This window comes from Ictidomys tridecemlineatus, chromosome 4, assembly GCF_052094955.1.
Source record: "Ictidomys tridecemlineatus isolate mIctTri1 chromosome 4, mIctTri1.hap1, whole genome shotgun sequence".
Lineage (NCBI taxonomy): Eukaryota > Metazoa > Chordata > Mammalia > Rodentia > Sciuridae > Ictidomys > Ictidomys tridecemlineatus.
In genome coordinates, this window is record NC_135480.1 from 48618436 (window position 1) to 48762614 (window position 144179).

General features: G+C 36.3%; 1 protein-coding gene and 2 pseudogenes across 5 annotated transcripts; 1 reads left to right on the forward strand and 2 right to left on the reverse strand.

The window, feature by feature from the left end:
• Positions 1-13776: 13776 nt before the first annotated feature.
• On the reverse strand, positions 13777-71390 carry Far1 (fatty acyl-CoA reductase 1). Of its 5 annotated transcripts, none has more exons than XM_040284714.2 (13): positions 71151-71390; positions 57399-57478; positions 44946-45141; positions 42470-42645; positions 36672-36851; positions 33893-34070; positions 32922-32966; positions 32692-32819; positions 31873-31940; positions 29734-29905; positions 22277-22406; positions 18137-18264; positions 13777-16613 (listed from the first exon to the last, which is right to left on the reverse strand). In XM_040284714.2, coding segments are annotated over exons 2-13 (1566 nt in total). In that variant the 5' UTR covers positions 57401-57478; positions 71151-71390; the 3' UTR covers positions 13777-16450. The 5 variants fall into 5 exon arrangements, with proteins under 5 accessions (XP_040140648.2, XP_021583009.2, XP_040140647.1 ...); XM_021727334.3 differs by having other exon boundaries at positions 32701-32819; positions 71151-71384; XM_040284713.2 differs by lacking the exon at positions 29734-29905 and adding an exon at positions 30206-30377 and having other exon boundaries at positions 71151-71379.
• A 14830-nt stretch (positions 71391-86220) lies between these two features.
• On the reverse strand, positions 86221-87278 carry LOC101973531 (cytochrome c oxidase subunit 7A2, mitochondrial pseudogene; annotated as a pseudogene).
• Positions 87063-88522, forward strand: LOC101974001 (heterogeneous nuclear ribonucleoprotein A1-like; annotated as a pseudogene).
• Positions 88523-144179: the final 55657 nt, after the last annotated feature.

Genomic DNA, 144179 nt, shown 5'->3' on the forward strand with positions numbered 1-144179 from the left:
TTGTCACTTGAGGACCCCAAAAGAGTGCTGCTTGAGCCCAGAGTCTCACGATGTCTGTGATTCATTTTTTCAACAAAACTTATACATTTCAAGGGACTTGGCAGAAAATATACACCTCCAATGTCCTCCTATTGCTGATCTTTCTCCTTCTCATTATTTCAATCCTACATTTACTGCTTCCCTCAAAAACATGCAAAGAGAATCCAAGGGTGCACCTACTCCACTGGTCCTGGTCCAGCCTGGGCTCAGTCAGAGCACTCTTGCCTAGATTATTATAATGTGGTTGTAATGAAAGTATCATGGTTGCAAGAACAGAAAAAAAAGGGACACGCAAATCTGATGCACGTCTGAATTGAGCCTTAAGCAACAAATAGGGAAAGTTAAAGGGAAACAAAGGATGGCATTCAGAACAGAAGGAAGTGTGAGCAAAGGTATAGAAGTGTCTGCTTGGTACTGCTGGAGCGTAAATCAAGGGAGCAAAGGGGAGATGGAAGGAGCCAGATAAAGATAGTTTTATAGACCATGTTAAGACTGTACTTTACCTGAAGGCAATGGGAAGCCTTTGAGGGTTATCTAACAGAGGAGAAAGATGATCAGTTGTATTCTTTAGGAAGACCATTCTGGATGGACATGGTGGCACATGCCAGCAATCCCAGTGACTCAGGAGGCTGAGGCAGGAGGATTGCAAGTTCAAGGCCAGCCTCAGCAACTTAGCAAGAACTTGTGTCAAAATAAAAAATAAAAAGGACTGGGGATGGAGCTCAGTGGTATAGAGCACCCCTGGGTTCAATTCCCAGAACCTAAAACAAGACTGTTCCAGCAACAGAATGAATTTGAGGAGTGCCAGAGAAGAAGTTGCTGATTTACTAGGGGGTGCTGTTGGAGTGAGAGGTTATGAGGACTGGAGATGAACAGTGGTAGAAGGAGGGTGCAGAGGAGAAGGATTAAAGAGCTTTCATAAGTAAAGGGGAGCAAGGATGACTCTGGCTTGGTCAACCAAATGAATTGAAGCCACTGACTAAGACAAATGACATAGGAGAAGGGAGAATTGAAAGGTGGGAAATTCTTTGAAGGTGTTTACGATATATTTTTGGGGGATGACAGGCAGAACTGTGGAAGAATGGATCTGAGGTCCAGGGGAAGTGTTCATGCTGAGGATGTACACTGGAGACCATCAGAGAGGAACTCATGCTTGTGGGAGAAAAAGAGTGCTGTGGGCAGAACTTTGTAGGACATGTAAAGAGCTGGCACACGACAAAGGTAATGAAGGAGAGGATATATCAGGTTATGACTGCTAGGGAAAGCCAGGGAGAGGAGAGGCTCAGGAATGGCATGGTCAACAGTGCCAAACAGGGCAGAGGTTAGATGAAATAAGGACTTGCTGAAGAGCAGCCGTTGGATGGGACTTGCCAGATCACAACGTGCTAAAGTGTGGGTGGCAAGGAAAGGAGGGGAGATACAGAAAAGACACTATTATTTCAAGATTGAGGTTGAAAGGAGAGAAAAAGGGCTGGGGATGTGGCTCAAGCGGTAGCATGCTTGCCTGGCATGCGTGCGGCCCGGGTTCGATCCTCAGCACCACATACAAAGATGTTGTGTCTGCTGAAAACTAAAAAATAAATATTAAAAAAATTCATTCTCTCTTTCTCTCTCTCTCTTTAAAAAAATAGACAAAAATAAAAAAATTTAAAAAGAAAAAAAGAAAGGAGAGAAAAAGGCAGGCATCAGTGTGAGGAGGAAGGAGTGGAAAGAGCAGCTGTTTCTCAGTGGAGTGCCCTTGAGCAAGCTCCTAGGTTGCAGGGAAGGAAGAGGGGTCAGAAAGAGATTAGAAGGAATAATTGACAGGTAGATGTTTTGGAGCAGCCAAGGGGAGAAAGGCACTGAGCATAGGTGGGGACCTGATCTTGAGGAAGGATGCAGCTTCTGAGACCCAGGAATTTATAAGTTGGGGGACTTCATGCTTGAGGGTCTCTATTATGTAGGAGGAAGGATCTGGACTGATTTTTTTCTTTTCACTCTTCTCCAAAAGTCAATGTCTTGTGAAACCTTTAGCCTCATACTCAGCAAGCACCAGCACTCTGATGGAAGGTCTGCAAATGCCCAGAAATAATATTATTGCTGAGGCTTCTGAAAGGCCTCCTGGGGCTTTCTTCAGTTGGCCTCCTTAGGTCCCTGGCAGGCAATACCTGTGGAAGACGGTGTGGGCACCATAAATTTCAAAGCCCGCCTTTCCTGACAGCCTGTCTGGACCTGGGTGAGGTTCTGGCAAAAGCAGGTATATTCTAGAAATGGGAGCTGTGTCTCTTGTAGCAGTCAGAGAAGCATTTCAGGATTGAAGAGCAGAAACCAAAAAAGTTGTTAGGCTTGCCATAAGACTCCCAAAGCACTTGAAACCTATAAAACAGTGGTAGACTGAGGCAAACCCAGGGTACTTCTGTCCCTGCAAAGGTCAGTCTATGTTCCCTTCTAGTGGCCAGACCCCTCTGCAGAGGGTCACAGTTAGTCAAGGAAAAGCTTCACATGCTGGTACTTTTTCAGAACTAACCTTTCTCATTCACTGTGACCTTGGCTTGAAAATCCTAGTGGGCAAGTCCCCTGGTCAACCCCTTAATCCTCCAAGGTCAGGGAAAGTGTAAGGAATCTCCAAGACCACCTGAGGAAGAACATTTAGAAATGGCAGTCCTCCACCCCATGAGGAAGTGGACTCTCTCCACTGCCTGAATCTGTGTTCCTCCCACTGTGACAGGCACTGTGTCCCCAGACTCCACTCCTGCGTCTGCCTAGCCTCTGCTTCTTTATCTCTCATTTCTGAATTCATTGCACCTTCCTCAGTCTCGCAAAGCTTAGTTGTATCATATGCACAAAGACCGTAGTCTCTGGACCACCAGGACTCCTCTGGATCTCAAGGACTAGCTCTGCTGTGTCTACTCCTATAGCCTGGGTCCAGGTCCAAGACTTTCCAGGCAATTACATCTGCCTTACCCTGCTCACAAGACTCCTACCTAGTCTTTCCCTCCTGGAAAAACTCATTTTTGAGTCTCTCCCCTCCTTAGCTTTCCCAATGACTTCTGCTTGTTTGACACGTTTCTGAGCTCAGATACTGTGGGACAAGTGACTGAGATATTCTTGCTGTGGGTCCAATCACCTGTGTGAGCCACAGTGAGGGCTGCTGTGCTCCTAGTGTCATCACCCCCACCGAAAGAGTACCTTGAGGATGGAGAGGGTATTGGAACCACAGTTATTTCCCTAGCACCGGACCTAGAGCCTGGCTCATGTAGAGATAGACAAATGCATGGTTATAACTGCCTGCTGGAGTCTTCAAGGTGATCCCTGCCCAACTCCATCCAGGGAGGCTCCATGATAGTCTTGTCCTCATTACCACCTGGTATTTTGAAAGGACGAGCCTAGTTGGTTCTAAAGTTTTGATACTGGAGGAATTTAGGAATGGCAATCAGGTTGAGAAAATCAGTAGGGGGGCTGTTCTTAAAGTTGCATTTTCACAATAAGCACCTTTATTACAATACCAGACAACTAGACACAGAATATGCACACCTTCAAATACAACCTACAACTAGAGGGGAACACAGTGGGTAAAGAGGAAGACTCGTTACCACAGAAGAAAGTACCGCAGAACAGAGAGACAGCAGTCAGCAGACAGCCTTCAGTGTCAGCTCCCTCGGGATCTGCCTCAGCTGCAGAGTTGCTGTGACCAAAGTCATGCCCTAACTAGGGGAGTCCTTATCCGGTGTATCTGGTGATCAGTGGGATGGCATATCAAGTGGCCATTTCGGCTCAACACAAGACACTTTAACAGGCAATATTGATGCCTGGGGACTGAGGTTTTCTCAGGTGTACAACAGCATGGTTTCTTCCTCTGCCCAATCTAGCTCCTACCTGCTACTTTCCACAAATATTAGCTATTAAAAGTAAATATGTGTGTGTGTGTGTGTGTATATATATATATATATACACACACACACATATATATATATATTACTAGCATAATAGCATATTGCATTTGGAGAGAAAAAATAACAAGGGTGGTGTAATGAAAAGAATAGGCAGGAGATAAATGAAAATATGTGGTTGCAAGACTCCTTTATGTTAAGTGGCATAACATTAATTCAGAGTAGACTGTGCCAATGTTTGTTTACCCAATAGACCATGTAAATATTAGTAAACTGAATTTAGTAGTGTATATAAAAGACAACATACCATGACTAAGTTTGGTTTAATTCTAGAAATGTAAGGTTGTTTTAGCATCTACAATGACATAATTCATCACGTGAATATTAATGAGTAATTCATTCACAAATTAAAGGAGGTAAAATAAATAATCCTGTTTTTCTTATTCTACAACTGTCCTTTTGCATTCTGACAAGCTGTGAACTGTTTTTAACACGAGGCAATGTTAGAGATGAAAAAATCTGACAAAAGATGGCAGATACATGCCACATAATGTCATGCTTCTATTTTCTGTACCCATGACAGACATCACTAAATAATCATGCCTTTCATTCTCTTCTGCTGAGCTTTAAATTTTATCTCAACACCGGTATCAACTAAGAACTAATTTGCAATACTACGGATGAAACTTGGTTGTGATATCTGGTTTAGACCAGGAGAATGAGTACGCAGAATAAAGTTTTATCAGAATTATGAAAGTAAGAGTTTAGAATAATAATCTTACTTTTACAAAGAAATAATAATTACTATTAAAAATGACACTATTGTAATAGCAATGACAACACAATAATAAGAAATCAATGCCAGCAATTGCCTATTTCCAGGCTTCTTACAGAAGAAATTGTTTTTTTAACCACAATCTTTCTTTTCTTTTTTTTTTTTTAATATTTGCAGTTGAAAGCACTGAAACATGAAAAATGGGTGAGAGTAGACAAAACTTTCAGGTAGACGGACATCATGATCAAGGCAAGAGATAAAATAAAATTTAGATAGAGCAAGGAGTGCTTTAGGCAAGAGGTGTAAGGACAAAGATGAGAAGCTGCTGTTCAGATCGTAATGAGCTTTAGAAATTGTGTTATAGATTTGATCCTGTAGGCAGTGTACAAACAAATCTGTGATTCAGAAACCATATCCTGGCTGCTGAAGAGAGAGAGCTTTGGAGTGGAACCAGACTAGGGGCACAGAGCTCATTTAGGAAGGTTATGTCGAAACCTACGTAGATGTAGGTCTTTCCACCAGAGTGGTAGCAGCAAAAACAGAAGGAAATTAATATATCCCAGTGTTAAGAGAACGGAAAGCACCTGGTGACTGATATATTTAGCACGAGGAGAGGGATCATTCAAGAATGATTTTCTAGTGCCTAGCTCACCTAGATGGGTGATGGGGTTTTTACAATGGTATGGAGAATTCTGAGGGAGAGAAAGAGGAGTACGGATATGAGAGAATTTCTACTTTGAGTAGCACTGAGCAGTCTTCCAGAGCTGATCTTACCTTAGGGAATGAATGGAGGACCCTGTACTGAAGCACTATGACTTTCAACCTGAGTAGAAAGACAGAAAAATTTTTGCAAACCATTTACCTTCTGGATGTTGGTGGGCTAAGCAACTGGTGGATTCAAAACACTGCTGTCTGGTGATATATATGAAAAACTAGGAATGATTCTCATGTAATGATGGCATCCCTATATTGAGTAATGACAAGTCAAATAGTAGCCAACTTGAAAATGAGAAAAAAGCAGTAAGAAACTTTCAAGCCTAGTCAGTAGGCATCATTTCACCACATTAAAAAAAAAAATTCATGAGGATGAATGATTTGGCCACGTTTAAGGAATCTTTCTGCCTTTGGGTGAAATAAATGGGAATTCTGTCATTGGTGCAGACAGCCCCAGTGGGTCAGGGAGCTCAATTAAAGTGAAACTATCACAAGGAGAAAACTACATTTTAAATATTTTTCACTCAATATATTGACAATTTGTACTTATTAAATATAAAAAGAGAAAATATCTACAGTGAATCCCATTAATTTGTACAAAAATGTGTTACAATAAAAAATAAATATCTCCACCAAAAATATTTTTTAAATGTGGCAAAAATATTTAAAAAGATAAAAACCACAGTGTACAAGTGGAGAATATAAATTAGGCTGCACTAATATAATTCCTTTCATAATTTTGAACATTTTTGGTGATTCTGAGGGAATAGTTACTGCACATTTAATTATGTGCCACACATTTTGTATTCATCCCCAGTGGATGTTTTATAGATGTGGAAACTGAAGCCCAGAGATTAAATGACTAGCTCACGAGCACATAGTTGTTAAGTGGCACTCCATTCTTATGTAGTCTTGGAGCAAGCTAACACCATCCCCTCCGCAGTTCTGCTTCCCTGTCCTTTTGGAAGTTTTGTTATTTTTTCAAGTTTTAGAAGTGATTGGACACTTTTGCTCTGCTATTACCATGGAATAGAATGTTAGAGATGCAGATATAGCCTATTCATATTTACAAAAACAACAGGATGTTTGTAGGGAGATGGCAGTGGAATTTGCTGACAAAGGCTAAAGAATTGCAATTTTGCACATTGCTATTATATGATTTTGTCTTATTTGGAAAAACTTATGAGATTTTCCCCCCAAGATTGGCAGACTTTTCTTGAAAAGGTTTGGGTGGTTCTTGAACTCCCCGAGCATGTCAAATCACCCACAAACCTTCTTATAAATATAGATATCTCATCATCCCACTTTTTTCCTCAAAAATACTCTTGGGCAAAGGCTCAGATGATCCTGTTGTATTATCTCCAGTTTAGGGCAGGAAAAGTTGAACGTGAATCAACTGAATCACTAGAAAAGAATTTTCAGAATTCAGATCCATTGGCTTCTCTACCAAAAACTTCAGAGCCTGTGTGACGAACCTGTACATTTAACAAGTTACCCTGGTAATTTTAATCAATGGCCAGCTATGGGACCTTAATTTGGGATTAGATGGAATAAACTCCAGACTGTTTGCATCAATAGCATTTTCAGTTGGAACTTTTTTATTTGTTTTAATTAGTTACATATGACAGTACAATGATTTGACACATCATACATTTTAATCAAATGAGGTCAACTGGAACTTTTAACAACTTGCAAGAACCCCCAAATTCAGTGAAGAATGGAAGCTCTGAGAAACCATCCAATTTAAAAAGAACTAAATAAGAATAATGCTTGCCAAATCCTTCCTTGCTACTTTTTCCTATTGATAATCTTTCTCTGATAGTAACTCATTTGTTGAGTTACCTGGTAAATGGAAGAAAGAATCTACAGATATCAAGGGCCAGATAAAAGTCAGCTTAGCAAGTTAGCAATGCTCTTTAAGAGTCTCTTTCAATACCAATCTTTACCTGTGTGGTTATTTCCCAAAGGGTAAATTCTTCATATATATGACTTTACAGGACTTCGGTCTCTTGGAAGGATAAATCAGCTTAATCTACTTACTAGAAGATGAATGCCAGAAGTGCTTAGAAGACTCACTACAGCGGGAAAGAGAGCTTTCAACAGGGAGGAGAAGGTGAGAGCACAGGATCCATCAAGGAACATGTGACAAAAGGCAGAGTACCAATGGGATTGAGTGGGCAAACATGTAACACACAATACTCAAAGGATGAGGTCAGGTTTCTACCATATACCTGGGGGCTTTGTGAAAATATCTTATAACTAAAACTTTGCACCTATTTTCTCCATTAAGAAAGAAAAAAAAAGATTTCCTTTCTAATAGAAGGGGCTCCTCCTCCGGAGGGATGGTTGTTATCTTTTTGAGATTATGATAACATGTCTGCTCAGTGTCAAGGTGGACGTCTGGATATTTTAGGACCCAAGTACTAACATTTCTTTAGGACTCTGCCAATTTGCTCTGTGGTGAACTATAATCTGACAGAACTTGTTAAACTAACAGAGTTATCCTACAACACAGGAGAGGTACTAGGGCACCAATAAGATGCTTTAGAACAGTCCTGGAATTACACAAACGGGTTTGGTGAATGTGAGAGAAAGGTAGGCAGTTCTTTACATGCACTTGAGTACTCTTTTGTCAGAGAAAACTTCCTACTCTGAAACTAGTCCAGGCCTAAGAGATGTACTGTGTACTGGAGAAGTCAAATGATATAGGTGATCAGTGTTCCAGTAGACAATGAATGCTACAGTGCTGTGGGGTTTGACATATACAGCTCACCTCCCAACCACTTGGGCTCTGCTGAATTAGGTGGATATAGAAAGCTTACCCATAAACCAGGAATCAAACTGCCCTTTGGTCTGAATAACTGGACTTTGGCTAAATGTATTCATAAAGAAAAACTTCATACCTTGATTATATAATCTATTAAGAATTTACCACATGCACATCAGATCGAGCACTAATCTCTAGGATATATAAAGAACTCAAAAATCTTAACACCAAAATAATAATAACAACCCAATTCAATAAATGGGCCAAGGAACTGAACAGATACTTCTCAGAAGATGATATATAATCAATCAACAAATATATGAAAAAATGTTCAATATCTCTAGCAATTAGAGAAATGCAAATTAAAACTACTCTAAGATTTCACTTCACTCCAGTCAGAATGCAGCTATTAAGAATAAAAACAATAAATGTTGGTGAAAATGCAGGGGGAAAGGCACACTCATACATTGCTGGTAGGACTGCAAATTGATGTAGCCAAATGGAAAGCAGTATGGAGATTCCTTGGAAAACTGGGAATGGAACTACCATTTGACCCAGCTATCCTACTCCCCAGTCTATACCTAAAGGACTTAAAAACAGTGTATTAAAGGGACACAAACACATCTATATTTATAGCAGCACAATTTACAACAGCTAAATTGCGGAACCAACATAGATGCCCTCCAGTTGATGAATGGATAAAGAAACTGTGGTATATATACACAATGGAATATTACTCAGCATTAAAAGAGAATAAAATCGTGACATTTGCAGATAAAGGGAGTTAGAAGAGTACAATGCTAAGTGAAGTTAGCCAATCCCAAAAACCAAATGCTGAATGTTTTCCAATATAAGGATGCTGATTCATAATGGGGGTTGCAGGGGAGCATGGGAGGATTAAACAACTCTACATAGAGCCAAGGGGAGGGACGGAAGGGGAGGTGGAATCGGGGTAGTAAAGACAGTTAAATGAGATGGACATCATTACCCTAAGTACATGTATGAAGACATGAATGGTGTGACTCTACTTTGTATACAACTAGAGATATGAAAAATTGTGCTTTATATGTATAATGAATTGTAATGCATTCTGCTGTCATAAATAACAAATTAGAATTTAAAAAGGATTTGGAAGAGAACATTTAACATGATTTTAACTTGTGAAACAAAGTGAATTTTTAAATTTGTAAAACAAATATTTAATCAATGCTTATTAAATAAAGTTTGTCAACTGTGAAGTTTCTAACTTGGGGCACTTGCATTATGTGTTTTATTAACATGTCTAGGTGAGAAACACATTATTGGTTTTGGCTTTTATATTTATCTTGGCAAAGTCTTTTTTTTTTTTTTTGTACAGGGGCTGTGGATTGATTCCAGGCATGCTTAACCACTGAGCCACATCTCCAGCCCTTTTAAAAAATATCTTAGAGACAGAGTCTCATTGAGTTGCTTAGGGCCTGCTAAATTGCTGAAGCTGGATTTGCTATCCTCCTGCCTCAGCCTCCTAAACCACTGGGATTACAGGACTGCACCACCAAACCTGGCTGGCAAAGTTGCCTTAATTTTGAAGTCTTACATGTGAGCAATAAGTTTAATAATCCAGAGACTGAAAAAAGGACAAACCCCATCTTTCAGGATGAAACAGTTACCTTATAAAGTAGGGCCTGCCCTCTAGGAGAGCTCCCAAATCAAATAGAAGAGGCATTTTCAATCTAATGGGGTACATTAGAAAACCTCCTGTTTTCAAATTTTTCATCCAAAAAAAAAAACCTTTTAAAATTATTTTCAGTTCCTCAAGGAAGATTCTATTTTCCAACACTTCAACTGCCACCTGCAGTAGTAGTAAGAGGTTCCCACGGCACGGTGCTCTAGAACACAGCTTTATGAACCTTCAAAAATCCTTTGTCTACACAAGGAGGTGAGCAGCCTCTGGAGAAGCCCATTCTCTCTGTAAACTCAAAGTTAACTGATCTAAAATGAGAATGCCAATGTAGCATTATCATGAGAAAACTAAGCAAGCTGGAAGTCTGTGGTTCAACTGCAGATAGGCCTTACATTCCTAGTTTGCAAGGTCCTTAGAGAAAGGTTGAGTCAAAACCTGGTAAGCACTTACCAAGAAGAACACCAAAAACATAAAGATGACTCAGACAATTTTAAGCACTATGGCAACTTAGCCATATTCTTGAGCCAAAAATTCTATCTCAAGTTAAAACTCCACAATGAGTGGGACCTGACCTATAATTGGAGAAAAGGCACATTCTAACAAGTTGGCTATTTTTTCTAGATTCTAAGCCTTCATCTGTAATTTAAAACAAAACCTTTCCTTTATTTTAAAACAGGCCCATTGCAGAAAACATAAAGGATTAATGATCTAAAAACTAATTCCCCTCTATTTCCAACACATAGCACTAACATCTTATTTTGGAATTACTCCAGTCAGTCCAGACCTTTATGTATGCCTGTTTTGCATCATGTTGGTTTTACCTTCAAAGTCATACTTTCCTATCTCCCCAAATCCCAGGAATGAACTCTATTTGGAACCTGCTGGTATCTCATGAGGATTGACTCTATAGACCAGTGGTTTTCCAACTTTACTGTGCATCAAGAATCCCCTGGTGAACTTGTTAAAACAGATTGCTGGGCCCTACCCCCAAGTTCTGAATCAGTAGGTGGGGTCCAAAATTTGCATTTTGGAGTTCCCAGGACATGCCTATGCAGACTGCTGGTCTGAAGACAGCAATTTTAAGACACTGAAAACTGAAAAACAAAGACTTATTTAAACATTGGTGTGGTTTATACTCACAGAAAAACACTAACACTGTATGTACTAGTGCTTTTCTCATAAACTGATTTCACTTAGAAATGATTATGTAATAGAATAAGTCAGTTCATGAAACACACAAAATCTATTCATATTTAATTTGACTGTGCTTTGGGCTAAGAAAGCATTTTAGTGTTTGAATTTTTGACTCCCCTTCCACAACAGTGAATTCTGAGAATGCAAAGACCTTCAATTGGCTCCCAATTACCACCCCAGCCTCATCCTTCCTTAGTCACTTAAAAGCACTAAAAAGGATTCCCTGTCCCACACACTTCTCAGGCTCTGTACATATTCTTCCTTATCTCTGGATACTTCCAGATGACAACATTCCAATGGCCTGACTCAAAACACAACTCAATTGTCCTATTACTTATATGAGCTGTTCTCCGAAATAAACAGTAAATCATTCCTTTGTGCTATTAAGTTTATCCATCATTGTGTGTGTGTGTGTATAAATTATCTGTTCATATCAAATAAAAAGAAATTCTAAAGTAAAGGTACTATATATATATTCTCTGTCCATTGAGAAGCTTACAGTTTGGTGATAAAGGTAATTGAAATATAAAACATAATGCCTAAATCATAATAGGTATTCAATATTTGTTGAAAAAACGAAAGCTAAGTTTTACCAAAAAAAAAAAAGTACAACATGTCAAAGAACTTCTCTAAATAGTCCAGAAATATTTGTATTCCTATAGTGATAAGTCCCAGGATTCCCATGGGTTCCAAAATCTTTAGACGCTCAAGTTCCTCATATAAAATGACATAGTATTTGAACCTAATCTTCCCACGTTGGTCGGCATACTGTAAATTACTAATAGTACCTAAGACAATGTAAGTACTATGTAAATACAGTCACAACTCACATTTCAATCAATGACTACATGTATGGCAAATGCATAACAATGCATATCCCATAGTTATACTATATTGTTTAGGCAGTAATGACAAAGAAAAGTTCTGTATCTATTTAGTACAGATGAAATTTTTTTAAAAAAAGATTCTCAAACTGGTTGGTTAATCTGTGGATGCAGGTATCAAAGACCAACTATAGCTGTACTGAACAATAGTATAGGTTGAAGCTAGACAAATAGAGTCTTGGCTCTGCTACTAGAAGGGTAATGTGGGCAAATGTTTAAAGTCATATGCCTTAGCTATTACATTTATAAAACATGAGTAAGAGAGATGCCTTCAACAGAGGGCTGTTGTAAGGTATAAATGAGTTAATATTTACAGAGTTAAATGCTTAGAGTACTCACTATCACAGTAAACACTAAACAAATATTAGCTAGTTTTACAATGTAAAAGGTGCAAGGCTGGTGGTTCTGCCCTCGAGAAAGTGAGGACCAGGTTAAGAACCTGTGTGGAAAAAAAAGCAGATTAGGCATTAAAAGTCAAACAATTAATTACTGATAAAAGAAATATACAATCTTCTTACATGACTATTTTAAAATAAAACTACACTCAACTATGTTTCCATTCAGAAGTGTTAAAAGTTAAAAAAAAAAAAAAAGAAGGCTATAATACTAGGTTGGGTCATATGAAATTACCCTCACAGGTCAAAGACATATTACCATTTTTATATGGTTCAACCTAGCACTTTTCTAGTTTCATGATGCTCTACAAATTTTTGCAAGAGAAAATGAGAATTATATTTCCCACTCAACAACAGAAAATAAAGTCCTCCAAAGCATCTTTGGAGGATATCTAATTCAACTTCATGGAGCTTTAACAGGAAAAGATTTAGTATTTTGAAGAAAATAACTAGGAATAATTATATAGATTAATGAATTTGAAAAAAATTTAAATAACTCTCTTCCCTTTGTATAAAATTACAAGTCTTAGAGATAGTCTATGATCACTAGCTAAACACATAACAATTATAGCCTTATTCCTCTGAGTTATGGCCCACACTGAAGACATTAAACTCACACAACTTTCAGTTTTTCTAAGTAAATGCTTTTTGTCATCAACTTGCAAAAGAGCACATCAAAGTTAATGTTACTCAAGTTTTTCTTTAATTAAAAAAAAATCAAAGGAATTATTTGACAATTTTGCACAATGGTACTCAATTGACAAAAAGATGATTTGTTTAGGAATCTTAGGGGTAGCAGAGATGCTAAGACAAATTCATTCTATCACTGGAAAATTGCTTCAAGACAAAAATATTAATTAAAAAATATTTCATATATCTTCTATCACATGATGTTAATTTAAACTCATTTATGGATCAAATTTCACAGTATGTGTTCCTTTCTCTTGCAAAGAGAAAGTTTTCCTCAAAGCAGAGCAAATTAATGAGAATGGTTTCAAGTCATGGTTGGGAGAGCCTACAAGCACATGCTTAGAAGGCCAATGTACATTCAGCTGTACCTCAGCCTGATATACTCTCCCTTCTCACCCCGAAAAGGTTCAATCTATATCACTAATGAGTAATTCCTTATATGGAGTCAGATAAATTACTAATGTACCCAAACTAACAGGATATCATCCAATATGAAAGAAAGTAGCTGGATCTAATGACACCCTGGTGGTCTCCTGGTTCTGTTTTTAGAAAAACAACCTCATTCTAGCTAATACACAAAAATAATACTTTAACAAAAAAGCATTCACTTGGCATATATTATTTCCCTAAAATACTGTGTGAGCAACTCAGATTTAAATAATATTGGGATGTAAGAATTAATAAGGACACCTAAAGAAGACAAGGGGTGTAAGAACTGCTTCCTGTAATCCTAACCACATTATCTCATATAATTTTCAGAACATAAAAATACAATAAAAACTATAATGGAAATAGAGGGATTCATTTATTACTTTTTTGGTTTACAAACAAAGGCACCCAATAATGCTTCTATTTACTGCTTATAAAAGATTATCTGTTTACAATTAAAACAAAAATACAAACCAAAAAATCCTGAATCAGTTCCTGCAGACAAACAAACAAAGGGGAGAAGTGAGGTTTCCCCCCCCCTTCCAAGCTTTATTATACAAATACATGGAATCTTCATTCTATGCCATCCTTAGGTCAAAGAACAACATATTGCCATGTTTCTCTGCACTGAGCTGTAGGACATATAGTGTTGCTAGATCAAATTTAAATAAACTCTTAATGACATCACAATTTAACACACATGTCCCAATTAAGAGTGAAAAATGGGAAATATCTAAAATGTTTTAGAATACAGTTTTATCAAATGAACTAAATGAAATGAATCTATTTTATAAACTGTCTTATTAAATGAGTTTGTGAGAAACACACACAGAACTAAAAACATTGTCTATGAAACGATACAGAGAACAGTTTTCCAAAATCTTTGAATCTGACTTAAATCCAAAATCTAGTTGGTGAGGATTAACAATCTACACTCTTTATACTAATTTTAGAATTTTAAGTCCTAGGATGACATACTTAATTTACCCATTACCCTTCTTTTGACACAATTCTAAACACAAAATTAATACAGTGGCCTCAGCACCCTCCCAATTCGTATTTAACTTAAATTATAAGAACAGTAAAACAGGTCAGAAGACAAAATACTCCCAAAGCACTTCACAGGCCTGCCCAAGTTGCACCTGATCCTCTTGTTAGACATAAAGAAAATTCATCTGATTCTAGGTATGTCTGGCAGAATTACAAAACTCATACAAATGTTAGCATGTTTTCAACATGTTATGGAAATATATTTGGAGAGATGAAGTACTTAATGTAAATATATGGGCCACCTTAAATCCAAGGCATCATTATTTATTCCATTTTCACACTGTCATGGTCTCTCACACCTTATACAAGGTATGGTCCTTGACCAAAGACTTAAGTATCATTCCAAAGAATATATAGCTATTTACATACATATTTCTTTTAAAATAATGTTTAAAAGTTTTTCTACAGAAAATCTGGCTTCAACATGGAAGCATTTTTCTTTTTCAAGATTATACACCTGCATGGAAGAAGGTGATTTCTTTTACATTTAGTTTTTCCACAATATCAAAATAAACTTTTTATACGTTGCATTTAAATTGACAAAGAAAATTGAGAAGTTACATGTAACTTTGTACTGAACTGAACCCTTTAAACATATTCACGATACACTGCTGATGATTTAAATATAATACAACTTGATCAGCTTAATTAGAACCGTGTAATGCTGAACAATCTGTTAAACCAAATATATGTTAAAATAGTAAACTACTATTGCAATTTAAAGGGAATTATAATGTATCATTAAAATATACATCAATTTTCTTGCTATTACTTGTTTCTATAATGCATTTCTTTCTAAAGCTAAAACCACATGCAGAAAAAATAAATGATATCTTCAAACTCATTCAACAGTTTGCTACTTTATATGGTATGTAAATAAAGTCCTTTATTTAATTTTATACACATTTTGTATTATTTTCTTTAAGGAATTCAGCTTTCAAGGTCAAAATTAATATGTGTTTACTTACACACAAGGACATTTTCTTGATGTTATTACTAGCTGCAAATACATTCTTCCATAATAATGCACTTTCAGATCTCATTTGAAAAGCAGTACAAGCCTTTTAAAAGTCCTATGATATAATGTATAAAGGAAGGAGAGCCCAAGTATGGTGAATCCTTCCCTACACCCATCTCTAATAAAGTCCTAAAAAATCCTCTTGCCTCAATATATAAACCCAATCTCACAGGATTGATTTTTATTTGACTGAAATGTGGACAAGAAAAAAGTACTCCTATTCTTTTTGATACAGTTTCAATGAATTTGTTTTTGTTGTCCTTTAAAAACACACAGCATATATTGATATGGATTTTCAAACCCATTTAGATCCAGTGGGTTTTTAGAATAATATATAGCCTTCTCATTATAAAGCAACTGATTACTTATAGAAAAATGATATGCACTGGACATTTAATCAGAAAAAGAAAACTGGAACACGTTTTCATGTTTGATATCACTCAATAACTTATAGGATGAAGTGAAAATAGTTTGGTTATAGTCTTAACAAAACTCAAATCCACTTCAATTGATGAAAAAAAAAATTGAACATTAAAGAATCAGACATCTACCAACTTAGCTAGTATTCCTATCCAAATAAATGCTACCCATTGCACTAAATAGTAGAAATTATGTTAAGGCATATTTTAATTAATATGTCCCAAAAATTGCACAGTTATACTGGTCAGGGTTCCTATTTCCTACTCTTGCCCTCACCCTATCCCTTTCTTTCCAGGGATCAAAACGTTTAGTCATGGTTTTGGTGGCTATTATAGATTTGAGCTGGCATACCACAGTGTGTTCACTAGGTTTTATGAACATAAACATTAAATGTTACATAAAATGTACCATATTTTACTCCACACTCCAATCTAAGATGGTTTAATGTTTGACAAAAAGTGAGATGACTTTAAGTACATTTTACATTTTGTGCATTTTTAGACCACCATATGCATAGATGTTCTAAAGCTAAATTCTTGGTCTTCAGTATCTCATAGTGCTGGATGCTCGAAAGTATGACAGAAACTTGTAACACAGGCTAACTACAAAGTACCAGATGTTTCTTGCCATTTGTGATCTTGCAATAAAAATGCGCCAGATCAGGATCACAAGGATAGTATTGAAACCATAACGTATGTTCCGTAACCTGAAAAGCAAATGGAGAGATATGCTAGACAATATTTTCTACAGTAAAACAGAGCACCCCTGGGCTCAATCTGCAGTACTCATCCCACTACACACACACACACACACACACACACACACACACACACACACACACACACAGAGAGTAGACATCCTCAAGTTAGAAAGTGGAATTCAAACTAACCTATTAATAACCTGCACAGTAATACATCAAAGTACTACCTCAATCAAATAGGAATACAGCAAAGAGTTTTCATAATAGTGTATTTAGAATATAAACTTATTCAATGAATATTACCGAGCATCCCTGTGTGCCCAGTATTGTCCTAGGCATGAATAATATATCTGTAGGTAAAACAGATACATGCCTTGAACTTCTGGAGCTTCCTAACTGATCTAAAAAGGTTTGTTCATTATATACATTATAGTACAGACAAAATACAATAAGCATTTTTTACATTTTTAGTTGCTTTCAAGTTTTAAGGCAAGTAAACTTACTCCTTCATTCAAAGCTGACAATCACAGTCAATGATCAACTGACAAGTTCATATCCAAGAGTAACATATGGCATTAACTCTAAAAAGGATGATCTTCCTATTCTCAAATACCAGTCATATTACCTTGCTCATGTTTCAAAACATTTCTGATGGTTTCTAATGGTGTTTGAAAGGAATACAAACCTTTAGGTATGTGTTCATGTTACATAAAATTTCATTACTTATCTATTACAAGATAGAACTGCAATATGGGAACAACAGCGCAGAGAAAAGAGCTTTGAATAAGAAGTTAAAGATCAATATTGCAGTTTGCTTTGCTATAAAAAGTTTCCTAAGTCTCAAGTTTTCTCATCCACACAACTAGCTGCCCTGCAAAAAACCGCATAGAGTTATGAGGCATCAAAAGTACAGTAATGTCAAAGTCTTGAAAATATTACCAAGATAACAAAAAAGACACTACAAACAAAAGAAATGATCATTAAAATTATCTGCATCTCTGAATGGTGAATTACCAGTGATTTTGATTCTTCTGTTTTTTGAGTTTATTTTTAATCAGCATGTATACTTTTATAAAGAGACTAAGAAAATTATAACTATTTTACAAAGATAAAATTCTGTGCTGAATGATGTATTGCTATATCTCTTATAAAGATTATTTGAGAAGGGTTAAAAAAATCTTTAAATATTTAATATCCAAATATTAATCTTTAAATATTTAATAAAATTATATTTTTATTTTCTGCTAATATCTTTACTTCTTCAATAGAACATAAAAGACAGTGGTGATTTCTTTTAAAAACTAAATTTCACCCCAACTTCATACTAAGGAATATATACATTGAGGAAGATAATAGTTTTCAATGGTTTTATGCCAAATCAACTACCATTAGTTCCAACCCAAAGGTAAGTACTTTTCCTAAATATAATAGATTTTTAATGTATTTTAGATATACCAATTTACCAAAACAGTTGTGTAATAATATTTCATAAGGAGAACAAGATGCAATCAAACCATTGTAAAACTTACTTGTTCAAATGTTTTCTAGCTGCAGGAAGACCAGACATTTCTTCATTCAATACATATTTCTTAGTTCCCATGCAATAGTTTTCTATATATTCTGCCCAATGTAATTGCCGTACATCAATATTGAAGGTCTACATTAACAACAACAAAAAGTTAAATATTTTCCTAAGGAATTTTTCTACAACTTGTCAAATTCACTTTTTCTAAAAGGCAATCCCGAATAACAAGGTAACAAAATATTATAACGTAGTATTAATTTTTTCTATTGTCTAAGTATATTTCTTTATATTCCTATTTTATTTCTAGTTCTTTTATATCTGCATCCTCTCTTTTCTTCCTATAGTTCCTTGTGTACCACACAGATTAATTTTCCTAGAGAATACTTTTGACTTTAGGAGGGAAAAAAACAAAACATGTTACAAAAGCTGGCTTAGAACTATAGATAACAGTTACGAGACCATTTGATGAAAAGGATAGATAAATCCAGAAAAATAATCTTTACAGAAATACTATTTCTTAGCAAAATAAGAGAGTTGTCTATTGCTCAGTTCTCCTAGCATTCAGTGGAATAATTTCTTTGGAGTGACAAGGAGATTATTCACTTTACACCATCACTTACCTAAAAATGGGTAAGTTGGGGAGGGGCATTTGAAATGCTATTATAAATTAATTAGTAAAATATGAAAATACAGAGACACTGCACTAAGATGGGAGACTTAACAAAGGAGATGGGTATAAAGATGGGTATGGGCGTGGGTGTGAGATTGTCCCACAGGAAGAAAGAAAAAAAAATGGAACAGAAGTAAGACAAATGATGAAACATTTAAAACACATCTACCATATATATCTATATATCTAGGCACCAGAACATAAATGAAAAAAGGCCAGATAGATGACTACTGGATAACTTCTCACCAAAACCAATGGAAGTCAAAGACTGTGAGATGTTTTCCAAGTATAAAAGAAAGATATTGCTAACATAAAATCCTACACCTGTGGAAATATCCTTGAAAAAACAAAGGTGAAATAAAGATGTTTCCTGAAGAATAAAAACTGTAACAATATGACATGAGTAGAATACCCACAGTGAAGTAACTACACTAAAGAGGATTATTCAGGGCAGAAGAATTCCAGATTGAGTCTACAAAGTCTGGAGATAGAAGAAATGAAGATCAATAAAAGGATCTTCATTTCATTTCAATTAATTTCATTTAATTAATTTCAATTATGCTGGTAAATCATATAAATAGTTACTGCATAGACTGTGCTACTGTTTGAATATGTCCCTCTAAAAGCACATGGTAGAAATTTAATCCCCAATGCAATAGTGTTGGCAGGTGGGGCTTAGTACAAGGTGATTAAATTATGAAGGTCCTACCCTCACAAACAGATTAATACTGATGATAAAAGGACTTGAGACCGAAAATTTGAATGCTTGCCCTCTCTTTCTCCTTCCATCATTGGTGAAGTAGGTCTTCACCAGATACTAAGCCCCTTGATCTCAAGAATTCCCAGCCTTTAGAACTATAAACAAACTTCTGTTTATGATAAATTACCCTCCTCTGGTATTCTTCTAGAGCAGCACAGACAGACTGTAACAAAAATAACCTGTGAGGCTTAACATAAAATTAAGTTATGTAATAACAATAGCAGAAAGGCATTGGTTATTATCAGAGAAAATGTAAATTTTACACTAGCTCTTGCTAAACTAAGAAAAGATATTATAATCTCTAGAGTAACCTACTAAAACAATTGAAAAAGAATGTATTCTATGAAACTTAGATGGGAAAACAAGAAATAGTGGAGAAAAATCACCTAAAAAAAGCAACAAGGAAAAAAAGAACTTAGAACGAGTAGGACGCATAAAATGCACTGAAATATTTAAATAGAAAATTATCAGGAATTATGTTTTGGACTAAGTTCTCCAAAAAAGTGTCAAAAAGAGACTGGAGGGCTGGGGTTGTGGCTCAGTGGTAGAACGCTTGTCCAGCATGTGTGAGGCCCTGGGTTCAATGCTTAGCATAAATAAAAAAAATAAAGGTCAACTGATAACTAAAAAATATAGATATATAAAAATATGAGGCTGGGAAAAAAATCAAAAAACTCTAACTATAAGCTACTTATTAAAAAAAAAACTTTTAAAAGAGAAGGATAAAAACTGGTTGAACATGAAAGAATAAAGAAAGACATGCCATACATTTCTACCAGTAATGTATGAGGATGTCCATTTGCCTAGAGCCTCTTCAGACTATGCTGTCAAAGTCTGTATTTTTTGTAAATCTGCTAAGTAATAAATAAAAACTTAGTTTAGTTTTAATTTAATTTCCTCTATTGAGTGTAACGCTATCTTTTCAAATGGTTAACACTCATCTTCTGTAATTGTTTTTCTCTAGCCCATTTTCAATGTGATTATTGGCTCCCTCCGCCCACTATTTCTACATAAGCATTTTTTATGTAGTAGAAAATGTATACTAAAATCATAGAGATACCACTATACATTAAAGTAGTATGGGATTGACAGGAGTTATACATTGGCACTTAAAATGGCTTTATCTACTAAATTGAATATACAAATGCCTTATGACCCACCACATATGACCTAGCGTATACACACACTTTAAACAAATGTGTGCTTATGTTAATAACCCAAACTGAAAATAAATGTCTATCAAAAGAAGCATGAAAAAAATACTGAATGACAGATACCATTTGTGTAAAGTCAAAAAATGGGTAAAACTAACATTTAGTATTAGGATTCAAGACAATTATTACCTTTTGGAAAAGAGAGAAGGTAATAACTGAGTTCGCTAGAACCTAATCAGGTACTTCTCAGTGGCCCTGGCTTGTTAATGCTGCCAAGCTAGTTAGTGCCGATAGATACTAGGCTAGTGCAAACTTTATTTGCAAAGGCAAATAATTCTTATTAGACACTGCAGGTGCAATCTATACCTCAAAAAATTCCAAAATAAATTCAAGAAATATGAATTTATAGAAAAACATATAACAATAAAAAACAAAGAAACATGGTGCCATCAGTGAGACTCAGCTCAAACAACAGTAGCAGAATAGATACTATCCATCCTTTAGGTTTGAATTATCAGGTAGAAAAATTTTAAAAAATTATTTTTAACATGTTCCAAGAAAAAAAAATACTATAAGCTATTTAAGAAATATCTGTGAGATTAAAAAGTACGATGAACTTGTTAAAAATGGAAATATAAGAACTAAAACCCCAAATTCAAATAGATGGTTTAAACTCAGCTGTGACTGCCATAGAATTTAAGTAAATAATTTAGATTTCAGCCCAGAAAAAAATGTGAAATACACTTAAAGATCTGAAGGCAGAATGACCTAACATATAATAGGAACTATGGAAAAAGATAAGAGAATGGTGGTATTTGAATTCATATTTCAAGAAATTGCTGCTATGTGTTTTACCAACATTGCTAAAAGATACCATCTTCAGATTCAGGAAGCCCAACTAAAGCAACCAGACACATTCATAGAGAAACTGCAGAACATCAAATATAAAAGGAAAAGCTGAACATGAGCCAGAAATGACAGCTCTCTTATAAAGGAAGAGCAAATTTCTGACTTTTCAATAGCAACAATATTTTTTTAATATTTATTTATTTTTTTAGTTTTTTGGCGGAATCAACATCTTTGGTTGTATGTGGTGCTGAGGATCGAACCTGGGCCGCATGCATTCCAAGCGAGCGTGCTACCGCTTGAGCCACATCCCCAGCCCAAGAGCAACAATATTGACAGAATATAAAGAGTAAGTTACCTTTAATGTGCGCCAAGGTCATGTTATAAAACCTAATAGTGAGCTAAGAGTTCAATACTAACAATCCCCTAACTAAACTATATTCTGGTATTCTAGATATACTTCAGGCAGAAAGAAAATATTTGAGAAAAACATTGATAAACATAGTTAAAGCTAAAACTAAATGAACTAAACATTTTCTAATTGTGGAGCTTACCTAGAGAACTAAAGTAATGTACAAACGTATACATGGTTTGCAGGTGCTAACCACAATAAAAGCATTTTAAGTTTGTATAATGTTGTGGAAAATATCTATTTCTCAGGTTGCTTAATAGTTTTCTGTTATGCTACATACTTATAAAACAGAAAACACTTGCCTTTTTATCTTCTGGGTTTAGTTGATTCATTAACATATTGACATTGTCAGTATTCCACACCCAAGAATTACTTGTGAAATATTCGAGGAACACCATAGCTTTGTGAAGACGAGTTATTGTTTTCATCATCCTGTATTACAAGAAAAATTGACAGATTCATATACTGCCTAGATTAGGAAAAATCCCATTACCACCCAGGGAACCAGTTTCCCCAATATATTAACATTAAAGTATAATTTTAATATGTAATTCAACAAGTGTATCAAACCAGCAGGGAATAAGAACATTTCTGCATCTTGGAAATACATTTTGCAAATCCAAAATGAAAAAAATTTTCTTTGGAAGTAGCAACAAATAAATTTAGCATTGCTTAAATAGAATTCTGCTGATATACATAATTATTTCTTAATGGCTGTGCAGTACACCTTTAAGGTCAAATTTTCTATATAAAATATTAAAGCAAATAAATGGATCCAATCAATTTCCTCTTGCTTTTTTTTCTTAAACTACACTTTTCAGATGCATTTCCTAAGATTCCCTATGAATTTATAATATACTGTTATGATTCCAACTCTTTAGTATCACTGAGGCAAAGTATGCAGAAATATTCACACAAAAACTTCCGATTTAATACTGACTGGGCTCCAATCTTGATCAGCTGAATGTGCTGTGAAATCAATGACTCATGCTGAAACTTTCTGAAATAGATGAATATATCATCTCCCCATGACCCCAACAACGCCCCTTTGCATAAAAATAAGGGAGTATAAACCTTTTTGTTTCTTTAAAAAGGACAAAGGTCTTAATCATTGTATCTGTTATTTATTATTGCTCACTGTTAGTCATTGATATCATAACACTAATCTGAGCAGTAACAACTATAAAACAATAATTACCCATGTTAAGTAACAAAAAGGAAGAAAGAACTTTTTGAAATAAAATAACACCAAAAAATCCCAACTTCTGAAGACAGAAAATAAATTTATTGAGAAATAATTTACTGAAAAATACTTTGAAAGAAGTCCATTTATGTTCCCAGAATAAGGATTAGCATTATATGTAGTTTAGAAAGTCCCCAAATTAGAGCTTTAGAAACTAGGGATATGGAAGAAAACTGCAATATCAGAAATGGGGAAGAAAATCAAAACAGTATCACTATCTAAGTAATCTTGGTAACATATTCAATACATTTAGAAAGAAACCTTGAATCCAGAATACTGGAAAATGAGGCAATATGGACCATGTAAAGAAAAACTATTTCATCCAATAACGTAATTATAAAATAACACATCTGTTAAAAACCAAAAAAATAAAACATCAAAAGCTGTATTTGGACAGAAATAGTTCACATAGATAGAAAGTATTTGGGGTGGAGACAAAAGACATATTGCTTTTAGAAGAGGTTAGGCAATTAAATATATATATATATATATAAAAAACTAATTCAATACTATCACAGCCAGTATAGTAAACTTGAATCTACACACACACACACACACACACACAGTTAACATATTTTTCCAACATATATTTTATTAAAAAGTTTTTCTTCCTTACTTCTTTTTCAGTGATAATTCTCACCTATTCTTATCTTCAGATTCATTCAAATGAATGAAGTGCCCTAAAAAATCAATCCAGGATTCAACTACTCCAACAATAATTGCAGGGAAAAAAAGGTGGGGGAGATATATAAGTGAAAATTTATAAAATATTTATCAGGCAATAAAATTGGATTGAATACTGGATTGAATACTATGGAGGATTAAAGAAAAATAAACAAACCCCTTAAAACTACAATATTACTCTTTGATTAAACAAATAACAGAGCAAATAAAATGTTTGTGGTGAGAGTGATGAACATTCTAATATTTATTCAAATAGCAATCTTCAAAATATAGTCAATCACAGTCTTGTAAAGTAGTGTAAAATCTTAATGATATCTAATCTAGCACTTGTCAACCTTGGCTATAATAATGAGTCAGATAATTCTCTGCTTGTGGCAGGTCACAGTTCTGTGTTCTATAAAATGCTTGGCAGCATCCATGGCTCTACCACTAGATGCCAGCAGCACGCCCCCCCCCTCATTGTGATAACTAAAAATAGCTCTAAATATTCTCAAATGTCCCCAGTTGAGAATCACACAGATGAAAAAAATCAGATTCAGAGAAGTTATGCTACATAGAGTTAAGCTAAATAACCAAAAGCCATGAAGCCATTTGTTCTAGATGCTGTTTTTAACACTAAGGAAATGTTAAAATTTCAAGAGCTAAAATAAATAATTTATACTGCTTCTATATACAATAATGTCATGCATCTTGGTCCCCACATTATAAGAATCCATGATGCATATCTGAGTTAGACTATAATTACATCAAGATAAATAGCAAGTCAGATTTTCATCTGGCTGACACTTAAGTTAACACAAATGAGTAAAATGGATACCATGAGTTTAATGTAGAATCAGGCAAGGTGTAAAGCTCAGTACCTTGGCTAAGTAAATATATGAAGAAATTAAATAATATAAATTTTAAGACTTTAGTACTTAACTTTTATAAAACTGCCTACATAAAAAAACTTTTATGTCCTTTGTTACTTTTATACACATTTTTTATACACATTCCCAGAAGTCAATGATCATTCCTGCTTTAATACTTAGCCTCACATTATTATCTCCCATCCTACCTGCACGTCTATAATATCACGCAGACTATATTCCCCTCAAGAGGGAAGGTAATTTATAACCAACAGAATGAAGTAGAAGTGACACTGTGTGACTCTGGGGCTAGGTCAGAAAAGGTGGTAAGTTTTCTGCCTTGCTCACTGGAATACTCACCCTTGAAGCCTTCAGTCACCATGTATGCTGTCCAACTCCCCCCAAGGCTGCCATGCTGCGAGGAAGCTCAAACTAGTCCATGTGTAGAAACCACATGGAGAGACTCTCAAACTACATGAAGAAAGAAAGATGCCTGGCCACCCCAGGTGCCCTGCACCCTTCCTCCCCTTTACCACTTTCTCCACAGTATACCTGTGTTAGTCCTTATCTGAATGCAATCATTTGAAAGATCCTGAGCTAGAACCTGGCCAAGTCTTTAATTCCTTATCCACAAAAATTATGACAAATAACTTGTTTTAAGACACTAAGTTTGCTGTGATGCATAATACAGCACAGAAGACAGTAACTTAGTACTATTGGGAGTGCGGGGGAAGGGTGCTATTCTAAAAATCTAAATCATGCAATATTGGCTTTATAATCAGGTAGTAGACAAAATTGGTAAGGCTCTTGAGAAGAGTTACTGAAATCTGAAAGGAACAGGAAAGAATATTAGCAGAAGATTTTAAAGAGCTCTGGGGAGACTCTTAGTAAGGGCGTAAAATGAGGAAAATGGGTTCAGGACTGTAGTTTGGAGATAGAGTGCTTGCTTCGCATGTACAAGGCGCTGGTTTCAATCCCTAGCACCAAAAACAAACTGGAAGCTAAAAGAACAACAACAAAAAAAACCCCACAAAATTGTCATCTGTAATAATATGGAAGATAACAGAAACTATACCTAATAAAAATCAATCTGGTCAAGACTTCTTGAAAGAGGACAAAGATGATCTTTACAAATGAACTGTCTGAGGGCTGGGGTTATGGCTTAGTAGTAAAGTGCTCGCCTAGCATGTGCAAGGCTCTGGGTTCGATCCTTAGCACCATAAATAAATAAATAAATAAATAAATAAATAAAAGAAAATATACTTAAAAAAAAAAAAAAACAAAACTATGAACTGTTTGAGGACTGAGGATACAGCTCAGTTGATAGAGAGCTTGCCCTGTATTACAAGGCCTGGGTTCAATCCCCAGCACCACAAACAAACAAACAAACAAAAACTATTTGAATGATACTTGGAGATAATGTACAATACCAGTCAGGAATTCTTTTAAGAAATAGTTTTTGAGCACAGATCACATCCAAGCTAAGAATGTAAGATTCTTTAATACTTTCAAACAATCTAAGATAGCTCAAAGAATCTTTCAGACAAAAGAACTCTAGATCTTAAAGACATGTAGTGCAGAAACTCTGCTGTCTGAAATGTAGGATGTAAGATCTAAAGGTGTTGTCCCATAGCAACTTCCTAAGAGACCCAGATTGAAAAAGGTTTGTCTCAAAGTGATCTCAAAATATAGTTTTGGTCTAATGGAATGAACTGCTTTAAAACAGATACACTGAAAACCCACACAATCTTTAAAACAATCACATTAGTTTATATGTAAAAGGGACAGACAGAATACAAAATGAAGACATCTCTGTATCAAGGATCAGTAAACAAGGGCCTACACACCAAATCCTGACTACTACCTGTGTAAATAACATGCATTTATATAGGTTCATTCATTTATATACTGTCTATGGCTGCTTTTATTCCTTCTATTTATTTATTTTTTATTTTTGGTACCAGGGATTGAATCAGAGGAACTTAAGCACTTGAGAAACATCCCCAGCCCCCCCCCCTTTCTTTATAGGGTCTCACTAAATTACTTAAAGCCTTGCTTAGTTGCTGAGACTGGCTTTGAATTTGCACTCCTCCTGCCCAGCTTCCCAAGCCACTGGGATTACAGGCATGTGCCACGGAGCCTGGCTGCTTTCACTCTTTAACAGCAGAGTTGAGTAGTATCAACATAAACCACATGGCCTACAAAGCCTAAAATAATTATTGCATGGCCGTTTTTAGAAAAGTTTGATCACTTTGAGACAAGGTGTCCCCCAAAAGCTCATGTGAGAGACGATGCAAAAGGTTCAGAGGAGAAATGATTGGGTTGTAAGAGTCTTAACCCCATCAGTGATTTAATACCCTGAGAAGGATTAAGTGAGTGTAACTAAAGTGGTAAGGTGTGCCTGGAGGAAGTGGTTCATTGGGGGTACATATTTGAATCTGGTGATTGGAGTCTCTCTCTGCTTTTTGATCACAATGTGAGCTGCTTCCCTCCACCACATTCTCCCGCCATGATGTCCTGCCTCACCTCAAGCCCTGAGGAATGAAGCTGGCCTTCTATGGCCTAAGACCTCTCAAACTGTGAGCCCTTAAATAAACTTTTCCTCCTCTGTAATTGTGCTGGTCAGGTCTTTTAGCCAGAGCAGAGAAAAAAGCTGATGAAAACAGGAAGTTGCTAGGAAGTTGCTATGTGTCTATCTAACACTTTAGATCTTAATTACTTTCCTCCTAAATCCTGCCTTTCAAACAGCTGTTTCTGTGACACACCTGTGTCACCCCTGCCCAGGATGCTTAACTTTTTAATAGGCAAGAAGAAGGGTAAGTAGACTATTCATTTTCACACATAGATCATTTTTGTAGCAAAAGGATGACTCAAGAGAGCAGAGTCAAGAGACTCCAGGAAGTCCCAGAGTAGAAGTGAACCCTAATTAAGAAACTATCAACAAATTCCTGACTGGAATTCAGAACTGGCTGTGTACTTCCTATTTTCTCTTTGTGAAGAATACTGTCTGAAATCACTATCCAATGCTGCTTCTTCATATGTTGGGTGTGGGTATATGAGTAGCTAGTAACTTACTTGAGTACACAGGTTTTCAGATTAACATTTGAAATACACTTGAGGAGCTATATTTACAATATCACTCCTGAAGAGCCTGATCTGCAACTGTATCAGATTTAAATGACAAAATCTTGGCTTCAAGCTGATGCCACAGGGATCCTGGGGGAAAGTAGCAACTTCATTTTCCATGTGGAAGGAATAAAAATTGTTTTGGCCAAAAGGCTGACTATAGCAACCTGCCCTTTCCAAAAATGACTTCAATTTTTATCTCATTTGTTCATTTACAGCATGATCTTAACCATTCTCTACATCCCTTTACCTTAAATCTAGGAAGATCTAACTCTCTTGTGTCCTGAAAGAATGAGGCAAAAGTGATAATGCATGACTTCCTTAAGTAGAACAGAAAAGGCAATGTAGCTTCCACCTTTCTAACTGAAATACCACCTCCTCAAAGCCTTTAGCTGTCATATATGAATTTAATTCCCCAAAGGCTACCATTAGGCCTTGCAAAGAGCCTACGTGGAGAGATTCTGATACCATAGGAAGGGACCCCTGGTCCCTAGGTGCTCCACTGTTCGCCATTACACTTAGCTTTTTCAGCTCCATCTGATCACAACCACATGAAAGTCCCTAAGCCAACACCAACCAGCTCATTTCCTGCCCAAATTCCCAATTCTGAGAGAAATAATAAGTTGAAAAAAAAGTGAATGTCTAAAAAGTCTCTCAATTTCAGATGATTTCTTATATAGCAACATCATCTGGTAAACTTGAGCTATTCATTCAAGTTTACTAAGCCCTATTTCTCTGTGTGAGGCACTGTGAAATTTTAACCTGTTTTACTTTTTTAAAAACTATTTGTGATTTTCCTGCCATAATCTGTAATAACTTAATTAATATAAAGAAAACATGTACTGCCATCATTAATTTTTGCCTGCTTATTTAGCCATGAAAATATGCTGTCAATGGTAAATACTCCACTTTGCAGATCATTGTAGAAAAACTTGAAAATATTTTCTTAAAGTTGTTCAACACTTCTCACATATGTCCATATGTATGAACATCATATGTCCATATGTATGAACATCATGGACAAGTGAATCCACAGAAAGTCCCTACAATTAATTCAGATTCTGATACAGTTTACACTATAACTAGCAGATACCTCACTTTTATTTCTTGAGCAGCTGATGGAAGTTCTGGAATCAGCATCTTCTTTATACATAATTATTCTCTAAACAAAGGTTCCACTGTAATGCCAATGTAGTTAAAATAAGTAAATATTTTTGTGGTACATTTCACTGTAATTGTGTGGTAATGACAGCAGAACTGAATGTAGGGTTTCAGTAAAAATTAAAAAAAAAAACAGGAGAGAAGAAAGAAAGGCTATTACAACTATGAGGAAAAAAAATTTTCCATTTGCTATTAACTTTTTAAAAAACTATATATCATTCCCAACCTGGAAAATTAGTCAAAAACTGTAATTACCATATTATAAGCTGAATGGACAGCTGAGATATTTCAAGTAATCAGATTTTTAGAATCATCTTACATTTTTTGTATAAAACTATACCATCCATTTAAAGTAAAACATTTTACCCTTAATCTCCTGTGAAAATTCCACCCCTAGGTTTTTAAGGGGGAGAGGAAAGGGCTCAATTTCAGCTTATAATAACAATGACAACCCTGATGTAGGACATTTCCTATTGTTATGGGATTCTGGAGGATCAATGGCCCAATAAAATGAGATGGATAGTTAATGTCCCCAAATCTCTCCCATTTCTAAAAAATGTCCTAGCATCTTGATTGTGATTGTGATTAATCAGGTTAGTAATTCTAAAGGTAAAGCTCATGCTAGCGACTTTTTGTCTCTCCAGCAAGCTTCCACCACCTTACCAATACATAGTGTATTTACTGCTATTCTTCTTACCACGGTTTCTGACCTGTCAACCTGAGTGCAAGATCGAGCAATAATGCAGGTACTGTATGTCTGACACCCTTCCAATAATGAAGCAATAGGTTGTTGGAATAGAACTTAACATTGGGGTGCCTGTATACTCGGTTTAAAGGATTCATCTTGAAGGAATGGTTTAGATAATATCCTGTAGGAAAAATAAGCGTCAAAGCATTTTGAATATTACTTGTTATTCAGAAAAGTACCTAAAGTTAGACCTAGAATTCAACACATAACAATAATTTATCATCCAAATAAGTTAGAGTGACTTACAACACTACCTTTGTTTTTCTGACAAAGCCTTAAATTCAAGAGTCTTCTCATTCACAAAAGGCCATTAAGCCTTATCATAAGCTTAAACAGATACAGAGTTAATATGCATTTTAGTGTAAAGCATGGGTTGTTTAACAGTCAGAGGAACAGATAAGACAGAGCTAGTCACCATTACCTTGGGCTTCTTCCAGTCATCCTGAGGTAGATATCATACAGGAATGCTGGGGCCTTATGGCTTACAGCAATCCAGTAATGATATAAAAGGTGATTGGAGGTTAGATTTACATTGGGCCGTCTGAAGGCCTGTTCGAGAGGATTCCTCTTGAAAGTGGAAATTACATGGTATTCTGAGGAAGAAAAGTTGTGTAACAGCTTTGATAATAACCATGTAATGAAGTTTTGAAAAAAAATGTTTTTACAATGCAATATTTTACCAAAGATGTCAGAGTTCGTTCATTTAAAAAACAAATTTTTCTACTCTCTATAGTAGCTAAGAGAATATGGGTACAGACTTCCAAACTTGAGCGGTTTAAAAACTGCCACTATTTATAAATTTTAATTAGATGAATGAATTTTTGCTAAAATTCACTCTTAAGATCTTTTTAATGTTTTACCTATGTCAGTTTATAATGTCACTTTCTATAGTTCACCTCTCAAGATAGCTTCTTTCTTTCTGTTCCTCTTTCCAGATTCTTATTACTGTACTTACTTAAAAAAAAAAAGGAAAATCATCATCCTTTGCTTATGAATAATTAAGTTGTTCAAATTAACATACATCAAACAAGTTTAAAACGACCTAAAAATAATCTCTGCTGCAATTTTTTTAGGTTACTCAATGTCAACACAATCAACTTGGTATCATCTATGTTAAAGATTTTAATGAAGATGTATATTGAGATATTCATTAAAAAAAAAAGAAAAAAGCCAATGTGATTTTTCACTAAATTTTATAACACAATGGAAGACTATTAAAAAATCCTTATGTAAAATGTTTCAATATTCTCCAAAGAAGAGTACTTAAAAATCATCCTTGATTTTTTTTTCTTATATTTCTTTTTTTCTTATATACACTAACAGTCAATGTTTAAACTTAAATAAAAATGGCAGAGAAAAGCCCTAGGACGAATGCCATGAAAGATATACTTTAAAAATCAAAATTGCTTTGCAGGGGTAAAAAAATTAATCAATGGTAAAATAAGATCCATTACTAAATCAATGCTATAAGTATGTTTTACTTTAAATTTGAAACCATCAACCAACAATTTAAAAATGATTCCATTTCAGTAGGCTTTATATATTATTCCTATTTTAGAACTAGTAACATATCATACACATTATTTGCTGTGGATCTGGGAATTTAAATACATTAATAAATGTTAGTAGAAAATATTCTGGCAAAATGTATCCTAATTCCTACTACATCTTTCATTTATTACTCTGGGGGCCATTTAATACACTAGCTCTTATAAGCAGGAGTGATACTGCCTATGGATCAGCAACATCAAGACTATGGGTACTCAGGAGAGTGAAAAAAAGGACTATTCCCGTACCACAGGTTATCTATAAAGGTTGCTGCAGATGGCAACAGAAAAACAGCAAGGGTCAGACAAGGGTAGGGTGGATGGGAATATACAGCAGGATATTTTTACATTTTGAAACACTACTGAGGATGGACCACAAGGCAGTACTGGTAGATATTACTTCTAAAATGGCAATTAAAATAAGAACAAATTGGTAACTCAATGTCCTTAATGCCTCATGGGTATTCTAACAATTAAAAACTCAGTGAACATTTTAAGTTAAGATATATTCTAACATTCAAAAACACAGATAAAATCATACCAACTTCACCCCAGTGGAAAGGATTAGTGCTGCCTGTCGTGCAATTATACACCATGATGTTTCTTGGCCTGCAAAGACAAAGATGAAAGTAATGAAACATAAAAAGAAGCTGAACAACCTATTTAAATCTTACATGATATTAAAATAGAAATCTATAAGGACAATAAATGAAAAATTATTCTTAAGGATTTTCTTAATGTCTGATGACCAACACTACTTTTATCTTTCCTCTCCCCCCAGAATTATCATTTTCTTTTCTTTTTACATTTTTCTTCCTTTTATTAATGGGAGTATGTTTTCAAAAGAAAAAAAAAAACACTAACAATCTCGGCTCTTCTATCTCCTAATTTTCAGAGACTCAAGTTAGGGAAAAAAAAGTTAAACTTAAGCGTTTCCTATAAATTTTGTTATCTTTTAAAAGAATGCTCACAGATTGAATAAAGCTGCTCTACTGTACCGTGTTTAATATATGTAAACCACTCTCAAATTCCAACTCTTTATACGTTGCAAATTTATATCAAGTTTTCATTTGGATTTAAAAAAAAAAAAAAAAAATCAACCTTGGGAAGGACTCTTTACTTTTTAAAATCCCTAACAAATTTATATATTTTGTAGGTACACAGAAGTATTAACATTGATTTTTCATTACTACTGATGAGTCCACTTGTTATTGCTAGGGATATATCAACACTTACAGTTGACTGTAACATTGCCTATATATTGCTATGGCAATATCAGGACTAAGGGATTAACTAACTTTAGTCAGTAGCTCTGTTTTCCCTTTTAAGTTACTATATATTTAATAAGCAACATTGTCACCTCATATACCTATTAACTCCGGAATACCAGGCTGCTGCAAGACTTGTGTTGACAACTACATCTACAGGAACAAGATCTGCAAGGGCATTGTTGGAGGCACGCATTGTTCGGAGAATTCCTTTCCCTGCCTTTGTTGAAATTAAAAACAAAACCTTAAGATATATAAGCTGAAGTGTATATATATTTTAAAAAATACACAGAATATTAAATAAATCAAAAAGTTTACTTACCGCAATAAAAAGTCCACTTGGTCCATTAAAGTTATCAATCCATCCCTATTGCCAAAAATTAAAGGAAAAAAAAGGAAAGGAGTGCTTAGAAATATTATGAAACTAGAGATGTGTTATTTGAAATCTACAACTCCAAATGTATACAGGTCATTTTCTTTCAAAAATTAAAAAATCTATATTACAATCCAGAATATTGATCCCAGTCCCAAATAGAAGTAGTCTTCTTCTGGATTACAAATGATTAAATAATAATATTTTAAGGGGTCACATACTGTTCCATTAATTCTCTGCAAAGGAAATTTTATAAAGTAGAGTGTATATTGTCAATTATTTTTATTAAAGTAAGCCTAGTTAAGCCTGATTATATGCTATTTACTAATGCAGCATCCTGATTGAGGGAAAATGGCAAGTACTCCCCAAATTTACTGAACAAAACAGAGTAAGAGATTAACAAAGTAATAAAAGACATGCTATTACTTGCTACTAGCACAAATCTAGGTTCTTCCAAAATCAATTTACCTACTGGTTAATATTTCTGCTTTTTCTTATTCCAGGGATTTACAAGTATCAAAATACCTTGTTTTTTTTAACAGCAAGTTCTCATAGAAATTTCTTGTATCTTTCTTAACTTTGTGATCTATATAGAAAGTGAATTCTACTACATCTTGGAAGGCCTGTCTTTTTTTAGTAATAAAAAACAAATGAAATTATGATCTCCTTTAATCAAGATAATACCATAGCTTTTGATTTAATTTTCAACTAGGATTCTTAAAATGTTATCTACATTTCTATATATATCTATATTCATGTTAGAAATCAAAGTACATCTCTTCCTAGGAAAAGGAAACAGTTTTGCCAAAGTAAGCCATGTTCAGTAAATAATACCTATTCTTAAAATCAAACTTCTTTTACACAAATATGACTTAAAATTCTCAATTATAATTATTTATAAAAGATTTCTAACAACTTACTGGAAAAGGTTCTTTCCAACTGGCACCAACAATTGATGGCCTTACAATTGCCACATTTAGCTTTGCTCCTTCTTGTTGTACAACATACTCCGCCAATGCTTTTGTGTATATGTAAGTATTAGGTCTGTCTCCTATCAGTTTTGGTGTGATATCATTTACTAGTCCGTCATCCATCCACCTGGTGAAAAAAAATGCATACAAAAATATTTCCAGGTATTTTAATTTTGAATAAAAAAAAATCACTTAACTCAACTTTGTACATTCAAAAGACAAAGGAAAAGTTTTGGTTTCATTAAAATTCATGTATAGTCCACAATCCTTATATGCAATTTCTATATCCAAAAGGGTCTGAAAACCAAGAGTTCTTTCAAAAATCACATAATAGATAGCAAAAGCTAACAAATATTATTTAATTTAAATAGCTACATAATTCATATGTATTCAACCAGAGGTGTCTGCTACCTGACACCAAACTGAGGTAATTCCATATCACACAGCACATAAATTATACTTCTTTTCTAAAGTCCAAATAAACTCCAACTTTTCAGATTTTACGAATTTTCAATCTATATAAGACCACCTAACAGATTTGTGATTCACTTACAATAAAAAGGTCTAGTGATCTAAATATTCAGAGTGAAGCACTGAAACTGTATATCCTCATAAAACTAACACATGCTAGGATAATCAATAAATGAAAATATGTTGAAGCATGTTATAAAAATTCAGTTAGCAACATACTATGAAGTCACAAAATTCACCAATTCTCTCAGTTCTCTTAAAGAAATGGTCTACTCTAATCATCTGTAAAAGAAGAGCAATAGACTAGGTAATGTCTATAATCATTCCTGGTCAAAATTTCTGATTTTTATAAGTTATACACCAATTTTTGGATACCTCTTCCACATTTGTCTATGCTATCTATATAAGTAGACTCAGTATAATGTGACATTGTAATGACACCAATACAAACTGATGAGGAAGCATAAGATGGAGAAGATAATATTCTTCTATATACAAGTACTTTTATATATGAAAGAAAAATAACAAAATTAAATTCAAGGGAAATTGGTATCCAATGTAAGAATAATTCCACAATGGAGGTGAGTTTTAAAACTGGAAAGGAGGGATTGAGAATATAGCTCAGTTGGTAAAGTGCTTGTCTCCTATACACAAGGTCCTGGATTCAATCCCCAGCACCACCAAAGGTGGTGCATGCCTGTAATCCCAGTGGTTAGGGAGGCTGAGGCAGGAGGATCCCAAGTTCAAAGCCAGCCTCAGCAATTTAATGAGGCCTTATGCAACTAAGTGAGATCCTGTCTCAAAATAAAAAAATAAAATAAAACTAAAAGGACTGGGGGCTAGGGTTGTGACTCGGTGGTTGAGTGCTTGCCTTACATGTGTGAGGCACTGGGTTCAATCCTCGGCACCTCATAAAAATAAATAAATAAAATAAAGGTATAGTGTCCATCTACAACTAAATATATATATATATAAAACTAAACTAAAGGGCTGGGAATGTGGCTCAGTGAAAAAGTGCTGCTGGGTTTAATTCCTAGTTCTAAAAAAAAAAAAAAAACAAAAAAACTGGAAGGGATAGATGACAGATCGCAAAAAATAAAGAATTAAGTTACAAGCTCTTTCTCAGTTTCTTGATGTTTGCTCATGCCAATGCTAATAAGTGAAAAAATAATATGTTTCATTAACTTCCACATTCAGCTTCTAACTACTGATCTGTGAGGAAAATGAAGTATATATCTGGAATCAACTGAGAAAGCAAGTCATAAAATAGAAGTCAGTAAATTACCTAATGGATATCATAGCAACCTCTCATACTTACTAACTTCTTTTAATAGATTATAATCTATCTGTTCCTTATAATGATTAGCAAAAAAAAAAAAAAAAAAAAAGGAAAAAAAAAAAACCTTTTTTAAAAAATGGACCTGTATGCTTATTTTGGAGAAAGCAGGGCATAGTAATTAATGTGTCAAAAGTCAATAGAATGTTTGGGAAGAAAGGGGACTAAGGTGAGACAGAGAACATAAGAGAAAAAAAAGCCCATAGAGACATTAAATGAAGATTGATATACATGTGAAGATATGACAGATGCTGGAATGTTTCAATTATTGTAGCCTATAAAAGAAGAAGTGACCCACTTTCCGTTTTTTTTTTTTTTCCTCTGAATCTGTTTATTTCACTTGACAAGAAAGTACTGGCTGAAGGAATGAGAACTGGGCCATGGTAGATGCATACTTTTATCAAATAAATGCTCACAAATATCATTCAAGTCTAAACTGCTGATGGGATCCTAATCCTCAGAAAGATAACCAGTGACACTTGGAATATGAATTAAAGGACTATGACTCCTCTCATTCCCTAATAATTAAAGACCTCTCTATTGATACACTCCATTGTGGTGGGAGTTGATAATCCTTGAATAAACTAGACCCTAGCTACTGAGCAGGCAATCATTAGTCTCCACAGGGACTTTTTAGTTGCCAGAACTGATTAATTGGAAAACTGAACCCCTAGTGTCCTAGTTTGTTCAGGTCTTTCTCTAATCATTTACACTTAGTAAAAAGTGAAATTCATACACTAACTTCACAGCAACACCCAGACATAAATCTATACAATAAAAAGAGCATAGCAGACATGCAATAATTTGTTAAGAAAGAGATCAATGTATGCATGTATGTGGGGTGGGGAAAGGGAAAAATAGACAAACTCAGATATAAAGTTTTGAGATAAAAGCAATGTATACAATTTCAAACAAACATACTCTAAAGAATCAATCAGCTTCTTGGGATCTACAGGAGGTGGATAGACTACTTCATCAATATGCTTTCGATTACAGTAGGCATATGCTGTTGACACATGCATGAACACTTCCAGGTTCTTCATTTGTTGTGCAAGGAGAATAAGCTGTCGTGTAGCAATTACATTTAACTGCACAGCATCTCTGTAAAAGAAATTGACAATGAAAAACTGGAAACCTGTGTTACTTACTTTACCTTTGGAATATGAATTAAAAAAGATGTTTAAAAACATCTTTTTCTCCTTAGAAAGGCAGAGAGAGATAGAAACAGGTTCCTGATTCTTTTCAATTTACCCTTCTGCTCTGATTTTGTGTTTTACTTCAGTATTAAGTACATTCACTGTAGCAGCTATGTTTAAAAAGAAATTTTCTGACTATAAGATAAATAAGTAAATAAAACAAATAGGATTTAATAAATTAAAGTACAAATTTTAAAAACTGTAATTACCTAGAAATAAAATCAGATAATTTCAGTCTTTAGCTTTTATGTATACGTTTTGAAATCATTCTAGACTTCTTTTGAATTCTGATTTCTAAAAGTATAATCGTTCACATTTGGATGTTTCAAAAGGAGAAGAAATTAGGATGATTAAGTAATTATAAAATGCTACTATAGCATTATCAGTAACTAAAACAGCCAAATAAAACTTAGAAATATTAAATTATATAATCAAATAAGAATACATTTATTTCTCTCTCTGTAGAAATAATATAAGTTTTTTAAGGCCACTTACAAAATATAAAGAGTATTAAAATAAAACTGTTAAAACAGGCATATATAAGAACCAAAATGACTTACATTTTACCTTCCTGGAATTTATTTATTTTTTTCTCTCTATATAAAGTATGTTCACACCAATTTATGTACTTTTTTTTTTTGCATTACAATTCTTAATACACATATATACCACAATTTTTTATATCTGTTTATATATAAAGTATGTTGACGTGAAGCAAATAATTCCACAAAAGCAAAGTACATATGTAGAAAATAATAAATGAAGCATCATCTACTAATAACAAAAGCCTAGAGGGTCCAAAATAGTCATAATGAATGGAATGGTTTGACAAAGTAGGTATTTTTATCACAATGAAAGAATAGTCATTAAAATAATTATGTAAAAGCCATAAACATGGAAAACCTATATGAATAATACAAAAATGCATACATTGAGACATGAAGCAGGATTAAAAACAAAGCTATGAACTTGAGTTCAGTTTCTAACTTGGCCTACCTATCAGCTAAGATACAACTAAAGAAGTCAGGCTCGGTTTCATCACATACAAATGACAATAATGAAATCTATCTATTAGACTATATAGAATGAAATCAAACACAGCTTATAAACACTTAATATTGTTCTTAACACAGTCCCAAAACAGGCAATCAATGGATATTAGCAATGGTGGTTAAGTTTTGTTTTCTATTCAACTTTGTTTAGTTTTTTTTTTATCATTGATGAAGAGATAACATAATGATTATGTTAATAATATAAATGTTTGTGAAAATCACTGAGAATAGACTTTTAAGTTTTCATTAAAATTAGCTCCAAAATATATACATATTTCAAAATATGTTGTACACAATAAATATGCACAATTTTGTCAATTAAAATAATAATAATAAAAGGAGGAAAGGTTGAAATATCCAATACCAGTGAACTGGCAGGTTACCACACTGTTGGTAACATAATAAATTGATACAACTGATCTGAAAGAAATTAGGAAGAAGTGCCAGGAACTGTAGAAATGAAATATTTATTAATCTAGTTTACCTATTTTTCAGCAGAAAAATATTTTAACCTTAATTTTTCAAACAAAAAGAAATTTAAATTTTGTTTTTATATAAGGTACAACATAAACTGTCACATATCAACACAACAGAATGTCATGTCATCAAATCACCACAACCATAAAGATTTTAAAAAATGGAAAATTTTTCTGTATTAAAAAGTAAAATTAGAAAATCTAAATTTATAATTATATGAAATAATATATATTCAGACATAGATCAAAGGAAACTTAAAAAAATGAAAATAGCTTTCAGTACTTTCCAAAATGCTTGTACTGTCAGTATTTATAAAGAAAAAAGGTCTGGAGACATCATAGACTCTAATTCCATGTGACTATAAAGCAGTGATTGCATACCTATCTTGTTTGTAGAACAAGGAAGATGAAGAAGGTACTGTTTGGGGAGAGGTATACAGAACATATTTTATTACAAGTTCCTGAGGACAGGACAAGTTCTGGGTCACCAGAAACAAGGAATAGCTCATGAAGAGAAAGAACAAAAAAAAAAACAAAAATTCTTGTGTCTCATTTTCTTTTAACTTACCTGAGATCCTACCAAAAACCCTGTAAGAAAGAATTTTTTAATGAAATTGGGGTGGAGTCTTATATAATCACAGGTATATTTTTTTTTCTTCCTCATTTCAAGTGTGGGGGGGATCTGTTCAAATTGAAACCCAGCAAAAAAGACATTTCACAGAGAGGACACTATTCACAGGACTAATAGAGAATGTGCTATTTTCTTGTGCATTTGCAAAACAATAGGAGTAAGGAAAGTAATGTTTTAGGAAAATACACAAGGGATATTCTATTACAGGTTCCTAAGGACAGTGACAGAGTTTCTGGGTCACTGAAAAAAAGAAACAATTTAAGAGGCACATTACTGGGCCTTGACTCCCCCCACTCCATTTGAAGAACACAAATTTAAAGCCATTCTGGGCTCATATAAGTTAACTCTTGGTATTTCTGCCAACCTAGTTAACCTCATTGTATTTTACCTCAATCCAATTTCTATTCCCTTGAACTTCAGGCTGAGACCATGGCATGTTAGACCAGAAAGCATTTAGTACTAAACAAAAATATTTTTCTCATCATATTTTGGTTATACGGAACCATAAATGCATCTTGAGATAGACTTTTGGAAGAGAGGCAGACATAAAAAATCACTTAAAAGAAAAAAAGGAAAAGGATAAAGAAAAAGTTTAAGTTGAACTGCCAACAAATTTTCTTATTCATCTGTCTTGTACAGACATCCTGGGTTCTTCAGGCTATTTGAGAATACTTCTAAAGACCAGGGCTCTCAGTCTTGGCAGAACATACACCTGAGAGTTTATTAAAAATGACACCTGTACTTCATACTCACACGCTTTTAAGGTCTGAAATGAGGCCTCAGAAATTATATTTTAAATAAGTTGCCTAGCCTATTTTGACACTATTTTCATCCACTCTACTCACCTGGAGAAAATAGTGCTTATGTGAGATCTTAAAATGGCTAAAAAAGAGTAGGGAGGATAGGAAGGGCAGCAGAATAGAATAGACAATATGACTGATGTATGTACATTTTCCATGTATGTATTATGTGTCAAAATACATTCTGCTGTCATGTATGACTAAAAAAATAAAAATAAATATATAAAAAAATAATAAAATAAAATGGCTTAAAAAAACACTTTGATACAGACACAAATGTTTAGGAACGGAAGAATCCATCTTAGGGTAGAGGACCTAGGTATCTGTAATTTTAAAGATGTTTCAAAGCGGATTCTGAAAGTAATGATTCTAAAAGTATATAGTACAAGATCTGACAGATAGTAATTTATGCCTAATGATCTTGTTAAAAATGAGGGTTCTAGGGTGCTATTTCTTAACTAAAGAGTCAGAATTGGATAAGTGCACTCCAGAAATCTGCATTTTGAACACGTTTTCCAGTAATTTTTAAGATTCATAATACATTCTAAAGTTTGAGAATCAATGTCCTTAGATCCAGCAGTTTTCTTGATCTTTTCTATCATCACATTTACTTCCATTTCTTTCAGAAAATCTATTTCCAGATTCACCTACAATTACTCCAGTTTCCCAATCTTGTATTATGAATTTTCCCCTAACTACATGTTGTGTTCATCCATCTCTCCTGTTAGAAGTATGTTTTGTCCTTATCCTGGTTTTCAGTTTCTTGGCACTTCTCTATTCTCCACTCTATTAGATCTCTCCCACCAAGGAATATCAGACCCTATGACCAACTACTTTAGTAATTCTATTATCCACAATATCATTTCTTCCCTCAACTTTCGTATTTCTTTATAATTCCTAATAATGCTGTCAATTTTTCCCCATTCTTTTCAGATATGAATATTTAGGATCACATCTGAAAAGAAATAAGCTCTACCTCCTTTCAACTTTCATGGCACTTAATGTACGCTCTTTACTATCTCCTTATTTTCCATATTATGTTATGGTTATTTAAGCATATTCTCTCTCTTCTATTAGACTATATGGACTTTGTGAATAGGATCTGTGTGTACCTTTTCCTGCCTTTCTCCCCAAGATACTGATATGCTGTAATAAAACCTAGATTCCCCATCCCCCTTGGCAGTAAAAACGTGTGTTATTTTGAACTGATTGGTTAACTTAATGAAGTTAAGAAAAGTGCTTGTTTTGTAAGTAGCTATTATAGCCCTACCTCCAATACTTTAAAAATGTCTGGCCCATATTTAATATTGTCCTGTCACATTTAGATATTAACATTCACTAAAATTGCTTCAGAGAAACAACGACTTCAATGTAATGACTAGAGCTTGGTCAATAAACATTTCATGCCTTGACAAGAAACAGAAAAACAATGCATTTAACTTTATGAAGAATAGAACAAAATCTTCTCAGAAATACTTTCTCAGTTTTATTGGTAAAGAAACAGAGGCTCAAGGAAGTTAATAACTTGCCCAAATTTATCAGTTAATAAACAACAAAGTCAAGATTAGAATTAAGGTATGTAATTCTAAAGCTCTTGCTCTCTTCATATAATATAATGCTTCCCCAACTTCCCCAAGTGCAAAATAGACTTTTCTCTGACATTACAAATATAAAAATTAGATGGAATAAAATAATGAATTTGAAAACTATGAAGCACTACAGCAAAGGTGTAAGTAATTATTACATGCCCGCAAATGGAATATAGATAAAACATGCCATAAACTTTTGGCAGTGAATGCTCATATTATGTAATGCTTATAAGGTTTATACTTCTATATTCCAAAGATAATATGGGATGTAATGTCAAAATCCTTTGTAATTAAAAACTTAACTTAAAAACATTTTAAAGAGAAAGACTTCAAACAGTTTTGAAACCTAAAAAGAAAGCCACACAAGTTTAACTCTATATAATTAGATTAGATTAGATTATAAAAACTGTATTTTGGTACATACCATCAAAAAAAAATGCTCTGAATTAAGAACCATTATTTGAAATGAATAGTCTTCTTAGATATTCTGAAGTAATGAACACTTAGAATGTTTTTCTTTTCTTGAAACAGGCATCCTAAAGTCCAATGTATCTTGCCCTTAACAATGTTATCAAAGCATTGTTTTTAAAATGATAATAAGGTCTGACAAATTTGAGCATCCTATCTTATTCTGCAAAACTCAAGTGTAATTTAATTTTCAGAAATAAGCTAATGAAAAAATTACAGGAAGCAGAGAGCTAATACTCTTACTCAAGGTAAACTTTTTTCTTTCTCCTACTCCATTTCTTGACTTCCCCAACTCTTATTTAAATTCATGGCAACTTCTTCTAATAAAATACAGCAATTAGCCTATGTTTTGAAACTGATAACAAGAAGGTTGTTCTTTTGACATTCTGTAAGACACTGAAAGCCACATTTGACATATGGCAAACAGTTTCAAATGACTTTTGAAAACAACTTGGCAAAGTTTTAAATATACTTAAAATCAAATATTACACAAATACCTGTACTTACCTTAAATTTTCATTAAACCTTACTGTAGCTGCACAGTGGAATATAATATTGGTAGAATCTATGATGACCTCTTTATCTTCTTCACTAAGAGCCAGTTTAGGTTGGGTGAGTTCGCTGTTGATTGCTATAATTTTCTCTCTAAAATCTGGATTTTCATCTCTCAATCTGTCAAAGAGCTATCAAAGGGGAAAAGTATTTATTTGGGGTAGTATCTTTCCACTTTCTAAAACACATTATAAACCCTTTTCCCTACAAAGGGAACTATTTTAAACAAAACTTAAGTATTTTAAAAATAAATTGTGCAATTCCTAAATTTGCTATTTCTACAGAAAACACCCTATGGGCCCACACTATTATCTCCATTTTAAAGATATGAAACAAGCAGTCTGCCAAGGACACAGAGCTGATAGTTTGCAGAGTTGAATATGAACTGTTTGTGCTTTGGCTAATTATATTATACCTATATTACTCCTCAGAACAGACTTAAGCAAAATAGATAAAGACAATGTTTTAAAATGATTAATTTTCTAAAATTCAGGCCTTAATTTATCACTTTATTTTATTTTCTTTCAGTAGAGTAAAACAATATGACTCACATTCTACCTTAAAAATCTGAGAACAAATTGTTTAATAGGAAAAAGAAGTAAATATGTTAAAGGGGAAAACATTTTGGGAAGCAAATGTGTACTAGAAACTGGACAAATTTGGGAAGTTTTATACACACACACACACACACACACACACACACATTACATCACACACGCACATATATTTATCATCACGTACATATGTGATTCAAACTGCAAACTGAAAATTCAATTCTTTTAGTATAACCAAAGAAATAAATTTTGCTAGATAAACCTATCAGGCCAAAAGATAATCATAATGTAAGTAAGGGCACATTCAATTATGAGTCAAGATTAATTTTTTTTTTGAGAGAGAGAGAGAGAATTTTTTAAAAATATTTATTTTTTAGTTTTCGGCAGACACAACATCTTTGTTTATATGTGGTGCTGAGGATTGAACCCAGGCCACGCGCATGCCACCGAGCTCGCTACCTCTTGAGCCACAACCCCAGCTCCAAGATTAATTTTTTAATCTTAGGTTTGATAGAGTGACAATGATGCTACCCTGCAGATCAATGCTCCATCATATTCTGACTTGCCATCACATTTACAGTCAATGCTTCAGGATTAAGCAAGATTCCTAAGCTGGGAAGAAAGTCTATAACGTATGTGTTCACTTTCACCTTCCTAAACAATTTTAGATGTAACAGTCTTCCCCTTCACCACTCCCAGTTCCTCAAATATAAACGTATTCTTATAATTTAAAAAAAATATTTATTTAGAATTTCATATAGGCAAGGCACCTTCTGTAAACTGAGAAAACAAGAAAATAAGACGACCCCCTCAAGATTTTTTAGAGTCTAACAGTGAAAACTAGACAAGTAAATGGACAATTAAAATATCCTTTTATAAGTAATAAAATAGGAGTAATACATTGTTATGAAACTGAATAGGAGAAATTATTAACCCAGTTTTGAGACCACATACAACTTTCAGAGGACACTTAAGCTAAGACCAGAAGGATAAACGGAATGCCAGAATGTGTGCTGGGGAGGAAAGGGAGGAGTGAAAGAAAGGGAAGGTCCTGAGAGTATAAAGTAGAAGAGCAGTGTTCAGAACAGGATGAACAAACTGACACGTTTTAGAGATATTTAGGAGATAACACCAACTGAATTTGGCTAATGACTAGATTTGAGGGATAAAGAAGGTAAACTCCTAGAGGAGTCTGGTAGTCTTTTAAACCCCTCAAAGACTCCTTTCTCATAGGCTTCAAGGAAGCAATGGATTCCCAAAAAGGTTCAGCAAAGAACTGAAAAGAGCAAAAATGGCTAAGAAATACCAATGTATGCTAACTTAAATAATTTAAAAGTATAAGAATAATTTCTAGGAAAGAATCTTATATCCCAGAGTTTTAAAAAAGTAAAAAAGCAACATAATGAGAAGTACCTACTGCATAGTGTCAAAGAAATGATAATGGGATAGGACAATTAGTTTCAATCCAAGGAAACATCACAAAAGTATATGAGGTTCATTCAAAGTGAAAAGTCTGGTAGCTATGGAGGAGTTTACGGCAGTTTGGTGGTTTTTTGTTTCTTTCTCTTCTTTAACAGACTTATAAAATTTTAGATATTCAGGTGAATATTATTCTTATTCCAAAATAAATGCATTTTAAAATAGCAACTGCATTTTGTAATGCCTAGTCAGGTTCCTTACCAAAACTGAGCTTTGAGCTTTTCCCTTCAAGCTCATCATTAATGTCAAATAAACTTCTTCACTGAGAGATTGCTATCCTATAGAAAATTAAATTTTTTTTTCTTTTACTAATTCTTTTCAGGATACCATGGACATATACTAAGCTAGAGATACATCACATTTTTTCTCCCCTCCAAATGATCATTCTCCACACTTACCTTGCCACTAAGGACTTCTTCCACTCGCTCTTGGGGTGTCTGTCCAGCTTTCTGCCTCACCAAAACGTATACTGAATTGACCTTAGGACAAGACCTTAGCAACTTTTCCAGAAGCACCTTTCCTAGGAAACCTGTAGCTCCCGTGAGGAGGACATTCTTGCCTTCATAATATTCTGGGATTGAAACCATTTTGACCCTAAGAAAAACATAACAAGGAAGCATTAGTTCAATAATTTATATTCATTCTTAGTAAAAAAAATATCTCTTGGTATTCATATAAATATTTTAAAAAACAAACGAAAATCAAAACCGAACATTTAAAAGAGAAGATTGTAACCTTTGGTTAACTGTACTAGATGATCTCAAAAAATTCTTTCCAGTAATTAGAACCCAAATCTTTATATATCCTCTGTCAAATTTTAAATACAACTGAATGGTGTTTCTCTGTTCTCCAGAGGAATGTGTAACACCAAAGGTCAGCAATAAGACTCAATTGCCCCACTTATAAAACACCACTAGGTGTCAGATTTACCTATTACCAGTTCAAAGAAGAGGAGGTAACACCAAGTCTTTTCTCCTACTCATCTCTCAGTAACAGGATAACCAAAAAAACATTTAAATTTCCCTTCTTAAAAAAGGCCTAGTAAGAAAAACATTGTCTACCTTATCCTCTCTACCCAAATTCCACCAAAACAGTAGGAAAAAGATACACTAAGATAACAAACAAAAGAACCATGATGAATAAAGACAAAAACAAAGTGAAGGATTCATGCAGTATGTTAGTACCCTAAGCTAAAGCATATTGAAAACAATGTTCTGTACTGTTTAGAAACACACACATATAGGATAAAATATTAACAGATGTATGAGGAATACAAAACAACCAAAGAAGCAGCTTTGATTATATTTATGTCTTATTTAAACTAGAGAGTAGATATATGTGCTCTACATCCACATTTTTCATAATTAAAAAAAGAGTTCAGAGCAATCTGAAAACAAGAAATAATTCCATTAACAAGCAAAAATGGAGGGAGTAGTATTTCTAGAAAAAAACAGATGAGACTGAATTGATTGAGATGCCTAACAGAACAAACAGCAACCTAAGCAAAGAGGTTTAAGAAGGGACTAAAGAGGCAAGAATTATCTTTACCAATCTCCTAAATAGAGCCTAGGAGAAAATGCCAAACTCAGGATCAAGAAGCAAAGTAATTAAGGCAAACCAAGGTAATTAAAAGATGCTCAAAGAACAGAAGAATCACTCATGACAGTCTTGTATCATACATAAATTTTGGGTCCAGGCTTAGTATCCAAATGTGTCTGAGCATCTAGATGGGTGCTGGGAACAAAAGAGAAATAGGACTAAGCCTATGGTTGCTCCAAACATCCAAAAATGGAAGCGGGGGAGGCAGGAGGTCAGGATAGAAGAAACAAAAATCATCAAAAGAAATGCCTCAGTCTACCTTTTGCTGCTGACCCTTAAAGCAATCTCACACAGAGTTCTCAATCAGTAAACCTATCTGGGGAAAAATTATTTTGGGAAACAGATCTTTAAAAACCCAGGAAGCTGGACTGGGGCTGTAGCTCAGAGGCAGAGCGCATGTGCGAGACACTGAGTTTGATCCTCAGCACTATATACAAATAAAATAAAGGCATTCAAAACAACAACAACAAAACAAAAAAAAAAAACAAAACAGGAAGGCAATATTAGCAACCAAAACCAACTATTGCAGTCCTTCATCAAGAATACCAAAGATAAGTTGATATTTTAAAAACATGTACAAAAGAACAACCAAAATGAAAATCAAAAGAACCAACTAAACTACAAAGGAAACTAAAATAATGAAAAATTTAAAGAGAATTTAAATTCTTATAAATATCCTCTAGCCCATTTATAAGAATATTACAAAAATTATATCTATGAAAAAGGAACAAAGAATATGAAAACAATGGAAATCAGCAATTTAGACAGAGGCAGAAAAATCCAATAAATAAATTATTAGAATTAAACCAGTGAATTTAACAAGGTCACCAGATACAAAGTTTGTCTGGGAAAATGTATTTTTAGACATATACACACAAACTCATATATGTATACACACACTTATTTATATACACATGTACCAACAGATAATGAAGTTTAAAAAAAAATTCCAAACCATGCCACTTATAATCAAAAATACAATATTCTAGGAAATAATAAGTGTTGACAAAGATACAGAGAAATTAGAACCTTAGTATGTTGCTAGTAGGAATGTAAAATGGTTTAGCTGCTATGGAGAACAGTTTGGTATTTCCTTTAAAAATTAAAACATAAAATTTTATGACCTATCAATTCTACTCCTAAATACATACCCGAAGAATCTAAAACAAGTACTCAAACAAGTTGACACAAATTTATAGCAGTACCATCATTCCTAATATCTAAATAGCACAAACAACATGCACACCAATAACAAATGAATAGTCTCTCTCTCTCTCTCTCTCTCTCACACACATACACATACACACACACACACATCCATTATTCAGCTTTAAAAAATAATTAAGTACTAATTCATACAACATGGATGAGCCTCAAAAATGTATCAAAAGTATAAAAGTCAGACACAAATGGTCACATATTAAATGACTTGTTTATATGAAATACTCAGAATGGATAAATTCATAGAGACAGAATGCAGACTGGTGGCAGCCAGGGGTTGGGAGCAGAGAGTACAGTAAAGAATGGAGAGATGCTGTTAAGGAGTTTTATTTTACAACAATGGAAAAAATAAGAGAGCTCATGTATAATGGCATAATTTAGTGTGAACATACTTTATATACAGAGTTACAAAAAATTTTGCTGTAAATGGATAATTATGAATGTAATGCACTCCACTCTTGTTATATATGTAAGAAATAAATTTTTTAAAAGGGAAAAAAAAGAAATGTTTTCAAACTAATGGACTGATGGATGCATAACACTGTAACTGTATTACATGCCACTGATTTGTTCCCTTTAATGTTGTTATGGCTTTAATATGCCCCCTTCAAAATTCTTGGCAATGTCATAGCATTGACAGGTGGGCCCTTTAAGAAATGATTAGACCATGAGAACTCCAGAGTAACTGAAACTCAAATCACTGCTAGAAGAACCATGGACAAGTATATTACTTAGGAAGAATGGTATTAACTATTAAGAGTTGAATAGTCCCTTATTAAATGATCTAGTAATTCCACTTTTAATTACATACCCACACAGCTGAGTAGATAGTTATACCAGTAGGCTGATAAACAAATAAGTTATAGCAGCACTCTTTTTATTGACCAAAAACAAACAATAACAACAACAACCACAAAACCCTAAAGCAACCCATGTTTGTCAACAGTTCAATATATAAACTGTGGTACATTCATATGATGGAATATTTTAGAACAACAAAAATGAAGGAACAATTGTTACATACAACATGGATGGATCTCACAAAAAGAACACCAGATCAATAAGGCCAAGTATAAAGAGTATATTACATAATGTCATTTACATAAAGTTCAAAAATAGGTAAAACTCATCTATGGTTAAAAGTCAAAATGATGGTTATCTAGCAGGGAAGAAAAGGAAACCTGAAGGCTTCTGGGATACTGGTAATGTTCTATTTCTTGATCTGGGAGGCTCACTTTAAAATGTTCAAGAAATTATCCATTTAGGATGCATGGACTTTCTTAATGTATGTTGTATTTCAATTAAAAATCTACTTAAAAAAATTAAAAGAGGGCCACCATATGTCCTGGTCTGCCTAAAACAAGACTTTTATATATATATATATATATATATGCTATCCCAGCTTAATTTTATATAGAGCTCCCTTTCAAAACTGTCACTGTTTGCATAATAAATTATATGGTTATCTTAGTTGCTGCTTATAAGCTGCTTCAGGTCTGAGACTATTTCTAGATTTCAATGACTGAAAGCCTAATTGGAACTATAAAGTATAATAACCTTATGTGAGAAATATGAAGAATAATTCTGCATCAATATATCCAAATAATCTGATAGGTATTAATGATAGCTACATACTAAATAAATATTAGTGTCCTGAGAACAGAATCAGTTATATCTAATTTTCTAAGCTTTAAGTTGGACACAGTGGCACACTGTGCTTGCTGTAGTCCCAGCTACTCAGGAAGCTGAGGCTGGAGGATCACAAATTCATGCCCAGCCTGGGAAACACAGTGTGACACAACATATGGGAAGTAGGGTATAGGGATAGAAGAAATGAGAAGCAATTCCATGGAACAACCAGGTAGAATAAGATCCAAGTATTGCATAAGGCTCACTAATGATGAGAAAAATATACAATATAGGGAAGAAAGGGAAAAACAAGTATTAAACACAAACTATACCTTTCATCCCTTCAGAACTATTTTCAACAAATCTCCAATAACTTTTCTTACCTAAGGTCACTGAGCACATCTATAGGACACAAACTTAAACCAGTATCTTCCAACTAAAAAACACATTTATAGAAAGCGTAAAAGTGAGATAAGTCATCACTAACTTACAAACAAGGACTGAATGCACAGTACTAGCAAAGAAGTTCAAAGAAAGTGTAGGGGCTGGAATAGATGATCCTAAAGGTTGTACCCATTTCTAAAGTTGTAGGATTCACTACAGGAGGAAAACTAGCCTTCTTCATGAGGTCTTCTGGCTTTTACTAAATGCATATAAGAATTTGCTCCACAGACATTTTTAATACGAAATAAAGTGAATTCTAGTTGAAGATTCCTTAAAGAATGCAATGCAGAATTAACCGGTTCAGGTGGACTCTTGAACAGCTAAAATTCGTAGGCAACTAAACTTTACCACGATTTCCCTGAGTGTAAATTTTCAGTCTAGAAAAAAAAAAAAAACTACTGAAGTAAAATCAAAAGTTATTCCCTCTCTGAACTAGACACAGTAATCTCTTTGCCTTGACTATTCTTAAACTTGTAGATGATGATACAGAACAACTAGAGATATTGTAACACTACTAATACTGGAAAAGGGTGCAATCACTTTGGAAAACCAACTATATTCACCAAGAACATATGTATACTCTGTGCAACCTTGTACTTCTTCTCAGGAGTACACTCAACCAAAATGCAAATAAACAAGGATACTAACAGTCATGACCAATAAGGTTCAAAGAAGTAACATTGTAAAAGTGAAAAAAATTCCTCAAATATCCATCAACAGCAAAATGTATAAATGATATTCCCTAAGTTCTATATAGAATTCCCAAATATTAACCAAAGAAACCAGATGCAAAAACAAATCTTGTGTGACTCCAATTATATAAAGTTCAAATAGATGCAAAACTAATCTAGGAGTCAGAAGTCAAGATAGTGGTTATCTTGAGGAGAAGGAAAGGGGCACAAAGTGGGTTCTCTGGGGATCTAATATTTTCTATTCCTTGACCTGGATATGATTACCTGATTGAGTCTGCTTTATAATATTCAATGATTAAGCTGTACGTGAGAACTTCTCTGCACTAGGATTCAAAAGAAGTTTATTTTAAGATGATTTTTTTTCCTACATAATAAAAAGGTATTGTGTTTTGAATGCCCTTTCCTAGGTATTCCCTCTTCATTTATATAAATACTACAAGAAGCAATTTCCAAATTTAAGAATCACAGGTGAGTCCAAGGCAGGCTATTTGATAACCACACATAGAGAAAAACACCAGCCCATTTTCAGAGTAAAATGTAGGAAACACATCCCAATAAAATGGAAGATTCGAAACATTCTTTGCTGCCTGCAAACATAACACATGTTCAGTTTGGGACACTTTCACCTGAAAGCTGGTCCCCATCCAGAAACTGTGCTAAGGAGAAAAAGCCAGGCAGAGTTAACAAGGCCTGATTTTATAAGCAATTTGGAATCTATCAGATAGATGAACATCTCAGGCATTCACCTACCCAAAGACTGCAGCTTATTCTGTTATCCTAACATGAATCACCCAGAGAAATTTCTCTGTTGAAGTTTGGATATGAAGTATATCCCCCATCGCAAAGATTCGTGTGTTGAAGTCCCCAACACAGCATGATTCAGATATGGGGCTTTGGGGAAGTGATTAGATCATGAGGGTTCAACCTCATCAGTGGATTAATCCTCTGAATGGACTACTGAGAAGGTGGTAGAAACTTTTGGAGGTGGGATCTAGTTGAAGGAAGACAGTCATTAGGAGCACACCTGTGTTCTTTTTGCCCCCTACCCCTCCCTGACTGCCATAGCTGAACAGTTTTCCTCTGCTATAGTTTTTGTCATGATGGTCTGCCTCACTTCAGACCCAAAACAATGGAGTCAGCTTTGATAGACTAAATCTCTGAATGATGAGCCAAAATAAATCTTTCCTACTCTGAGTTGTTTTTCTCACACATATGTCAGAGAAACAAGAGTAAATAAAATAGAAAACTGGTCCCAAGTGTGGATGTTGCTGTGACTACCCTGACCATGTGGTTCTGAAGCCTTTGGAACTGGTTTGTGGGTGAAGTTTGGAAATGCAGTCTATAGAAGCCTTAAAATGGTTTAAGTAGAGCTTAATGGATGATTTTGGTGTGATCTTAGAAGATCACAACACTGATAGTAATATGGACAGTAAGATTGTGTGCTCATGAGGTTTCAAATGAGATGAAGATGCTATTGGTAATTAAATTAGGGGCCACTCATTACATTATGGCAAATAATTTGTCTACATTTTGTCCATGTCCTAAGATTGCATGTGATGCTAAATTTAAAGATGTTGAACTGGGCTAGGGTTGTAGCTCAGTGGTAGAGTGCTTGCCTAGCACGTGTGAGGCACAGGGTTCACTCCCCAGCAACACATAAAAAAAATTAAACGAACAAAATAAAGGAATTGTGTCCATCTACAACTAAAAATATAAAAATAAAAATAAAGGTGTTTAATTAATCTGGTGGAGGAAATTTCAAGGTAGCATAGCATTTGGATGATAGCATGGATATTGTTGGCAGTTTTTAGCTAGGCTTACCATGAGAATCAAAGCAAGAAGATCAAAAAATTCTGAAAAGTTTGCAGGACAGCACATGCAAAATTGGGGCCAAAGAAGCTGTAGTTGTTGAAGAGATTAGCACCACTAAAAAGAAACCAAGAACTTTGTACCAAAGCAATAGGAAAGATGCTTTGAGCGCATCTCAGGAATCAGCAAAACCACATCAATTACAGGTTCCACAGTATAAAAATGTAAACTCATTTGCTTTGACAGTAGCCTGTTTGCACAGGACCACCCATGAAGTTGTTTACACAGAAGTTTTTTGTTTGGTTGTTTTTTTCTTTCCTCTCAGGTATTCAGACTTCTGCAAACACAGTCCAAGCAAGCCTGAGTACTGCTTCTGCTGGCATGTCCATGTGGTCCTTGGTCTATGTGTTGCCGGCTTTGCAGGCATGAAGGATGCCAAGAATTACAGGGTTACAGATAAAGGCTTCTATCAAGATTTCAAATAAAGGTTTGTGAGGCCAGACAATGTGTGTCAGGATCAGAATCCCTGGAGGTACTCCTTGAGAGGCCAATACATGAAAACTGTGAGAGTGAAGCCAAAACAGCAATGGAGAGCCCAAGAAGTTAGAAATGCCAGAAATACGAAATGTCTGCAAGCAATGAGCAGAGCCAGTCCAAGAAAAAGAACATGTGGGCTGCAACCAGCAAGACCACAGGGGTGAGGCTGCTCCAGTCCTTTGGAGCCCACACCTTGCCACCACATGCCCCAGATGTCAGCAGATATGGAGTTACAGAATTTAAATTTGTCCTGCTGGGTTTATGTCTTGCTATGCCCCCATTCCTCGCTTTAGGGATGGGAATGTTTGTTTATTCTATGCCATTGTATGATGGAAGCATGTAACTTGTTTTTGATATTTCACAGGAGCTCACAGCTAAAAGTTGCCCCAAGAGTCTCACAGGAGACTTTGGATATTGACAAAATGCATTTTGCATTATGAGATAGACACGAGTGTCTGGGGGCCAGGGGCAGTTCCAGTTCTTCGAAACACAAAATCCCACACCTACAAATAATTTACCAGTCCAATTTAGTATCAAGTTCATGAGAAACACCTACCCTACATCTCCTTAGAAATGGTACTTTGTATACTCTCCTTAGGAGGTCTTTTAGACTGGGCAAGCCCCTGTTATAGTAACTCCCAAGCATTAATGTGCAGACAAGTGACCTGAAGATCTAGTTTAAAAGACTCGAAGATCTTCTTATTCCACAGGTCTGGGGTGGGTCTGAGATCCTCCACTTCTCAAAGCGCTAAGTGATGTTGGAAACTTGCTTAATTAAGTTTACTCACTTCCAGTGCTAGCACACCACTGAAGCCCAGTGTTCCTGAACACCAGGGCAATTTAATGATCTGTTTTATGTAAGAAAAATGAAAACAGAGAAAATAAATACCATTCCCTATACTCCACATGTACACACACATCCCTTTCTATTATATACCCATGGTCTCTGACCCAAAACATGATGTTTTAAATGCTATAATTGGCCCATAAAGTAAACAGTCATATCGAAGACAAAGGGCCAATTTTTATAACAAAAAGCATCTGTAATTTAATAAGACCAGCAATTAATTAGGCAAGCAGAAAACAAAAATAGAAAGTAAACATTAAAAAAAAACAAAGGGTTATTGAAATATTGATAATAAAAGTATACAAAGTGGAGACTTGATCTTTATGGGCAGTGGCAATTAAGCAATATCTACAAAATTTTAAATGCCCAATACCTTTGACCCTGAAATACTTTTTTTTAATAGTACATGTTTATATATTTATTTATATTATTTTTTAATACACAACAACAATGGAATGCATTACAATCCTTATTACACATTTAGAGCACAATTTTTTGTATCTCTGTATATAAAGTATGTTCACGCCAATGTATGCCATTATACATGTACTTTTTTTTTGTATTTCAATTCTTAATACACATATTTACCACAATTTTTCATCTCTGTATATAAGGTATGTTGTCACCCAATTCAAGTCTTCATACATGTACTTTGTATAATGATGACCATCACATTCCACCATCCTTGCTATCCCCTTTCCCCTCTCTTTCCCTCCCACCCCTCTTCCCTATCTAGAATTAATCTAATCCTCCCATGTTCTCCCTCCCTACCCCACTATGAGTTACTCCCCCCCCCCCCGCCCTTTGTATGAGAGAAAACATTCGGCATTGGTTTTTTGGGATTGGCTGACTTCACTTAGTATTATCTTCTCCAATGCCATCCATTTACCTGCAAATGCCATGATTTTGTTCTTTCTTTAATGCTGTGTAATATTCCATTGTGTATAAATGCCATATTTTTTTATCCATTCATCCACTGAAGGCAGTGGCAATAAGCAACATCTACAAAATTTTAAATGCCCATTACCTTTGACCTTGAAATGCTATTTCTAAAAATTTATTTTGCAGCTATTCTTGTGTACGTAAAATGATGTATTCACTGCAGCAATGACAGCAAAAGATTAAAAACCTAAATGTCCACCAATAGAGAAACAGGTAAACAAACAGGCATATTCTTAAAATGGTATACTCTATATTAAAAGAGTGAACTGGCATAACAAATATTGATACAAAATAGCATTCAAGATAAAATTTTATAAACCAAGATGCAATGCACTGAATGATATACTCCTTTCATGAAAAACCAGGTAACTGCAAAATAGAGATGAGAGGAATTTACTTTTCACTATATATTCTTTCACACATTATTATGTCCATGTATTATCTGTTTTTAAAAATCAGCATTTTTGTAAAATAAAAAAACAGATATCAGAAAGTACCAAAAACAATTTTTGAAAGTACAAATATCCTCTTCAAATTAGCCACTCTCCACCATCTTTGGTCTTAAAACAATTACAAATTCAGGTTTATTTTTTATTTAGAAAAAAATTCAACAAATCTTTTTTTTTTTTTTTTTTTTTTTGGTTCTGGAGATTTGAACCCAGGGGTGTTTTATCACTGAGCTACACTCCCCAGTCCTTTTTGTTTATTTATTTTTAAATTATTTTCATATATAAGACAGGCACAGTGGCTCACACTTAATCCCAGCGGCTTGGGAGACTGAGGAAGGGGGATCATGAGTTCAAAGCCAGACCCAGCAATGGTGCAATGCTGAGCAACTCAGCGAGATCCTGACTCTAAATAAAATACAAAATAAGGCTGGGGATGTGGCTCAGTGATTGAGTGCCCCTGAGTTCAATCCCGGGTACCAGCTCAAAATAAATTTTTTAATTGATTTTATTTCTGAAATACATGACATCAGAATGCATTACAATTCTTATTACACATATAGAGCTCAATTTTTCATATCTCTGTTTGTATATAAAGTATGTTATCAGCAACTCATGTCTTCATACATGTACTTTGGATAATGATGTCCATCACATTCCATCATCCTTGCTAACCCCCTGCCTCCTCTCTTCCTTTCCACCCCTCTGCCCTATCTAGAGTTTGTCTATTCCTCCCATGCTCCCCTTCCCTACCCCACTACAAGTCAGTCACCTTATATCACAGAAAACATTCGTCACTTGTCTTTTTGGGATTGGCTAACTTCACTTAATATTATCTTCTCCAACTCCATCCATTTACCTGCAAATGCCATAATTTTATTCTCTCTTATTGCTGAGCAATATTCCATTGTGTATATATGCCACATTTTTTTTTATCCATTCATCTACTGAAGGGCATCTAGGTTGGTTCCATAGTTTACCTATTGTGAATTGTGCTGATATAAACATTGATGTGGCTGTGTCCCTGTAGTATGCTGTTTTCAAGTCCTGTGGGTATAGACTGGGGAGAGGGATAGCTGGGTCAAATAAGGGTTCCATTCCCAGTTTTCCAAGGAATCTCCATACTGCTTTCCATACTGGCTGCACCAATTTGCAGTCCCACCAGCAATGTATGATGTACCTTTTTAAATTTTTTATAACTATTTTTAGTTGTTGATGGACCTTTATTTTATTCATTTATTTATATGTTGTGCTGAGAATTGAACCCAGAGCCTCCCACATGCTAAGCAAGTGCTCTCTACCACTGAACCACAACCCCACTCCCTTTTTTGTTTTCTATTTTGAGCTCTAAGATAGGGTCTTACTAAGTTGCTTAGGGTCTCGCTAAATTGCTGAGATTGCCCTTGAATTTGCAGTCCTCCTGTCTCAGCCTCCTGAGTCCCTGGGATTTCAAACATGTGCCCCCATACCTGGCTCAAATATTCTGTTTTTAAGTGAAAATAAGACAATTATCTTTCATCTGCCAATTATCATTACTATATTTGCTCCATTTCTTTATTAGATCAAAAAATATTTTAGATTAAAAATCAGATAACTACTTATCTATGAAACTATGAATGAATAGATTAAATTCCTGAATGGGATGTGAAAAAAAATCCCCCTTCAGGATAATGTTGATCTCAAAATGAGATATAACTCTCCTTTATTTCCTGAGAGATTCACCTTCTCCCCAATGTCTCCATGTTCATAAGGGAGTAAAGTACACAAAAGTACCAAAAATATTACCATAGTTGTTACCAGAGTCCTAAATTAGAGGCCCAGCTCTGGCAGTCATAGTGAATCAGATCCAACCACTGACCCCAAGAGCCAAATGGAAAAGTAATGGTGAAAAACAAGAAAGGAACTTTAATCAGTTCAGCCATATTGGGAAGACAAAGGCACCAGAGTTTCCAACCCTGTCTTCAGAAGTACTCACATGAACTCCCAAATTATACAGACAAGGGGAACCAACAATATGCATATATCAAGAAGTCTTGGTTAAACTGTGGTCTGATTGATCATTACCTTGTGATTGGTTAGGCCTAGCCTTGTTGGCAATGCTAAGAAAGTTGCTTCGCCTGGGAGGATAGTTCCAACTCATGACAAGATATTTATCAATCAGAACTGTTGCTCCTGTTGAATCCAAGATGACTGACTCAGAGTAAAGGAGACCCATGCAAAATGAAGGCAGAGACCCCTAGTTTTCTACATTTGCAGCTACAAGTGTTTTTAGCAAAATCAACCTCTAAATCCCTGTTATATAGTAAAGTCTACACTGACTCTATAGCAACTTTATGCATTATTTATTGCACATACTCAGTAACCAACAAAATATCTGTTTTACCTGCTAAAAATTATTTTTGGAGAACTAAACACTGAATATGAAAGTCTCAAAATGAATAGATAACCATTCAATCCAACTTTCTATAAATTTCCACCATTTACAGCTATACCTGAAAGTAGCATCCCATTTAGTTTTCTGTTAAAACTGAATCCTCTGTACCTTTAGCATGAACACAAGTTCAAAGTCAAAGTCTACCAGTGGAGTAAACAAATGGACAAAGAATAAAATATTTCATTCATTCTTTATTTTTAAAAACTCCAATTAGGTGCAATTCCTGCATTTAAAAAAAAAAAGCTACATACATTGCTGTTTTGTGGTTAATTCAATTCTGTTTATCTCATTCTCCTCTTCTTCGCAGCTGGAAGACCATTTGGCAGGAATACTGCAGAAAATTCAAATGCAAATAAAAATATTAAGCTAAATTATCTTTTAATACTGCCTTAGATTGATGACATATGTTAAAGAAAAAAATCAGATATTTAAAATGGAAAATTAAAATGTGAAAAAAAATAAGAGAATTAACTGTAAAACATTATAAACCAGGAGTTGGGAAAAGTTTCTGTAAAGGGCCAAGTAGTACATATTTTCAGTTTTGTGGGCCATTACTCAGTAGCAACTTCTCGACTCTGCTACTATAGCACAAAAGCAGCTGCTATTGGTTTGAAAATGGTTTGTCCCCACCAAAGCTCATGCTGGAGTTTAATCCTCATTGTGAGTTATTAAGAGGGTGGAAACCTAATAAAGTGACAAGGATTAGAGCATCAGGGTAGAACACCCATGACTGAATACTGGAGGCTTTGCAAGGAAAGAGAGGATATAGATACGGACACACACACTATCTCATTGCCATGTGATGCCCTGCACTGCCTTAAGACTTAAGGAGGCCATCACCAGAAGCAGTCCCTTGAAACTCCAGATCTATAAGCTAAATAAACTACTACATCTTCTTCTTAATAAAGTGACCCAGCCTCAGGTATGTCATTGTGATAAATAAAAATATACTAATATTTATTAGTTTATCATTGTAGCCACAGACAATAAATACATGCACATGGCCATGTTCCAATAAAATGGAAAAAAAGTTTGCCAATTCCTTTATTTTATATATCTATCTATCTATATATCTATAGATATATATATATTAGTTGTAGACAGACACAGTATGTTTGTTTAATTTATTTATTTTTAATGTGGTGCTGAGGATTAAACCCAGTTCACATATGCCAGGCAAGCGCTCTACCATTTGAGCCACAACCCCAGCCCTGGCAAAAGCTGCAGTGGTGTCCAACCTACCGCGGTCCGCCCCTGCCCCCAACACTGGGGATCTGATCCAGAGCCTCAATACATATTAGGCAAGGGCTTTACCACTAAACTACATCCCCAACCCCAAATGTGCTGTTTTAAAGGTAGATGACAGTGATAGCAGTCCTACAGTGAGTGTGAATACTGGTTCCCAGAATTTAAAGGTATTAGAGTTCTATCCTCTACATTTCTATTTTTTACACGCTGAACTGCAAAAAAATCTGACTAAACTAGTCTCAGCCAGGACTACAATTTGTGGGTATAATTCTAGTGTTTAAAACTATTAGGGTGCTTGCATGTCCTGATGGGCTTTATTTACATTTCCTTGAATTTGAGCTGTTTCTGCACCATCTATATAGTCAACAGCATGTGATGGAAGTTATACTGTGACTTCCTGGGCTAGGCCAGAAAAGGTTAGAGAGTTTCTATCTAGCTCACTAGGGTCTCTAAGCCATTAGCAGTTTTGTATGCAGTCTGACTAGCCTGAAATTATAATTCTTTATTAGGAAACCCAAACCGCCTCATTGGGAGATGTGAAGAGGCTGGAGTGTTAGAACTGTTCAGCCAGAATTGCTTAGTGGACCCCTTTCCAAATTCTTTTTTTTTTTTTTTAATTTTTTTTTAGTTGTCAATGGACCTTTATTTATTTATATGTGGTGCTGAGAATCAAAACCAGTGCCTCACACATGCTAGGCAAGCGCTCTGCCACTGAGCCACAACCCTAGCTCCTTTTTCCAAATCCTTGATCTGCAAAAATTGTTAGAGAATTAAATGACTGTGTTGTAGTAGGACAGTTTTAGAATGATTTTTATTATATAGTAAAAATTAGAATACTAATTTTCCTGATTCTGCTACCATATACCGAAATTTGAAAAGGAACAGAAAGATACAATGGGTGCAGGTCCGTAGATTTCAGTGATTTGTTCTGCAATCTGAACTTTTACCTTCTTTTGATCTTTTTTCTTTGGCATGTGAAACTTTTCTATCTTTCCTATACCCATCTTGAAAAAGCCATCGAGTATATTTTTGTAATTGCAGCTTTCTTCATGTGTATTGGAATGGATCCATAATGTATTTTGACATGAAAGCAAATGCACCATCTTTTTGAAGGCCTTTTGGACTACACTTTATTGTAGTTACTGTGATATTTGTCCTCCTCTTAGTTTTCCTAGGGCTGCCATACATTTTCATAAACTTGGCTCCTTAAGACAACAGAAATTTATTGTCTCAAGGTTCTGAAAGCCATAGGTAGGAACTCAAGATGTCAGCAGGGCTGTGCTGCCTCTAATCTTATAGGGAAACTAAACCAGTAGGGAAATTCTTCCTTGCCTCTTCGGCATTCTTTACTGGCCGTCTTTGTTCCCTGCAGCTCCAGTCTTTGCCATTGTTCTCACATGCTATTCTCCTTGTTTGATTGTGTCCTTACATGTGAGACCCTCTTTATAGATCAAAGTAGTGAAATCTTAGACATTGTATTTTTAGACCATACTGCTTTTCCATTGATGTTTTCTAATTTATATATTTTTTTTTTCTGAAAGTTTGTGGAATACTGTTTAAAAAAGGGCTACAGCTCTATTTCTGATTTCTCAGAAAGACAAATAGCTTAGTTTCAGTTTGGTGATGTGAAAGTTTTACATGAGTGATTCCATTTTGATTTTTAGCCTGGTATGTTAGGGCCTAGTATAGGACTTCAGTTCAAACAATGGCTTCTTTTATTTATATGTAACAGATAATACTAGGATACAACAAAGAGTTATTCCTCAACATACATATGTATGTGTGTTTACGTGTGTGTGTGTGTGTGTGTGTGTGTATTTTAGTTGTAGATGGACACATACCTTTATTTGTTTTATTTTTATGTGGTGCCAGGGATGGAACCCAGTGCCTCACCCATGCTAAGCAAGTGCTCTACCACTGAGCCACAATCCCGGCCCCCCTCAACATATATTTTTAGCCAATCAAAACTTTTAAAAATATGGTTCATGGAACTCCTACTTTCAAATATTTTGTCTACCAAATAATCTCATTTATTGAATAATAATTTCACTTTCCCACGTTTGATTAACTGTGAACTTTAATCATTAGTTACCCACTTGAAGGTGATATACTTCTATCCAAAAGCAAGAAAATTCATTTTAGTTATACTATGAAGAAGCCTCTAGGTAAGTATGTACTTGAAGATTTTCTATAACTCCCATCTGAAAGCATAGTGAGAACAAATGGTCTAGAAGGCGTAGTCAGTATTTTTCTACTATATCTTGGTTACTCTAGAATCTTTTTCTTTAATGACAAATAAAATTATATATCATATACAATATGATATTTTGAAACATATATACATTATGAAAGGAATCTTTAGTGTTTTAAGACTCAACATAAATGAAAACTTCATCTGAAAATAAGTTATATATGCAACAAATAAAAATCCAAAGTATAAACTCAAAGTATATAAACTTTTAATTTTAGTCAAGCTACTAAGAATAGCAAGTCCTTTTTCAAAAATTAAGGCTTATTGGGCATTTTTCCACAAACAAAAGAACATCTCTAACATCTTTGTTAACATTTCTTTTTTCAATAAAAGATGCTAGTGTCCAACTCTGTTGTAAGCATCCATTGAAGTAAATATAATGGCTACTCTGTTTGCCTACAAAGGCCTTGATATAGCAATATTTAACTCTGTGTCCTATTTTTCCCAATGTGTAAGGTATTTTTTTTTTTGGAAGTAAGAAATTGCAATAGGTTTATTAGTGCTTAGGTCATTAAACAACTATTTTATATACAGATGTTGCTACTTAACCATGGCACTTTCACAAGATCTAAAATGCTTCTAGGATTTTATTTTATGCTGAAAATTTCTAGACATTGAAGAAAATCAACACAAGAGTGATGTAAAAACCAAATACAAAGACTTCTTAAAAAGTCAAATTCTACTACCGAGAGAAAATGTCAATTCTATAGCATTAAAATTACCTGCTGACCAGAAAACTTAAAACTTGTCAGTAATATTGTTTCTTGGTTCTAAGCTCAAGGCCTGTACCATTAGGAAATTTCCCTACTGTAAAGCCTGTTAAAAGAAAGGCTCTGTTCTTCTTTATACATAGTTTGCAATATGAAACAATAAATAGAAATACCAAAATTTTAAAAATGTAAATAGTTCTAGCAATTAGTTATTGAGACTGTGGGCAGGAGGAAGTATCTCATTTCATTGTTTGGAAAAACATGTATTTATAACTGCATTCTAGGAGGAAGATAATCATTAAACAGGTATTTGCCGTAAGTCACATATGATTCTTTTTTAGTAAACTATTATCCTTTATTCACTCTTTACCTTAATAAAAATGTTTTCACAAAGACAAGTTTTTATCCTAGCATTTCAGTCTCAAAGAAATAAAACACATGATACACTAATATTTTTAAAATAGGGCTTTTCAAATTTTGCCAACACAGAAGAAACTGAAATATTCTGTTTGGCTTAAAAATTCATAAAAGTTGTGCTGTGTCTATAATATACCTGAGGATTAATATAAAAATATTTCAAATTACTGAGTAAAACTGACATTACAGAAAAAATGTACCATGTTTACTCTGAATGCTACATGCAGACTACAAAAAAGGTTTACCTCAAAACTGATTCTGGTAATTTACTAATTATGTATCTTGTGCATCTAATTAAAATAAATCAAATACTACTTAGAGATATTAATGCTTTTTAAAACAAGGTGGTAGAAATGGGTATTTTGCTGATTACAGAAGCAGTTGAGACACAGACTGAAGGTCTAGGTGGATAGTAGTTCAGTGGTAGAGGGCTTGCCTAGCATGTGCCAGGCCCTGGGTTCAATCCCTAGCACAACAACAACAACAACAAAGATTCAGTCTAATTATAACAAATGACTTGCAACCCTTACAAGCAGAAAAGTTGCTCTGAAGCCACTTCCTCATATGTATATTATATTTTCTATTTCTCACATGCCATTTTCTTACTCTAACTTAGAATCTGTTTTCAAGGCTGAACATGAAAGAAGGTTTCAATCCTCCAAGGCAGTATCTGTGGTAAATGGGGCCAGGAAATCCTATACTTTATACCCAACCAGATTAGCAAAGTACATTAGCATATCAAAAACTATAAAATGTCCCCATGAAAGAGACCTAGGAACTCTAAACTATGCCCTTCACAAATGTCCCAGTACAGAAGAGGAAATGATACTCATGTATTAGGATCACCATCTAGGCCTTCTAAGGTAATGACTTTCTAAAAAATGGGCCAGACCTCTCAATAGAAATTATGATATTCCTTTGATCCATAAGGCTATTTATAAATAAAATATCAAGCCACTTATCAAGAATTGCAAAAATTAACATATTAGAATGTACCAAAGACTTCAACTTGTTCTCAACTATAAGTCTAGATACTACAACTAAGAAAGACTAGTATGTCTACCACATATTCACACTCAAAGCTGTAATTCTATGATTTAAGAGATAATGCTATCAGTTAAGTTGTTCTTGCTTGATGATGGTTTCATATTATCATTATTCTTGCTTTTTATTGAGATTTTGTTGATTACTCTTTTTTTAACCTTTATTTATTTTTATGTGGTGCTGAGGATTGAACCCAGTCCCTCACATGTGCTAAGCAAGTGCTTTACCATTGAGCCACAACCCCAGCCCCTATTCTTGCTTTTTTAATTAAAAATTACTATAAGTTTCACTCCATCATTACCAAGTTAGTTTTAGCTGTCTTATTAAATCTCTAAAGAATAAACTATACAATTCCATCAGTAAGTTTCTCACTGGTCTAGACTTTTTTGTGATTCAATTAAGAACTATCCATATCCCTAACTGGTGAAAATGTCTCCCCAAACTACCTGTACTGGATAACTGCTATTATCTCACTAAAAAGTGAAAATTGCTCAACTAAAAGATGACCCAGGTAAAGGGCCAGGATTAAAAAAGCTTGAAAGTCACTGTTTTAAGGGTCCTTACTCCGGCTATGATCACTAATGAGGGGGCAAGGCCTTCTCCTTGGCCACACCAACCAAATGTGGTAGAACTGAGGAGTGTAAGAAGTGTTTGAACTTGGATGTCAATGATCTCTCCAGTCTCTAGTTTTGAGTTAGAAGGAAGTGCTACAAAGATATCTTAATAAATCCCCATTAACAAGCACTCTTTGGAAAATCTTTTCTTAGTTTAGCTTTAAAATATTGCCACTTTCATAGACATAGATTGCAACTAAATGTCAGGGATCAGCTCAGAAAAGTATAAAAACCATGAGGAAAGTGTGTAATGACTTTCTGGATTTTTCAGTGTTTTTAGCTGTGGAATTGAGTTAAGATTTATCCTAATAAACCCTGTATCCGTTATACTAAAGACAGGGTGAAAATATATATTGCAAAGTATAAACAGACTATAAGAATTCAGAATTCTTAAGTCGATTTATCAGACTCACAGTGCTAAAAACCCTGTGTTAAAGACATTTCTTTCTCTGGGTACTGAGATCCAGAACGAAAAGATAATGAAAATAAATAAGCACAAAAGACATAGCAACAATCTGATAGAATAATGAATAACGACATCGTTAAGATTACTATAACCAAATGACCCTGGGCAAGTCCATTCACCTCTCTGATCACTCCTTGAATACACTGAAGAGGCAGCCAGATCAATGATTAGAATAAGTTATTTGCTAGTCAGGCATTAGATATTTAGGGAATAATTATTTCTTAAGATTTTTTTTTTAAAGATGGACACAAGGGCTGGGGCTATAGCTCAGTTGGTAGAGTGCTTACCTTGCATGCAGAAAGCCCTGGGTTCGATCCCCAGCACCAAAAAAACAGATGGACACAATTCCTTCCTTCCTTTCTTCCTCCCTCCCTCCCTCTGAGGATTGAAACCAGTAACACTCTCTCTCTCTCTCTCTCTCTCTCTCTCTCTCTCTCTCTCTCTCACACACACACACACACACACACACAAAAAAAAAAAAAAAAAAAAAAAAAAAGATGGACACAATTTCTTTCTTCCTTCCTTCCTAGTGCTGAGGATTGAACCCAGTACCTCACAAGTGTGAGGAAAGCGAGCTATAACCTGAGCCCCATATTTAGGGAATTATTAACTCCAACAAGTCACAAAGGTTATCACTTTAAAACACTGCACCTAATATTTACCATCCTCAAACATTTAATTGCTCTACAATTAAATGTTCTATTACCAACTACTTCATCTGGTTTTTATCTCTTAAGGATTCTCCTCATGCTAATAAATAATGATTATATTTTAAGTACAATGAAGTTTTTTAAACATGTGTTTCCAAGAGATTTATTTAAGACTTCTTTCAAACTAAGTGGCTGATGAATGTTTATGGTCTCAGGGCTGGATGGAGAATCAATCCTTTATAAACCAAAAACTGTGCATTACTTCTAGGAGTTATTTCAACATATATGTGAACTTCAAAATTTTTTAACAAAACTTTCCCTCCAAATGATCTTAAATGCTTAAAGGTGAAACACTATCAGTTAAGTTGTCCTAACTTGATCATAGTTTTCAATTATCATTATTTTTGCTTTTTATTGAGCTTTTTTATAATTACTTTTTTAAAAACCTTTATTTATTTATTTTTATGTGGTGCTGAGGATTGAACCCAGTTATCTCTGGGGGCAGGGAAGGGGGGTGGTGGTGATGTATTTATTCCCCCCACATGCTAGAGATTAAATCCAATGGTGCTCTACTATTGAAGTACATTCCCAGCCCTTTTCAACTTTATATTGAGACAGAATCTTGATAAATTGCCCGGGTAGGCCTGGAACCTGTAAGCCTCCTACCTCAGCCTCCTGAGTAGTTGGGATTACAAGTATCCATTACCACACTCAGTCATTGTTCACTTTTGTATCATGTATTCAACTTATTGTTAATTCAGGATGGATAGTTGTCATGATATAAAGTACCATACACCTACTCCAAAATCTTTTGTAAAATCATTCCTACTTATTTATTAAACCAGCTTGTTTTCCTACAAGAATCCAATTAAGAATAAGTCTAATTTTTAAAAATTACACAATTGTATGATAAACTTCATGATTTTATCACTCCTATTAAAAAATAATCATTTGTAAAAGGTGAGCACAACACATGATAATTTAGTTGAATTTTAACAGTATGTTCTCTACCCTTATATTAAAGAATGAATTATTAAACCAGGATCTACAGATCCCGAAGGATACTTGAATGGGCTTTGGGAGTTTTAGTAAGTCCTTAAAATTACAAGAAAATTAAGTGTGTATGTACATTTTTCTAAAGAGATAGGACAGGCCCTTGAAAGAATGTTCAGAGAGGATTTTAAACTTTAAGAATTGCTTAATATACTTTAATATTTTCCAGGGCGTGGTGGCACATGCCTGTAATCCCAGGGGGTAGGGAAGGTGAGGCAGGAGGATCTCAAGTTCAAAGCCAACCTCAGCAACTTAGTGAGGCCCTGAACAATTCAGTGAGACTCTGTTTCCAAATGAAAAATAAAAAGGGCTGAGGATGTGGCTCAGGTTAAGTGCCCTTGCGTTCAATCCTCAGTACCAAAAAAACAAAATTTACTCTCAATCAGAACACCTCATAATTATCATGGTATGAATTTCCTAAACACAAGGATAGTTCATGAAATTCCAACATTTCTAAGAATTCCACGGAATGTAAAAATGATCTATAGTAGATATTTCAAAATAATCTTAAAATTTTTCAATGTTTAATATGCACACAAAGGGGCTTATATATGAATGTTGACATGCACACTCACAAACATTCTAGCCAGAGAGGATTCATAGCACTTGCTCTACAATAGAGCTAAACAGCAAAAGCAGGATTGGGATTATGGCTTGGTGGTAGAGCGCTTTCCTAGCATGTGTGAGCACTGGGTTAGATTCTCAGCACCACATACAAATAAATAAATAAAATAAAAAATTTCATCAACAATAAAAATATTTTAAAAAACAGAAAAAGCAGTACAGTTTTCATAAAAGGTACAATATCTAAAACATCCATGTTTTTAATTAGAAAGAGGGCACAATGCTTGTTCAATCACAGCTGGCTTAAAAGTTCCCCACCCGTCTTCCATTTAATGGATGAGGAAACTAAAGACCAAAGAGGGGAAGTGACTTGCCTAGAGTATACAGCAAGTTGCTAACCAAGACTGAAACTTAAATCTGCTGATTCACTGTTAATATAAAATATCTACATCACAACACTTTTTCTACAGCACACTATTAAAGAGAATGAGTTATTTTGTCGTGCAATTTTACTACATACTTCAATTTTATATTATACCATATTTTAAAAGAATATAATAGGGGGCTGGGGATGTGGCTCAAGTGGTAGTGCGCTGTCTGGCACATGTACGGCCCCGGTTCGATCCTCAGCACCACATACAAACAAAGATGTTGTATCCGCCGAAAAACTAAAAAATAAATATTAAAAAAAATTCTCTCTCTCTCTCTTTGGAAAAAAATAAATAAATAAAAGAATGTGATACGATAAGTAAAGGGAGACTGGGTAGAAAACGAACAAATTGGTAAAAAAATGGTTAAGAATGCAAACTACAGACATCTACCATACTTCCTCAATTTTGAGACTCATTTGACTTTAAGACCATTTAATAAACATTTTAATATAAAGACAAAGTAAAATACATCTTCATTTTGAAAAATATCAGAATGTGAAAACATACATCTCTAAAGCAAGAAAATGTAATATAATGTATCCTATAAGACACATCGATAGCACTCTCATTTGAGGCAGTACTACAAGGCACAAACACTTGGAGCAAGAAGTCCCATTTTCTCTAGGGTAACAGTTATTAAATACCTATGATTATGTGGCTCTCTGCCCCAATTATAGTTACTAACATAAATAAGTCCTTCTTGTTATTTGTCTCAAGCTAGAGTTTTGGAGACAAAGCAAAGTTTGAATCCCAGATCTGCTACTTAGCTCTCCAACCTCTGGAGAATTACCAACTTCTCTGAACTTCCTTCTCCTCATCTGTGAAATGGGACACACACATGAAAGAATTGAGAATTATATGTTATTTATTTAAGGAATATAATACAGCGCCTAAATAAAATAGGAATCACATTTAGTTTTCTCCTATAATCCTCATGGCCCAAATAAAATTAAACACTAAACTGATTTATAAGACTCCTCCCTCTTCATTTAATCAATCTGTACTGATTCTAGGACAAATCCTACTAGTTGCTTGGGAATAATTCCTTGGTTAAAAAAAAAAAAGCTTTTTAAAAATATATTTATCTTCTTCCTTCAAATTGGGAAAACAATGATGAATTTTTAACTGTTTAAGTCAATCAGTTAAATGTAAATTCAGTACTTTCATACTGCCTTACTGAACTGAAACTCTAGGCCCAAGACAAACCCACCAAGAGAGGAACTACAGAATCAATGTATGAGACCAAGGAAGGATATGAATACCAAAAGAAACAGTTAAGATGGTTCAATTCTATGAGTGGTTTGTTTTCTTTTAAGCTTAAACTCATTTATTTACCTCTAAGAAACAAACATTTAGGAAGTCAAGACCATACCTCTAGGAGTACTTTGGTAACCCCATCTCTCAAATTAAGTAAATGCCTTCTTCTAGTAGGTAGAGTTTCAATTCCCACCAGCAATAATTCAGTTATTTCCAAGATGGGAACAGCCTACCAAAGTGGCTTATATGGAGTAGGTACTGAAATAAGACCTTCTTTCTCTCACTCCAAGTTCAGACCTACATACTACATATTCCCTATTAGCTCATTTCTGTTGAATGGTTTTTATGCCCCCCATTATCATTTTTTTTTAATTTGGAACTAAACCAAAGTATAAGCATTTTTAAACCATTCAAGATCTTTTTAGCAAAAGATTAAAGTAATACAAGGGGACCTACCATCATTTTTCCTGTGGATTTGATCAGAACTATGATCATGCCAAATATTTAAATTTGGCACTAAGCATGATTAGCTGCCCATATTTTAATACCTTCATCCTTACTAAATTTACTTTTCTTTTTTTTCCTTATTTAACTCAGTAGTTTCTTATCATTGCTCCTCCAAGTCTTTCAGTTAGGTATTTTGTTGCTGAACACTTCCTTCTTTCTTAGGTTTCTATCAATAGCATATTCCTTGGTATCTACAAAAATCTCTCCAAGTAATCTTTTAATTTCTTCACTGGATCTTAACAATCTATAACAATCTCTTTAAAAAAAAAAAAATGGCTCAAGCCAAACCCTTGAATTTTCTTGTCCACTAGGAATCTTGTGCACGTAGTATAGTGCCTGGCAACAATGCTCAATTAACATTGCCATTTTTTAGCTGTGTGACCTAAGGCAAGTTAAATCTCTCTGAACCTCAGGCTCCCCCACCTATAATTTTTAGATAATCCAAATATGATACTTAGAAAGCTCAAAGCCAAGCAGTTTTTACTATCAATATAATCTATAAAACTCAAAAATGTTTCTAAGTATATGTGATTGACTATCAAACTTACCTCTCAATAATCCAACTTATTTTTACTACATTTGCTTATCAAAAAAATTTTTTGTGCACTTTCCTTTATTGCCAATCTTTAATCCATCAACTGTTCAAATTATCTCCTAGACACCACACAGAACCATCATTTATCAACTAAGCTGCAACAAGAGGCTTGATTCCCACACCCTTAAATGTTCATTCAGAATATTCAATTATCCTTAAAAAACATTTTTAATTTGTGATTCTTTTCCATAGATGCTCATACTATGTCCAAACTGGACTGCCATTATTGGGTCTTCTATTAACTCATATCCTAACTAATACTTCAAGTGATAACTAAAAACTCACATTTTTCAGAAATATTCCCTGATTAACTCCACACCACTAGGATTACTTCTCTGCTCCAAATGGCCTCAACACTTAAGTATTCTGTTACACTAAGGGTAAAATGTGGTCATAGTTAATAGTGTTACCAAAAAATAACTTCCACAAAAATTATTTCTGCATCCCAAAGAATGATCCATTAGTTACAATGCTTCACTGATCTGGTAAACAAAAAAACACCCCATACAACAACTGCTCTCTTTGGATTTTGTCCCTGACACTGTAACTCTTTCATCTTTTGTCCCATCCTCAAACAAAAATTATTCCTCTCATTTAAATCCACTGGATAGGGCTGGGGTTGGGGCTCAGTGGTAGAGTGCTTGCCTAGCAAGTGAGAGGCACTGGGTTTGATTATCAGCACCACCTATGAATAAGTAAATGAAATAAAGATCCATCAACAACTAATAAAAATATATTAAATAAATAAATAAATCCACTGGATATGTATGTGGTAGGGGGCCACCTTTGTTCACACTACCTCTTCTCTGGGCCCAACCTCTGTCCACACACCACAAATAAACACCCCCAAAATTTCAAACAGAAAGGCAGTAATAGTGATATACATAAATTATGTCTTTCTTTTCTGAAAAGAATTTTGAACTAACTTAGCTATAAAACTTTTCAAGCTGAAACTTCCCAGAAAGCATAACACATCTTCAAATTTCACTACATTTTCAAAAAGGATGATCCTGTAAAAAAAACCGGGCTGTACTTACACATTAATTATTGTGTTACTGTAAGAGGTCTTGCATCACTTTAATGCTGTATTACACATGCCCAAAAATACAACTGAGAAACTCCCCTCTAGGGCAGATATTCCTAGAGTATTTTCGGATGTTGCCTATAAACTAACACATTTGACTTTTTTTTAATGTTAAGAATTAAGTATCTCCTCACAGCTGTCCACTCAAAAGCAAACAATATTTGTGCCCATTACTTTGGAGAAGGTAAGTTTGTACACTGCTGAAGTAAAACAATTACTTGGACTGTCAATGAGAGTGGGAAGTAGGGTGCAGAGGCAGAAAGAAGGATTATCAACCTCAAAAGTGAGTTAACACTTTTCGGTCTCCAGTGTATAGTGAATGAATCTGTGGACCTGGCTCCTTCCGTCTTTCCAGACTGTTCTTGCTCAACTATTCATAAAAGATTCACAGCCTTCAGCTACCTCATATAATTCTACCTCTCGTGCTCCCTGTGTACTTTCAAACAGGCCAAATAACGCCTCGTCAAACATCCTCCATTCACATCTCACCTAAAGCCTCCCCGCTCAGTCACCTTCCGGCTTCAAAGATGCATTGCTTACTCGAGATCCACGTGTCCCCATTTGTCCAGAGACCTCAACCTTCAAAACCCAAACCTTTCGCTCCCAGCTGATTTCCCCTTCTTCCAAGAGGCCAACCACGCTTCCCAGTCCCACGCTTTCTCCCCGGACACCCTTTCCTGAGCATCACCCGCTTCCCATCACTTTCTTCCTCTCCAGACCCCAAATCCTTCAATCACAGGCCTCCTTTTGCCGCCACGCTCTCTCGAGCACTCCAGCCCGCTCCCCCGTTAACTACCCGCCCCACCTTCGCCATCTCTACGCGGCCTCCCACCCCAGGCGGCGCCCCCGGCTCCGCGGCTGCCAACCAGGCCCTTTCCTACATCTCCCCAGCGGTCCCGGCCCCTGGGAGGGCAGCGGCCGGGCCACACTGCAGAGACCATCCGGGCTGACGCGGGCGCCCCGGCTCTGGGCGGACGCGGGTGGGGGCGGGGGCGGGACAGGCCAGCGGCCCCACCTCGACCCAGCTTGCGTCCGGGCTCCCACAGCCGCGGTCCGGGCCAGGCGGGGAGGAGCCAGCAGCCCGGCCCTCCCGCGGTGCCCCTGCTTCTCACCTAGACGCAGACACTCGGGCCTCGCTCTTCCCCCGGCAATCCCGCGATGGCTACGCCGCCGCTGCCGCCGCGCTCTCCTCACTCGCGTTTCCACCGCCCCCGACCGGCTGCTGAAGAGCGGACAGACAGAGGCCCGCCCATTGGCTGCGGCCCGCACTCGCGTCACGAGCCCCGACCGCACCTCGGGATGTGACTGGATGGCGCGGCGCCCCTTTTCCACGTCTGCTCTCGATTGGCTCTCGCGCACACCCTTACTGCACTCCCTCCTCCCCCGGCTCAGCCCTCCACCCCCCACCAGGTTTCCATCCGGGCGGGAGGGGGCCGGGAGCAAACGCCAGTGGGACGCGAACGGCCAATCGGGGCGCTGCGAGAGGACCCGGAGGTGGGCGCCGCGGCGGCCGGCCGGCGGAGAGAAGCTCAGCCAATGGGCGCGCGCTCTACATCCCAGGCTCGGCAGCGCCCCCTGGCAGCTAGCGTCTGTGCGGGTAGCACCCAGGGCCACGCCCGGCTGCTGGTGGCGCGGGAGGGGTGCCCACGCGAAAAGCGAAGAGCACGGGGGAAGCCGGCGCGGGAGGCTGTGGGCAGCCATTGTAGCGTGCTCCAGCTCTGCTTACACGGAGTGTGCCGTGCTTTTTGGTGGGTGCTGAGGTGAGGGAATATCTTGGACAACTACCATCTGGGTTTGGGTCCTGAATCTGCATGGTCCCCAGTTACGGAGAGCGTCGCCCAGCCCCACCGTATTGTAGGTCAAATCATTCCACCTACTACTTTCTCCAAGATCATGCCGTACAGAATTTAGGTTTGATGAGAAAAGTTGGAATAATGGTTATCTCTGAGGAGTGGGAACTTGTTTGGTGGGGAAAGGCAAGAAGGAATCTAGTAGATGTTGGAAAAGTTCATTTTTTTTTTAAATCTGGGTAGTAGTAACTGGGGTGTGTGCATGTGTAGAGATTAATCGACCTGTACACTTAAGGTTAGTGCACTCTACGCACTATGTTGAGATATAATTCACTTCTTAAAATAATGAAGGGATCATCGGAATTACTCCGTTGTAAACAATCCCCACTAGGAGTTAGCTGTCAATTAAAAGCCACAAAACAAAACAAAAGCATTTGTGAGAAGTAAAAATGAGTTAAAGCTCCTGGCACAGTGAATAGCACACATCGGTTAAAACTTTAAGGATGGGCCAGATGTCGATTTTTTTTTTTTTTTTTTTTTTTTTTTTTTTTTTTTTTTAGGGCTTCAGAGCTTGTTTCAGTGCCTGGCGCTGTTAGTAACACAAAGACACTCAAAAGTACCGCACCCAGTTGAAAACTACAAAAGTTTACTATGCTGCCTTCTCTCTGTGGCCTACCTAAACTCTAAGCCCAGGAACAAAGTTGAAAAACTTGAAACCATGGTTTGTACATCCAAAGACTCACAGTCCAACACCATTTCTGGAAGGAATCACAGAACACAAATCTTAACACAGTTGCTTACCTTCAGGGAGTATGCATTCTATCTACTATGTTAGGCAAGACGAGAGAGAGGGCCTAGAACCCACTGAGTCCAGTACCCAAATTCTGAAATAGACAGGGTCAGGTGAAACATTTCCTAAAGTGGATCTTTCCCCAAAACAAACGAAAACTCGAGGCCATGCCAGGCAGCGCATGCACCTGTATCCACAGTTACCCAGGAGGACTGGCCTAAGGAGTTGGAGGCCAGCCTGGGCAATATAGCAAGACCTCATCTCAAAAAAACAAACAAAAACTAGGCTAAATTCTTGACTCTAAAAGGACAATCAGAATAAAATAAAGATAACAGTATTTAATTCTTTAGTCATTAATTTGTTCAATTCAGATAAATGTCTTCATTTAAAGTACTCGTTTCTAAAGTAGGCATGCAAAGCTGGGTATGTCAGTTTTTTTCCACAGAGCATTGAATGTTTTGAGACAATTCCAATATAATTCAGGGTGAGAGACTACGAAGAGAATCTAACCCAGCTTAGGGAATTTAGAAGCATATTTTTAGAAGACATGGAGTTATGTTAACCACTGCTAAGGTTTATCAACATATGCAATTAGACACTATTGCCAGAAAATACTTCATAAATTATTTGTTAATGAAAACAACTTAATCTTTAAGAACTATCTGGGGGCTGAGGATGTGGCTCAAGTGGTGAAGTGCTCACCTGACATGCGCGGAGTGCTGGGTTCCATCCTCAGCACCACATAAAAATAAAAAATAAAGATGTTGTATCTACCGAAAACTAAAAAATTCTTTCTTTCTCTCTCTCTCTCTCTCCCTAAAAAAAAGAAATATCTGTATATAAGTGCAAGAATTAATACTTAGTTCTGAGGAAAACATGGAGTTACTTAAGTAGTTGCTTAATGACTACATTCTGACTTTTAAAAATAGCTTTAGAATTGAAAATATATAGGCATTGTATTTGATCCAAGTCAGTGTGCATGTAGTAGGTACCTCCAGCAGAGACTCCACAGATAGGCAGAGAGCTTTCTGGAGGAAGATAAAAGAAAGGATCACTCTCCAAGATTGTATAAACCCATGAGTAGAATATGTTATTTGGCCTGAATCCCTATAGTGCACTATTATTCTTAAATAAATTTTAAAAATTCATATAGCTACAACAAATTAGCAATTAACAGTCTTTACAAAGGCAATGAAGGGTTTGGCCCCAGAGTTTTCCCTAGAAAATGTAATAACACTGCTGTAGTGTGAATTTGGATTGTCCCACTAAGGATATATTTTAAAGACTTGGTCCTCATCCTAGCTGTTTTGGAAAGTGGTGTGACCTTTAAGTGGTGGGCCCTAGTGGGAGTGGTTATTGGGGACCACATGCCCTCCCTCCAAGTGGATCGTGGAACATCAATCTCTTCCTCTCTGTTTGCTTCTCAGCCATGGGAAGAGAGTGACTTGCTCCACCATATTCTTCCTGCCAAGGTATGTTGTCATACTACAGGACCAAAAGGAATGGGTTCACCTGACCATGAACTGAAACCTCCAAAACTGTGAGCCAAAGTAAATCTTTTCTCCTTTTAAGGTGATTATCTCAAGTATTTGTTACAGTAAATAGAAAGCTAATTAACCCAGACACCAAAAAATGTAATCATTCATCCCATGGTTTTCCCTATCTTTCTTCAACAAGAGCTTGGAAAATTAGGCTGCTGAATATTATAATTTTATTGAAATATAGAACAGCTGTAATCCAGGTTTTAGAAACTGTACTGCAAATGTTTTTCTTATGGCAAGTATCATTTTCTAACTTACGATATATTTTTCTGTCAGTGTTATATTAAATATAGTTCTGGTGAGTTCTTCATTGTATTTCCCACAAAAACCTCATCTATTCATCTGCATTTTTGGGGAGAGGAAATTGAGGTTCAATGAGACAAGTCACATGACAAAAGTCACACAGCTATCAGGTAACAGAAGTGGGATTGAAATGTAAGTCTATTTAATAGCAAACACCAGAATTTTTCTACTGTACTCCATTGCCACCTCCAAAACCAAATCAAGTCATTATGTCTTGCCCTAATATATATTTGTATTCCCCTCAGTGAGTAGCACAGAATCTTATCTATGTCACTCATGAAATTCACCAAATTAACAATTATTTTCATCATGCTTTATCATTACAGATTCCATGACAATTTAAAAGTAACTATTGCACATTAAAAATGTCTTTTTGTTTGTTTGCTTGTTTATTTTAACAAAATTGAAGGGAATGCAGCTTTCTTTGTAGATTCAGGGGAGATCTCATCACACAATGTATCAGAGATGTTCATTCTGATAGCAGTTTCAGGCAACTTTGCTCCAGTGAGCTAAATTCCAGTTAAGGCAGTTATTCTCTGCAACTCGTGTGGTGATTTCTACCTTGCTCCGCACCCAGTTATGACACTTGTAATTGGTCTGCTTTATAGGCTGGTAGAAAAACCACTAACAAAAATACCCCATCAAGTTTCTAACATTTCTATTAGCACATCAATTGCCAGTCTGAGCAAGTATGCACAGGTCCCTGTGGCTGCATTTCCACATCTCTGAAGGAAGAGTGAAACCCCAGTATTGGGTTTCACTGTCTTGGGTGTTTCAGAGATCTGTGGAATTTGTTTGGGTTTTCATGTGGAAGTAAGTGATCTGACATCCTACAGGCTTAATCCAAGTGGAGCAGTAGGATCTGACATCCTACAGGCTTAATCTAAGTGGAGCAGTTCCTGACTCCATTATAGCACTCTTTGTTCTGACCATTTACTTTCTTATTCTCACCTGTTTTTTTTAATAGATCTTGTTTGTTGATATAGGTGTCCTGGAGTTACCTAGCTCACTGATCTTGAGAGGAAAAGAGTCACAGCATTTGTATCTTTTCTTTAGATACCATCTGTCAATTTACCGGTCATTATTGTGAAAATCAGAAACTATCTTGCTGCCCAATTTCTTTTCACATTTCATCAGATGGTCATTGTTTTTTGTTTTGTTTTGGGTTTTTTTGTTTTTGTTTTTTTTGTTTTGTTTTTCCCCACTTTTTTCGGTGGCATTGTCATCATTTGGACCTCATTTGGGGATAGTGGTAATTGAATATAGAACCCTGAGACCTGAGAATTCTTTTCTTTTTATTTCTTAATGATTTACTCTCTTTGTATATGAGTCAGAACAGAGCTGCTGCACATACCCCAAAATGAGAATCACTAGTTTGCCATGTTTATTCTGTTATAACATGTTCAAGGTGTAAGCCACAGACTCCAACACACCTATTTCCTGTTCTTGGAGTGGTGCTTCTAGAGAATAGTGCCTGAAGTCTCTAAAGTCTGCACCAGCATACCCTGGAATTTCTAGGGTGAGGCCTCCTCCCAGACATATTTGCTAACAAAGACTGGAGCTGAGAGAACCTCAAGCAGCCAACCACACCAACCACACCTACCACACCTACCACACCTATGTGTTTTAAAAAAAAAAAGTGTCTACAAAGGTATAACTCTTTGAGGAAATAAAATACATTTTATTTTATTGCTGATCTCTTATTATCCAGAATAGAGAACAATGTGCAGATTATAGTTTCTCCATAAGAAAGCCATTTAATTCCTCCACTTGTAGATTTTTTTTTCTACTGAAATAGGCAATAGTTGGCTTGAGAAGAATAGAGCATAGTATTAAGGATCCTGATTCTAGAACTGAACTCCTGAGTTTAGAATCTCAGTACTACCATTAACCACTTATGTGACCTTGGGCAAATGGAAATGGCAATAATTCTACCTGCTTTATAGGGTGCTATGAAGCTGGATATTTTAAAGCACTGAGAGTAATCTCTAGCACATGTTATCTAAAGAATTGTTATATTGTGTGTGTGGGGGGTGTTACTGGAGATTTAACCCAGGGGTACTCTACCACTTGAGCCACATCCCCAGCCCTTTTTATTTTTTATTTTGAGATAGGGTTGCTGAGGGTCTCACTAAGTTGTCCAGGCTAGCCTTGAACTTGTGAACCTCCTGCTTCAGCCTCCTAAATAGCTGAGATTACAGGCAGGCGCCATCACACCTGGTGCATTTATTAAATCTCAAGGAAAAAAAAAGTGAAATGCTTTCCAGAACCAATAATGTCAGTCTTTTATTTTTAACACACCAGACACTTTATTCATATTATTTTAAACCTCAGAATAAGGTAGGTATTAATACCTCCATTTTGCTAATGAGGACATGAAAGATAGGGGAATTTGGTTAAATTGCCTAAGATCACATAATTGAGGCGTAGAGTTGGAAATTCTAACCCAATTGTGTCTAATTCCAAACATTTGCCTTTCTGCTGTTCCCCATTGCCTTCTAAGTGTCTTATCTATCCATCCATTGTTCTCATGACTCTAAATGCTCTTCTACATTTATTTATAGCCACACTATTTTAGAACTGCTCTTAAGAGTTTTTTTGCCCGTGCCCTCTCCTTTCACAAATAAGCTGATTGACAATATAAGAAATTAAGCAATTCTCCCAAGGCTACCTAATTACTTAATAACCATTGAGTAGCCATTGCAGACCAGCCAACCATTTGCTGGTAAGGAAAGGAATAAACATTTATATTACTTATTACAGTGTCTTTCACATAGTCCAATCAACATTAGCTCTTTTTATCACTTATTCACCTAGCTATTCATTCAACAAATATTTATTAGGCATTTCTTACAAATCAGAAACCTGAGATTATAAAAATTAGCAACATATGATTTCCCTTGAAGCTTATACTAGCTGTTCAATATGAGAGCCACTAGCCACCTGTGGCTTCTGAACACTTGAAATGAGGCTGATTCAGAATTAAGTGTACTGTAAGTGTGTGTGTGTGTGTGTGTGCATAAAACAAATGATTTACTAAAAATAAATAAATAAGGTAGAAATACCTCATTAATAAAAGTCATATTAGTTTCATGTTGAAATTATAGTATTTGGGAAATGTTGGTTTAAGTAAAATTATTATCAAATTATTATCAAATTGTTATCAAAGAGATTTTCATCCATTTCTTTTTTTAACTACCACCCTCAAGATGTGGTCTTGCTAAGTTGCTCAGGATAGCCTTGGACTTGCAATCCTCCCTGCCTCAGCCTCCTGAATAGCTGGGAACACAAGCACATACTACCACATCTGACTTCTTTTTTGCTTTTTAAAATGTTGCTAGTATGGCCAGGGTTGTGGCTCAGTGGTAAAGTGCTTGCCTAGCATGTGTGAGGCACTGGGTTCAATCCCTGGCACCACTTAAAAATAAAAACAAATAAAATAAAGGTATTGTGTCCATCTACAACTAAAACATATTTTTAAAAATTTAAAAATGTGGCTACTAGATAAGTTTAAATTTTATGTGGCTTTTATTATGTTTCTATTGGACAACATTGGTCAATGGCAAAAAAAGGAGAAATGATGAAATGTGTTACAAGTAGTCAGTAGAAAGCTCTGTGGGCACATAGAGGAGGAGCTATATAGGGGATTCTAGGAAGGATTCAGAAGTTTTAATATTTGACTTGAATATTAATGGATGAATAAGAATGTTATCAGATGAGTATTTCCTAAGCAGAAATTGAGCATGCAGAATGTTCCATAAACATGAAAAGTAAACAACAAGTTAAAATGTAATAAATAGCTTAGTTTTTTTTTTCAAGATCAAGGTAAAGACAAATATACTCAATGAGAATATTAACAGATGAAATTAGAAAAAATAAATTGAAATAAGGTTATAATAAGTCATGTAAGCTATATAATATTGATATTTTTATAAGGAGAACTTGTTTTATTACCACTTTTGAAAGATAACTTTAGCAGCCATCTGAACTGAATGAAGGAAAAAGACTTGGAGTAAAAAGATGGGTAACAAGAATAGGTTTAGATGGCCATAATTTTGGGCAGTGGTAGTGGCAGTGAAGATGAACATAGAGCCACAAAAGATACCTCAGAAGTAGAACTAGTGAGAGCTGGTAAGGGAAGCAAAGTTGAGAGGGGGAATTAAGAGAGATACCAAGTGACAATTTTCTTCTGTTCATTCAACAAATATTTTCTGAAGGCCTTCTTATGTACCGGGCAGTAGGGTATTAGTGCTTAATGGAGTCCTGGTGACAATGTCTTAATGTTGTGTGAGTAACTATAAGACATTTACTAAGGCAATCCTAAGGAACTTAGTGAGACTCTGTCTCAAAATAAAAAATAAGAAAAAAAGAACTAAGGATGAAGCTCAGAGGTAAAGTGCCCCTGGATTCAGTGCTCAGTACAAAAATAAATTTACTAGGGATCAGAAAAGAAAAACAAATGACCAAAACCATACTTAATTATCAATCATTAATGAAACCTTTCTTACTTCTATATCATATTCTTGAGGACTATGAAGGGTCAAAAGCCTTATACTATTGGGGGTGGGGGGATCTTCATCTAATTGATAGCCAGTTAAAGCAGGAATCTAATCCTGAGGGGAGAAGTCAACTCATAGACCAATAGATATAAAGACTGATAATGCAATAAGTTTAGGGAAGGATGTGAAGAAAAGGAACTCCTTTAAAAACTGCTTATAAACTAGTACATTACATTTGAAGAGCAATTTTGAAATATGTAATAAAATTATGCCTTGCACAGTATTCAACTATTGAACTTTGGTATCTACAAATCTCGCAAATGAGGTCCAGCATCCCATCACATGTATGGGAAGGGAATTGTGACTGCTTCTAACTACCTAACTGCAGTTTTGAAAATTTCAGTTCATGATTGATTGGCCTATCAATTTGGGCCTGTGGTAAAGCAATACATAATGGTGGGAAGCATGTGGCAAAGGAAGCTGCTCACTTCAAGGCAGTGGGGAATCGAAAGAGAAGGGAAGAGGAGGGCCAGAATAACATATTCCCTTTATGGGCACACTCCCAATGACTTTACTTCCTTTCACAAAGCTGTGGTGGTAAAACTTCCACCACCTCCCAATAGCACCATGGGTAAGGGACCAATCCTTTAGCACACAGGCTTTTGAGGAACATTAAGATCCAAACTATAGCACCAGCACCTTCATTCAGTTTGTATATTAGAGATCAAACGAATGCTGACAACTCTCAAATTTAAAAATCCAGGCTTTCCTCTCTCTAGCAACATGAGGATATTGAAAATATGGAAAGATAAAGAAGTTAATAGATAATTTATAATAAAATAGATGAATCAAGAGATTAACAATATTTGAATATTTTATTGAAAGTTAACAAGCTAAAATGATACTCTTATATCTTGAGGTACCAGAAATATTTCTTCCTTTCCTGCCATTCCCTGGAGGTGCCATTCTGCTCCCTCGCTGACAATTGAGAGTGAGCTTCTCATAGAGCCAAGTTACTGGTATTAGTCTAAGAGAAAGCTGCGCGGGAGTGGTGTTGGGCATGGAATGGTTGAGAAGAGTGGAGCAGATGGTGACTTTTACTGCTAAGGAACATCTGGCCAGAGGCTGAACCACAAGGCATAAAATTCATGAAATAAAGAAACTAAAACAAAGTTAAAGGGAACAGGAAGAGGCTTATATCAGGAAGTAGGAACCTAAACATTAGGGCGGGGTGAAGGGGGTTTACCCTTTCCATTTCTTTAAAGTCGAAAGTATATATTTACTGTAGTAATCACAAATATATATATATATATGTATATAAGTAATATATATGTATATAAGTATATATATGTGTGTGTGTGTATATATGTGTGTGTGTGTGTGTGTGTGTGTAATAAGGTTTGAAGAATGAAGAGGAAACAAATGATCAGCAACCTTAGTTTTTGTTCTGGTTTACACATCAAGATGCCCTGCATGCCTTATAGTTTATTCACTAACTCATTGGAGCTGTCAGTAGAGGTTCATGTGAGCTTTGAGTGGTGAAGTTTCCAGTTACAGTAGTTATTAAAAATTATTGACATCCAGATTAGAGTTCTGTTGCCCAGAGGAACTTGAAGTTCAAAGCAAAGTCTTAGAAATTTTAAAAATAAAGTGAGAAAAGAAGAACCAATACTTGAAATAAACATGAAAAGGCAAATTTTTCATCTCTGAAAGACAAAGTGGCAATTCAGGTTACACAAGCCTTCAAATATACAATGATAAGGGAAAGCACAAGAAATGTACACAGAGATTAAAGAAAATTAGTCATTCACAATGGAGAGTAGTTCTTTTCTTTCAACATGTTAAAAACCGGGTCAAGGTGGGATTCTAGAGTCATTGTTCATTATGCTTTAATTTTTCAATAATATACCACAGCTTTTACTTAATAAAAACATTAGCAGGAAGGAAATGTCATTTTTAAAAATTTATTTGCTGTACTAGGTGTTGAACCCAGAGGCTTTCTAACTCTGAGCTACCTCCCTAGCCCTTTGTTTATTTTTTAAATTTTGAGTCAGGGTCTTACTGAGTTGTCCAGACTGGCCTTGAACTTATGATTCTCCTGCCTCAGTTTCCCAAGTCACTAGGATTACAGGTATAGGCCACTACACTCAGAAGAAGTCATTAAAAAAAAATTACAGAAACCAGTATTCATATTCTTCAAGAAAGTAAAAAGAAATGCCAAGATATTAGAAATAGGCTTAATTGTATTTAACAAGTATGATGTTGCTGAAGGTGTCTGGAAGACCTGGCTGCTGGGAGGTGCAATAGACTAGAACAACAGGGAATAAAAACTTAAGGGCGTAGGGAGGTAGGGAGGAGTTGGAAGTCCCAGCAGATTATAGGATCTCATTTTGAGTCTTGGTGGTCTAGAAAGTTGACTTTGGACCCAAGGATGAGCAGGTTCTCAACAAAAGACTCCAAGATTAAAATTGTTTTTTCTTAGTTGTAGATGGACACAATACCTTTATTTTGTTTATTTATTTTTATGTGGTGCTGAGGATCAAACCCAGTGCGTCATCGTGTGAGGCAAGCGCTCTACTGCTAAGCCACAACCCCAGACCCAAGGCTAAATATTTTTAGGTTGGTACAATTGTCCTGAATGCCAGTTGATTGATTTTACAATTAAGAAATGTATCTTTCCAGGAGTGGGATGTTTATGTGCCCTCTTCAAAGCTTTCCTCTTCCCAGGACCATACTCCCTTATAAACTGAATTCCGAAGGTCATTAGGTAAGCTGGGAATTTCTGCCAAAGGAGTGGGGGCGGTAGGCTGCAGGCATTTTTTAGCTTATGGTGAGAACTGAGGAAATATTTCTAACCTATAGAAGAAAATTATTCTTAATGCAGAATACTCTGTCAAAATTTATTTTTCTGAACCTACTTAACAATGTTTTTATTTATTTTGGAATCATTTTAGATTGACCAAAACGTTGCAAAGGTAGACCAGAGGGTGCCTATGTATCCTTCACCCAACTTCCCTCATGTTTACATCTTACACAATGACTGCAGTTGACATTGGTACAATGCAATTAACTATGGACTTTATTTAAATTTCATTAGTTTTTCCACTGATGTCCTTCTCCTGTCTAAGGGTCCAGTTCACAATCCTACAATATATTTAGCCATCATGTTTCCTTAATCTCCTCTAATCTTTAAAAATTTCTCAGTCTTCTTGTTTTTTGTGACTTTGACAGTTTGGGGAGTATTAATCAGATATTTTGTAGAATATTCTTCAGTTGGGATTTTTCTGCTGTTTTCCTCATGAGTATACTGGAGTTATGAATTTGGGGGGAAATTACAACAAAGGTGAAGTGCTTTTTTTCATCACTTCCTGTTGGGACACATGCTATCAGCATGACTTTTAACCTTACCCACTTGGTTAGGGTGGTGTCTGCCAGTTTTCTCTACTGTAAAGTTACTGGGTTGTTTTCCCCCCTCATATTCTATTCTTTGGAAGTGAGTCACTAAGTCCAGCCCACACTAAAGGGGAGAGGAGTTAAGATATACCTTCTAGAGCAACAATTTCCTGCAAATACTGTTTTTAATTTTTCTATAAGGAAATTTTGTTCCTTTTCCTATTTGTATATATATTTATTCGGTTATTCACTCATCCATTAATCAATATTTCATATCATATAAATTATTTAGCTTAAAATGGAATATTGTCATTATTTATTTTGTCACTCAAGTTGCTCCAGATTTGACCATTGAGAGCTCTTTCAGGTTGATTCCTGTGTCTTTAGAAATGTATTTAGAAGCAAAGATTTGGGCGTTGGGTGTGCTCTTTGCTACTGAGGTGTCATTGCTTCTAGGCCTGCTCATTGAACAGAGCTAGCAAATGTGTGTATGTGTGTATACTTGGGCGTATACTAACTCATGTACACACATACCTATTTATCTGCACATATATTGAAATAATCTTGAATTCATATGGATATCGCCAACTCTTTTTTTTTTTGACCACATATTGAACTCAGGTGTGCTTAACCACTGAGCCACATCCCCAGCCCTTTTTTGTATTTTATTTAGAGATAGGGCCTTGCTGAGTTGCTTAGGGCCTTCCTAAAGTGCTTTGAACCTGTAATCTTCCTGCCTCAGCTTCCTGAGCTACTGAGGTGTGGGTCCCTACGTTCAGCTGATATCTTCAACTCTTAATATAGCACAACAGGATTAATCTCCTCATGATGAATTTGTGACTTTTTTTCTCTGATAGAAACCTAGCTCCTATTATCTACTATTTGTATTGTTAATATAGATTGCTAATCCATACCAACTATAGTTTTTTCACATTGTTATTGTTTGTGGTAAAAAGTATGAAAGGAACATTAATCAGTGTGAGTAAAGTATTTTTGGATAGTTCTTTTTGTCTTTAGCTTTACATATTCAGTCAAAACATGATTTTCAAAAGTTAGATCAGCTCCTCTTTTTACCCTGCTCCCTTCAACAAGGTTATATCATACATTTGTAATACATCAAATTCATTTGTCACTATTTGCATTTCATCCTGGGAATTCCTAGGCATCCTCACTGATTTTTCTACTTATGATTTATAATTCTGAATTTTGACAAATGTCAAAGTCATATATCCTCAGCTATAGTATCATGCAAAATATTTCTGTCATCCTAGAAATTCTCCCATGCAGTCCTTTTGTGGTCTGAACTTACTTTTAAAATACTGGTTTCCTCTATTAATTAATTCAGTTACTTAAGTTACATAGCTGACCTTGGGGATAGCAGACATTTGCTGGCTTCTCATAGGAGCTGAGTTTATACATGGGTTCAGAGGGCAGCATTCTTTTTAATTTCTAAAATTTTAGAAAGCTTCTCACTGATAGTCACTGAAACTGCCATGTATTACCTAATAGCTCACCTATAAAACTTTAATGACCAAAAACTTTCTTCTGAAAAACTCATTTTAGATTAAACTGTGGTACAGTTCCATTTCTGTTGTTGAAAAATCTCAGAGTAAGATATGAAAAATCTCTTTGTAAAAAATATTTGTTAATCTGTTATTTATTTTCAGTTGATGAGGATTTTATGATTGTGTAATGAGTAACTCCCAGAGCACACTTTAAAGGTGCTGCTTGTTAAAGCACATCAGAACCTGCCTTCAAATGTCAGAAATAGCTCTCTGCTTAGATATTTATCTGGAGTAACTCTATGACCTTTTCTTGCCTTTCTCAAACTCTTCTAGACTCTTCTGAGAACCTGGTGAAAGCTATGAGCCTCTCCCCCTAAAAAATACATAAACATACATTCATTCAAAATGCTATATATATTTGGAAACATCTCATGAACCCTCTTCCCCACCTGATGGTGGGCACAATGTTGTACCTTTTAGGAGCCCATGTATTCCAAGTTAAGGGTCATGATCCAGACACAAGTTGGATGAATACATCAAAGAATTTGTTGATAATTAATGCATGGTGCATGTGTTTTAATGCCATGAGTTAAATGTGCATAAGTACATTGTAATAATTTGTCAGCTTGATTAGGCTATAGTGCCAGTTTGGTCAAAACAGGAGTCTAGATGTTCTTTCTGTAAAGGTATTTCTTAAGATGTGATTAAGTCAGTAGATTTTGAATAAAGCAGGTTACTGACTATAATGTGCGTGGGCTTCATCCAATCAGTTGAAGACCCTACGAGCAAACAGACTGAGGTTTATTGAAGAAGTAATTCCTTTTAAGACTGCAACAAAGAAAGCGTGTGAAAGTTTCCAACTGCTGCCCTGCAGAAATCAGACTCAATATTACACCACTTTTATGTGAATTTCCAATCTGCCTGTCGACCCTACAGATTTCATATTTGCCAGCCCCCACAATTATGTGAGCCAGTTTTTTAAAACAAATAAACAAAAACACACACAGAGACTCACAATGTATTGGCTCTGTTTCTTTAGAGAGCCCTAAGTAATGTATACATCAAACTATAACACATACACTGTGAATTCCCATATAAATATCTAGTTCCCAACTCAATATGAAATGTGGTAAAAGCTCTCAGTGTTTATCTTAGTCTGCTATAAGACAGTTCCAAAAAGCTGAAAAGTCCAAGATCAAGACAGGGGCAGATTTGGTACCTAGTGCTCTCTATTTCCAAGATAGCATCTTGTTGCTTTGCTCTTTTATGGTAAGAGTTGGAAAAAGGGAGAAAAGTCTCTCCAGAACTTTTATAAAGCACTGATCCCATCCACACATGAGGGTACAACCTATACAACCTAATTATCTCATAAAGGACCCACTTCTTAGTACTGTTACATTAGGGAGTAAGTTTCAACATGAATTTTGGAGAGGACATAAACATTCAAATCATAGCTAGGTATTGTCTCTGTTTCAATCCAGTTGTGATTCCTCTTGTCTTTGCATTGTCCAAGTTCAGCAGATTTTCTTTCTTTGTTTCACACTATTCTTATTCTATCATTCTATACTTAGATGTTCTATTTCTACTGTCACAAATAACCACAAACTTAGTGACTTAAAACAATACAAATTTATTATTTTGTAGTTCTGGAGGTTAAATCTAAAATGGGAGTCAGTTTATCTGTTTCTTCTAGAGCTGCTAGGGGAGAATCCTACTAGATGCCTGTTACAACCCCTTGCCTTCTGACAAGTTGTAATGCACAGAAATGTTTCCAGACATTTCCTGTAGGCAGAATTGCTCTGTTGAAATTACTGTTGTAGACCAATTTAACAATACAGTTCTCCTTTAACAGTGGCTTATTAGGGAAGTGATACAGTTCTGGCAAGATGGAAGGGGAATTTTTTTTTTTTAAGAGAGAGTGAGAGAGGGAGAGAGCAAGAGAGAGAATTTTTTTAATATTTATTTTTTAGTTCTCGGCGGACACAACATCTTTGTTTGTATGTGGTGCTGAGGATCGAACCCGGGCCGCACGCATGTCAGGCGAGTGCGCTACCACATCCCCAGCCCTGGAAGGGGAAGTTTGAGGGTGGAAGGAAGATTGTTCTGAGGAAGATTTTCCTATCTGAAAAAAGTAAAAGCTTAAAAAAGACATTGTCTTTCTAGTTTCTTCCTTTCCCTTGCTGGTGGGGATGCTAATGCATATGGATTTGATTTCTTTTCATGGTAGGGATTGCTTTATTGGTGGCAGTTAGTACAAATCAATAATATTGACCTTCAAAGAAGAGTTCAGTTATTTATCAGATTACTGGTCCCTAGAGAGCTGAATGAAACTGAACCAAGTGATTACTGGAATAACTGAAGTCAATCCTGCTTCTTCAGAAATGAAGCTATATTCAGCTAACATATAGCCATGCTGTTCCACCAACTATAAGGACCATGGTGGTGCTATACAGGAAGGCAACAGCTATCCCGCACTTTAGATGCACTGGAATTCCATTATCCTTTGAAATAGCTTTTGTTTCCCTGGTTTATTTTCAAAATACCTGCATTAAGCAGGGCTCAGCATTCTCTGGGCAATCTGATGAAGAGCCAGCAGATTATGCAGTATCTTGGCTCAACTACTCCAGTCTTGATTCTTAAAGCTGAAGTGTAGAACGGTAGAAAGATGAGAAGAACCTAAGACGCTGATGGCAAAGGTAAAATGCTGAATTAGCCTTGGAACTGACTACCTCTAGATACTAGATATGTGAGAAAGGCTTTATTGTGTGAAACACTGTTACGGACTCTGTTATTTGCAGCCCAAAGCACCCTAACTAACAGGAATAAAACATGGTATAAAAACATATTAAACATTTCCCCACTGTGCAACATACCACATGGTGCAAGTTTAGAAAGGAATGAGGTGTTTAAAATAAACATATGTAACTATTTAAAATACTATCCATAGTCAGCACCAAGCAACAGAAGAAAAATGTTCATGAATGCTTTACACCTAAGGATAATTTAATAATAGTAATTCACTAAAGCAAGTATTCAAATACCAGCTAAAACAATAACAGAAAATGGAAAGGGAGATTGCCAAGTTAAGAAAACAATTCAAGGACCAAAGTAACAAATCTACTGTCACCTAGTAAATTAGTATACAGCCGCAAGAGAAAAAATACACACAACTAAAATGAGATTTCCAACATAGAAAACAGCTGTTAATCATTACAATGGCAGAAGAAAAGAAGACCAAAGTTAAGGCAATAAGAAGTTAGTCATTGTAGGGGACAAACATTATACAACATAAGACTAATTATTGTCCCTGAAATAACAAGCCTAACAAATGGAGCAGGAAAATAAGGTATTATAAGGAACTGAAGGGATACATTTGTTAGCTTACTTATTTCTGCCTGTGGATGCTGCCGAGAAAGCATCGTTAAAGTCTCTCTTTCACTACTGTCATGTCTAAATCAGAGTCCCCTAAAGAGGCCAAACAGCTGCAGAAGCTATTCATTGGAGGGCTGAGTTTTGAAACAACTGATGAGGGTCTGAGCAATGAGAAACACTCATGGACTGTATGATAATGAGAGACGCAAACACCAAGTGTTCCAGGGGCTTTAGGTTTGTCACTTATGGCACTCTGGAGGAAGTGGATGCAGCTGTGATACAAGACCATCCAAGGTGGATGGAAGAGTTGTGGAACCAAAAAGAGCTGTTTCAAGGGAAGATTCTCAAAGACCAGGAACCCACTTAACTGAAAAAGATCCTTATTGGTAGCATTAAAGAAGACACTAAAGAACATCACCTAGGAGATTATTTTGAACAGTATGGGAAAAGTGGGGTTATTGAATTCATGACTGACCAAAGCAGTGGAAAGAAGAGGGACTTTTCTTTTGTAACTTTTGACAAACAGGACTCTGTGGATAAGATTGTCATTCAGATATACCATACTATTAAGGGGCACAACTGTGAAGTGAGAAAAGCCTTGTCAAAGCAAGAAATGACTAATGCTTCATCTAGCCAAAGAGGTTGAAGTGGTTCTGGAAACTTTGGTAGTGGTCATGGAGGTGGTTTTGGTGGAAATGACAATTTTGGTTGTGGAGAAAACGTAAGTGGTTATGGTGGCTTTGGTGGCAGCCATGGTGGTGGTAAATATGGTGGCAGGAGGGATGGCTATAATGGATTTGGTAATGATGAAAGCAATTTTGGAGATGGTGGGGAAATTATAATAGTCATCAAATTTTGGACCCATGAAGAGTGGAAACTTTGGAGGTAGAAGCTCTGGACCTCATGATGGTGGAGACCAATATTTTGTCAAACCACAAAACCAAGGTGTCTATGGTGGTTCCAGCAGCAGCAGTAGCTATGGCAGTGGCAGAAGGTTTTAATATTGCCAGGAAACAAAGCTTAACAGAAGAGGTGAGCCAGAGAAGTATCAGGGAAACCACAGGTTGCAACAGATTTGTTATCTCAGTCAAGCACAGTGGTGTCAGGGCCTAACTGCTACAGAAAAGACATGGTTTAGACAATACTCATGTGTCCAGGCGGAAAAAAACAAAAACTCAAGGAGTGTATTTGTGACTAATTATATGACAAGTTATTTTAGTTTCTGTTCTGTGGAAAGGGTAAATGAAGCATTCCAAAAAAGAACTTTAATGTACAGGGTTTTTTTTTATACCCATGCTGTTGATTGCTAAATGTAACAGTCTGATCATGACACTGAATAGATATGTCTTTAAAAAAAAAAAAAAAAGGAAACTGAATCTGGCAATTAAAGGGTCAGTCTTGTTCCAAGAAAAAAAAAAAAGTGATTGAACTGAAATGAGACATGTCAAAATAAGTTGAATTTTGAGGATTAAAAAATGTTTTTCAGGCATCCACACAGAACAAGATTATCTATAAAGGGGAAATTTTAATTATCCTCTAATTTCTCCTCAACAATAGCCAACACCAGCAGACAAAAGAGTAATATCTAGATGGTTTAAAAAGTGACTTTTAAAAAGTATAGAAAACTTCATAGCCAAGTTGTTCACATAAAAAGGTGTTATATTTATATTCCTAAACATTTAAGAACTCAATAACCACAATAGACAGAAGTCCTAAAACAAAACCACTTTCAATAAAATCCATATATTCATGAGGTTTAAATGTGGACTAAATAAGGCTTAACAGTGATGGAAAACAATGAATATATTTAAATATAGAATTAAACAGCTATGGGGCTGGGGATACAGCTCAGTTGGTAGAGTACTTGCCTCATTTACACAAGGCCTTGGGTTCAATCCCCAGCACCACAAAAAAAAAAAAAAAAAAAAAAAGAATTAATCAGCCATGATGTAGACAGCATGGTTTGAAATCATGTTCACCAAACATTTTTCATAATTATTTGTAGGTAGTAGGATTTTGAATGCTTTTCCAAGCATATACAATATTGCCATAGCTATAGGCAGGATAATTATTATAACAACAAAAATTGTGATATAGCTTAAATAATTATCTATAGGGAATACATTTTATCTGGGACAAAATTTGGCTTGATATTTGTCTCCTAAATATTTAGTACTTTGTTCATAAGACTTTGTGTGTAATTCTTTGGTGTTCTTTATAGCCCAGAAGGATAGAATTATTCATTAAAACAGTCTGTTTTTTAAGATCTAATTTACATTATTAAAGATCTTTCCAAATTTTTCAAAAAGGTACAAGATAAAGGACACTTTCCAATTAATTCTATGAGACCAGAATTAGCCTGATACCAAAACCAGACAAAGACATCACAAGGAAAAAGCAAAACCTACAGATCAATATTCCTCATAAACATAGTCACAAAAATTCTCAACAAAATATAACTGTATATTTTTGCCTACTTAAACCAAATTCTGCAGCATATACAAAGAATTATGCACCATGACCAAGTGGGATTTATTCTAAGAATGCAAGGTTGGTTTAACATACAAAATTCGATCAGTATAATAATATTGATAGGATAAATTTAAATAAAAACTGTAATCATCATAATACCTCATTCAACAAACTAGGAATGAGAGGAAACTTCCCCAATCTGATAAGGAGCATCTACAAAAAAAACATAGTTAACATCATACTTAATGTTGAAAGACTTGAACTTTTTGCCTAAGATCAGAAACAAGGCAAGGATGTTTGCTTCTGCCACTTCTATTTAACATTATCCTGGAGAGTACAGTAATTAGATATGGAACAGATATAAAAGACATCCAGGATAAAAAGGAAGAAGTAAACTACTTCTACTTGCAAATGACATAATCTTATGTGTACAAATCCTAAGAAATTAATTAAAAACCATTAAAACTAAGAAGTGAATTAATTTTCCAAGGTTTCAGGATATTAGGTAAGTATATAAATATCAATTGCATGGCTATTGAATGGTCAAAATTAAAATGGTGAAAATAGTTCTATTTATAATAGCATCAAAAATGTTTAGAAAAAAATTATTTACAAATTTGGAGGAAATTAAAGTTAAATGTGAAGATATCTTATTTTTACAGACTGGAAGACTTAATATTATTAAGATCTGCATGTTCAACACACTCAGTACACATATCAGATTCATTAGTTTAACACTATCAGAATCACAGCTGGGTTTTGCTGTTATTTGTTTATTTTTTGAAGAAACTGGCACACTAATCCTAATATTCAAATAGAATAACAAGGGACCCAAAGTAATGAAAGCAATCTTGAAAAGATCAAAGTTGGAGGGAAAATCTACCTACTTTCTTTGCTCCCTCCCTCCCTCCCTCCCTTTCTTCCTTTTTCCCTTTTGTCCTTCCTTTCTTTATTTCTCTTTTTAGACAGTGTCTATGCTCAGGCTGGCTTTGAATTCTTGGGCTCAAATGATCCTACTGCCTCAGCCTCCCAAGTAACTAGGGTTGTAGGTGCCCACCACTATACCTGTCCAGAAGCACATTTCTTTAATTCAAACCTTACTGCAAAGCTCAGCAGTCAGTCTAATTTGGTACTAGCATAAGGACAGAAATATGGATTAATGAAATTGAGTTGGGAGTCCAGAAATAAATTCTTATGTTTACAGTCATTTGATTTTTGACAAGGGTGCCAAAATAATTCAATGTGAAAAAGAATGGTGCTGAGACAACTAGATATCTATAAGTGAGAGTGAATGTGGACACCCTACCTCACACTGCACACAAAAATGAACTAAAAAATGGGTCAAAGACCTAAATGGAGGAGCTAAAATTAAAACTCTCAGAATAAACGTAGGTGTGAGTTGTTGTTACCTTTGATTAGGCAATGGTTACTTAGACATGCCATAAAAAGCACAAGGAACCAAAGAACAAATAGATTGGACTTTATTAAAATTAAAAATGTTTGTGCTCAATGTCAAGAAAGTGAAACAATAAACTACAAAATGGGAGAAAATATTTGTAAATAATATAAGGTAAGAGATTTGTATTCAGAATATATGAAGGACACTTTCAAATAAACAATAAAAAAGACAATCCAAATCAAAATCTGGGCAAAGGATTAGTATAGAATTTCACAAGAGACATTGTGCAAATGACCAATCAGTGCATGAAAAGAAGCTCATCGTCATTAGTCATTATTAAACACAGACACAAAAGATATATGAAACACAATGAAATACAACTTCATACCTACTAGAATGATTGAAATAAAAATGACAGACAAGTGTTGCTAATGTAGAATGGAATCATCATCCATTTATTTTGGGAATGTAAACTGGTGTGGCTTCCCTGGAAAACAGTTTAGCAATTTCTTGAGATATTAAATATTGGATTGCCATGTGACCCAGTGATTCTACTCCTATGTATTCATCTACTATAGTTTGGATGTTGAATGTCCCTCAAAGACCCATGTGTTAAGGGCAGTTCTTAAAGTATAGTGATGGTATGACAGCCTCTGAGTGGGTTGCTGAAGTCCTTTCAGGAAGTCCTCAAAATCCTCCCTTTTCCAACTGTATGCCTGAGACCTGACATTCTTCAGACATTTTAACCAAAGAAGCATATCACAATCAACTGACTGCAGAAGTAGATGAGAAACGAAAGACAAAGAGCTTGGAAAAGTGATACTCTTCACTATTTTATATTAGAAAATATAGCTATTCTTTATAAGAAATGTTATTTTTGCTAATGTGTGATTATTGTTGTTAATTTTAAACGATTAAAGGAAATTATCCTTTTATGTTTTGAAGCATCTTAGTTATCACTTCTAGTACAGAAAATATTTATATATATGACCTCCATAAACAAAAGCTTATTGGGGTCCTTAAGAGTAAAATAAGGTCCTGAAACCAAAATGTTTGAGAACTTTCTAACAGTCTGGATGTTGAAGATCCCCCAAAAGCTCATGTATTAAAAGATTGGTCCTGGAGGTGGCACAGTTGGGAGGTGGTGGAATTTTTAGGAGGACAAGCCTATCGGGAGGTCCTTAGGTCATAGGGAGTATATGTCCTTGAAGGAGATTGTGGAATCCTGGCCCCTTCCTCTTTCTCTTTTGTTTCGTGGCATGAGGAGAGCAGTTTGCTTTACCCCATGCTCCCTGCTCTTGCCTTATGGTAACCCCATAGGGGGCCCAAGGCAATGGGTCTGCCTGACCATGGACTAAAACCATGAACCAAAACAAACCTTTTCCATTTGTAAATTAATTATCCTCTCATTTTTTAATAGTGATGGAAAGCTAGCACAATTACCCAAAGAATTAGATACATGCCACACAAAAATTTATACATGATGTTTATAACAGCATTGTTCATAACAGTCAAAAATGAGAACATCTCAAATATTGATAAGTTGATCAATACCTTGTGATACATTGATGCCATAGAATGTTATTTAGCCAAAAACAGAAATAAAGTACTAATGAATGCTACAACATGCTTAAAAACATGCCAAGTGGAAGCAACCCAGCACAAAAAGCAACGTAATTATGATTCCATTTGAATGAATTGTCCAGAATAGGCAAATTCATAGTGACAGAAAATAAATAGTTGCAGGAGTTGGGGTGAGGGGAAAATGGAGAGTTCTGGAAAATATTCTGAAATCATATAATGTGATAATTAAATAAGTTTATGAATATACTAACAACTACTGCATTGCTTTCCTTTAAAAGTTGAATTTTATAGCATGTGAATTATATCTCAATAAAAAAAAGAATGAAGGGCTGTGTTGAAGGCCCTATATTGCCTCATTTGAGCTGTTCTTCCGAGCCACACCTGGTTAAAGCATTAACTGAGAAAGGAAATAGCTGAAATATGATGATCCTGTCCCATCACATGTGGAAAATGCTCCAAAAGAAAGCTGATGGAAAAGACAACCAGGAGAACCAAACACGCTCCCCAAGAAGCAATGTGGTCTTTTATTTATTTATTTAAATTTTTTTTTTTGATGGTACTGGGACTGGAACCGAGGGCCTCACACATGCTAAGTATGTGATCTACCACTGAGCTACATCTCCAGACCTTTTTAAATTTTATTTTGCAATAGGGTTTTGCTAAGTTGTCAAGACTTTCTTGAACTTGCAATCCTCCTACCTCAACCTTTCAAATTGCTGGGATTAGAGGTATGTGTGCGTGACAGCGCCTGGCAATTTGGTCTTTTTTTGTGTGAGAGGTTTAATAATTTCTGTAGGAGTTATGCAAAGAAAAACAAAACTGTGCCCTTTCCTCAGCAATCTGCATCTGTTTTTCTTTGTTGTTGTTGTTATAAGAAACAGAATTGTTCAAGTGCCAGGCGCAGTGGCACAGGCCTGTGATCCCAGTTTGGGAGGCTGAGAATCAAGTTCAAAGCCAGCCTCAGCAAAAGTGAGGTACTAAGCAACTCAGTGAGAACCTGTCTCTAAATAAAATATAAAATAGGACTGGGGATGTGGCTCAGTGGTCAAGTACCACTGAGTTCAATCCCCAGTACCAAAAAAAAAAAAAAAAAAGAATTGTTCAAGTAACAACTATGGAATAACTGCAATAAGAATACTCAGAAGGAAAAAAAAATACTCAGAAGGAACCAAAAGAAAGGAATCTCAATCATTTGGGAAGGCCTATGGGAACTTAGGAAAGGAGAAAAACCTTTGGCAGTGGTCAGCTCTTGGTTTAGCTCCCCAGTATTCCTCTTTTCCTCCTTCTTAACACCCAATTCATAAAGAATTAAAAGCAGCTCTAGGGTCTATAGCAGCAGAAATTCAACTACCATCTCCCTAGAATGAAAGTGCCAACTACTCTGCTTATCTGCCACTCTGTATGTTTGCTCATGTCACCAACCGACTTCCTCAGTTTTTATCTTTTCTCTAGTTCAGTTTCTGTATATTCTGATTTTTGGCGGGGTGTGGGGTTGGGGGTGGTATTGGGGATTGAACTCAGGGACACTTGACTACTGAGCCACATCCCCAGCCCTATTTTGTATTTTATTTAGAGACAGGGTCTCACTGAGTTGCTTAGTGCCTCACTTTTGCTGAGGCTGGCTTTGAACTTGATTCTCCTGTCTCAGCCTCCCAAACTGCTGGGATTACAGGCATATGCTGACTTTTGATTGTTCTCTTTAACCTACTCATGAATCCTTAGAGAAGGAAAATCTTTCCTCTATACTCTTAGGTTCTGTGGCTGGGTCTGAGAATTAAACTGAGATAAAACAATCAATTGGAGAAATTATACACATTTATTTAATACTTTTATATATGCAGAGGAGCTTTCATAGGAAGACTCAAAGGACCAGTTAGGATCCAGAGCTTATATACTTTTTTTTTTTTTTTAAGAATAAAACCTTGTGGAAAAGTGGCAAGATAAAAGATAAAAACCTATAGGGGTGGTAAATTCTGAGAACATGATTATGAAATGTATGAGGGAAACTAATGAAAGATAAGGGTATTTTAGTAGAGTTTTAAAATATAGGTCCGGTTAAGTATTGATTCTCAGTCTTTGGTATTAAGAATGTTCTCCTCCTGATCCAGAGAGGGCACCTTTTTCACGGGAAATGTTATGATTTGCTTTTAAGTAAGAAGGAGATCAGAGAGCCCTTTCTACATCTGCTATTTGTCAAATATCTTCAAGTCAAAAAGATCAGTTTGCTCAAGTGGCATATCTTGTGGTGGCATGTTCTAAACCCCTTCAGCCCTCAGAGGTTTACCTTTGGACTTCTGAGTCTCTGCTCAGAATGTTTCTGTATTCTGCAATTCAGACTTTTGTGAATGAGAATCTGTTTGCCAAGCTTCTTCCCTGGTAAACTAGAATGTCACATTGGGGCAGGATTAGAGTGAAGCAAATAAGTCACCTGTGCACAAAATTTCAAAATGCGCTCAGTCAGTGGTGCCAGCTCTGTTCTCGCACAACCCTGAAGGTGCACCTCCTTGGGTGTTGCACCCTAGGAGCCTCGCTTGCCTCACCTCCTGCTTGCCCTCAACTGCCTCAGCAAGGGACATTACCCCATGCTGAGAGCCAGGCCCATGCTTCCTGAGGACCCTAGAGCAAATTTCTCCTTCTAAAGGCCATTCCTCAAATTCCAGTGCTCACAGAAGGAAAATTGCTTTTCTCTTTCACACACAGTCCTCGTTTTATGCTCCAGCATTTATCTTTCTGCAGGATGATTAAAGGCAGAAGCACATATTCTATTCACCTCCACCTTTGGGTTTGTCCTTCCTTACCTTGAGCTTCACCAGAAGATTCCCCTTGCAATAATAAGCAGTACATTTTTCAAAATTTGAGCAATTCAGTTTTCAATAATATCATATACAGGCTTTCAACCAATCAGGTTCATTTTGGACAAGTGTGATTTGCCTTCAGTTTTTTTTTTCCCCTAATCAGGGTTTTTTTTTTTTAATTTATTTTTTGTATATACATGACAGTAAAGTGTATTTTGACATAATATACATACATGGAGTATAACTTATTCTAATTAGGATCCCATTCTTGTGGTTGTACATGATGTGGAGTTTCATTGGTCGTGTAATCATTTATTAACATAGGAAAGTTATGTCCAATTCGTTCTATGGTCTCTTCCAGTTCTAATATCCTACTTTTAATTACTTGGATAAAATCATATAAATTTCCTCAAAACAGTGTTTTTTTTTAATATAAGATATTCTAATTTCAGATTAAAGGAGAATGCCTTCAATATCATTTTTCAGAGATATGGTCCTGCTGAAAGATAAACCTATTTACTTTTCTAAATAGGAAATTTAACTTTTCAACATAAATCTATATTTGGGAATTTAGTTGTCTTCCCCAAGAAAAGTTGATAGATATTGAACTTATATTCATATAAATAAGAAGTCATGGGGCTTGGTTTGTGGCTCAGCGGTAGAGCACTCAACTAGTGCATTCGAGGTCCTGGGTTCAATCCTCAGCACCGCATAAAAATAAATAAAAACAAAGGTATTGTGTATAACTAAAAAAAATAAATATTTTTTTTTAAAAAAAAGAAGTCATGAAAAAATGATACCTCCCAGAACAAAAGGAAGTCCGTCCGGTCCCCACCCCTCCCCGCCCACCCAAAGCAAGGGCTTTTTTCCATCCTGGATTGCAGAAAGTGCTTGCAACATATAAAATGAAAATTTTCCAGCACCTGCATGTTTTGTTAGCTTTAGTCTTAAGCAGGCAAGCATACCTCAACTAGGACAAAGCATTTTATGCCATTGTACTGTATGAGATGTGAGTCAGGTTATGTATTAGTTGTTCTTCAGTGGGAACACTACCTGTCTCTAATTAGATGTGGCCAGGGAATATGGGGTGAGGTGATCACATGATACAAAACAATGTTGCTGTAGCAACATGGGCCATGGTTGGGGCTGAGAACATGGCATCTTGACAGCTTGTCCTGGCATCCACTGTCAACCCAATTAAGTCCTAATCATACCATGGAGCTTGGTGGAGCAGTATTTTAAGAATTGGCTTAGGGGCTTTCCCTTCCATAAACAAAGATCTAAGAAACAACCCAAGCTCCCAATTGGCATTTCTGCTTCTACTGAGGAGCACTTTAATAAAAGGAAACTATTCTATCAGTTGCTCAAGCCAAACTAACTAAATAAATAAATAAGTCCTGAATTCTTTTTTTTTCTCATACTTCATATTCAATCCTGTTGTTTCCGTCTTTGAAGTAGAACCATGTCTCATCACTTCTATTATTCTGGTCTAAGCCACTATAACTCTTATCTGGATTAGCCAATAACCTCCTCACTTATTTTCTTCCTTTTATTATCCTGTTCTCCTGCATGGTCTATTGTTATTATAGCAGCCAGAATGATTTTTTTTTTTTAAAAATCTCAGATTATGTTACTTTAAAAAACAACACCTCAACCTCATACCACATTTCTAATCAGTAAGAAAAGGATACATTTTCAGTACATTTAGCATTGGATATAATTGGGAATTTCTGGCAAAAGTTTAAGAAATCAGTGTAAGTTTCCTATTGCTACTGTAACAAATTACCACAAACTTAGTGGCTCAAAATTACACAAATTTATTATCTTAACAGTTCTGAAGGTACGAAGTCTAAAATCAAGATGTCAACTGGGTTGTGTTCCTTCTGAAGGCTTCAGAGAGGAATACATCTTTTTTAGCCTCTGTAGGCTATTGGCATTCTTTTACTTGTGACTTATTCCTTAGATAATTCCAACCCTTGCTTCTGTTGCATCTCTTACTATTATTATTATTATTCATTATGATCTTCATTATGATCTTATTATTCATTATGATCTCTTCCTTCTAATAAGGACCCTTGTGATTATATTAAATTCATTCATATAATACAAAATACTCTCCTTATTTCAAGATCTGTAATTTAATCACATATGTAAATTTCTGTTTGCCATAGAAGGCAGCGTTCACTTGTCCTTGAGTGGGTGAGGGCATTATTCAGGCCATCATAATCTCTTTTCTCATATTGTTTACCAAAATAAATGTTGATAGATTACAAACCCACATGTGAAAAAAAGTACTGTCAAAGAAAAAAAGAAAAGTTTTAGAATTATAATCTTGTCAGAGAAAAGTTCTTTTAAATCAGCTTCAGAAATAAAATTGAAGTGATGACAGTGAAAATTGCAAAATAGGGAAATCCAAAGGTCTGTCCCTCCAGAAAAATAGTAAATAAATGAAAAAACTGTCAAAACCGTATTTTCTAGCACTCTAAAAATTAATCCAGACTAATCTAAACTAATCTGGTTTATGGTTTCTAGATAAATGCTTAATCAAGAAAAAACGGATAGCTGAACCATGGTAAGAGAGTTTTGTGGCATTTTAATTTTAAGACAAAAATTATTACACAAGACAAAGAAGTATATTACATAATGATGAAAAGGACAGTCCATCAAGAATGTACAACAATTGTAAACATATATACAACAGGAGATCCCCAAAATGTATGAAATGAAAACTGGCAATTGAAGGAAGAAATAGTTCAAAAATAGTAGTTGGAGAATTCAACACCCTTTTTCAATAATGGGTAGAATAAGTAGATAAATAAGGAAATAGATAAATAGAAGACTTGAATTCTGTACTATAAATACTGCATCATTGTGTTCATCAACTCATTGTCTCTGTGACAAAATACCTGCAAAAAACAACTTAAAGGACAAAAGATTTATTTTCACTCATGGATTCAGAGGTTTCAGTCCATGGTTGACTGGTTCCATTGCTATAGAGGCAAAGCACCATGATAGAGAGAGTGTGGTGGAGCTCAACTGCTCACTTCATGGTGTCCAGGAGGTAGGGTACACGGATGAGCCTGGGACAAGATAGAGTACCAAGGGTCATGCCCCCAAAGACTCACTCTGTTCAACTAGGTCCCACCTCCTACAGTTTCCATCACGTCCCTGTTGTAGGGACAAACGAGGCAAGGCACCAAAGATAGTAGGAAACAGTTTTATCTGGCTGCAGCCAGGTTCAGAGAGTACAGCCTTTGCTGTAATTAATCAATCCCCTGAACCCCGGAGTTCAGGGAATTTCAGAGTTTTATACCCAGCAGGTAAGGAGAGGGGCTCAGAAGTTCACAGTCTGCAGAAGTTCACATAAAAGTAGCTTTTTCTTTCACTGTTCTGGACATGTTAACTCTTCAAGGACAACACCTGAGAAGGGGGGAGCTTCTTTCTATCTTTCCCTTGCCAGCTGTTACCATGGAGCCCATTATAACTTATCTTAAAATGTAGACATCTCTGTGAAGCCCAGCTCAAGGCCAGAGGCCTTATTTGCACATTTCTTCAAAGTACTATACTGGATACGCTTATGAAAAACTAGTAAGGGGGTGTCCAGCACCTGGAGTTCTGGTATCTTCTCAGCCAGTGGCCAAGTAAACAGGGTGTCACGAAAATAGGAAGTTTGTCTACATTGGACTCTTTTTCTGACAGTCCTAAAATTAGCCATGGTGAAGAGGGCTTTTCTGTGGAGAAACGGGGTGCCACTTCAATTCCCCCTTTTAATGATGCTTCCTTTAATTTAATCCTTTAAATTTAAGAGCATCATTACCATTATCTTGGCTTAAGGCCTTATATAATGCCAAAATCTTAGTTGTTGTCATCCTTACAACAGCAGCTTCTATAGTGAACCCAATAGTTTTAATGCACAGTGGAGCCAAACATGGGAGCAATGAACAGGTTAACAGCAGAATACCCATTACCAGTTAAGTTTTAAATCTACCAAGAGTTGAAAACCATCTCCCAAAAGCATGTTTGGGACCCAAACTTTAATGCTCTTCTAGGTATGAACTAGATTATGTGCTAGTTCTCTTGTGTTGTTGGCTATATTTTTAACTGCTTGTCTATTGTCATCCATTTGGATGTAACAATATGAGCTGTTGAATTCTCCACATATACTCTTTCCTCAGCCAGTAAGTAATCTAATGCCAAGTGGTTCTGATAGCCACTCGCATCTGGTCTGTTGTGTGGCTAGGAGGTCAAAGGCTGTGGCAGTCTGATTAATAATAATTTCTAGTACAGCTTATAAGTGAATAATTCTGTTTAACAAGTAAATAGGAGTTCTATAACTCCAACTGCCATTTTGTGCCCAGGTATCTGGAGCGTAAGTGGCAATAATTTTCTGGGATGGCCAGTTACCTTTACCCCAGATTGGTGACCTTCTAAATCAAGTTTCTTTCCAATGCACCTCTTTTTCCTTTCCAAACAGTCATCCATCTATAACATTCCTCTGGTGGGACAGGTCCTAAATATATGTTTTACCACCTCTTATATATAGTGGATTGTCTTGACACATGGTTCATATGATCTCCATGGTCGGAATAGGAGTAGGGCAGAATCCCTTATGGTTATCAAAGGAAACCAAACTAGATAATAGACTAACATTTTGTTTAACATAGGTTAAACAGCGTAAATTAACAAAGCCAAACTAATAACACCAAACAAATCCTAGAAAACTTATATAAGCAAGATAAAAAAAATCTATAAGTGAAATTTTGTTATCCAGAGTCCAGTCAGTAAGAGTTACTGTTTATCAAAGCAGTTGCAAAAACTGAGAACTGTGCATATATCCAGAAGCAAGGGGTGGCAATGCATTACAGTATAGGGACTATCTTAGAGGTTGAAAGAGTTCATTAGTCCTGGTGGGAAGTTTATCTTTCACGTGCATTCATCAGCCAGTCCCTCCTATGTGGCTGAAACAGGGCCGTAGTCTCTCAAGCTTCGGCCGTGCATAGACCAGTCAGCTTCCAGAGTGACTGGAGCAGGCCTGTTGTCCTTCTGATCCTCAAGCTTCTCTAGTGCTCCTTTTTCTTCAGGAGGTCAGCTTCAAGGACGTAGCAGCATCTGGAGAGCACTCCCAGTCCGCAGCTGCAGGTGTGAGTCTGGTGTAGTGAATCCAGGGACCTATCTCTGCAAACTTGACTGTTCAGTTGGGGTGGATAAAATAACATTGAAAGGGCCCTTCCAAAGAAGTTTAGGGGCTGGCTTAGACTCAATCTCTAGGCTTGAAGGAGTATGCACCTGGGTCAAATTTACTGACAATCTTTCTCTAACCCATTGGTTGAGAAACTGTAAAGTTTTCTCTAAGACCTGAAGCTGTTGACTCAGGGTGAATTCTCCTATCTCTCTTAAGTCTCCCTGTAGTCCCCTAATAAGAGGGGGGCCTCCCATATATTATCTCAAAAGAAAAGAATCCAGTCCTCCTAGTGGGAGTGGATCTAATCCACAACAGTGTAATAGGGAGAAGTTCATCACAATGTAAGTGAGTCTCCTGACACAGCCTGCCCAATTGAACCTTAAAGTCCTGTTCATCCTTTGAACTTTACCAGAACTCTGAAGCCTGTAGGCAGTACGTGACTTTCATCTGATATTTAAACTCTTGGTCAGTAGTCGTATCACTTCTGCCCAAAAGCTGGCCCATTGTCTGAGCCAATAATTATTGGGACTCCAAATCTGGGAATAATTTCACAGAGAAGCATCCTAGTATTTCCCTAGCCTTTTCAATGTGGGTGGGAAAGGCTTCCACTGGTCAGAGTATGAACATATAAAAAACAAAAGTTACTTATTGCCCCGTGAGCATGGCAGTTCAGTGAAGTTTACTTCCAAGTCTTCAAAAAGTGCTCCTCCTATAGTTTGGATTCCTGGTGGGAGCTTTGGCCCCTGACAAGGATTGTTGTGAGCATAAACCTCACATTGTTTGCAGATCATCCAGGTGTTGCTTGTGAGCCGGGGGACATAGAAATGTTGGCTCAGAACTGTCTCAAATGCTGTATGTCCAACATGTTTTCCTGCGGAACTGTCTTGATAAAGGCTGGGGCTAGAATCTCTGGGATGGCTATTCCAGTCATCAGAAAAACTCCACCATCCACTTGGGAGAAAATTTCCTTTTTCAGTCTTAAATCACTTTCATGTTGAAGTATGTTGGCTCCCTTTCTGTTACCTAGTCAGCCAGGCAGAAAGGCAGCATTTAAACCTGGGACTGGATTTTCTTTCCGTTTCTTGCAGACAGCTAACCTGGCCTCTCTGTTAGCTCCCTGGTTGCCCTGAGAAACCACAGTGTTTCCCTTTTGATGACCTCGGCAATATATAATCACAACCTTCTTGGGAGCCCACAGTGCATCCAAAAGTTCAAGAACTTCTTGCCCATACATCATGTTCCCCCCCTTTTTTTCTCCTGAGTTAATTAGCCTACATAAGGCCCTATGAACATGAAGGGTAGAAAACGCATATTTTGAGTCTGTAAATATCCACACAGACTCCTGCTGTCAACTGAGGTGCTTGAGTCAAAGCAATAAATTTTATTTTTTGCGCTGAAGTTCCCTAAGGCAGAGGTTCTGCCTCAACAGTAGAGTCCAGAGTGACCATTGCATATCCAGCAAAACATACCTCATCTTTTATAAAACTGCTTCCATCTGTGAAGTACTCTGCATCAGGGTCCTTGAGAGGCTGGTCTGTTAGGTCTGGTCTGCTGGAGAACACTTCATCCATGACCTCAACACATTTGTGATCAGGTTTTCCAGGTCCAATGGGCAGCAAAGTTGCTGGGTTTAGAGTTCTGACGACCTCAATGTGAATTCGTGGGTTTTCACATAACATGCCCTGATGTTTGACCATTCTTTCATTAGTCAACCAATAGTGTCCTTTATATTTTAACAATGTCAAAATTGAATGAGGAACTCTGACAACCAATTCTTGTCCCATGACCAGTGTATTAGCTTCCAACACCAGAAGAGCTGTGGCTGCAAGGGCCCATAAACAAGGTGGCCAAGCCTCGGCTATAGAGTCCAGCTGTTTGGACAAATAGGCCACTGGTCAGTGCCATGTCCCCAGCATCTGAGTCAAAACTCCTATAGGTACTCCAGATCAATCATGGACATACAGAAAAAAAGGCTTTGTGAGGTCAGGGAGCCATAATCCAGGTGCACAGGTGAGTGCTTATTTAATGTCCTCAAAGGCCTTTTGCTTAGTTGACCCCCATATAAGAGGATCCCATTTTCCCCCCTTTGTGGCTTCATAGAGGGCTTTTGTCATAACTAAAAGTTGGGGATCCATACATGTCTGAACCTAGTAGCCCCCAAGAATTCTCTAGTCTGATGGCAGGTTGAAGGGATTGGAATTGAGCAGATCTCCTGTTTCTTTTGAGGCCCAGTTGCTATTGTCTGTTCTGTTGCCGAGTCAGATGGTAACCAAAGTATTTGACTTTTTTCTTGGTAGATATGGGCTTTTAAGTCAGAGTCCAGTGCTGTCCCAAGGATGGTGTAAGCCCCTGGGAGAAACTGTCATTTAGGGAAGGGAGGCGTACATAGAGCGTCAGGCACTTTAAGATGCAAGATATTTTTTTTTGTTGTTGTTATCTCCCAGTGCAGGATCTTGGCTGCTGGGATTCTCCAACTCTTAAATCTGATGTAAATCTTAGCAGAGACTGATGACCTGGGACATCATTTGTATAAAAGGCACCTATATCAATCTTGCCGTGGGCCGTCTGCCAAGGTTGGAGGGCAGCAATGCAGTTCCATGCAGGTCCCAGTGTGGCAGCCACATTGTGTCCACCTAGGTGTTTCTCCTTGTCTGTGAGGCTTTTTTCCTCTTGTCAGGTGGGAGCCTGTTCTAATTGTCTATAGTAGCTGCCCGCTTGTGTTTTGTTCAGTATGCCTGGGTGCATGGGGCTTTGTGGCCCTTCCTGCTGGTGGCTCACAGCATGTGGCTTGGAGCCAGGGTGGCATATCCTTTTGGAGTGTGCACCCTATGGCCCACTATCAGCTGTTAACACGAACATATTCCTGGTTCATTTGGAGGCTTGCGCAGCTGAGCCCTCCTGAGGTGCTGGGTCTCATGCATCAGATGCAGTTCTGTGTCTATGGGACCCCTGCCACATTCGTCAATTATCGACTTCTGAGCAAGTAGGAAGAAACTGAAAGGTGGGGCCGGGGCCAAACATTCATTCCTTCTCTGTTCAAGGCTTAGCTTTTGATCATGGCAGTGGGTGCTTGCTCGCTGGGGCCACTGGAGTCTTCCCATTTTATCTGGCCACGCTTTCTTTTTTCCTTATAAACATTTGGACCATTGTCTTTGTACTAGTGAGACCCCCCCCCTTTGAATGAATTCTGGGTTTGTAAGGAGATCCATCCTCCTCTTTATCTTTCTGGTCTGGCTGTCTTTGAGTCTCTGGCATACTTCTCAGTAAAGCCCTCTAGGATTGTAATTTTTGGCAAATGGCTCTCTGAGTCTATCCCACAAAGGCTGCATTGATCACCTGTTGCTTTTGCCTAGGCATTTCTTCACCGACAAACTTGCACTGTGGCTGCAATGTTTGTATGGTGCCCCTCCTCCCCTGGGTACCTCTGGGCAGGGAGAGGGACGGCAAAGGTGGTGGCCTGGATATTTAGCTCTGAGTCAGTTGGGCACATCTCTTTTGATTATTGCTGCCAGTTTCATAGGGCAAAGAGGCCTTAGGCAGATGTGGGGCCGAGAGAAATATTCAGGGCTATGGAGGGTGCAAAAGGGAGATGCTGGAGCAGCGGGAGGCTTTGTTTATCTGCAGATGTGCTCGGCTTAGGCTAGGGCTCAGGACTGGCTCCGATTTCTTCTAACTCTTGGGCACAGACAGTGTGTTTTGTTTTCTTTCTCTCTCTCTCTCTCTCTCTCTCTCTCTCTCTCTCTCTCTTATTCTTTTAGACTTTCTCTGAGGGCTTCTTGACATCTCTTTATCTTTAGACTTTCTTCTTCATTGGGGCCCCATCCTAGGTCTGGATAATGGGCTGCATCAGATCAGTCATGGCTCAGGGTTTCTCCGTGTAGGAGGGAGTATGGTTTTTCCAGCTTATGAGCTCAATGGTGGTAAAAGGCTGGCATATAAAACTGCCTTGTTTCCCTCAGACATTTCCCTTCTGGTCAACATGGGCATGTCCTTTGATCCCTTGCTGGGGCATCTGGAGAGTTCTCATCTGAGTTGTGGCTCTGGTCTTGGGACAAATGTCCCACCTTCATCTTGGGAGGTGAAAGAGTCTTTGGTCCTAGGAAGACTTTGGCTCTGAGGACATCACAGAGGAAGGAATAGCCAGTACTGGGGGGCCATCATTTGTTGCCTCTGAGGACAAGGGGACTAGGGGACAGTCTGTTGTTCCAGTGATCTTGGCAAAGTTGGTCTTGGGTCCTCTTCTGGCTCACGGGGAAAACTGTTTCCTTTCCTGTCATTCCTAGTCAGGTTTTCTGTTTAGCTGCTTTCCATTGGGTCTTAGAGACCACTAGGCTCCTGGCTAACATCAGCTTGGACTGTCCATCTAGACAGGCTCTCAACCAAGGGGGCTGTTTTTGTACTATCTCTTGCCAGCAATCAATATAAGAGAATTGGTTCAGGGGTTCCAACAACAATCAAAAGGACCTCAGCAATGACTCTCTCATCTAAAGATCCTTCTGGTGGCCAGCCCACATCTTGGGTGAGCCACTCTAATTCACAGAGTATGCAACCTTTGTGGAGTAAGTCTCACCCTACAGTTACCAGGAAAAACCTTCCTAAAGGTTTCTTATACACATTTCAGAAGGCTCAGTTTCCTTAATGTGCCTCCCATGTTCCACCTTGCATCAGTGTCCCATATTTAGAACAAAACACACTTAGGACAAGACTCTCTTCATCCATCTCCGGCCCCTCCCCTTGCCGGGACTTAGGGCCCTCTTAGCCTTGCGGGTCGGTATAAATCCCCCCAGCCCGGAGCTTTCACCTAGACATTGGTTGGTGAAATTCCATCATAGACTGTATGAGGTGCCACGGAACTGCGGATCAGGACTCTGCACTTGCTTCAGCCCTTGGGTTGGGTCGGAACCCTTCCCTTTGTGTCTCATTCACACACTTTCACACAGACATGGCCAGGACAGAATTTCTATACCGCCCAAATTCCAATAATTCCAAACCAAACAGAAAAACGGTTTCCCCTCTGCTCGCTGACCCCGAACAGAGACTACTTGGGCAATTTCCCAGGTCCATTTCAGCTCCAACCACTTTGGAGGGTACTCGAGACCCAACAGAGGGTGATCAAGCCTCTATTCCACCCGCTTAGGCCTCAAAGGGGAAGTCAGGCGGGCTACAAAACCAAATGGACCCGAGTCCTACCTGTTCAGCTGGGCGGTGCTCCAAAACCCTAATTCTGGTTCCTGCTGCCTGTGGGTTCCATTGTGCTCCGGGGTGGCAGCCCCAGGGCACTGGGTGAGTTGATCATCCTTCAGGCCAAGAATTGCCTGGGGGCGGCAAAGGGACCTGTCCCCATCACCCCAGGGAAGCTGGTCCCAGAGACAAGAGAGGCAGAATAGCCTTTTTTTTTTTTTTTTTTAACCTCCTCTGTCCCATCTGGGTCGCCAAAAATGTAGGGACAAACTAGGCAAAGCACCAAAGATAGCAGGACACAGTTTTATTTGGCTGCAGCCAGGTTCAGAGAGTACAGCCTTTGCTGTAATTAATCAATCCCCTGAACCCCGAGTTCAGGGAGTTCCAGAGTTTTATACCCAGCAGGTAAGAGGAGGGACTCAGAAGTTCACAGTCTGCAGAAGTTCACATAAAAGCAGCTTTTTCTTTCACTGTTCTGGACATGTTAACTCTTCAAGGACAACACCTGAGAAGGGGGGAGCTTCTGTAAGGGTCTGGCGAAACGTCGGAGAGAGAGACCACCCAAGAGACTGACTCCATGCAATTGGCAAAAGGGGATATTTATTGGGGATCCATTCCAGCGCACTGGGACTCTGTGCTCACTCAAGAAGGGAGAGCAGCCCAGAGCCTAGATCAGAGTTCAAGCGGAGCTTAAGTACACTTTTTGGAGAGAGTGGGGGGCTTTGCATACATCAGAACAAATCATCATGAGGCACGGGAAAATTGAACAACAACCCTGAGTCAGGATTAGCGCATACATTGGTGGGAACAATCAGGGCAGGAGTGATTGGTGCTCCTAGGTGGGGTACACATTCAAACTGATTGGTTTAGGTCCTGCAATGCCTATGTGCCAAGCAACTTGGAACCCTTAGCTATTAAACAACCAGAAAGTCAGTGGAAATATTTATTGGGCAGTTCCAGTATTGTCCTAACAGCTACAGAGATTACAGGTTTTGGGGGTAGTAGAGGGACTCTAACAATACCTAGTCTTTTACTTTTTAACCCAATCTCTGCACTTTGGAAACTTTAGGATGCCTGGTCTTTTACACTTTAACTCAGGCTCTGCGACTTAGAATCAGCTTGGAAATTTTACCTTTACACTTCTTTCTATCTTTCCCTTGCCAGCTGTTACCATGGATCCCATTTGTAACTTATCTTAAAAATGTAGACATCTCTGTGAAGCTCAGCTCAAGGCCAGAGGTCTTGTTTGCACATTTCTTCAAAGTACTATACTGGATACGTTTGTGAAAAACTAGTAAGGAGGTGTCTAGCACCTGGAGTGCTGGTATCTTCTTAGCTAGTGGCCAAGTAAACAGGGTGACATGAAAATAGGAAGTTTATCTACATTGGACTCTTTTTCTGACAGTCCTAAAATCAGTCATGGTGAAGAGGGCTTTTCTGTGGAGAAAGGGGGTGCCACTTCATCCCAATAGACCATTCAGCTATGAATCCATCAATGGAAAAATCCATAGGTGAATCAGAGCCCTCATGATCCAATCACTTCTCAAAAGCCCTAACTTGAGCTTGAGAGCCTTTGGGGGACATTCCAGATCCAAACTATAACAAATATAAATAAGCCAGACCTCACAGAGCACTTCAACTCGCAACAGCATAAAAGACATTCAAGTGCACATGGAATATTCTTAAGTACAGAACATGTTAGGCCAAAAAGCAGGTCTTGATGAATTTCAATAGCTTTAAATCATACCAAATATCTGACTATCCTAGGATGAAATTGGAAGTCAATAAAAGAAAAAAATCTTGAAAGTTAACAAATATGTGGAAATTAAGCAATACACTTTTAAACAGGGAATGAATCAAAGAAGAAGCCACTAAGGAAATTAGAAATACTCTGAGATTAATAAAAACAAAAACACAGCATACCAGAATTTAAAAGTTGCAGCAAAGGCAATGCTTAGAGAGAAATATCTGTATGTAAACACCTACATTAAAAAAGAAGAAGGATCTCAAAGAAATATCCCAAACTCCCACCTTTAGGAAGTAGAAAAAAAAAAAAGCAAACTTAGAGCAACTAGAAGGAAGGAAACAATGAAGATTTGATATACATGAAATAAAAAATAGGAAAGGAATAAGAAAGCTTATTCCAGTAAAGCTTAAAATTGGTTTTTTGAAAAGATCAACAAAATTGCTAAATCTCTAGCTAAAGTGCCCAAGAAAAAAAAAAAAAGGAGAAAGATTCAAATTACTAAAATAAAAAATGACAATGAGAATATTATCACCAATCTTACATAAATACAAAGGTTTGTAAGAGAATACTGTGAACAATTGCACACCAATAAATTAGATAACTTTAATGAATATGGATAAATTCCTAGAAGCATAGAAACTACTAAAACAGACTAAAGAAGAAATAAAAAAAAGATCTGAATAGGCCTATAGCAAGTTAAGAAATTGAATAGTTGTTTAAAATTTCCAAAAAGGAAAACCCCTAGACCAGCTGGCTTCCCTAATTTTATCAAATACTGAAAGATTAATGCCAATACTTTTAAACTCTTCTCCAGAATGGAGGAGTATATAATGTATCCTAACTCATTCTGTGAGGTTGGTATTAATCCTTTTTATTTTATTTTATTTTTTTTTAATTTTTTAGTTCTCGGCAGACACAACATCTTTGTTGGTATGTGGTGCTGAGGATCGAACCAGGGCCGCACGCATGCCAGGCGAGCGCGCTACCGCTTGAGCCACATCCCCAGCCCTGGTATTAATCCTTGATGCTAAAGCCAGACAAAGGAATCATAATAAAAGTACCAATCAATATCATATATAGATGCAAAATTCCTTAACAAAATATTAGCAAATCAAGTCCAGAAGCATATTAAAAGGATTATACATAATGACCAAGTAGAATTTATTCTATAAATGTAGTGGTGGTTCAACATATAAAAATCAGTCAATGTAATACACCATATTATTAGAATGAAGCGGGGCGAGGGGGGGGGAGAAATCACATGATCATCTTAATTGGTACATCTTAATTTGATAAGATGCACCACCCTTTCATGATTAAAAATACTCTAAAACTAAGAATGGAAGATTATTTTCTCAATTTGATGAAAGGCATCTATAAAAAGACCACAACTAATATTAAATTATTTTCCCCTACATCAGGAAACAAGACAAGAATGTTCCCTCTCACCATTTCTATTCAACCTTGTACTAAAAGGTATAGTCAGAGAAATTAAGTTGGAAAGAAAGAAATAAAATTCTCTCTATTAATAGATGACATGATTTTATATGTAGAAAATCCTAAAGAATCTATGAAACAAAACCTATTAGAGTTAATAAAACTCTTAGCTAATAAGCTAATAATCAGCAATGTTGCCAGACACATGACAAGCATACTAAAATCAGTTGTATTTTTATAGCCTAGCAATGAAAAGTCTGAAAAATGCAGTTAAGAAAACCATTCTGGGGCTGGAGATATAGCTCAATTGGTAGAGAACTTGCCTCCCATGCACAAGGCCTGGGATTCAATCCCCGGCACAGAAGAGAGAGAGAGGGAGAACAATTCTGTTTAATTTAATATCATTGAAAATAATAAAATATTTAGGGATAAATTTAATTCAGAATATATAAGACCCAAAATTATAAACATTGTTGAAAAAAAGACTAGAATAAATGAAAAGTCACTCCATGTTCATGGATGGTGTTTTGGTCAGTTTTTCCATTGCTATTTCCTTACAGGACAAAAAGTTTATACCGGGCACATGATTTTAGAGGTCTTAGTCCATAACTGGCTGACTCCATTGCTCTGGACTCAAGATGAAGCAGCACATTATAGCAGCACATTATAGCAAAAGGACCCATCAGTTGAAAAAAATCAACTCAGTTCTTGGCAGGCTCAAGAAGCAGAGAGAGAGAGACAGAGACAGAGAGTCAGAGAGAAGGGAAGGGACCACAGGAAGAACAACCCTTTCAGTGCGTACCCTCAGTGCCCACTTCCTGTAGTCATGCCCTACCTGCTTACAGTTACCACCCAGTCAGTCCATTCAAACTAGGATGGACCAATTACGTTACAGGTCTCATAATCTAGTCATTTTACATCTGAATATTCTTGGATTAACAGGAACTTTTATGGATACCTCATATCTAAATCGTAACAACTTGATATTGTTAAAATGAAAACATTCCCCAAATTGGTCTACACATTCCATGCAATCCCTATAAAAATTTCAAAATTCCATTTTGTAGAAAGGACAAACTGATACTAAAATTCAAATGGAATAGCAAGGGATCCAGAATAGCCAAACCACTATTAAAAAAGAATAGAGTTGGAGAACTCACAATTGTAAGCTCCAAAACTTACTATTGTAAGAACCAGCAATTCCACTTATTGCATATACAAAGAGAATTGAAAATTAAATTTTCAGGGAAAAAAACTTGAATAGGAATGCTTATAGCAACATTATTCATAATATCCAAAAAGTATGGGAAAAAATCAAATGTCCATGACTAGCGAATGAAAAAATAAAGCATGGTGTTATTTGTTTAGTGGAGTATTATTCAGCAAAACAGCAATGAAGTATACATACTTAATATGGATGAACCTTTATTACATTGTTCTAAGTGAAAGAAACCAGATACAAAAGGCCACATATTATTTTATTTCATTTGTATGAAATGCCCAATATTGGCAAATTCATAGAGATATATTCAGATGAAGGGTTTCCAGTGGCCAGGTTGGGGGTTGTGTAGTGAATGCTCAATGGCTATTGTTTTTCTTATCTGGGTGATGAAAATGTCCTAGAATGAGCTACTGGTGGTGGTTGCACAACCTTGAGAATGTACTACAATTACTGAATTGAGTACTTTAAAATGGTGAAATTTCCTAGGCCGGTGCACGTCTGTAATCCCCGTGGCTCCGGAGGCTGAGAAAGGAGAATTGAGAGTTCAAAGCCAGCCTCAGCAAAAGCAAGCCGCTAAGCAACTCAGTGAGATCCTGTCTCTAAATAAAATACAAAATGGGGCTGGGGATGTGGCTCAGTGGTCAAGTGCCCCTAGTTCAATCCCCAGTACAAAAAAAAAAAAAAAATTGATGGTATTTCTGTAATGTGAGTTTCTTTCAATAAGAAAATCAAATGTTAAAAATTGACTTCAACATGTAAAATTTCTTTCCAGGGGTTGGGGTAGGAAAACGACCACTGTCTAAAAAAAAAAGGAGGGTAAATGGCATAAACAGACAATTCATAAAGAAATACAAATAGCTCATAAAGATATGAAAAGAGACTGAACCTCACCAGTAAACAGAAACATGCAAATTATAGCAGTAGATTTGCAAAATTTAAAGAATTTGAAAATATGAAGGAAAGCTAAGGATTGGAAAAAGAGACCATCTTTTACACTACTAACAGTTTACTTAAACTGCAGTCATTTTAGAGGGCAATTTGGCAGTAAAATATTAAAATTTTAAAACACATACCCTATGACTGAGCAGTTCTAGTCTTCATATTTAAGCAAAAGAAATAGCATACAGGTGCACAGAGAGGTAAGTACAGTTTCAGCTTTGTTTGCAAAAATAAGAAATAGGCTAAGGATTGTGGAGAAATAAATATGGTACCTCAGGATACAGAATACTATGCAAACAATAAAATGAATAATGTTAATGTGGAAAGAAATATGAATGAAGAAATTTCAGAATATTATTCACTGATGCAAAATCTAAACTAAACTACAAAAGCACCTTCTTTCCCATGGGAATATATGTATGAATGTGTATAAATGCAGAAAAAAGTTGGGAAGATCAAAAAAAGGCCGAGGCAGGAAGAAGCCAGCCTGGGCAATTTAGCAAGACCTTGTCTCAAATTTTTTTGAAAAGGGGCTGGAGATATAGCTCAGTGGTAGAGGGTTTAATATCCAGTACTACCAAAAAAAAAAAAAAAGTCATCGGTAGAGTGGACAAATATAGATTGCTCATGGGGGGGGGGTTGGCCTTATCTAAAATTTTCATGGAATGAGGATATTAATAATAAAACAATAATAATATTTTTAAAAAACAAGAAAAAAAGTAAATTTAAAGTTTAATATTTAAAAAGTAGATTTTATTTTAACTCTAAAGAGAATTCTGAATTGTACAATGTCACTGGGTTGGACCAAAAAAAAAAAAAGAACTTTGATTGTAGTTTTGTCTTCCTAAGAGAAGGAGGGGATAGAGTGAGTAGGAAAAACACTTTTAGGTTAATTTCTGATTTTTTAATTTTACTCTGCCAAAATGAAAGATGAATCTAGGCTTATTTTTTAAAGATGTCTCAAATGGATTAATCCTGCCAAGAATTCATTAGAAAAACTTCTTCCAAACATCTGAAACCTAAAAATTTAAGACTTGGAGTATTGTTTAGTAGTAAAGCACTTGCCTAGCATGTGCAAGGCCCTGTGTTAGATTCCCCAATACTGAGAAAACAAAAATTAAAACAAAACAAAATGGCAAACCTGAAAATTCTTCAGCAAGAAATAATCTCTCCAGGAACATTTAAACCGAGTCTTCAAGATCTCTTAATAAAGTAGACAGGGATGCCATAGAAGGGCTTCTATTGCTGAATGTGATTATTCAATACAATAGACTCCAACTGGAGAAAGGTTAAGTTTAAAAACAGAAAGGAAATTGAAAAAAAAATGGAGGTAGGGCCATATTTTAGAACAGCAATTGTGACATAATGCAAAGACCCCAGGATCTGGAGACAGTTATCTAGGCTAATTTTGATACTGATTAGGCAAACTACTTAACTGATTTTCTAACTTGGTTACCTCATTGGTTTGCCAGGAAAAGGCACAGAACAGTACTAGAAATATCAAAATAATTCAAAAAAGAGTTTAAAAATAGTGAAAAAGATGAAGTCAATAATGTGAATGTTAAATCCTCAGAGTAGGAGATCAGTGAAGAGCTACCAAAAGACTTGAGACAAACTGTCCACATAAGGTCATTTTGGAGCAAGAATGACTTCATTTTTTTCCTTCTACATAGTAATGGTCACCTACCTGGGATTATGATCCTGTTTCCCCAAATCATTCTGGGAAATCTCTGGAATCTCCAAACTAAATCGTTTCTATCAACACAGCCATGCATGTCTTACAGGTTCATTGACATAACTAAAATACATGAGTCTCTCCCAAGCTCCCAAACACGTGTTTTGAGAATTATGTGTACATGTGAGGCAGTATGAGGAAATAATTAAGATAGGAGCTCTTGGGTAAGATTGACTTGCTTTAAAGTCAAGCTGCACATCTTTTTATTTTTATTTTTATTTTTTAAATTTTTTTTACTTGTAGATGGACACAACAACTTTTTATTTTATTTATCTATTTTTATATGGTGCTGAGACTCAAACCCAGTGCCTCCACACATGCCAGCCCCAAAGCTGCACATTTTAACAAGACATGTAAGCTTGGAAAAATTACTTAACTTCTTCATGCTTCAGTAAAAGTTGATTTAGAAAAGTGTCTACTATGTAGAATTATTATGCAGTAAAATAAGAAAACAATTGTAAGTTTCTTAGAACGGTGTTTTACACATATTAAGCACTGAATGTTAGCTCCTCATTAATCTGTTTGTCTTTATCTTTCTAGAAACTAAATGAGTCCTTTTCTGAATCTGGATGGGGGAAATTTATTCCTCATCTCTTGTAGATGAACACACAATCTGGGCTTTCAATTTACTTAAATAAAGAGAAGAGAATATCCAGATGCCCCATCCCTACCCAGAGGAGGTCTAATTTTTCTTTTTTTACTCACTTAAATTTTATTTTGATTTTTAATTAACACACAATGAGTGTACATATTTATAGATATTTCAATACATGTATAGAAGGTATTCTTATCTTAATGGAATTCTTAGTATCTCCATCGCCTTATTATTTCTTTATATTGGGCCCCTTGAACTTCTCTCTTCTAGTTTTTTGTATAATATTATCAGCTTGCTCTGCACAATAGTCAGTCAATTTTGCTATAGAGCACTAGAAATTACCACTCCTAACTTTGAAGACAGTTAATTTTTTTTATTGGTTGTTCACAACATTACAAAGCTCTTGACATTTTATATTTCATACATTAGAATCAAGTGGGTTATGAACTCCCATTTTTACCCCAAATACAGATTGCAGAATCGCATCGGTTACACATCCACATTTTTACATACTGCCATATTAGTGACTGTTGTATTCTGCTACCTTTCCTATCCTCTACTCTCCCCCCTCCCCTCCCCTCCCATCTTCTCTCTCTACCCCATCTACTGTAATTCATTTCCCTCCTTGTTTATTATCCCATTCCCCTCACAACCTCTTATATGTAATTTTGTATAACAATGAGGGTCTCCCTCCATTTCCATGCAATTTCCCTTTTTTCTCCCTTTCCCTCCCACCTCATGTCTCTGTTTAATGTTAATCTTTTCTTCCTGCTCTTTCTCCCTGCTCTGTTCTTAGTTGCCCTCATTATATCAAAGAAGACATTTGGTATTTGTTTTTTAGGGATTGGCTAGCTTCACTAAGCATAATCTGCTCTAGTGCCATTCATTTCCCTGCAAATTCCATGATTTTGTCGTTTCTTAGTGCTGCGTACTACTCCATGGTGTATAAATGCCACATTTTTTTTATCCATTCATCTATTGAAGGGCATCTGGCTTGATTCCACAGTCTAGCAATTGTGAATTGTGCCACTATGAACATCGATGTGGCAGTATCCCTGTAGTGCGCTCTTTTAAGGTCTTCAGGGAATAGCCCGAGAAGGGCAGTAGCTGGGTCAAATGGTGGTTCCATTCCCAGCTTTCCCAGGAATCTCCATACTGTAAATTAACTTATTTTTCGTCCCCCTCCAAGTAAATCAAAGCCTAAATAGAATACCCAATTCACCAGCATTGCTTCAATCCCAGAGTTAGTCATAGCAAAACCAGCTGTAATTATGTTCCCATAAAATAATGATAATGACCATAATCATAGCCATCATTTATTAGATACAATTATGAGTAACATTAATCTTATTCTAGGCACAGTTCTAATTCTTTATGATTTCATGTGATCATAAAAATGTTCCTATAAGGAAGCTGAGGTAAGGAGGTTAAATAATTTGTCTGAGACTACCTGCTATTAGATGATAGAAACTGAACTGCTACACCCCCACTCTCCCCAAACAATCTCGGTTTCCTTTGTAATAATGTTGAGTCTTGTAAAAGTCAAATAAAAAGCAAAATTCCCAGAAAGTGCCAAGTTAAATGTCCTTTGGCTTGAGCATTCTCTTGCTGGTGGGTGTGTACATTGGTATAACTATATTAGAAAACAACTTGGTCTTATCTACTAAAATTGAGTCTGATAAATACCCTACGACCCAGTATGTTAATCAGCTTTCCTTCACTATAATAAGATATCAAAGATAATTAACTTCTAAAGAGAAAAAGTTTATTTTGGCTCATGGTTTTAGAGTTTCCAGTCTATGATCAAGTGGGCCCATTGCTTTTAAGCCTTTGGTGGAGGAGGTAGGTGGCAATAGTGGGGAGATGTGGCACAGCTAACTGCTCACCTCATGGCCAGAAAGCCAAAGAGGAAAGGGATAGGGTCCTGCAATGCCCTAAGGACCTCCCCACAAGGTCCCACCTGCTAAAATTGCCACCATCTCCCAATAGTGTCACCCTGGGTACCAAGTCTTTAACACATGGGACTTTAGGGGACATTCAACATCCAAACTATAGCACCCAACAGTTCCATTCCATTCCTAGGTGTGATCCTTAGAGAAGCAGTTCTCAAACATTTTGGTCTCAGGGCCCTAGTTTTCTTTTTAAAGATCCCAGTGAGCTTTTATTTAGGAAGATCATAGCTACTCACATTTTCTGTATCATAAACTATAACTGAGGCATCTTAATTTAAGTCAATTAAAATGAACAATAATAATCATATTACATGTTGACAAATAATATTTTTTTTACAAAGAATGGCTCTATTTTTCAATATGAACTAGTGAAAAAAGTGTCACTTTTATAAAGTATATATTTGATTCAATGGAAGACAGCAGGTTTCTTCTCTGCTTCTCAGCTGATTAAGATATGCTCATTTGGTTAAAGTGTTTGAAGAGTAAATCTCACATAGATGTATAACTGGAGAGGGAGGATTTTTAGTACTTCCTGAAAAGACCTCAGAGACTGATGCAGATATTGTCACATCATTATTCTTTAGGAATTGCTACTCCAGAGAAATTTATACACATGGGCACCAGGATACTGAGATAAGATTGTTGATATCAGCATAGTATGTGTTAGTCACATTTGGAAAGACCCAAATCCAAGATGAACCTTTGAATGAAACATAAATAACATAGATAAATGCTGTAAAATCCCAGCCTATGTTATATTCTTGAAATCTAAGGGGAGCCCTTACTCTCTTTATTGTGTAAGAAGACACAGGGAATATTTGATACTTATTGAAAAATAGAGCAGGATCAAATGATATACTAACCAAATTAATTAGCTAATGTGAAAAATTGATTTAATATTTTGAGGTAAGGTAATTACTGCACTGTATCTGAGAAAGCAAAAGATTATGATATTTCTTTCTCTCTTTTTAAGGCCTTTTGCCTTTTCAGGTTGAAATGTTGTTACTTTTTAAACTAATACCATTAAAGAGGGTACTTACATTTTCTAATTACACAGGCGAGATTAGGAAAACAAAAAATTCCACTTACTTTCACAAAGACATAATTATTTAAAAGTCATGAGCTATAATGGCATGTATTTGTTCAGTTCTCCATGAAAACATATTAACCACAGAGAAACAAGCAAATGACAATTAAATTATCTCTGAAAATATAAAACCTAAAAATCATACAATTTATCAGTAAAAATCAATGATGACCACTCATAAAAATTACTTTGGCACTCATTTGTATTTCTGAAAGGAGATCTGTTTTATAGACTCTGTGAGACAATCCAAAAGGACTTGAGTAGTCCAAACATGGACAACATTTCAGGTAACTTATCTTTACCCATTAAACACATTTCCTGTTTGTGCTCATATGTTCTTGTGTGGATATGGTTTTAGTGTGTCTCCTCCAGGGTTCATATGTTGGAAACATGGTTCCCAGTGTGACAATGTTATGTAGTGGAAATTATAAGGGGTGGAGCCTAGTGAAAAGTAATTAGGTCATTGGGATGCTGCCTTCTGAAGGGGTGTAATTTTCATAGAACCCTGAGTTAGTTCCTCCAGGAGGGTTTATTATAAAAAGAGCAAGACTGTCCCCTCCCCCATCTCTCTTGGCTCAGTCTTACCATGTGATCTGTCTCTCTGGCACTGTGCTAGTCAGTGTTCCATTATTGTAACAAAATACCTGAGATAATCAACTGAAAGAGGGCAAAGGCTTACTTTGGCTCATAGTTTCAGAGGTTCCAATTCATGATTAGAGGGTCCTACTGCTTTAGGCCTGTAGAGAGGCAGCATATCATGGTGGGGAGCACATGATGAAGCAACCCATTTACACATGGTGCCTGGGAAGCAGAGAAAAAGAGAGATGAAAATCCCAACATCCCCTTCCAGAGTATACACCCAATGTTCTAACTTTCTCCAACGAAATAAAACACGAAATAAACTGAACTTTCTCCTGAAGTTTTAACCACCTCCAAATACTGCCATGGGCTGGTGACCAACCCTTTAATACATGGGTCTTTGGGGATACATTTATCCAAACCATAGCAGACACCTAGCCTCATAGGGGTTTGTTTTCGTGGGATATCTCCCACGGAGTCAGTCGAGGCCAGTTTATGTGTCAGTCAGATATTGTGTTTCCAGTTGATGTAAAAAATAGCTACAAGAAGAAAACACCAAGATAATCAAAGTTTATTAACTATTCTCTTATGATAAGAAGCAAACTTAGTTTGCCTCAAGTAATGGAGGGTATACACAGGTCTATTGATGTTTACTCTAAATATATATCTTGCTTCATATTGTAGGAAGCATCGTGTTTGAGATTCCCTTAAAAACTGGCTTTCTGATAGTTTCAACCAGTGTAGGTATCAGGAGAAAACTGGAACTCAGAGGATGAGGAGGTAAGGTTAGGTATTTTTCTTTGTCTAACTGTATCTCAGGCAGTGTCTACGGTTCCAATCTGTAAGGACTGCTTCTCTTCTGTGGCCTGAGCTCCCTCTAGACATTGTTTTGGGCCCTTAGAACACCACTTCCTTCCTTTGTTAAGCAGCCCTAGACATAAGTAGTAAATGCCTGCTATTGCTTATCTCTGAGTTTAGGTATATATTCTATTTGGCTTCTCAGTGCTTCCATCACTTATTTAATTAATTCCTGTATTAATTTCCAGCTGGATCATGACAGATAAATGTGTTTATTCTAAGCCTCTATGTGCTTTGGGAACCCAGGAACAGTCAACCATCAAGCCATTGGAAGCACAGCATCTATCAGAATCTCAACGTAGCACCTCCAACAATAAAAAGCAAGGAATAGATCTTTTAGATTAATAGTAAATCTGTAATCCCTCCATGACCTAGCTTCAGGAGTTTTGTTTTATTTTGTTTGTACCAGGCGATTGAACTAAGGAGCATTTGACACAGAGCCACATCCCCAGCCCTACTTTGTATTTTATTTAGAGACAGAGTCTCACTGAGTTGCTTAGCACCTCGCTTTTGCTGAGGCTGGCTTTGAACTTGTGATCCTCCTTCCTCAGCATCCTGAGCCACTGGATTACAGGCATGAGCCACCGCCCAGCACTTTAGGAATACTGATTCTTACTCTAGCACTCTGACATTGATGAGTGGGCTGTTTTCTCCATACACCTGTTTACTGATGATTCCTTCTTTTCCCACTTTTATTATACCCTATGTGTGCCTCATAATTTTGGCTTATTCATAGTTTTTTTAAAATCTCTCTGCCTTCATTTCATACATGGCCTATTATGGCTTTGATGACTTCTCTCTGTATCAAAAACTTTTATGTTGTAGCTTCCCCTGACTGTATACCTCTATCTCTCAGTATTTCTTGGTTCAAATCTGTGAGAATGGAAACCTGATTATCCAAGCTTATAATGCTTATGGCAGACTATGTTATAGGTTATAGTCAGTTTGTAGATTGGGTATTGCTCATGACTAGATTTAAAGAAAGAGAGAGCTGGGCACAGTGTTGCACACTTATAATCCCAGTGACTTGGGAGGCTGAGGCATGAGGATCACAAATTCAAGGCCAGCCTCAGCAACTCAGTGAGACTGTGACTCAAAAATTAAAAATAACTGCGGATGTGATTCAGTGGTAAAGCAACCCTGAGTACCAGAGAGAGAGAGGAAAAGAAAGACATTTTAATGGTTAATAGGTTCTGGAGTCACATGGCCTACACTGAAATTTGGTCCTGCCACTTACCACATGTTCATGGTTTTCTTTCTGGACTTTCATTTCTTCACTGGAAAGTGAAGATAGTAGATGTGCTTGCTTCTTAAGCTTATTGTGAGAATTAACTGAATTAGCATGTATAAAGTACCTACTATCGTGTGGCACATGGTAAGCACTCAATAAATTAAATTGTTTATTATCACTCCTAGTAGCAGCATAGAACATTTCTTCAACAGGACCATTAGTGGGAGAGTTTCCTTTAAAATAAAGTGAGGGGACATATTCTGTGAATGATACTGTGACTGCATAATGATATTTAGAGGCTATTTGAAATTAGAGCTGTGGTAGATAGTTATACCCCATTCTTTAATCCTACATACTTATTCATTTGTTTACCTGCATATACTCTTATTCCTATTACAATTCCTTCTTTTTCCACACTGTAAGTCCACGAATCTGATCATTCTCCCCATTCCTCTTAAAATGGTTGAAATTCTATCTCCCACATCCTGCATGTTCTGCCTCCTTCTGTCTTTCTATTCATACATTGGTTTTCCCCATTTGCTCTTTTTTCTCCACTTCAGTTTCTTTTCTCACATTAGAACTGAGAAAACATTGTGAACTTACTGTTTACTCACAAAATAATGTGATATGGAGAGTTTTCTTGAAAATATAGTAGTCCCCTAAAAGTACTCTTGAGAAAGATAAAAGAAAGGATTAAAAGAGTATTAAAGCTTATTGGATGGTGGGCACATGGGGATTCATTGTATTATTCTTTATTTCTTTGTGTATATTTGAATATTTTTTACAATAATCTTGTAAAAAAGGAAACAGTTTTAGTAGAATGATAAGGAAAATACTTTATGTCAAAATTGAGCTGCTGTAAACATTGATATGGCCACATCACTATAGCAGGCTGATTTGAAGTCCTTTGGGTATATACCGAAGAATGAAATAAATGGTGTTTCCACTCCAAAGTTTCTAAGGAATCTCCATACTGCTATCCAGAGGGGTTGCACCAATTTGCAGTCCCACTATCAATGGATGAGTGTATCTTTCCCCTTATATCTTTGCCAACATTTATGTTACTTGTGTTCTTGATAATTGCTATTTTTAAAAAACAATTTTTAAATTAATTAATTTATATATTTTTAAATTTAAGTTAAAACCATCTTATTTTTTATTAGCTACACATGACATTACAATGATCTTGGCAATTCATACATTTGAAACAATTGGGGTATAATTTCTCATTTTTCTGATTGTACAGATTGCAGAATCACACTGGTAATAGAGTCACCTATGTACATACAGCAATCATAATGTCTATTCTATTCTGCTGCCCTTCCTATCCCCCAAGCCATCTTATTTTTAAAGTTTTAATTGATTTTTAAAAAATAAATGACAGCGGAATGCATTTCAATTCTCATTACACATACACAGCACTATTTTTCATATCTCTGGTTGTATATAAAGTATGTTCACACCAATTTATGTCTTCATACATGTACTTTGGATAATGATGTCTATCACATCCCACCATCCTTGCTAACCCTCTGCCCCTCCCTTACCCTCCTACCCCTCTGCCCTATCTATTTCTTCCCCTCCTTACCCCACTATGAATGAGCCTCCTTATATCAGAGAAAACATTCAGCATTTGGGGGGGGTATTGGCTAACTTCAATTAGCATTATCTTCTCCAAATTCATCCATTTACCTGCAAATGTCATGATTTTATTCTCTTTTATTGCTAAGTAATATTCCATCAATAAATGGGATGGATTCAAACAAAAAAGCTTCTTCTCAGCAAAAGAAATAATCTGTGATGTGAATAGAGAGCCTACATCTTGGGAACAAATTTTTACCCCTCACATCAGATAGAGTACTAATATCTGGGGTATATAAAGAACTCTAAAGCTAAACATACACACACACACAAAAACCCAAATAACCCAATCAATAAATGGGCCAAGGAACTGAACAGACACTTCTCAGAAGAGGTTATAAGATCAGTCAACAAATATATGAAAAAATGTTCATCATCTCTAGCAATTAAGGAAATGCAAATCAAAACTACTATAAGATTTCATCTCACTCAGTCAGAATGGCAGCTATTATGCATACAAACAACAATAAGTGTTGGCGAGGATATGGGGGAAAGAATACACTCAAACATTGCTGGTGAGACTGCAAATTGGTGCAGCCAATATGGAAAGCAGTATGCAGATACCTTGGAAATCTGGGAATGGAATCACCATTTGACCCTGCTATCTCTCTCCTCAGTCTATACTCAAAAGACTTAAAAACAGCATACTACAAGGACACAGCCGCATCAATGTTTATAGCAGCACAATTCACAATAGATAAACTGTGGAACCAACATAGATGGCCTTCAGTAGATGAATGGATAATTTATTTATTTTCATTAGGTGTATATGACAGCAGAATGCATTTTGATTCATTGAACACACTTGCAGCACAACTTTTCATTTCTCTGGTTGTATACAATGTAACATCGAAGTCATATGCATACCTAGGGTAATGAAGTCCACCTCATTACACCATCTCTCCTTCCCCTATATCCCCTCCCCACCCGTCCCTCCCTTTTGCCTAATCAAAGTTTCTCCATTTTCCCCATTCTCCCGCGACACTCCTGTTATGGATCAGCATTCACTTAATCAGAGAGAACATTCAGCCTTTGGTTTTGGGGGGATTGGCTTACTTCACTTAGCATGATATTCTCCATTCTATCCATTTACCTGCAGATGCCATAATTTTATTCTCTTTTAATGCTGAGTAATATTACATTGTGTATACATATACCACAGTTTCTTTATCTGTTTATCTATTGAAGGGCATCTCGGTTGCTTCCACAGTTTAGGTATCGTGAATTGAGGTGCTATAAACATTGATGTGGCTGTGTTACTACAGTATGCTGATTTTAAGTCCTTTGGGTATAGACCTTGGAGTGAGATAGCTGGGTCAAATGGTGGTTTCATTCCAAGTTTTCTAGGGAATCTCCATACTGCTTTCCAGATTGGTTGCACCAATTTGCAGTCCCACCAGCAATGTATGAGTTTGCCTTTTCCCTAACATGCTTGTCAACATTTATTGTTGTCTGTATTCTTGGTAACTGCCATTCTTTTTTTTTATTAGTTACACATGACAGTACAATGATCTTGACATTTCATACATTTGAATCTAATGGGGTAATTTCTCATTTTTCTGAGTGTACAGGTTGCAGAATCACATTGGTCATACAGTCACGTGTGAGATGAAATCTTAAGGGTAGTCTTGATTTGTATTTCTCTAATTACTAGAGATATTGAACATTTTTTCATATATTTGTTGATCAAATGTATATCTTCTTCTGAGAGTGTCTGTTCAGTTCCTTAGCCCATTTGTTGATTGGATTGTTTTGTGTGTGTGTGTTACTTTTTTTAATATTTTTTAGTTGTAGTTGGACACAACACCTTTATTTCACTTATTCATTTTTCTATGTGGTCCTAAGGATTGAACCCAGGGTCTCACATGTGCAAGGTGAGAGCTCTACCACTGAGCCACATCCCCAGCCCCAGGAGCCACATTCCCAACCCTACATTTTTTTTTTTTGAGTTCTTTATATATCCTGGAGATTAATGCTCTATCAGAGGTACAGGTGGAAAAGATTTTCTCCCATTCTGTCATCTTTCTCTTCATGTTCTTGGTTGTTTTCTTTGCTGTGAAGAAGCTTTTTAGTTTGACACCATCCCATTTATAGATTTTTAATTTTACTTCTTGTGCTTTAAGAGTCTTGTTGAGGAAGTAAGTTCCTAAACTGACATGATGGAAAGTTCGGCCTACATTTTCTTCTAGTAAGTACAGGGTCTCCAGTCTATGTCTTTGATTCATTTTGAGTTGAGTTTTGTGCAGGGTGAAAGATAGGGGTTAAATTTCATTCTGTTTATATAGATCTCTAGTTTTCCCAGAACCATTTGTTGAAGAGGCTATCTTTTCTCCAATGTATATTATGGTTCCTTTGTCTTGTATGAGATAACTATTTTGGGGGTATGTCTCAGTATCTTCTATTCTGTTCCATTGTTCTTCATGTTTGTTTGGTACCAGTGCCATGCCATTTTTGTTAATATAGCTCTGTAGGATAATTTAAAGTCTGGTATTGTGATGTCTCCTGCTTCACTTTTCTCACTAAGGTTTGCTTTGGCTATTCTGGGCCTCTTAATTTTCCAAATGAATTTCTGATTATCTTTTCTATTTCTATAAAGAACACCATTGAAATATTAATAGGAATTGCATTAAATCTGCATAGTATGGCCATTTTGACTTATTAATTCTGCCTAGCCAGAACATCTTCTAAGGTCTTCTTTGATTTCTTTCTTTAGTGTTCTGTAATTTTTATTCTTGAGGTCTTTCACCTCTTTTGTTAGCCTGATACCCAAGTATTAAAATAAAAAATGTTAAATGGCATAATTAAAAAATTTTAAAGCCATAGAAGACTTAGAAATAATCTAACAAGAGATGTGTATCTCCTCTCTGTTGAGAACAATGAAAAATGATTAATAATGTTAATTAAGACCTAACTATGCATACTTTATAAAACTGAATATTATAAAGCTATCACTTCTTTCCTAAATGATCCCTAGTACAGTTATAATTAATAAGCCAGCATTTTTTGTGTACATTTTAAATCTGACAAGATGATTTTTAAATTTATATGGAAAAACGAAGAGCTACAAATAGCACCATATACTTACAAAAGAACAAACTTCTTATTCTATGGAATAGCACATTTTTTAAAAAAAGAAAGCTACAGTAATTCAGACCACATCAAATTATCCAAAAGTAGGCAAACAAATCAAAGGAACAGAATGGAATATCCATGTAAAACCAAAAAGTGTAGATATTTAATTATGACAAAGGTTTTACTGCAAACCAATAAATTGTGCTGAGACAATTAAATATCAATCTATAATATATAGATGTATCTTGATCTCTGCCATACATTGTATATAAAATAAATTCCAGATGGAATATAGATCTAATTGTGGAAAGTAAACCATAAAGTTTCTACAGTATTACAGGGAACATTATATTAATTATTTTGGAGTATGTAAAAATGTTTGATAAATTATCTTTTATTGAAATTAAATATAGTTCATGAAAAGACACCATTAAGAGAAAAGATTTTTAGAAGGTACCTACATACTATCTATTTTATAGATAGATAGATAGATAGATAGATAGATAGATATAGATAGATAGATACATAGACATATATACATATGTGAGTGTATTAAAGCCTTACATCCAGAATATATAAAGAATGCCTATAAATAAATAAGAAGAAAAATAGGCAACCCAATAAAAAATGTGGGCAAGAAATTTGACCAAGCACTTCACAAAAGAGAATAACCAAATTTCCAATAAATATTTTTAAAAGTGCAAATGTATAGTTGTTAGAGAAGTGCAAATCAAAACCATACTGCCTTACTACCAAAATGGCTTAAAAAAAAAGTGACTGCCATTTCTGGGAAATTGAAACAACTGAATCTCTCAAATAACACTGCTGGTAGAAATGCATATTGATGTAACCAGTTGTGGTCCTTGATATAGGAAATGAATAAATATGCAATCAGAAGATAAGTAACAGAATTCTTGTAGAAGCATAATTCATTATAGCCCAAACTAGCTATGACCCAAAAGTTATCAATAATAGAACAGGGAAATAAATCGTAGTAAATCCAGATCAAAACCATAATGAGACACCATACTTCATACCTACTAGGATGGCTATAACCAAAGAGCAGATGTAAGTGTTGGTGAGGGTATAGAGAAATTAAAACCCTCATTCATTGCTACTAAGAAAATAAAATGGTGCAGCTACTTTGGAAAATAGGCCAATAATTCCTCAAAGTTTAAACATAGAGCTTCCATATGACCCAGCTAGTCCACAGATGCTCAAACACATTTTTCACACTAGCCAAAGGGTGGAAACCACTCAAATGTCCATTAGATTTTACATGGATAAACAAAATATAGTGTATTCATAAAATGACATATTAGTTATCCATGAAAAAAAGGAATGTTGATAACATGCTACAACATAGATGACTCTTGAAAACATTATGCTAAGTGAAAGAAATCATACTCAAAAGGCCACATTTTGTATGACTCCATTAATATTAAAGCTCAGAATATGCAAATTTACAGAAATAGAAAAGAGATAAACTATTTCCAGGGAATATGCTTGGGGTTTGGGGCAGGGATAAGAATGGCTGCTAATGGATACAGTGTTACTTTTAGGGGTTATAGAAATATTGTGAAATATGCTAGTGGTTGTTGAACATAGCCTTTTGAACATACTAAAAAGCTACTAAATTGCACATTTTAAAACAGTGAGTTTTATGATATGAATGATATCTCCATAAAAATAAAATGAGAATTATATTGCCCAAAGTGTCAATAGTACTAAGATTAAGAAACTGACCTGGATAGATGCTAAATTTAGTCACATGCTCCAAAACATGCGTGCATGCATGCATGCACATGTGCGCGCACACCACACACACACACACACACACACACACACACACATACCCACACCACACACACACACACCCTACAGGGGATTTAACCCAGGGACACTTTACCACTGAGCCACATCACCAGCCCTTTTTATTTTTTATTTTCGGACCCTGTCTTGCTAAGTTTCTGAGACAGGCATCAAACTGGCATCAAACTTGTGATCCTCCTATCTCAGCCTCCTGAGTCTTTGTGATTACAGGTATGTGCCACCACATACAGCTATATGGCTATATGCCTATATTGAGAACCTAAAAGCAGGATAGGAATCATAACCTTTACCTAGGCAGTCATGTCCTTAGCTAAAAATTTACTAGTGATAGAAGAGAGTATGGAAACTAGAGCTGGGGGCCAGACTCCACTAGCATCTGGTTTTTGTTATTGTTGTTTAATACTTATTTTTTAATTTTAGATGGAAAAAATATCCTTATTTTATTTTATTTTGAGAGAGAGAGAGAGAGAATTTTAATATTTATTTTTTAGTTTTCGGCGGACACAACATCTTTGTTTGTATGTGGTGCTGAGGATCCAACCCGGGCCGCACGCATGCCAGGCGAGCGTGCTAATGCTTGAGCCACGTCCCCAGCCCTCCTTATTTTATTTTTATGTAGTGCTGAGGATTGAACTCATTGCCTCACACATGATAGGCCAGCACTCTACCTCTGAGCCCTGTTTTTTTTTTTAATAAGTTTTATTGCAACACAACTATGCCCACTTGCTTATGTATTATATGGTTTGCAAAGCAAAAATACGTTTACTGTCTTGCCCTTTACAGGAAAAGTTTGAGGCCTTGCTCTATAAGTGAAAGAGCTATTCTGGGACAAGTAGCAATCTCTGCCATAATGTCCCACAAGTAAAACAACCTGATTTTCTTGTGGTACATTCTTTTAGTGGTACAGCTTTGGAAGGAAGGAAGGAAGGAAGGAAGGAAGGAAGGAAGGAAGGAAGGAAGGAGGGAGGGAGGGAGGGAGGGAGGGAGGGAGGGAGGGAGGGAGGGAAGGAAGGAAGGAAGGAAGGAAGGAAGGAAGGAAGGAAGGAAGGAAGGAAGGAAGGAAGGAAAGGAAGGAAGTTTTCCACATAACAATCCACAGCACCAGTGTTGGAGGGGTAGAAATGGTTTCTGTAATGAGTGTTCCCCTCTGGTCTTGGGTCTCAGTATGGAAGCTGACCTACCAATCCATATGGCTTTTATTTCATGGGGAACTTTTAAGGGTGTTGTTCTCTTGTTCCTTATCTAGATCTTGGTCAGGAGTACTCTAGTCTATCAGGCATCTATCAAAAGCTTTGAGTTGAGGAGAAGAGATTGATGAGTTTGTCCTTAGATGAGTACACAATGATCCCATTCAACATGATCAGTGGGACAGCATAGTAAACAGGTGCAGATGCTGCAGAGTTGGTAGATTTGTGGACCAATGCAAGATTATCACTTGAGGGTAAGAAAAGGGAAGGAAATTTTGGAGATTTGAATAGATAGGAAGGCAAAATGATTTTTGACAGTGATGACTTAGCATAAAGACACATGATATAACTAGATGCTAAAAAGTCTGTATATACTGTACAATGCTGGAGTCAGTACAAGCAATTCAGAGGTTCAAAGATAGAAAGTAATGAGAGCAATAACTTTCTGGGACTCAATCTTATTTCTGGGGATTGGCCCAAGGCAGTAATTGAAATGAAAGTAGTAATGTTTGTCAAATGTTGATTTTAAGTTTTATATTAATGTCATTAATAAAAATTTTACTCAACATGTTGCACAACCTAAATGACAATTTATGCAATAGCCAGTGGGCAGTCACTCAAAGGATCCATTTCATCAAACATGAGGAAAGGACAGAAACTGGCTTCCTAAAGCCTATAAGCTTCTTTGTATGCCTTGGCCCCATCCCTGGCCTGGCTCCCGTGTATCTCTACAGCCTCATCTAGTACATATCCTTCTTGCACATTATGCCCTGAAGACACGGGGTAGCTTGTTTTTGGCAATACATAAGGCACTTTATTCTTTGCTAGAATGGCTCAAAGGACAGTGTTTTTGTCATGGCTACAGAACTGATGTCTTAATAAAAGACAAATTAAGAGATAAAGAGTGTGGATTGTCATCCTTGCAGTGTCTAAGTTCTAGGCAATTTTAAATACATGTCCTTTTCTCTGTTCACCCTAAGTCAACCAATTGGAATTAGCACAGAGATACTTTTTAGGCTTCAGATATGATTTTTGAGGCCTTCCTCATTGTCAGACCTAATTTAAGGCAAGTTTTCAAACAAGAAGGGCAACACTCGAAGGAGGCTTGAGCACTTAAAAAACCCAGCTTCTTCAGCAGGCAAAATAGCACTGTCGCAACATCACAGGCTGGCTGAACACAGACTGACAGGGTCTGCATCCTAGCTCTGCCTCTCAGAACTGCTGGCAATGTCCTCCTTGTTATATATCGAATAGAGTTGTGAAGAAAATTAAATAAATGTATCTATATGAAGTATTTAGAATTATTCCCAGCTGTCTCAATTGTACTCATGAAGTTTTTATTTATGGAAGTTATTGATGATAAGAAGAGATTAATGCCATTAAAGGAAGATTTTAATTACATTTTCCTAGAGGAGGGGCATACCACTCACAGAGAGCCACGTGGGGAAGCATCAGTGTCAGTCAGGAGGCACAAAGGAGGAAACCTGGCCTAGCACTTCTATTGTATTTTCCATGGGAAAAGCAGGGCAGGGAGGAGAAACAGTTTAGGATTGACTTTTGATTAATTTGGTGGTCTCTATAGAGGCAACTCTGGGTGTCTAGTTCCTAGCCCCAAGTGATTTAGGGTAGGGCAGATATTGGCTTAGTGTATGAAATAAAGGAGGTGATTGAAGCGTCTTGATTTGGGATTGGTTGGTTTGCAAATGAAAAGTATGTTTTCCAGACCAGTTGTTCATTATCTCTTGGAATCATCTAGCCTTGGGAGCCCCCCACACACACACAATGTAGAAACATCATGAAACAACAATATGATTACTACACTAGCCCATGGAAGTTCTATATAAGTTTTAGCTACTCTTGGAGATAATGAACCTGTAAAGGCTTAAGTTGTTTTTTAATAAGGGACAGAATTTTAGGAAGCTTAGAAAAACTCTTTCCCATTTTTTTTTCTCTTGATTGGTGTCTCCCTAGATTCTTGAAAGCTCTCTTTCAAATCGAGTCATAGACAAGATTCTGTTGACTTAAGAAATAATGTCTTGAGTTTTGAGTTAAAATTTATACTTCTTTGAGCTTGCCTACCTTTTGGTTTTCATGGAAACCAAATTAAGGATGTGCTTGACCAAATTCTGGCTTTGACCATGGTACTAAAGCTTTTATGACACAAAATCAATAATACTTAAATGAGATAATACTAAGGTAGTACCAACAACCAGATTAATCGAAAAGTACAGACAGATAGGCATGAACAAATTGTGTTGGTATCATATGGTATCAGAGAGACAATCCTGTGGTAAGTTTAGACCAGTTATTCCTGTTACCTCCTGAATATAGCCCTCAACATTGATCAATAGCTTATTTCATATGGTCCAGCTTTTAGGACCTAGTTTGTCTCCTAGATTTGTATATATCTCCCAGATATATAAAGAATTTATTAGGTTGCACTTTGAATTTGCAAATAAGAAACTTCATAAACAAGTGAACAAATGGAAGAACCACAATGGAGGTGAATTGATTGATTTGAGAGTTCTTTTGAAAAATATCTGCAGGACTGAATGGTAATTGATTGTATAAAGGGAATGAAGTGAGGACAGATACTGCAATCTCATGACCTTGGGAGATGTTGTTGCCACTAAGAACTGAAGTTAAAAGGAAGTTAATATGGAGAGTAAAGGTAGTCCACACCTGAACATTCTGTATTTGAGGCAATGTGATCCCTGAGGAGGTGTGACCCTGAGTGAGAAGATGAGGTTTAGATAAGAATGGTTGTGAAACTTGTGAGCAACCTCCAGGGTAGCCTAAGTCATGTCTCTGGGGTTTGATGAAAAGAGAGAAGAGAGTGCTGGAGAAAACAAACCAGATGGGCAGATGTAAAAGAACCAGGTGAAATAGTTACAGACAAGTCATGGGGGACAGAGTTCACAGCGTAGGGGAACAGGCAATTGTGTTTAATGAAGTCATTGAATGTGGTAACACAGAGGCCTCTGCCAAGAATAGTATGAGTAGTTAAGAAAAGAATATACCTTTCAACAACTAAAGAAATACTTTATCTGCGTCAGGAGAGATTAGTACAGTTATTACTATGACGAGGGAGCTGAACATACAGAGTGCTCAGAATATTTTCTACTTTGAAAATGTTATATTTGATGGATTCACAGATACACTCTCTCTTTTTTTTTCTGGAAAACAATTCTGGACTAATGTGAGAGTTCTTCAATCAAAGTAAAAATCAATGACAAAGTAATTGAGAAAGATTACAAAGTTATGTTAAAAGATATATCTTATAAGGAGAGTAAACAAGGACAGGGTAAGGACGAAGAGCTTGAGAAGAAGATTTACATTAAACAGGGATGAGAGCGATATTACCCAAAGTTCTCTACAGGTTTAATGCGATGCCAATCAGAATCCCAAAGACATTTCTTGTAGAAATAGATAAAGCAATCATGAAATTCATATGGAAAAACAAAAGACCCAGAATAGCAAAAGTAATTCTAAGCAGGAAGTGTGAATCTGGAGGTATAGCGATACCAGAGCTCAAACTGTACTACAAAGCAATAGTAACAAAAACAGCATGGTACTGGTACCAAAACAGGCAGGTGGACCAATGGTACAGAATAGAGGACACAGAGACTAATCCACAAAGTTACAACTATCTTATATTTGATAAAGGGGCTAAAAACATGCAATGGAGGAAGGATAGCATCTTCAACAAATGGTGCTGGGAAAATTGGAAATCCATATGCAACAAAATGAAATTGAATCCCTTTCTCTCGCCAGCCACAAAAGTTAACTCAAAATGGATCAAGGAGCTAGATACAAAAACAGAGACACTGCGTCTGATAGAAGGAAAAGTTGGCTACGATCTACATATTGTGGGGTCGGGCTCCAAATTCCTTAATAGAACGCCCGTAGCCCAAGAGTTAATGACAAGAATAAACAAATGGGACCTACTTAAACTAAAAAGTTTTTTCTCAGCAAGAGAAACAGTAAAAGAGGTAAATAGAGAGCCTATATCCTGGGAACAAATTTTTACCCCTCACACCTCAGACAGAGCCCTAATATCCAGAATGTACAAAGAACTCAAAAAATTAAACAATAAGATAACAAATAATCCAATCAACAAATGGGCCAAGGACCTGAACAGACACTTCTCAGAGGAGGACATACAATCAATCCACAAGCACATGAGAAAATGCTCAACATCTCTAGCAATCAGAGAAATGCAAATCAAAACCACCCTAAGATACCATTTCACTCCTGTAAGATTGGCAGCCATTATGAAGTCAAACAACAATAAGTGTTGGCGAGGATGTGGGGAAAAGGGCACACTTGTTCACTGCTGGTGGGACTGCAAAATGGTGAGGCCAATTTGGAAAGCAGTATGGAGATTCCTGGGAAAGCTGGGAATGGATCCACCATTTGACCCAGCTATTGCCCTTCTTGGACTATTCCCTGAGGACCTTAAAAGAGCACACTATACGGATACGGCCACATCAATGATTATAGCAGCACAATTCACAATAGCTAGACTGTGGAACCAACCTAGATGCCCTTCAATAGATGAGTGGATAAAAAAATTGTGGCAGCTATACACAATGGAGTATTATGCAGCTCTAAGAAATGACAAAATCATAGAATTTGCAGGGAAATGGATGGCATTAGAGCAGATTATGCTAAGTGAAGCTAGCCAAGCCCTAAAAAACAAATGTCAAATGTCTTCTTTGATATAAAGAGAGCCACTAAGAATAGAACAGGAAGGAAGAACATGAGGAAAAGACTAACAGTAAACTAAGACGAATGGGGGGAGAGAAAGGAAGAGAGAAGGGAAAACATATGGAAATGGTAGGAGACCTTCAGTGATACACAAAATAATAAGAGGTTATGAGGGGCAAGGGGGTGGGGGGAAAAAAAGGGGAGAGAATTGAACAACAGCAGAGGAGGTAGAGAGGGATGTTGGGAGGGGAGGGGAGGGGAGGGGGGATAGTAGGGGATAGGAAAGGTAGCAGAATACAACAGTCACTAATATGCCATTATGTAAAAATGTGAGTATGTAACAGAAGTGAGTCTGTATTATGTATCTGGGGAGTTCAAAACCCAATTGAGTCGAATGTATGAAAGATGATATGTCTTGAGCTCTGTAATGTTTTGAACAACCAATAAAAAAAAAAAAAAGATAGAGAAAAAAAAAACAGGGATGAGAGGTGGGAGGGAAAGGGAGTGAGAATGATATATAAGAGGAAAGGAGGGGTAAGACAAGATAATACAAATGGAAGAAATGATTTACAGTAGAAGGGGTAGAGAGAGAAAAGGGAAGGGGAGAGGAGGGGAGGGGGGATAGTAGAGAATAGGACTGACAGCAGAATACATCAGACACTAGAAAAGCAATATGACAATCAATGGAAGGGTAACTGATGTGATACAGCAATTTGTATACGGGGTAAAGTTGGGAGTTCATAACCCACTTGAATCAAACTGTGAAAGATGATGTATTAAGAACTGTGTAATGTTTTGAACGACCAACAATTAAAAAAAAAAGGATATATCTTATTGAACAATTGTATGCTTCATGAGGATAATATTTTTTAAAATGTGGGACTTCAAAAAGTTAGAATCTTCTGTTATGGCTTTCAACTGCTGTCCCCTGAATAGCAACTCTCATAATTTCATAGACCAAATTAACAATAATTATAAATATGCATCTAAGCCTCAATATTCAGTCTAAATGTCAGGTTATGATCATTTGTGAAGTATGTTACAAATAATCTATTATTAAGAAAAGGTAAGGTACTAATCCCAAGCTGACTTCACTGCAGAAATTGATAAACTGATCTAAAATTCATATGGAAACTCAAGGGACCCAGAATAGCCAAATGATCTAAAAAAAAAAAATCTCAAAAAAGGAAGAAGAAATTTGAAGAACTCAATCTTGCCAAATTAAAAACTTACTACAAAACTACAATAATTAAGCAAGTGTGGCAGTGGCATAAAGACTTACAAAGCATAAATATATAGATCAATGGAATAGAATTGAGTGTATAGAAATAAACTCTCACATTTCATGGTCAGGAAGAGGCATGAGCCTGGCTGAGAAGATTTTCAACAAGAGCATCAAGAAAATTCACTTGGAAAAGAACAGTGTTTTCAACAAATGGTGCTGGGACAACTGGATATCTTGTATATAAGAGAATGAATTTGGATCCCTACTTCATACCATATACAAATCAACTAAAAATGAATCAAAGTCCTAACTCTATATGCTAAAAGTATAAATTTCTTAGAAAAAAACAGGTGTAAATCTTCACAATCTTGGACTAGTCTACAATTTTTAAGATATGAAACTAAAAGTACAACCCACCAAAGGAAAAAAAAACCCTAAATTTGACTCATAAAAAATTTTTAAAAATGTGCTTCAAAAGGACACTGTTTGCAATATTATTTGCAAATCACATATTGGACAAGAAATTAGAATCCATAATATAAAAAGTACAGTTTCAATTCAATCATAAGAGACAAATAGCTCAATTAAAATATAGGCAAAGGATTGAATAGATATTTGTCCTCCAGAATGTGTCAGATTCCAACAAAATTCTAGAAAACAATAAGTGAATAAGAACAGGTTATTGGATGAGATAGCAAAGAAATTCATAGCCTAGAATAAGCTCCTAGGAGACTGCTATATAAAGGAGGGAGAATACTGGCAAACCCAGAAGGGCTGCAGGTCTGACTGACAACAGGATGGTCAAGTGCTGCTAAGAGCAGGACATTCATTGAAGGTTTAAATGCATGTGCAAAAGTGGCAGAAAATTTAATAACTAACCTGCCCTAAAATGACCTGGGGCCAGGAGCTGCTGGAAGGAAGATTCTTTTCTAAAATATTAAATATTTTCCATTCATTTTCCTGATAGAGTTTTATGTAGCTTACTTTTTTTGTGTGCTCCATGCACACCTCTCAACCCCCTTGGGTCTTAGTAGCAACTCTGGTACAGAGTTACCATGTACAAGTTCTACACCGTCTTGCTCTCCTTGTGCTTTGATGTTCAGCTTCAAAGCTTTTCCTGAAGCTAAAGAAGATCTCTTATCACTCCATGGTGACTTAGAAACATTCTTGGGGCAAACCTCAGTGGGAGATGGGCATCCATGGGGAAAATGCCCCAATTTCTTATCTTCAGAAAGCCTTTTAAAAATTTTTTTTATTTATATATGACAACAGAATGCATTATAATTCTTAATACATATATAGAGCACAATTTTTCATATCTCTGGTTGTATACATAGTATAGTCACACCAATTTGTGTCTTCATACATGTACTTTGGATAGTAAGGATCATCACATTCCACCATTTAATTACCCCATGTCCCCTTCCTTCCCCCTCTAACTCCTCTGCCCTATCTAGAGTTCCTCCCATGCTCCCTCTCCTTATCCCACTATGAATCAGCCTCCTTATATCAAAGAAAACATTCAGCATTTGTTATTTTGGGATTGGCTAACTTCACTTAGCATTATCTTCTCTAACTCCATCCATTTACCTGAAAATGCCATGATTTTATTCTCTTTTATTACTGAGCAATATTCCATTGTGTATATATGCCACTTTTTTTAATCCATTCATCTATTGAAGGGCATCTAGGTTGGTTTCACAGTTTAGCTATTGTGAATTATGCTGCTATAAACATTGATGTGCCTGTGTCCCTGTAGTATGCTGTTTTTAAGTCCTTTGGGTGTAGACTGAGGAGAGGGACAGCTGGGTCAAATGGTGGTTCCATTCCCAGATTTCCAAGAAATCTCCATACTGCTTTCCATATTGGCTGCACCAATTTGTAGTCCCACCAGCAGTGTATGAGTGTACCTTTTTCTCCACGTCCTCACCAACACTTATTGTTGTTTGAATCATAATAGCTGCTATTTTGACTGGAATGAGATGAAATCTTAGAGTGGTTTTGATTTGCATTTCCCTAATTGCTAGTAATGATGATCACTTTTTCATGTATTTGTTGATTGATTGTACATCATCTTCTGAGAAGTGTTTCTTCAGATCCTTGGTTCATTTATTGATTGGGATATATGTTTGTTTGTTTTTTGTTTTTTAGCTTTTTGAGTTCTTTATATACTCTAGTGTTTAGTGCTCTATCTGATGTGCAAGTGGTAAAGATTTGCTCCCAAGATGTAGGCTCTTCAGAGAGACATTTTTAAGGCCCATTTTGTAGGCGCCTGTAGATGGTTTCAAAAGCAAGGGAACCACCTGGGCCTGGTGAAATCCCAACAGAGGAGAAATCAGAGAAGTGCAGTATCAGGGGCAGGTGAAGGTCGTGCTAGCAGCTGCAAGTGTATGAGACGGGGACAGTGCCAGAGCAGAAGAGCTCTGCCTCACAACCCCAATGTATTCAGCAGCTCGCTCCCCTGGGCAGTCATTGGTGATGCTGGTGGGCTTGGAGAACCATGCTCAGGCCAAATGCGAAGCTGCCAAGGTGAGGATGAATCAGAGAAAATCAGTAAAGTCAAACGGAGGATACATGAGCATTGATAACAGCCCTGCCACAATTGGTCATTAAAGGGAAGTGGGCCCAAAATTGCTTCCTTCCAACTTTGTCCTCTGGGAGGAACCTGAGAGAAACTTGATAAGAGAAGATATTCTTAGCAGCGGAACTTTCAGGAAAAACCCTTCCATTTTCTTAACATCCTCCTCCTAATTAGTTTCACTGACTACGATCAGTGCTGTTGTAATTATTTTTTGTCTAAAAAGTTTTATTTTTTTGTCAGAAATTTTTAAGAAAAGTAAATTTAGAAACACTTATAAATAACTACTTGGTTTTAATCACTGTTAACTATATGTGTCATCTAGAATTTTTTTCTACAGATGGACTTCTTAAAATTTTTAATTAACACACAATATTTGTACATATTTGAGGGGTACAGTATAATTTCAATACATGTATATAATGTATAAAGCTCAAATCAAGGTCATTAGTATTTCCATCTCCTCAAATTATTTTTATGTCTCTGTATCAGTAAACTTTGAACTCTTCTAGTTATTTTTGAAATATGTCATAAATTGCTATAGACAACAGTTACCCTACTAAGCTCTACAACTTTAGAACTTACTTCTCCTATATAATTGGATCTTGGGACCCATTATCTAAATTCTGTCTACCCCCACCATCTCTTTCACTCTTCTAGTCTCTAGTGACCACTGTTCTACCCTTTTTCTATACATACCAATCAATTTTATTGGCTTCCGTAAATTAGTAGGAACATATGGTATTTGTCTTTTTGTGCCTGCATTATTTCTCTTGACATGATGTCCTTCAGTTTTATCCACTTTGATGGAAATGACAGGATATCATTGTGGTTTTTTTTGTGGCTGAATAATATTCCATTGTGTATATATACCACATTTTCTTTATCCATTTACTCAGTTATAGACACCTTGGTTGATTATACATCTTGTCTACCATAATCTGAACAGACATTTTTAATGCCAACAAGTATATGAAAAAATGCTCAGTAATGCTAATCATCAGAGAAATGCAAATGAAAGCCACAATAGATATTCTCTCACCTCAGAAAGTCTATTATCAGAAAGACATAAAAATAACAAATGCTGGTGAGGTTGTAGACAAAGAGAAACTCTCAGACATATTTTTCTTGGGGGGAAAAAGATGGGCTTAAGCAGTATGTACTTTTGTGGCTTTCATTCCTGAAGATCTGCTTTTTTGTTTGTTTTTTTAATGGCTTTAATTGTGGTTATAGCCAAGATTTTACAGTTGATCTAATGAGGCTGGATTCTTCAAAAGACCTCAAAGAATTGAATTAGTCTGGAGGTTTATAAAATTCAGCTCTAAGATTTCATCGTAGATTTCAAAAACTGACTCAGGAAGTTCAGTTCACAGCATTATATCCAGATTCACTGTGCCTCTCTCAAAATCCCAGACCACTGAAAACAAAGGGTAACTTTAAGTAATCAGAAATGGCACTTCTACTCTTTGGTTTCACCTATGAAACTCTTCCTTTTTACTTGTTTTTATGAAGTAAACTGATTCTGATTCTAATGTTTCCCTTACCCTCTAATTTAATTATTTGTATAGTCCAGGGATAATCTCTTTGAGGTAAAATGGAAAGATTCCAAAACAGCAGACCTGGAAAACCATGCTTAAGAGTTCTCAGGGCTGGCCTGTCCTAAAGATAGGTTAGCAAGAAGTGATACAATAGTGTGGTGAAGAGCATGACCTCTGGGACCACGGTTACTCCATTCTGGCCCTGTTTCCTAATCATCTTACTCAACAAGAGCAAGTTACTTAACCTCTTTATACTCAGTTTCCTCATTGAAAATAGGAGTGATTATATGAGAACTTGCCTCATTAGGTTATTATATATAAGGTTTAAACGAATCTTTACATTTAAATTATTTATCATAGGCCCGTCACATAGCAAACACTTAGTTGTAAGGGTTAGTTATTTATATTACCAAAAGTATTCTTAGTCTTCTGTTTTCCCTGGCTCAGTGAGGATCTCTCCCTCAAACTTCCAATATCCTCCACCTCTCTTCCTCAGTCCCAAACAATTTGAAAAGCAGTCATGCATGTTTGTATTCCAAAGTAAAAGCCAGAGGGCTTTGAAATATCACAGGCCTTAACTTGAATGATGAAACTAGAGTGTTCAGTGGTGCTGACATTCAGAACATACCTCCTACAAGGCCATTCTCAAAATTAGCTGTCCCAGGGCAGTAGGAAGAAAGGCACTCCTGTTTGTCAGTGATGTAATCTGATGGTTCTACATTATTTAAATGTTAAAATTCATAAAGGATATTCCTTGAGGATTAGATTCCACCAGAGTCCACGCAAGTGAAGGCGCCTTACTCTCTCACAATCCTGTGTTCTTCTGAATATAGGGGACCAGAAGTGGGGTCAGAAACCTCCTTCCCTACTATTCCTTAAGGCTGTTTTTTTTTTTTTCAACTTTACTCATCCAGTGCTGGTGGGAAAAAAAAAAAAAAACCCTCGTTTTTTTTTTCCACAATTTTATTATATCATTTGACTCTATCACCTTTCCTTCTTGTCATCTATGGACATCCTAGAAACTAAGTCTCATTCATTGAAGCCTCAGGAACTCAGCTCATAAGGCTCCCTCTCCACCTTTATTCTGATCATCAACATGGGTAACATTAACAGCTAGAGAAGACCATCCAATATTCTGATTTGTAATTCTTTGATCTCTTTATTTTTAGTGACCTCTCTACTTTCTCATTTCAACACATACTACCAAATTTGCATCCTGGATCTTGTCCTCATTTATAACTATTCTGTCTGTAAAACTGATTCTCCACTCCCATCCTCCATCATTTTGCTTATTTTTTTTTTCTATTCCCATTTACTTGTTTTTTGGACTGCCTTTTAGTCTACTGACAAATACCTTCTTAGTTCCTACTCATCTCTGCTTGTCCTCATTTCCTTTCAGTCTAGCTTTAAATGAGTCATTTCTGTCATTCTCTCGACAGTGATTTATATTCCTTTGCCTCTTTGTCCTTTGGACTCAGTTTTAGGGAAAATTATTGACTTCCTAGATGAAAACTTGAGTCCTAACTACCTTAATCATGCCTGACCATGGGCTGCTGACAACAGTAAGAAATTCACAGCTGATTGGTATAATTATACATTTTGGTCACTTCCCAAGACCCCCACTGGGTCTCTTAAATCTTATTGTTCTTCTACTCTTTTTCATTAATTTATTTATTTCAATTAGGTATATATGACAGCAGAATGCATTTTGATTCATAGTATACAACTGAAGCACAACTTTTAATTTCTCTGGTTGTACATGATGTACAGTCACATCATATATGCTGTCATACATGTACCTAGGGTAATGATGCCTGTCTCATTTCACCATCTTTCCGGCCCCCATGTGTTCTTCCACTCTTAATAGCGATAGTATCAAACTTCCCTCTCCACCTCCAACTTAACCCCTTGCTTCCCCTGAGCCCTGGTGAAGCCAGCAGATGAAACTCTTACTTCATTGTGAAAGTAGAAGACAATAAATAGGTATTCCTGAAACTCTCCTCCACACAATCTTCATATGCACCTGTATGTGGACCCATTTTTTTCCTTGTATTCCTTTTGTTATAGTATAAAGGTAGCTTCTCTTTTACTTAAGGCTAATACCTGCATTTTTCTTTTCATTTCATTCTCTCTCTTTCTTATTTATTTATTTATTTAGGGAGTGGGGATTGAACCCAGGGGTGCTTAACCACTGAGCTACTCTTCTGCCCCTTGTGTTCTTTATTTTGAGACAGGGTCTCACTGAATTTCTTAGGGCCTAGCTAAGTTGCTGAAGCTGGCTTTGAACTTGTGATCCTCCTGCCTCAGCCTCCTAAGGATTACAGGTGTGTGCCACCATACCAGGCCCCTATGTCTTTTTAGTAGCCTGTTCTGTTTCCTTCTTTCACTTATATCATCAATAGCTTCCTCTCTCCAAGGGTATTCCCATCAGCCTTTAAATATTCTCAAGTCCCTTACATTTAAAAGATCCCTTTATCTTTTATCTCAAATCAATATGGTAAAAGTATATTTTTAATTAATGGAATTGAGGCATCTTGGAGCTATCTAGAAAATAATAAAACTGTACCCATACTCACACAGTGTACACCCAGAAATACCCTAAGTGTATTAACAATTTAAATTTTGAAAAGAAAGTAGAAAAGTTCTGAAAGAAAATTATTTTACAACTTTGGGGTATGAAAGATCTTTCCAACCATGATTTAACACTCAGAAGCCATATAAGGAAAGATTGATATAGTTGATTAAAACAGAAAAAAAATAATTTCTATAAGACAAAACCAGACCAAACCCGAAAAACATAAGCAAAGCCAAGAAGAAAAAAATAAATAAAGACTGGAAAAATATTTATAATTTATATCATAAGCAAAGAGCTCATACTCCTAGTATGTAAGGGGATTCAAGAAATTGAGAAGGCCAACAACTCAATGGAAAAATGACAGAGATATAAACAGTAAAAGTCTGGGGAACTGGGTTCACTATAAACAAAATACAGATCACCCTTAAACTTATGAAAATATGTTCAACCTCTTTTGTAAAAAAATTAATTCAAAATAAAAATATGTCAAAATGCTAATGCTCGTTCATCATATTATTAAAAAATTAAAATACATGATTGCAATTGCCATCATTGCCTTGGTACAGCCAAATGCTTTAAACTCTATGGAAGGCAACTTGGTAATGTCTCTCAAAATTAGAAGCACATTATACTTTGATGCAGAAATCTTGCTTCTGAAGTTTTGGCCTAAAAAAATGCACCTACTTGGGGCTGGGCATGTGGCTCAAACGGTAGCGCGCTCGCCTGGCACGCACAGGGCGCTGGGTTCAATCCTCAGCACCGCATAAAAATTTAAAAAATAAAGATGTTGTATCCACTGAAAACTAAAAAATAAATATTAAAAAATTCTCTCTCCTCTCTCTCTCTCTCCTTAAAAAAAATTCACCTACTCATGTATGAGAGTTCTCATCTGTACAAGATTATTCAATGCAGCATTCTTTACAGTGGCAAAAAGTTGGAAACAACCTAAGTATTCCTCTAAGGGGACCATCTGGAAAGATATATAGGACTTATAGTTAAAGGAAGAAAAAGCAAAGATAATATGTTGCTTTTGTGTAAGAAAGAGGGGAGAAATATGAATTTCTATTTTTTCATGTCTTCCTAAGAAGAAACAAGAACTCATGCAGAGTGGTTGCATGCAGGAGGCAGTTGAGGGCTATGGAGTATAGAGAACTAGATGGACGTATACAAGTGAGACTTTTCAATGTACAATTTTTAGATCTTTAAATTAAGTGAATGTATTCCTAAAAAATAATTAAATTGACTTTTAAACATTTTTCCACCCAACCCAGGTAATTGTTGCAAATACATAATTCTCTATGACTTTGCATTCAAAATTTTTCAGAGTTGTTTTACTTACTGTATCTATTTCCTTACCTCTTTATTGACACATTAAAATGTGCCTTATGTCCCCATTAAGTAATCACAATGCTCTTGCCTCATGTCCCCAATGATCTCCATATTGCTAAGGTTTGATAAATACTATTCTACCTTTCTCTTACATCATATCTTAGCACCTTTTGATAAGCTACTTCCTTTCCAATGCATCCTCTTCCCTAGATTTCCAGGTCTCCATAAAATCCTAGTTTCCCTCCCATCTCTATGGGTCTCCTTATCTTCCTTCTTTTTCTGGTTACCTTCCCCTCTTCTCCCTCTTCTATCCAAACATTAAATATTGAATTTCCTCAAAACTCTCCTGTAAACTTTTCTCTCAAAACTGTGTTCCTAATACATTTCACATAGAACTACAGATTTTGTTGATAATAGTGACCTCCACATTTATTTTTCTAAGCCCCTTCACAACTGAGGCATTCATTTCCTAGTAGCTCCCTGTGGCCAAGCACCATGTGTAGAAGCTCTCAGCTATTCTGCTTATAGCAGCCAATTGTTCTGGTAGTTGTGGAAGAGAAATCTGAGGGGAATACCACAACAGCCACTACAGATAGATGTGTTGTGAATACAGTATGTGGTTTGCCTGTTCATTTTCTTTTTAGTGTCTTGATGAATGGATATAAAATTTTTATGAACTCTAATTAATCACCTTTTTATGTTTAGTGCTTTCTTTCTGTGAAGATTAAACATAATTTTTATTTAAAAACAACTTAAATACCTTATAGAAATACAACATGCTTCATCATCTTAACCTTCTTTCTTTGTTTCATTTTTTGTTTGTTTGTTTTCTCTTTTTGGTGTGGGAGATTGAACCCAGGACCTTGAGTGCTAAGCATTTGCTGCTCTACTCTTGTGCAGTGCCTCACACCCTCTAACTAATTTTAAGTGTTACAGTTCATTTTAAGTGTTAAGTACATTTGTATTATCGTGATCAGATCTTTAGAATGTCTTACCTTTTAAATCTGAAATTAAAACCATTATCAAATAACTTCCCTCTTCCCCTTCCCTCTAGCCTTCGGTAGCCACCACTCCATGTTCTGATTCTGTGAACTGAACCACTCTAGATACCTCGTATCTGAAGAATCATACAAGACTAGATTTGTCTTTTTGCAACTGGATTGTCTCATTTGACATAATGTCTTCAAGATTTATACATGTGGCATCTGACAGGATCTCTTTTCTGTTTAAGGCTGTGTATGTGCCACATTTTATTTATCTATCCATCTGTTGATGGACTTTTTTATCTATTGTGAATAGTGATGCTCTGAACATAGGTGTGCAAATAATCTCTTTTAGACCCTGCTTTGAATTCTTTTGGACATATAGCCATAAGTGGAATTGTTGGTTTATATGGTAGCTCTATTTTTAATTTTTCTTTCTTTTTTTGAAGAAAGTCTACATAGCTGTCACACCAGATTTCCAATTTCTTCAGCTACTTGTCAACATTTGTTTTTCTCCCCCCTGTGGTTTTCATCCCTGATAGTAGACAACATATGGATATGATGTCATTTAGTGCTTTTTATTTCTTCTTTAATAAATATTTACTTATCCTAAGGATACAAATATATTCTTCCGTGTTTATAGTTTTATCTTTTATACTTAAATCTATGATACAATCTCAAATTAATTTTTGTGTGTGGTATATGGATCAAGATTTATCTTTTTCTGTTGGGTATCCAATTGTTCTAGTACTATGTTTTTGTAAAGACTTTATATTCTATATTGAATTTTCTTGACATCTTGGCATGTTTCTTTTGACACTGACTTTCAAAAGCATCCCAGTTTCAGCAATGGTACTCTATGGAAGAGAACATGAACCTTACAATTGAAAAAAAAAAAGTTCTTTTGTATCTAGTACAGCATATGTGAGTCAAGCATCGGTGTGATGTAAGGAGCTTTAAAAATAGAGAAGTTAAGCAATTTTACCAAGATTACAATTGCTAAACAGTATTATTTGAACAGAGGCAGTATAATTCCTGTACCCACTTTCCTAAACATTATACTGCACTGCCAAACACCTGCAGAACTAAGACTCAGCTTCAAAGTCTTTCCTTCAGACTGTGTGGGATAAATTCCTCAGATAATATGAAATAGAGTGACACAAGATGAGCAGCTTATTGGCCAGATTACAAAAATAGGCAAAGAGGCATCATTATCTCACTGAAAATGCAAAATACAGAAATGTGGGGATTATTTTAGATGAAGGAACTGAGACTCAGAGAGAACAAGCAATTTATTCAAGTCAAAGATTCACAGTGTTTTGGGCTGCAAGTAATAGGAAACTTGACTCAATTTTTCTTAGGAAGAATTATTCAAACAGTAATAAATGATGAGGAAATTTTTCTCCCATGTAAGTCTAGGGATAGGGCAGCCTCTGGGAGCAGACACCTGGATTCCACATCTACTTCTCTGCAGTTCTCTTGCCTCTTTCCTCCACAGTGAATTACCTTCAATATCATGAAGAGGCTGAAGTGGTTCCACACATCCAATTTAAGGATGACAGCGTGAAAAGGTAGAGAACATTTCTCTTTGTTTCTACTTTAGAAATGAAGAAAGATTTTTTGAAAGCTCCCTAGCAGGTGTATTCTCATGTCTCGTTGCTGGAACTAACTCAGAACTGGTAAAGGGACAAGGTTCACCCTGCTTGGACTTGAGGTAGACAGGTAGTGAGTAGCAAATCACCATGACCACTACAGCTGTATACAATGCTGTGTCCCCAGATGATGTCTATGAATTCTGGAACATTCCTACTCAGTTTGGGCCCTGAAGCCTGGCTCTGTTCTCTGACCAGAACTTTTTGTTTAGTATTTTTTGCTAGGGGCACTTTTTAGTATTCCCTGGACTGAGAGATGGAGATACCAGGCTCACAAAAAGTTATACTTGAAGGATGAGCTAAGACCTAATTCAAGCACTGGGAGTTTTTTATGAGGGGCTTTTGAGAGAGCCCTGTCAGTCAGGCCACAGCCACCAGGCAGGAAACAGGAACTAAATCTCTAGGAAGAGGAAGGCAGCAGTGTAGAAAGAGCTAAAGCTGAAGTACTGAGGGAATACCACAACTCAGGGGGCATCCATATTGGTTATGAATTTACTGTCTTTGAAGAATTTGAGAGCCGCCAAGGGATTTGCTAATCTGTACTAGAACTCCTGGATTGGGAAGATAAAGGTTGCTAAGCACCATCAAATATATAAATTTAAGATTATTTCATAATATTTTAATTTTATA

Bases quoted from the DNA above. Each gene is read 5' to 3' on its own strand.
- Far1 (XM_040284714.2), bottom strand. The intron at 31,941-32,691 runs GTGACAATGTTG...TTGTCTTTGCAG, and splicing joins GGAGTTAATAGGTATATGAG to GCCAAGAAACATCATGGTGT. The intron at 18,265-22,276 runs GCAAGTGTTTTC...TTGTTAATGTAG, and splicing joins TAAACCCAGAAGATAAAAAG to ACCTTCAATATTGATGTACG.